Consider the following 144,179-nt stretch of genomic DNA (forward strand, 5'->3'; position numbering starts at 1 on the left):
CTGAGACGCGCAACTCACGAACGTTTGATGCATGCACATGTGCGTGCACAAACACAGTCACACGTTTTAATTTAAACAAACATTAAGTGATTGACATATGAATGCACACACATCTGCATATGTATACAGACGCACATGCACACTTAAACACACGCACGCACGCACAAACACACATACACTCAGATTTACATTTGCACAAACAGAAGTGCATGCAACGGCGATGAGAAGATCATTTCCTCTCTGTCCATGAATGTTTTGCGTGAGTTGTGTGCAAGGAAGGGATGTGCGTGTGTGTGCGTGTGTGCGCGTGTGGGTGCAAAAATGTGAGTGTGTGTACGTACACACATGTGGCTTCAATAATGTGTGCATGTGAATGAATGTGTGTGATTGAAGGTAGGTATATTTGAGCGCATGCAAATGTTTATGCAGCAACGTGTGTTTACATTAAATGAAAACATTAGAGAAATCGCAGACAGGGCACAATGCATTGTATGTTACTGGGCACGTGAGCAGTGATAAATTATCAACAGATTGAGACTGATGGCACCAGTGGATAACAATTTGCTTGACAACTGCATTTGCCTTCAACAAATTGCTTAAATAGAAGAAAAAAATTATGTCATGTAACATTTGAAATTTAATTTTTTCAACGTTTTATGCAAATGTCGGCAAATAATGAAAACATTGTTGGATGAATTTGTAAACAGCGAACTGCATAGTTAAAACGTAAAACTTTCCACAGGGGAAAGCAAGTAACATGTTTAAGGGAAATTAAATAACAAACTTCCAAAAAAATATGTAGCCAGGAATTTATGCTCACGTCACACGCAGAGGCACGGGATCAGTGGTTTTTAATTTGCTGGTCAGCGTTGATAAGCAACTATCCTCACTCGCTTTTGCATCATCAACATCAATATAGTATCTATCGGTATCAACAGAATATCCATCAGTATCAAAAGAGTATCCGTATCAACAGAGCATCCATCAGTGTCAATAGAGTATTTATCAGTATCAAAAAAAATCCATCAGCATCAAAAAGGTATCCAACAGTATCAACAAAGTATCTTTCAGTATCAACAGAGTAGCCATCAGTATTAATAAACCATTCATCGGTTTTAATAGAGTTTCCATAAGTATCAACAGAGTATCCCTCAGCACCAACACGGTATCTATCAGCATCAACAGAGTATCCTTATTTCTTAGGATTTGGTCATTTTTGTAGTTTTTTGGACATTAAAATATATGATGATGAACATTTTAATGATAGCCATAATGTTTTCTTGAGCATGAATTATTTCTAAATCAAACCATCTTGCGTTCATGTGTGCATTTAACATAACGTCACAAACACAAAGCCATAAAAATACAACTACCACAGCAGAATGTTACATCAAATTAATAGAAACTATCAGAGATATCTGAAGGTTTTTTTCTTAAACCCAATAAACAAAGAAACATAACTTATAACACTGCAATAACATTAAATGATATCACATCACATTTTATCACATCACACAACATCAAATATTCTGAATCATCGCATATTTATTACATCAGCAAGTGAAGCAACATAGCAAAGCCATCAGCAGAGGAAAGAAAAACTGGAACAATTTGAAGTTTTATTAAGGGCGGCTGCAGCAAAAACTAAATGTAAAAAACGACATCTACATAAACCATTCCTGATCTCGATATTGTGTTGCTGGGTCGCGTCATGACGTTACGATGCCCTGATGCTCTAACGTCACGATTTCATGTGCTCGCCGGTGCTTGTACGCTTGTGTTGATGTGATGATGTAATGATGTGATGATGTAATGATGTGATGATGTAATGATTTGAACAGGAATTGAACAGGGTCACTGCAATGCAAGTCATATCCTCTAACCATTAAGCCATTTTGTCAGTCACGATAAGAGTAGTGGTTCCACAATTAATATGATGTGATATATAATTATAATGTGATGTGATGTTATAATTAATGTTATAATAATGCGATGTGTTGTGTTTTATGTGATGGGATATGACGTCACAATAATAATGAACTGTAAAACATGTGATAATGAAGATTGTGCCATGAAATGTTTTAATGTGATAATGATTTTATGATAACGCAATGTACTGCAAATGATGTGGCGATGATAATGTGATAATAACGTGATGCAACTGAGGGGATTTATGGTCATTTTATATGGCCGAGTAAAATTTCACCATAATAAAGGGCGACACGTGATCCAGAAAAATGATTGACAATAAAATAATTTTATTTGAAATTGAAAATAATTTTGTAATAAATCAAATGGGCGTTGTGTTAATAATATGCAATACAGGCTGGCTGACCCAAAATAAATCACCATCTTCATAAACATCATTTCGTCTTTCGTTGGTATCATTATTTGTATCTTCATTGGTATCTTGATTTGTATCATTATTGATATCATTCGTATCTAAATGTTTTTTTTAATATAGCTATTGCTGTTTCTATTTACACCGCTATATTTATAAGGATTTTTTTCACTTAAATAAAAAATTTATTGATCAACATTATATGATGCGTATTAATTCTGTACACTATAACGAATACACCAATATATATATATAACAATATACCAGTACAAAGCAGAGTACATCGCAATAACGATGATGATCACCATAATTATGAATCGTTTCCTCCTCCCAACATGCATGCACCATTTATTAGTGAATCATTTATTTTTTCCTTCGTATGTTTACTGTTTTTGTTCTGATTTTGTGTGTGTGTGTGTTTGTGGTACGTGGTTTTCTGAACGTGTTAATGTGTTACATGTATATTGGATGAGTGGTCATGGCTGGTTGGTTGATTGATTAGTTGGTTGGTTGGTTGGCTAGCTGATGGGTTGGTTGTTTGGTTGGTTGGTTGGTTGGTTAGCTGGTTGGTTGATTGGCTGGCTGGCTGGCTAGCTGGTTGGTTGGTTGGTTGGCTGGCTGGCTGGTCGGTTTGTGGTGTTTTGTCGGTTGGCTGGTTGACCGGTCAGTTTGTCGGCCGGAAATTTTAATTGTAGTTTTTCGTTTATGACCTTTCATCTTCGCAAAATTTTTCATTTAATATCATTTCTTAGTTTGGTCTAGCGTGGTGGAGAAGGAATAAAAAATAATATTTCATTTTAAAATTCAACTCATTGTTTTAAAATTGAATTCAACACACTGCAGACATCGCATAAACAGTGGATCTCTCACTCTTTTATTTCAATTTTGCGCTCTCCTCACGTTCTTCGTACAGTTTGCTCCTGTTTAAAAGTTTGCTTAATTTTCTTTTAAGTTGGTTTAAGCAATTCAACCCAACTTTGAAAATTGAAATTTCAACCCGCAACATAAAAATATTTTCCTTAATCCCATTGGATGATAAGAGGTTAAAGGTCAACACGATAAGCAAACCACCTCCACACGTCCATTTAAAGTTTTATAGCACGTCACTAAATCAAACTGAAGGCAGTTTTCTCTGGCGAGTCTCTATTTTGAACAATTTATGGTTCATCTCGTAACGAGTAGATCAAACCAAATGCTGCTATGAAATCAACAACATTAAGTGTATTCATAATATTAAAAATTAACAGTAAATTTTATTATATTTCTGTACAATTTTCGTAAAACTAAAAGTTGATTTGAATGAATATTTACTATTTTAATATTTTAAACTTTACTTTAAACTTTAAATATTACTTACAAAAACTGATTTTGTTGCAATTGAGTTGCCTCTACGTCAGTTCCCCAAACATATTGTTCTATGGATGAGAAATAAATTTGTTTGTTCATTTATTTATAATTATATAAAATATAAGAGACGTGATAGAAGATTTTACAACAAAAGTGAATATTAGCCTCAGCCAATAAACGTCAATCAGATCAATTTATCAGTGATACCGAGTTATCATTGATATGATATCTTTTTTCACGGATGGTTTATCAATCATCTAACAAGCAAAACCGTCCAACAATAATTCATCATAAATAACAGCCCTTTAATATTGAGAGTAACATATAAATACATTAACCGACTTTAGGTTGATGTTGTTTGTTTAGGAGGAGCATTAAAACCTATGCAACATCTCTGAGAGGTCCTTAAAATCTACTTTTCCAGGATGGCATAACATAATGCAACAGCATAGTGACAGATTTAATAGCTGTAACAAAATTATTTAGGATAATGATATAATAATTAATTAATAATAATGATAGCAATAGCAAAAACAGTATCATTTATAGTAATAATAAATATAAGAGGTATTGACAATAACAACAACCTTGTTAACACTAATGGCTATAAAATTATGCGAATGGGGTCTTAGTGCTTCTGTAGGCACTTTTCATACGATGCTACGTGAATAATTTTTTCTTTTTTTGTTTATTTATATCATTTATTAATTTAAAATCTATATTTTCTAATATAAATTTTCAAGTTTTGGTAAAACTCTTGAACGTGTAAGCTCAAATTTTTTACAGTTTGGTTATTATGAAAAGGATTTAATTTATTTGTCCTTGAATAAATTATTTTTAAATAAAATTTCACAGTAAAATATCTATTTGTACTTTTTTCTCTTTTAAAATATGTTTTGTTTAACCGAGCAAATTGTTCCCTGTCACTAACAATTAATAAACATATTTTCACACGCTAGGCGTTAATATGTGGATTTAAAACGCAGCACTACAAAGAACGTCAGATGATACGATTCGATTCGATACGATACGATGCAATACGGAACAAAACGAAGCAATTCCGATACAGTGGATAATTTTAAATACGCACAGTCAACCACATCACATGAGCACACACACGCTCATGAAGACCTTCACTCAATTGTATAGAAGTGCGTGCTAGATTTTGTGGCGGTTATATCAAAAAATTTGTATAGAAAAAAATTAATTGAATTCTATGTTCTAACAAAATTTTACTTTATTTTTCAAAAGTTGCGATCTATGGGTCGCGAAAAACGAATCAGGGCAGGTACAAAATAATGAGATACTGATAACGATAATTCTGATGACGATGGTGATGATGGTGATAACGAAAGAATGGTTTTGGTGATGATGAGTGAGGAAGATTAAATTGGAATGAAAGCGCTTAGGCATGTCGCCACAGTTGTTGCGTCTGTCTCCTATGGAATCTTTTTTTTCTGTTGTAAAACATGAAAAAATATTTTTTACCCAACAAAAAAAAATGTTTTATAATAATTGTGGTATGCTGTTGTTGTTGTCGCCGATATAACTATGGTGATGGATTCATTTATAGTGATGGTTTCATTTATGGTGATGGATTCATTTATGGTGATGGTTTCATTTTTTTGTGACTCCATAGTTGATACCATCCGCGTCACTTATTTGATTATATTATTAAATTTCTTAATTATTAATGAGTGTATATTGTTTTTAATTTATTATATTTTTTAACAAATATTGAAAAAATAATCTGAAGACTGACCGAATCATAATCTGGCCATCGTTCATGTTTAAGAGACAGCCGCTACTTAGTAACGACCATTCATTCATCATTATTGAATTTAATTCAGCTGCAATTTGTTAAGATCACAACATGCGACAAGGAAGGCTTTCAGTATTTCACAGTGTTGTTGTTTTGGAAAAAATGCTATTTTCTCCCAAAAAATCTTTTGAGGTGAGGAAAGAAATTTAAAAGATATCTTTCAAACTTCGCGTTTGTCTCATTCCCACCTTTGTGATACGAAATAAATTTGGTAGAAAATGATTTATGGTGACGTTTTTCGAAGTTTATTTCAATTTTGCGTGATGAAAATCTGTTATAAATTTGGATTTTTAAAAAACTTTTAATTATTTTGACCAGTGGAAAGTTCTTCAGTAATTTTATTTTAAACTTATTAATTGTAACATAAACTTTTAATAAGAATATGTATGTGCCATTATTATAAACTGCAATCAATTTTACATTGTTTGTCAATCATTCATTAACGAACATTTTCAATAAAGTTTTTTAATAGTTTATGGGCTCTTTGAGTTTTATACACACATATACATCATCCACATACACACACACACATGCATATCCACACACACACACACACACACACACACAAACATATCCACACACGCTCACTCACGCACATACACACACATACACATCTTCATAAACGCCGATATTTCCATAGGTATTCTAAATACTTGGCATCAGGCTTTGAAAATTACAAAAGTGAAAAAAGAGTTATTTGTTTTTATTTCTATATTTCTATTTTGCTATATTTATCTGAAAAAGTTATTATCCAATTATATTTCAAATTCGATATTCTAAAAATAAACCTGAAATATTTTTGTTTTCAATTATTTAAAAAAATAAAAAGATTGGAAAATTAAATTTTTCTAATAACTTTCCAGGATTAAACAGAATGAAATCTGATCGTATAATTCAATAAAGAGCCGATGACAACAACAACAAAGATGACAATTACGAAACTCGTGTCAAAATTAATAATGAAGATGACGACGACGATGATGATGACGACAAAATCTTCTTGTTTCATCTTTCTCTTCATCTTCGTCGTCGTGAATATGACATCAGTTTTGAGTGCCACTCAATCGGATGACGTACATTACGAATATGAACATTACAAGTTTGGATTAATTACAATAAAATAGTTCATATTTATTAAAATTATCTATACATTACCCTTTTCTAGTCAATATTTTTCACACACTGAATGTAACTACACGTGAAACAATACATAGACACACATTGAATGCGAAAGACGGGGATGTCTTTGCAATGGAATCCGGTCACCGCTATAGCAATGTCAGGCTCTTTACCGTTACACCACCACACCGTCCATTGTGTAAAACTTTTGTTTGACAAGCATGTACCTCAATAGTTATGCAAGTTTTTGCCTCTGATAATAATAAAATATCAAAATTCTAAAAATATAACAATTTATGCGTATGCACATATTAAGCCTGAAAATTTTGAATAAACATCATTTCATTTTATTTAAAAAAATTATGACGACTGATTTCTTCTATTCATTCATTTATTTGTTCATTCATTCATCATGTAGCTCACATCTTCAAAGTTCAAGGTCCTTGTCGGACCTCGTTGATGACCTCTTTGACGAGTCCAAATACAACAGTAGAGCCAGGCCAGGAGCCGATTCAGGTGGTTGTGAATATGTGATTATGATGATGATGGTGGTAGTGATGATGATGATGATAATGATGATGGTAGTGATGACGATAATGATGATGATGATGGTAGTGATGATGATGATGATGATTATGATAATGACGATGATGACGATGGTAAATATGATTATGTTATGGACATATGAAATGAAAATATTTTAAGAAAACTGAAAATGAACTTTTTGTAATACGTCAAACGTTTCTCTATCACATTTGCTCTTCGTAGTCTGTTCCTTCCAATCTAATTCGTCCTAAAAAAAAATACGTCATAACGAAAATCAGCTATACAAATATCTCTTAAAGATTTAAAATTAGTCATTCAGCGGATTATGATGTCTTGGTAGTATGACGCCACGATTGCTTGAGAGTAAAAGTTGACTCCATGCTTTTAATTATTTAATTAAAAATTTAATCAATTTGTTCGTCAATTTCACATTACGAACGCAAAGTAGACCACCTAATTGGTGAACACGTGCAAGTAGAAACAAACGTACGAGAATCTGAAAACATGGAAACCCGCAAGAGGCTTAATACCCTTAAGAGCATTACTCTAATCTTATTATCCATCGGCAGTGGGGAAATTTCGCAAACAACATTCACCATTCAACGTATCAATCAAACGACAACTCTTTACAAAAATACAATTTCCATTATGTACCGTCAGTAATTTTTTCCATTTGTGGAATTTTTTATCTTCCTTCTTAAAAATCTTAAAAGACCGTTCATTTTTCAAAATTTTATAAATCATGTAATTATGTGTTTAAATCAATTAAGATTTTATGTAAAAAAAACATCAGTTTTCGATCTACACACACACACACAGACAGACAAAACACACACACGCACATACACACGCACGCACACAAAACACACATACACACAGACAGATGATAAAACATTTCTAAAAGTACAAATTATACTTATTAGATCACACCTCACTTATTGGAGAACTATTTCAAGAGCTGCAGCTAAGATTCGGAGGATAATTTAAGAAGCAAACCAAAAAAATGACTTGCTAAAGATTGTTTCAAATTGTAGTTTCATGTTAAAAGATGTCATGCTGAGATATGATTGGTCAGCCATTTACTTCCGGAACATTTTCCATTTTCAAAATTCAGTGAAATTATCCCGTCTAAAGTTAATGATCACCCTCACATCATCATCATCATCATCGTCGTCGTCATCATCATCATCTATTGTTATTATTATCATTACCATCATCATCATCATTATTATTATTATTATCATCGTCATCATCATTTTCTTCTACCATCAGCAATGTTTTCCAACGCTTTAGTATTTTATTATCATTATTAATCACATTTTATTAATATTTCGATTTTGTACATGAAATAAAATAAACATCATTGATATTGAGTTAGTTATATTAATTAATTTATTAATCTACTTACTTATTTATTTATTTATTTCGAATCTTTCTTCAATATTTTTCAAAGACATCAACACACACACACCACACACACAACACACAAACACACACACAAATAAAACAACGCACCATATTAGACGGGGATAGATCTCTTTGCAATCGAATCCAGTGTCTCCAATATTAGTGCCCCCAGACACTTTACCGCTACACCACCGCGACTCTCTTATATTATTATCATTTCCATTTTCACGTCCTAATTTTCAACATAGTCGTTATCACATCTGCTAAAATCACCATCAGTAGCATGTCGTCGTTTTCATCTTCTTCCTACTGGTTGACATTATGTCATCATCGTCAAATTCAAAGCGGTCGACATGGTTTGTCTGCGGTCGTCATCATCATCATCATCATTCTAGTCATCATCGTCATCGTCGTCATCACCCTTGTTATCACTATCGTAGCTCTAGTTATCATCGTATCATCGTCGTCGTCGTCATCAAACTCTTAGTTGCATTGTATAAAATAGGATTAAACTGAAAACTTTTAAATTCAATTACATTTTCATTGTTATTCAGAATGGTGTTATTCATTCATTCATTCTTCTAATCTTTTATTCTTTCATTTGTTCATTTGTTCATTTATTCATCCATCCATTCATTTATTTATTCATTCTTTCAATTATTCATTCATTCATTCATTCATTCGTTCATTCATACAACTTTTGAATGTGTAGAAACTGTTATAAAATGCTCGTTTTAAAATGCAATTACTTCAGTGTGCTTTTCTTTCAACCTGAAACTTCTTTACACTATGTCGTCTGTATGTGTGTTTGTCTGTGTTTCTGTGTGTGTATGTTTGTGTGTGTATGTTTGTGTGTGTGTAGTATATAGATATATGTGTGTTTTTTTATTTTCCTATGTATAAAAATGTTTACGCGCAAGTAACGCAAACATATAATGAATTCCATATTTACATAGTTTTAATTACATTTAAGTAAACCAGGCTGGCAAGTGTACACAAAAAGTTGTTCCCTCATTCTCATTTGCGTGCACGGCAAACATGCATCCATCAGCAAACATACGCAACGCACGTACGCCAGCAAACTGTTAGTCGTTAATTTGGTGGTGCATGCCTGATGAATATTCATGTTCATTTTAATAACATGAAAGCATTTGCACTGTTTTATTAACGACGTCTCATTTATACCAATTTATTTCTTATATTCTCCTCTTTCAATATTACCATATATAATCACCCTATATATAAATATATTTCATATATATAAATATATATATCATTGCATCTCATCAGTTTAGTGTACAATCGTACATCAAATAACTGCACGCAAATTGTACCCGAGAGTAATTTTGCTTACTGCATTCATGTTGTCTGATATGAAAGACATGTCATTCTCTAATAATTTCCATCAGTTTAAATCTCCAGTCGTTCGTTAGAACCATCTGCCTCTGCAAGTCGTTCCACCAACGTGCTACTAACGACTTATAAAAAATTTTGTTATTTATATACCATCAACGCATTCCTTTTAATATTTAGTTATTTTATTATTATTTATTTATTTGATTTATTTATTCAATTATCTCTTCAGCATCTCTCGGAGGTGTCATTAACAAACACACGTGAATCAACGCATCATACACTTTTGCATGTGGCAGGCGGAGATCTTTTTTGCAGTTGAACCCGGTCATTGCGATTGAAATGCCAGGCACCTTAACCACTACACCGTCGTGCCACCCAAAATTAAAAAACAATCAGAATGAAATCGCAAAACGTAATTTATCGACACCTTTTCATAGTATTTTAAAAATTTATGTTTTTAATTGATTAATTTATTAAAAAAGTTTTTAAATTATTTAATTGTTTCAAATTCCACAAAAAATTCCACAAATCATTTATACATGTTTAAGATAATGTCCTGTATAATAAAAAACAACAACGACGAAACAATTACTCTCAAATGAATTTTTATCATACAATGCACGTCAATAAATAAGATTTTTCGCAAATATCTGACAATTAATTTGATTAATTTATTAAATTAAATGCAAACCAATTAAATGTGGCTGATTGGAATGTTGCAGGAAAACCATTGAAAGTCTTCATCAACCTCAATGTCAATGACATCAGCTCCATCAGTGAGATGAAGATGGTCAGCTATTTTTTATTTGCTTTCTTGTTATTCCATTTTCAAAATTTTCACTCCACAAACAAATTATATTTCAATTTAATGACATTGTTTAAAAATTAGACTAAATCACTTTGTGCGTAGAAATATTTGATTGAAATCTTTTTTCATAAAAGTTTGAATTTATACCAAACATCAAATTCCATGATACAAACTTATAGGAATTTTCGACGACTTTGTACCTGAGGCAAGTGTGGAAAGATGAGAGGTTGGCCTACAGCGAATCAGACCGAAACATCACACTGCACCACAAGCAGTTTGATCGCATGTGGACTCCAGATGTATTCATCAGAAATCTTAAAGTTCGTTCTCTTAAACATGATACCTCTAACATGTTTGGATCAAATTATTTATTTTGAGTTAATATTTACAGGTCACATCGAACTTAGTTTGCGAATTAATTGCATATTAAATCATTAAAAACAAGTATATCTTCTGAAGTTTTCGAATGAAAATAGATATAAATTTTATTTTTTAACGTAACATTCCTTACTATAGGTATTTATAGATTTTATTATTTAATGTAAAATTCTTTACTATAGATCTTAACATTGTTTGATATTTGCACCGTCGAAAATTAATTGGATATCTGGTTCCATACAGCCTGCCTCATCTTAACTTAATTTCTAATATAGTCAGGTTCGTTTCACACAATCACTGTCCCCAATCGATTGATCCGCCTCTCGCCAGATGGCACAATACTTTACAGTCAACGTCTAACCTTGACCCTGGCATGTGACATGATCCTCAACAAATATCCAATGGACAATCAGACGTGCAAAATTGAATTCGGAAGTTGTAAGGCTGTTTGTTTATAGCTGAAAATGAATTGCAAAATTATTGTAAATTTTCTATTTGGATTTTTTTCTAGTTGTTAGTGTACGATTTTTGAATGTAATGTGGGTATAATATTTTCAATACGACGTAACGTTTCAGACGCCTACACGACGGAGGATCTGGAGTTTGAGTGGAGGACTGATGCGACTGCAGTTGAGGTTAACGAAGCCATCAGCCTGCCGGAGTATGAACTAAAGGATGTCTCGCATGTCGTTTGCAGTCAGAACATCAAGAGCACTGGTTCCTAAACTCGCTTGAATTGAATATTTTGTTCTGCTTTTTCTATTATATAAAAGTTTGAAAAAATATTATGTAAAATTTGTAGCTTTTCTTTGTCATAAAATTATTGAATTGTTATATTTTGAAACTTCAGGAAGCTTTCCGTGTCTGAGAGCATACTTCCACTTGGAACGAAGATTGAAGGCATACGTCCTTTCAACATTCCTTCCGAGTCTCCTAGTTGTCCTCCTTTCCTGGGTCTCATTCTGGATCGACTTGGATGCAGTCCCAGCACGGATATCTCTGGGCATCCTGACCATGCTGACGATGACGACCCAAAGTTCTGGCCACATGAGGGGTGTACCTGCCGTCTCCTTCACGAAGGCCATCGACGTTTGGATGGCAACCTGCTTGGTCTTCGTCTTTGGCTCCTTCATCGAGTATTCCGTTGTTAACGTTTTGGCCAGGAAAGAAAAGGCTGAAAAATTACGCAAAGCGAGATCTAACGATGAAAGGAAGGGAGAGAATGTCTCTGATGAAAAGAGTGAAAGTGGATTGAAGAGGGTTTTGGAGGATGACGATCAAACGAAAAATATTTTGATTGTTCCGGTCGACGCAAAAAATGTTCGTGTAGTAAGTTGCGGTTATTTTTCTGTTTTCAACCGTTGCGATCGTGGATGTTGAAATTAATCTGATATTCCGTAATTTACATCTTTGTTAAAAATTATTTATTTTTATATTTCAACGTTGTGTGTTTTTGTTGATCTTGGAATGTGAAAATTTTACATTTTGGTGTGTACAATTTTTGCGATTATGAAAAAATTAAGAATATCATAGAAATATTTAATTTACAGCGACTACCTACACAACACAGTTACTCCTGGTATTCCATATTTCAACGGAAAAATGGCAACCAAGCAGGCGATTGCATGGAGTGTCAGGTAGGTACTTCTTCTTACTTTTGTTCCAATTGAATTTATTTCTATAGTTGCTAATAATCCCAGAAGCGAATCTCTTTTTATTATTTAATCCATATCTTGCCCTTAAACGCAAATTTGATTTTATTTACAAAGTTTTAGTTTTTACTTAATTCCAAATTATTTCATTTCATTAAAGTTGTAGAAAAAATTTAAGATTATTTTTTGCTTTTTGTGTTCATACGCTAACTTTGATTAGTTCTACTTGTTAAAAAAGTTAAATAAATTCTGCAATTATCTTTTATTGACTTGAACGATAATGAATTTAATAGCAATAAAATAACTAGAATTAAATGAAACTATTTGAATACAAACAGGAAATGATACCATTGACAAAAAATTCGAAATTGACCGACGAAGATCAGCGTTCCATACCCAGCTGTACACCATCTCCTCAAATCATTCCCCGCCATCCATCCAACAATCCATTCTTATCTCCAACCAATCAAGCACTGCCCCCACAACAACAACTGGACCAGACAGATTTGATCCACGAACCTCGTGTCATGCTGACTTCTTCTGATTCACAGATGGGCTGCTGGAGCAGAATGTTCGACGCCAGGGCTCAGGAGAGCAAGGCACAAATGGTGGACTGCATATCACGTGTTCTCTTCCCAGTCACATTCCTACTCTTCAATTTCATCTACTGGCCATTCTATCTACTCTTCTGATGTTCAACAAAAACGTAATGTGGGAAAATTTCAGATGAATATACCGGAGGGAACAAACTTGTTCACCATTGGTTTTAACCAAATAAACATTGAATGAATGTCGTACTAACAAATATTCACATTAATTTGATACGAACGTTCATTGTATTGTTTGTGTTCTGTCAAAATGTTCATCATCAGACCTTCTTATTCCATCCTAATCAAACTAATGTCTTTCAAATTATATAATTATATGACTTTCTTGTGAACTAATATATACTTTATATAGTATGTAATTTGTGTTAAATAACCAATTTTACAAGTTGCTTGCTAGGTTGTGACGTTTATAAATGTCAACAAAGTCATACATATCCATTTTTTTAAATTAGATATTTAGCTAGTTTAAATATTTTTTATAACCTAGTTTACTACGTTCAATTAAATATATTACCTACGTAAACTGATGTGAATTCCTCGTTTTTAGTAGCTGGCACACGCACTATCAGTATTAATCAACAGTTAACATTATTTATTGTGTATCTCTGTAGGGACAACTTCCACACACAATACACGGTGAAATAACTATAACATTGTTTTCCAGTTTTGACGGCAAATATTTCAGTAAGTTGTTAACTTGCTTGAAAGTTATTTTCAACTGAACTTTACTATTTTTAAATTAAATTAACGCTTTGACGAAAACCAATAATTACTCATTAGTAATGTAAAATGAAATAAATTTATTTTTTAGAAATCATTTCAGTTCTTAATTGTATGTTAAGCACATAATGTATCGCGATCTATTATTATGTGTTACACACACACACCACACACGCGCACACACCATACACACACACGCACGCACATACACACACACGCACACACATGCACGCACACGCAGAACCAGACTTAAAACAGAACAGGTACCCTAGGATATCTACAAAAAAGAAAATTAATATAACTTGTTAAAATGTTACAAACGCTTTTTCTTACGAAAGAAGTTGTTAAAAAATATAGAATAAATAACCTTAAAAAGGCTACCAACTTTTTCGAAGGTAATTATGCCATGGTGATGCTGAAAATTATAAGAAATTAAAAAGATGAAAGCATTTGCAAAGTAGTTCAAAGCCTCAACTGTTAACCAGAAACCCTCCCTTTTATCGTTGCATTAGGGCCACCACACCTCTAAACTCGACCCAGTTAAACACACATTAATTTTATATCTATAAACACTAAACAGACACTTTCATTTTCAGACATCACAAATTTAAAAAAAGTCGTATTAATATTTTTTTGATATTTACTGATATGTATACGTTTCATGAACTTTCCAGAAAGCAGGTATTGAAAAATTTAACCAGAGGTACATTTAAATATGAAAAAGTATTATCTATTTTTGCCATTCAAATTATTTATTGCATAAAAATGTTTATTTTAATTTATTTATTAGTGGATTTCATTCAAGTATTATTTATAGTTATGAATGGTTCATTTGGTTTCATTTTATTAAAATTTTTTCAAACCATCCAGCCATCTATCGAGTCATAATAAGAACCGATTGGATGAACAAGATGTAAAATGTATAAATTAGTTTCATTGTTGTCGTGTTATCTTTTTTGGAATGTTGTAGTATTTTATTTGACATTACTTTGGAAAACAACCATGAAATAAAATTTATTGAAAAAAAACAAACTTCGGTTACGTGTAAAATTTGCTAACGGTGATTTGCTCTTTCATTGACAAAGCATATTAAGATGGTTGGTGCTAATGTTAAACTGACTGCTGTCGACAATAATAGCACAAAGGACATACAAATTTTTTTAAATAAAAAAAATATTTTAACAATTCTTTCTTCTCCTTTCTCGTGCCTTATCCTTTCAGGACATTGGCAGCCATCGACCTCCACAAAACCCGATCTTTAACACTTTGTAGTAGTTGAAATGTGGTGATACTCAACAAGTGACTAAAGAACTTCAAAAATCTAATTTGTTGTTGACCGCGATCTCTTTTTTCTGCTATCTTTCAAGTGGTTGTAAGATTTTCCATTTTTTCCTTCCGCATGATGTGACCAAAAAACTTTAACTGCACCCGTCGGATTCTCTGTTAGTAATTTCCTCTTTTCATTACCGGGCTGTTTTAATACATCCTCATTTGAGGTATGAGAGGTCCAACTAATTTTCATAATTTTTCTCAAAAACCACATCTAAGAAGCCTTAAATTTTTTTCCATTTCTTTAGAAATTTTCCAGGACTCAGAGCCGTAAGTTAGCACAGGAAAAATGCAACACCCTAACAGTTATAATTTTGTGGATATTCTGATTTTACTGTTGGTGAGAATGTTTTTGTTTTAGAATAGGCATCTTTTGCCATAGGTATCTTTCTTTTGATATTCATATAACATTTACAACCTAGGGTAATCAGATTTCCGAAATAATTAAAGCTGTTGACTTGTTTCACTTGTTTACCATTAATGATTATAGAGCAGATCAGAGCGGGTTTGCTTTTACTGGTAACCATGACTCTGTTTTGTTGATATTAATTTGCAAGCTTTTTCTTTCACTTACAAAAACCAGTTTTGAAACAATTGTACAGTTTTTCCATTGAATCTGCTATAAGAACTGTATCATCAGCATATCTTACATTGTGTATATTCACACCTCCAATGGATATTCCCGGTAGATCTTCTATCTTTCTCATGATGATCTCACTATAGAGATTGTACAGGTCTGGAGAGAATACACAGCCTTGCCTAAAACCTTTTTTTATTTCGACAAAACTAGTCATCTTGTTACAAACTTTCATCGCTGCTCTTTATTCCCAATAAAAGTTTTTGATAACTCTCGTGTTTTTGCCATCAATGTCCAAATTTTCCAATATTTCCATAAACTGCACGGGTTTCACGCTATCGAAAGCTTTGGAGTAATCGACAAAACATATATAAACAAGTCTTTTTCATTTCAATCGCTCGCTCACGAGTAACTCTAAAGTCGCATTTCTTAATTTTTCAATTCAAATGAAATATCTTTTTAATTTTTACCTCATTTAAAGACATTTAAATTTATAGTTATTTTAATTCACATCATAATAATTCCATATAAAACAAGCGGAAATACACTCAAAAACTCTCTCTCTCTCTCTCTCTCTCTCTCTCTCCCTTTCTCTCTCTCTCTCTCTCTCTCTCTCTCTCTCTCTCTCTCTCTCTCTCTCTCTCTCTACACACACACACAAAAACAGGAATGAATTCACTCGATGAAAAGATTTTTGAATGATTTAATTTCTACGGAGAAATCTAACAAAACAGACAATTCCTACTTCTGGCATAGCATATTTATTTAAACTTCTATAATTAAACGATAGCAAACTTAATATTGCTAAACAATGCTGCCTTTATATTTGCTTACACTTCTCAGTATTCAAGTTTTTTCTCTCGTAATAAAAGCACAATGTTCTTATTTCTGTAAATTTGAACGTACACCAGAGCATAAATCAAATTGATCTAAAAAAATTGCTGTTTTATTGAGAAATTTCTATTAATTTCTTGAAGTTAGTTTAGTACGATGAGAAATATTTCAATAATTTTTCAATAAAACACTATTCAAAATTTTACAACTATTACAAACTTCATCAAGAAATAAAGTCGGATATAAAATAACGATTGTATCAGGCAGTTTGCAGTGAAGTATGAATGTAAATAAATGATGGTAAAAGCGATGATAGTGTCTCCATCAGTGATAGTGCATCATATGGATAAATACATCTATTAATGTAACCAGTTAGAAATTTCTAACAAATTCCCCAAACAACTTATATAACAATTTTCTTTCCAATGGCTTCAGTCAATGGCTTTCCATTCCAATGGCAACATTCAGTACAAGAAAGTAAATTTAGGAAGGTTTGTTATGAATTATGCTACTTTTTTAAACGACAAATATGATAACATTTTGATTAAATCTCTAAACAGTCATTCCCGGAAATATAAATAAATAATAATAATAATAATAATGATAATAATAATAATAATAATATTATTATTATAAAAATAATAATAATATTATTAGTATTATAAAAATAATAATAATAATATCGTTGGTGATAAAAACAAAAAAGACATAACCGGCATAAAACTAACAATAAGATTGTGAGGATGATGGTCTGTGAGGTCTCAACAATAACGTGATGATAAGAATGATGACAATGAAAATGAAAGGATGATTAGGGTACTTTAGATGGTGACTGACAATGTGATTTTGCAACCATGTAATGGTTACAATTCTAACGAAAAATAATTTATCTTATTTATTATCATAATTATTACTATTTATATTAATATTATTTTTATTTTCATAAAGTTGGATGTGTAACTATCAAATAAATATTTTACAATTTTTTATTGCTATTAATACCATCATCTGAATAAGTTTCGCTTATTAATAATAATTGTTATAGATCAATTTTACAACCATCACTACTAGCCAACCATCTCTGAATGCATGTAAACATATGGAGGCCTATTGAAATAACCAATAAATGGAGTAATAAGAATGGATTATATTTGCATAGAGCCCTTGTTAGAACAATGATGATGATGATGACGATGATGGTGGTGATGGTGGTGGTAGTAATAATGATAATGATGATGATGACGATGATGGTGGTGATGGTGGTGGTAGTAATAATGATTATGATGATGATGCTGGTGGAAATGATGATGATGGTGGTGGTAATGATGATGATGGTGGTGGGAATGGTGATGATGACGACGACGACGACGATGATGATGACGATGATGATAATGATGGTCGTGATTGTCGAGTGCCACCTCAGCAAATAGAGCCAGATTGTTACGACTACAACAACACAAAGGAGATGATATCAAATAACAATTTGTAGTTGTGTAGCTGTTGTCGCCAGCACAACACTCTCTTTCAACAACACCTTTTATGTTGGAGTACGTATTGATTTCTCTGCGTGTTTTGGCTACTAAATAATAAATATAGGCATACATGAATTTTATTTTTGAAAAAGCCCTACTCTGACAGACGTAATGTAGAGTTTGAGAGAATATTCAAGAGTCTATTTGTTTTTTACAACTACGTTGATTACACAATTAAAAAAATCATTTTATTCTTTCTTAATAGGTTATTGTAAAATTGTTACAAACGATTCAGTCAGACGTCCATGAATAATATTTACAAATCAACAACCTGGTCGAGAATATTTAAACGATTTACGCAAGTCCAATTATAACAATGAGTTATGGTGGTGGTAGTAATAATGAACACACTTATTTGGTTAAGTAGTTAGTTACCTTTAAAACAAGTTTTACACAATTATTTTTGTCCTAGCGTTTTTATCGTTACGGTTTGAAAAAATGTTGATAATTGTTTTTGCATGACGACGACGACGACGATGATGATGATGATGATGATGATGACGATGATGATGATGATGATGATGATGACGATGATGGTGATGATGATGATGATGGTGATGGTGATGATATCATTTTCATATAAAGAATGGTGATGCTTCCATTTTACAATCGAAACTTCACTGTCACGTCACAGCTACAATAAAAACTAACATTCAATGTTATTCAACATTGGACAATAAAATTCAAAATCAAAATCCACACATCAAACCATAATAAAATTTATTATTATTATTATTGTTGTTGTTATTACTACTACTACTACTACTACTACTACCACTACTACTACACTACTACTACTACTACTACTACTACTACTACTACTGTTGTTGTTGTTATTATTAGTAGTAGTACTAGTTGTAGTAGTAGTAGTAGTAGTAGTAGAAGGTAGTAGTAGTAGTTTTAGTCTTAGTAGTAATAGTAATAGTAGTAGCCTCAGTAGTAGCAGCATATGGCACGCATCGATGATACAATGTTACTTAACAGTTGTAAATTAATTTGTTGTTAGAAAATCTGTAAAGAGGGCATATGCTAATTGTGAAATATTACTAATGAAAGTGATGACGTCAAAAGTGTTGATGATGATGATGATGATGATGACGTTGTAATGATAATGATGATTATGATTATGATGGCAATAATGATGATGATGTATTTGTATTGTTGTGTGTTTGTTGTTTATGCATATGTTTATTTGCCTACATGTCACAAGTAGATGATTTGTATAAGGAGAGTTTTCCATGTGTTTGTGTTTGTTTGTGGAAATTTTCAACTTATTTATTATTCTGTTTGTTTGTTCAATCATCGTTCTTCTCCATCTAATTTATTGCAAACCGCTTTTGGAATTTGAAGCAATTTGATGAATATATAGTTATAAATGTTGAATATTGATTTATGCTAATGATAGCCAATCACACATCTGCATTTGAATGAATGACATTTTATTAGCACGCCTCTTTCTAACAATGCCGTGAATATAAGGCAGACATTGTGATCTATCGTATAAATTTTGCTAAATTTATTAAGAATCGCTTAGCGGAGTTCATTTGAATATTGATTGCTACGTTTCTCTCATCTTGATGCTCTACTTCGGATAAAATAAATCTCACTACTTAGAAAATATTCCAACAAGTGAAGTTAGTACTCGAGTCCTGTTTTACATTTTATTAAAATTTTTGATGTAATCAACATTTGCGTACTTTATGGGCTTATTCATTTTTGCATCAGATCAATAGGCTTTCTTCAACGAATGACGATCGGGGAGAGTTAATTTATTTGTCTGCGTGTTTGAGATGTGAAATATTTTCCAGTGGCAAAAAATTTTCATTTCACCGCTAGTGGTGTTATCGATTAATAGGCATGTTCGTTAATTTTTGTATTGAGTTGAAATGAGTAAATGTTTATTCTATCTCACTTTTTTAAGACTTTCTATTATTTAACTTTACCAGGAACGATAAAACGAACAGCTTTATTTCAGCTGCATTTGTTTGTTTTTTTATTTTCACTGCTCTTTTCTTTAAATTATTCAAATAACAAATACTGAAAGATATCTGCTCAAAATACTCAAATCACTCATGATCGTCCACATATCTGTGACATTGTATTTTATATTTTAAAAAATTTAAAATAATCATTTCCATGCGATGTAATGCTTTGTTTGCAATGTTCTCTTATAACATCAAAACACAACTCGTGCCTTTCCAAGCAGGTTAAAACTAATGTTAAAACATACGTATTTAAGTGCATAACACATTTATGCTCTGCTAAATTAGAAACAATTAACTTCAAATTTGAAATCTAAATCTCTTAACCAGTACAAATAAAAGTGGATGTTATTATTCACTAAAAAGTGTTCAATCAATTAATTATCTGACCAGTACATTTTATTTTAGAAATGCAGCGTCAATCAATTTTATTGAAACAATTACAACATTACAGATTAGTGCTAACACGCCGCGAGTAACTTAGTCACGTATTCTTGCATGCAATCAATTGAAATCTTTTCACTTCTCACACACTAACTAACAACTAAACTTCAATAAATAAGAAAGCATGCAAATACATAAGCTTGAACAACAAAGTTAAATCAATCATTCATTACAATAATCTATAATAATGCTTAAACCTAAACATTTATGAACAACAACACGCACCAAAAACAGCAACAACCTTATAACATAAATAAAGCAATAACACAAAAGACGCAACAGACCACAATAACGCACATATTCATACATTCATTCATTCGTTCGTTCGTTCGATCATTCATTCATTTGCTCATTCGTCCGTCCGTCCGTCCTTATGTTCGTTCATTCATATAAACATTAATTCCTCTTCTTAATTCATCCATTCATTCGTTCGTTCGTTTAGTTGTTCGATCGTTGGCTCATTCATTTGTTCATTCATTACTTTATTCAAACTTGTTAAGATAACTGTTACGTAATTTTATAATATTTTAATTAATTTTGGATCATAAATGTCTGTCTATTTAGATGTGTTATGTAAATATATACATAGAATGTATATTATATTTAGGTATTTATTTATTTATATATGAACGTATTATATATAAGCAATCATATATACACATATATACCATATCCACAGCAATACATTCACACACAGGACCATACACAAAATTACACGTACATATACACAAACGCATGCAAACACAGTGGCGGATCTAGGCAACAGTGACTGGGGTTGCCAAAAATTTGAAAATGTTTAAATTTTCAAGAGGGGGGAACCAAAATTTTTACCGGGGGGAGCAAGATTTGTGGTAGTGTGGCTATTTTTGATTATCGCGTTAAATTTTTAGACGATTTTCCAGAAGTTTTGGTTCAAGTGGCTTTTTGTCCGTGGGTTGTTGTAAAGGTTGTTTTTCCGGGATATTTTCCACCCTGAGGTTTAGTCCTTTTATAGAGGAGGTTTTAGATTCCACTAAAATTTCTGATTTCTAGATACGTCATTAGCAGCATCACTGCTGGCAACTAAAAATTCAGCACACACAAGCATCTGAAGAGTGCATTCATTCTGGTTAAAACTCGTTTTCAATTGGGAAAATCTCTTTATTAGATGGTTAACTTATAAATATTGAAACAAAATTAAACAATGAATAAACTGAACAAATTATATTTTGTTAATCTTGTTGAATGGTTTTTTTGGATCATATAATTCTATAAGAAATGTCAATTTATATACTCTTTTTGTGGTTGAAATTGAAAATGAGCCCATTATTGCCCTTTCCATGATCTCGGAAGTGACAAAGTCAAATGATATCTGTTAATTTTTGTTAACTTGCAAATAACTCACAAGTCTGATCGTTAATTTCAGCTGCAGTCAGTGGCAGATCTAGAAAACTTTGACAGGGGGCAAAAATTTGAAAACTTTTAAATTTTCATGGGAGCCCAAGATTTGCACGGCGGGCCAAAGATTTTCACAAGGGCGTCCAAAATTTTTACGGGATCCCAAAATATTCACGGAGGACCAAGATTTGTAATAGCGACCTGACGACCTTTTATTTTGCTCATCACGTTCAATTTTAGGTAGATTTTACACATAAAACGATCCTTGTTTATATATATATAAATATATATATATTTATTCATATTCATATATTTATTCTATTCATATATTAGAAGGGACCATATTTTACACAGTATTATATGAATTCTACCAAATTGCTTGAATATATATTGCTTGAATTCTACAATTCGAAAGAATTCAAGCAATACATATATATATATATATATATATATATATATATAGCATACACATAAACACACATACATAATCACACTCCCGCACATACATAATCACATATATATATATATATATATATATATATATATATTTTCACATACACACACATTCACACACATATATGTACACACACTCACACTTATACGAGCGAGCAATACTTTCTCTTGCTTTTAACTTCACAACTTTTCATTGTCTCGTGAATGATCGTCGCCTAAAGAAGTAATTGTTATTGATGTCACTCGCTCTCTCTATCAATGAATGAATGAATGATTGATTGATTGAATGAATGAACGAATGAATGAACGAATGAATGAATGAATGAATGAATGAATGAATGAATGAATGAATGAATGAATGAATGAATGAATATTTGAATGAATATCTGAATGGATGAACAGACAAATTTGTTGCAATGTCATAACATAAATAACAACACTATTATTAGCTACACTGTAGTTGTTGTTGTTTATTTCACTGTTGCCGTCGATGTTTTATTAGCATTTACATTTTTATTGCAGTTGTGATATTGTTATTAAATAATTAATTTTTATTATCAATGAATGAATGTCTGCAAGTTATAAAACTGACGATACATAGTCTTGTGTATTAAACTTGAATTAACAACAATGGAAACAACATTTGATACTTACACTAAAATTAGTTTTCACGTGGGTTGTTTGTGTTTGCGCAAGTTTATTTTTACAAAAATTTTATTTAAGTTATAGTAAATTTTTAAATTTATTTTCATGAAAATTATTCAAATAGAACTAATATTCAATTTCCGATGTTGACAAAATATATTTATTCACTTGAATGGTTCCTCCAATTAAAATAAATTATTTTAATATTTTACCACACAGGTTTGAGTTTGATGCATTCTCCTTCAGCAGTTCCTGACCTGCATTGTACATAAAATGCCATCGAAATTTCCTCTAAATTACTCATCGTCTTCATCATCAGCGTCATCATCAACTTCGTCATCGTCGTCATCATCGCCATCATCATTTAAATCATCCTTTCTTTTATTAACAACATTGAATCGCTTTGTTATTGTTTTGTTGTTTTTGACGATCGTTCCACAAATGCGTTTACTAAGTCAACCAAGCAACATCTTCAGCCAGGCTGAACATATTGGAATATTTTCCAACCAAGACATGGAGAACATAGACCCATGTTACGACGAAGGCAGGGCCATTAAATGCACAGCTGATTTCGTCAACGTGGCCTTCGAGAGACCCATCGTCGCAACGAGCACGTGCGGTGAAAGCAACCGCATGTCGAGACACTGCCAACCACTGAGCAACAAGCAGGGTCAAGTGACTTCAAAGTCTTGTTTTTTATGTGACAAATCTAGCTCCAGACGGCAGCATCCACCTTCCTACCTGACGGATCTCAACAACTCCAACAATCTGACTTGCTGGGTTTCTGAAAACAACGTTCAGTACCCGAAAAATGTTTCTTTAACATTACACATTGGAAAAAAATTTGAAATCACATACGTCAGTTTACAATTCTGTTCTATGAGGCCTGAATCTATGGCCGTATACAAAAGTGTCGACAATGGCAAAACATGGATCCCTTTTCAATTCTACTCTACTCATTGTCAGCAAATGTACAACAAACAACCAAAAGCAATTATAAGCAAAGCGAACGAACAAGAAGCTCTTTGCACCGATCCGTTTGTTGGGACTTCAGATTCCAATTCGGCTGGGTCAGGTTCGAGACTTGCTTTTGTTGCCCTTGAAGGAAGACCTTCTGCTCACTACTTTGACAATAGTCCAGTATTGCAAGATTGGGTTACTGCTACGGATATCAGAGTCACTTTTAATCGTCTGGCTATTGCGCAAGACGAAGCCTTCAAAGAGAGCCACTATTATTCCCTCTCTGATTTTGCGGTGGGAGGTAGATGCAAATGCAACGGGCATGCCAGCAGGTGTTTCGTGCAAGGAGAATCTCTACTGCTGCATAGTGGATTGGATAAGGAGGCATCCAGTAAGCTGGTCTGCGAGTGCAGGCACAACACAGCCGGAAACGACTGCGAGAAATGTAAACCATTTTATTCTGACCGACCGTGGGCTAGAGCGACCGATAGGGGTGCTCACGAATGCATCGGTTAGTTGCTTTCCATTGCTCGTTTTGCTTTTATTTCATATATACCCGTTTCACAATTTTGCTTCTTATATAGATACTTTTTTTGCTTCTTTTTAGATACAATTTCTACGTATGGCATTTTGCCAAAAATTTCTTTCATTCGTGTAGCAAAATTTAAATTAATAACTAAAGGTCAACGTGACAGTTGAAAATTGTGAATGTGATCATTATAACGAGGAAGGTGCAATGAAGCGTGCATTGGCTGCACCCGCATGTCCACACGCGCACCATCTGCTCACACTTCCACATCCGCGTACACTTTTCACCTACAATAACAATTTATTCTCAAACAACAAGAATAGAAAAATAGCAATATAATAAGACAACATTTGTAACGATGTTGTTATGAAATGTGAAGTTTAAACAACAATCAAACATGATGTTATATTTTTTTCAGAACATTCCATCTTTGTAGTTGTGTAAAACCTTCTGTTGTTATTGTTATTGTTGTTTTCTGTGTCAGGTTTCTTTGTGTAATGTGTGATACGAGATTTCGTTAGGCAAAACAACAACAACTTCTAGCATTTGTTTAATTCTATTTTAATAACAACATCAAAAGCAATTTATGGTTTGTTGTGGAGATTACACCTCTCACTAATCCCAGATATCACCTGTATGTGAGCGGAATTGGAACTGCTCAACGAAACGATTCACTTAATAATTTTCCACATCGTGCAACGTGTTACGCAACTTTCACGTAACATCCATTGCCTAGGCTAGATAATGCAGAGAGTTGATTATCTATCATATTGCATACAAAACTTTTGTTAGAATAATTTGTAATTTGAAAATTAATTAAACATCACAGCATTGGAAATGGTTTAAAGTTAGATGAAAGGTTTGGTTAAAAATGTGCTTACATTTTTACATTCACTCATCGATCCATTTGTTTTTCATTTGATCCTAGATATTTTGAGGTTAAAAAAGTTTCATTCATATCATTTCTTAACATTAAACTAACAAACGAACAGCCTGCAACTGCAACCAGCACAGTCGCCACTGTCGATTCAACAAGAAGTTGTACCTGCTCTCGGGCCGGAAGAGTGGAGGGACGTGTGTCAGATGCCGTCACAACACGGCAGGCAGGCACTGCCACTACTGCGCTGAAGGCTACTTCAGGGACCTCAACAAACCAATTACCCACCCCACTGCATGCCTAGGTTAGTTTTTTTCCCTCTATTTTTTTTATTTTTTGTCTTTCGTTAATGTTTTTGTTTATACCGTTTCGTTATTTTGTAATTTATAGTTATTTCGAAAATTATTTATTTTTATAGCATCAAACATCTGTTCTACAGTTGTTATCGAATACAAAATTGTTCTGAAATGTCAAAATCAATCTGTGAGCGAACCACGCAAGCACACAAGTTTTCGTAAAAGCAGAACACAAAAATTCTCTCAGGAAAGAATAATTTGTGCAAATAATAATCTGTTTGTCGGTTGCTTGCTTCATTGAGAAATTGTTCACTTACATGAAAGTTTGAGCTTTTAAATCAACACACAAGCCTACAAACGAGCATTATAGGATACATTGTAAATAAATTTCCTTTCATGTTTGCGTTTATGCTAGCATTCGTGTTTGTGTTCACATTTTTCTTCTTTTTTTGTATTTGTTATGTCCCTTCCCGCGTTAGCAAACTCAAATAGGTCATCAATTTTTTATTGCTACCTCCCTTTGATTGACACAGCGCTTCTTTTTATTTGTTTGAATACTCAACTTAATTTTTTTCTCAGGAACGGCAAATTGTATAACTTCAGTTTTATGTGACCATCGCCAGAAGAGCGAAGTAAAATAATAATGTAGAAAAATGTGCACGTTAAACGAACGCACATCTATTAAAAAGCGATAAAAATAGTTGACTAAACTGCACATGCACACATTCGCAAACATACACACATACGCATACATATACACATATGCATACATACACATGCATGCATACTGAACACCGCGATGACAAGACAAGACATTTGTAGGTAGAGAAGCATGAGTTGGAAATAAAAAAAAAGGAACAATGGAGTCATCTTAGCATGTAAATGAGGGATTGATGAATGAGTAACTATATTATTAATGAGTGAATGAAAGAACAAACAAATGCAAAGGTGAATGAACGAAACAACGGACAAACGAATGAGTAGAGATCAGTTTTGAATGGAGTGAATTTTTTAGAAAAGTTCTGCATTCTTATTCTTCCAAGAGTTTTACAAAATACGTGCATGCATAATTCATGTATGTATATATATATATATATATATATATATATATATATATATATATGTATATATATTGTGTGTATGTGTGTTTGTGTGTGTGTTTGTATGTGTGAGTATATGTGTTCAAGTGTTTATTTTTATGTACGCCTTTCAATTTTTCAGTGCCTGCCTCTGCATACGTGTTTTTTTTACATCATGATGAAGACTATTATCATCATTATTAAAGTGGCATCATCATCAAAATCATCAACCCGCTAACCGCAATTACACTTGTCATCATCATCATCATTATCGTCATTCTCGTCGTCGTTATCATCATCATCATTGTCATAGTTATTATCATCATTATCATCATCTTAGCCATCATCGTCATCATGACGACTGCCCCGTCTATAATATTAATAATTATCAGCACTGCATGTGTTAACCGCATATGTACATATGAGATTTCAATAATTCACCAGTGGAGTTTTCTGAGAAGAATCAGTCGAAGAAGAAGAATTTTTCGGCGGGGGGGGTTCCTCTCAGCAAATCGTCTGCGAACAGCTGCTTCTAATGCTGCTCCGTTCACTGAACGTTTTAAATAAATTTATTACATTTAATTGTGTCACATCAGTAACATTATTCGACAACTACTTACATTTAATTTATTTAAATTCAAGGTTTTTTATTATTTGAAATTTAAAATACGTTTTTCAGACAAAATTTTTCAATAACTTGCTGATCAATTCATTCTTTTGTTTAGTTGTTTATTTATTCATCCATTCATTTGTCTGTTTATTCAGTTATTCATTCATTCATCCATTTGTTCATTCATCCATCCATTCATTTATTTACTTTCTCTTGTTCACACGTTTATTCATTAATCCATTATTAGTATATTTAGAAATGAGTTAATTTGCATAGTTGCTAACTTGTTGTTTCAAACTTGTTCAGCAAATAACTGAGGCATTCAATAGTTTGAGAAAATCAAACATTCAAATGTTCAACTTTCCCATGGGAGTTATTTGCCAGGAAGATTTTTCAACAGTTGATCACGCAGTGTGCAATTCAAACAACTGGCTCAACGCATATGAACGACACACAGATAGACACACAAACACAAAGGCACACAAACAGACGCACATATACAACAACATACAAACGCCTGCAATACACGTCAAACAGACAAATACAATCACACGCACAAGGACGTAATTGCAAAAAATAAATTACATTAAGCATCATGCAACTCATAAAAGAACAAAGACCAGCATTACCACAAAACACCATGCACAATATCTCAAGTGTTAGAAAACTTACACGAAACACATTCTCTCGACGACAAATATTTAATTCACATTTAAAAAGCAACAAAACACATTTGATTTTGTAATTATCAGAAGTTACACACATACAGCAGCACAGCACCACAAATAACAGCAACTTAACATCCCACAACAAATGCGAGCGACTTTTTATTTGACACTGCAGAGCAATTTTGTCTGATAGGAGAGCATTAGAGTTATTACTCACTGCTGCTCAGTTGCATTTTATATACTTCTTACACAAATTTGTCAGACAGAAATTAGTCTAGCTTCAATTTTTTTTTGCTAATTTATCAATACTTCATTCACATTTTGACAAATGTGCAAAATGTGTAACATAATTTATAAATGAATGAATAAACACATACATTTGTGTTCATATGTAGAAATTTTACATACTTCTACCATCTATGCATGTATGTATGTATGTGTGTATGTATGTATGTATATATGTATGTATATATGTATGTATGTATGTATGTATGTATGTATGTATGTATGTATGTATGTATGTATGTATGTATGTATGTATATATGTATGTATATATGTATGTATGTATGTATGTATGTATGTATGTATGTATGTATGTATGTATATATGTATGTATGTATGTATATATGTATGTATATATGTATGTATGTATGTATGTATGTATGTATGTATGTATGTATGTATGTATGTATGTATGTATGTATGTATGTATGTATGTATGTATGTATGTATATATGTATGTATATATGTATGTATCACTCATCATGTTTTGGTTTTAACATGTATGTATGTATATATGTATGTATATATGTATGTATCACTCATCATGTTTTGGTTTTAACATGTATGTATGTATGTATGCATGTATGTATGCATGTATGAGAGAGAGAGAAAAAGAGAGAGAGAGAGAGAGAGAAAGAAAGAAAGGAGAGACTCAATTTAGAATGAGTTTGTGAACGCAAAATGACGGAGTAATTCGCTTTTATATTCTTTTCATTTGACAAGTGCTTCACTGGCGCGTTGTTCATTTGATTAATTGTTGTTGTTCAGCGTTCATTGTTGTTGTTGATGATGTATGCATGTACGCAGTTGTGTTCAGCTTGGATTTACTTACAGAAATACTGAGAGGAGAAGTAGTACAAATTTCATGTGGCATTTTTGTTATATTTTTAATAATGTTATTGCAACCATTTTTTTAGAAAACATTGTAAATAATTTTAAAATTCAGTTTATTTTTATATTTGAGTGATTGGTTTTGAATGAATGAATAAATGAAAGAATGGATGGATGGATGGATGGATGGATAAATGGATGGATGGATGGATAAATGAATGGATGAATGAAGGAGCGAGTGAAGGAACGAGTGAAGGAACGAATGAATAAAAAATAAATGAGTAAGTAAAGTAATGATTGATTGAAATAAACATAATATATAGGAAAGTTTAATTTTTGTCACATTTTTAATTTTTTGAGCAATTAGATTTTTGTAGTTATTATGATTTAACGGAACATTTTTGTGGAACATTCGCCATTTTCTATTTCTTTCGCCGTAGTTGATATTATTAACATAAATTATGATTTTTTTATGTTTTTCTTCTCGTTTTTTAACGTTTGAGTAATTGGTTGTTTGATCTTTTTACGAGTTGATGTGTGTTTTCTTGTATTCAGGTGCTCATAAAACATGATCACAATGCAGCGAAACACACACGCACACACAAACAAACACACACAAACACATGCATGAAGTAGAGAACGAGCGTGTTATACGAAAACGAGTTGTTTCATGTTTTTGGCGAATTTATGGCTCTGGGTGTCGGTGACATCAATGGGATGGGAAGAAAAAGATGATGGTGAAATGGTGATTGTAAAATTGTGGTGGTGAAATGGTGATGTTGAAATGGTGATGTTGAAATGGTGATGGTGAAATAGGCGATTATGAAATCGGTGATGATTACGGGATTGATGATGCTGGCAATCATGATTGGTGGTCTGGGATGTTGTAGTACTCATCTGACTTTCCCCCTCCCCTTTCTATCCTATGGACAACCCGCTGCATACACAAACAATATTTTTAAACTTGGATGGAAATACAAATTTACAGTCAAAAGAGTTGAATTAACAGTTCAAAGTTCAATCTTGATGAAAAATTTGATCACTACTTTCGTTACTTCAACTTTATTTTTCATCTTATATGCAAAAACAATAATTAGTCGACTAATTTTAATTAATTAATTAATTAATTATCTTGAAACCAGCGTGCGAGTGCCACTCTATAGGAGCTTTGGGTCAATCCTGCAACCAGACAACAGGTCAGTGCCAGTGCAAGAAGGGCGTCATTGGATTGAAGTGCGATCGATGTGGAAAGGGATTCCAGCAGAGCAAGTCTCCTATTGCTCCGTGCATAAGTATGTGATCTTAATTCGTGTTGTGGTTGTGTCGTATTTTGTTGTGGTGTGTTGTTTTATGCCGCGTTTTGTTGTGTTGTATGCATTCACACCCGCATGTGTGTTTAAATGTGTGCGTGTGTGGTGTGTGTGTGCTTCTAAGAATCATTGTGTGCGACGTGTAATTGCTATACAATCATATTTTGGATATATCATCCAGAAATAAATTGAACGATTGAATGATCATTCATTTTAATACTTCTCAGAAATAGCAAGATTTCAAGATTCGAGAAGATCGACGAGAAGACGTGATGGTGACAATGACGACGCAGGTTCACGGAATGAGATGTTTTATTGAGGAAATTCTTTGTATCACTAGCTCCGTTTGTGTATTGTTTTTTTTTTTTTGATCGCTCTCTTACTCTTTATTTTAGTGTTCTCTCTATTGATCGTTTTTTTATTATTTCCTTTTTCGTTTTTACTCTCTTTTTATTCTTCTCCCACTTTCGTTCAATTCATCTGTCCATTTATTTATCTATCTGTCTGTCTGTCTGTCTGTAAATATACTCCTTTTTCCTAAGTTCAAAACTTCACAACTATCGTCATCTTTCTATTTTTACATTTCTCTTCAATTTGTATCGTGCAGTTTGCGTGAAAATTATTTGTTTTGTCACATTATACCAATATTTCTTTTTTGATTCATTCTGTGTTTGAGGTGCTCGAATAAATGAGGTAGAAAATGTTTCAGTTGAATGTCTATGACACCGTGTTGCGGCACGAACGTTTCAATGAAATGATGGTGGTGATGAAGATGGTGATAATGGAAATCAAAAAATAATGAAGCTGCTGATGCTGATGATTTTAACAAAGTTTAGGACATGGAAACGATAATTAAAAAACAATGCAGTCAATATTTACACAACACTAACGGTTAAAAGAATTGATCAATTGAGATAATTATTATCGTGTAACAAAGCGTCAAAAGTGATAATTCTGCCAGATCAAACTAATTTGCCAATTTGTTAACAAACATTCTTCGGCACACTTCACTTAGATATTGTTGGTACAACATGGTCTTGTGTTTGTGCATATACAGATGCCAACGTAACATTTATATGATATACAGTACGTATGTCTGTGTGTATAAAAATATAACACGTGTTGTTATAGTAACCAGCTGACTGAAATCAATCATAAAAACTCATTCTTGGCAAACAACAATCAAACGAAGTGTTGTTATTGTTTCTGTTGATGTTTTGGTTGTTGCAACTGATGTTGTTGTGGTTGTTGTAACTGTTGTTGTTGTTTGTAATGTTGTTAGTGTTGTTGCATCAGTTACGTTCTTATAGACGCTGTTGCAATTTCTACCAAAAACAAAATTTGTTTTGGTTGTTTGTGTTTAAACTGGTAAACGTTATTGCAATGTTTGCTGATGACGTTATCAACATCTTGTTCTTTCGTGTTTAAGCATATTTTATGTTTATGTATGTGTTAATGTTGTTGTGTTGATGTTTGTGACGTTGTATGATGCTAATTATAATCGCTTAGATAAAGCATTCATATTGCAATAGAGCATTAATATTGTCCATTTTTTGCAATGAAGACCTTGCAACAACTTACATTACGGTGTTGGCTGATTATCGTTCATTGGCGTTGCTTAGTTTATAAAATATTTACATTCAAACAACGATTATTTTTGGAGTTTTTTTAAAGATAGATATCTTGTTTTTGCGCATACCATAATATTTTCAGATTTTAAGAAGGGTAAATAGGCTTTACTACAGGCTTTACTACTTTATCATAACCGTTGTGCGTCGTCAAAAGATTTGAAAATTTTCAATAAGATCATCAAGTTTTCAAAACATTTACAAGAAACCAAAAGCTCAATAAATTTTAATAACATTATTGTTTTAAAAATGCTTTAATTTTATAACACGAAATAAAAACTAGACGGCTTCTTCAGGTCTGCTAAAGTTCTTTTCCCATTATATTAAAAAGTGCTGCCTCTTCTAGACGATCCTACTCTTCTCCCTCTTGTTACATCTTTAGTCTTATGTAACTCGCTCTACTATGGTCTTTCTGACTCTACACTCCACCCTTTAAGTAAAATTTTTTAATTTGCAAATTTATGTATAAGTCTCAATCTAAATTATTTCCTAAGTACTTATCAGATATATTTATTGAACCTAAATACCACTAAATACTTGTCAGGTATATTTATTGATTGAACATAAATACTCCGGTTTACGATCGTCTTCTTGTTCTCATTTCTTCTTAACTCGTGTTAAACACTCTTTTGCTAAATCAGCATTTGCTTATTCTAGCCCTTTTCTCTGGAACTCTCTACCTACCTTTTTCTCTGACTACTTACTTACATCACTTACAAAATTCATAGGATCTCAAGACCCATCTGTTTGCAAAATTTAATAAAGAGCGCTGTTGAACATTGCGGAAATAGCGCTTTAAAAATTGATTATTTGATTTATTGATTGATTCGTAGGTCCAAACAACGATAGCGATAATAAAATTACATCCCTTATAATGTAACGGTTTGTTTATCTTTGTCAATTATCCAACATTGCATAGGTTATGTATAGGAGAGATTTAATGAAAGTAGAATGAATAAATGATAAAACTATTTTTTCACGAAGTTTTCAAATTTTATCCCATTTAAGCAAAGTCTGTTCAGATTTTTTTTCTGCATTTTTTCGAAATAAGTGTCATGTTTTGTTAATAAAAAAAACTAAAAAGAATGGTCGAGGATGAATTCTGTTCATTCGTCGCCAATGCTAGTGTGAATCAATCAGAAGTTATGATTCGAAATGCATTCACACAGTCTGAAGAATGTAAATAAAAAAGAATTGTGTGTGTATATATATATATATAATATATATGTATGAATTATGTGTACCCTTCCAACACATATGTTTATATATATATATATGTGTGTGTGTATGTGTGTGTGCCCGTGCAACAGATTTGCACACACGCAATTTCACTTTCCTTACATATTCTTAATCAAACATCAAACGAAATTCATTCTTCTTGATGATGATAATGATAGATACGATAAAAGTAATGATGATGAGAGTGGTGATGATAACGATGGTGATGATATGTTCAAACGTCTGTTTGCCATGTGTTCCGCGTTTTAAATATTTATTGTTGTTAGGTCGGTTGGACGGAAACTCATCTATTTATGTAACATAAGTAATTGTTATAGGCATTTTATTGCTAAGTTGGTAGAAGCAGGAACAAACAATATTAGTAACAACCTATTTAACAACAATTATATACACCATTTAATAACTTAACAATAACCATTTCATATAATAATAACAATAACTATAATAATAAGCGTTAACAACCTCATTGGCAATAATTATTTCACGTTTTAAGCATCCCCAATATAAAAGTGATTATATTTTATTCACCATTGAATATTATTATATATGCCTTACAATTTTTTGCATGGTGTCTTCCTCGAGTAGGTGTTAACGATGAGGTGAACACTAAGTCAATCCAACGTAAGATAACATTTATTGAATGCATGCACTCTCACCAGATATGAACCGCTGTGGAAACTGCAACAAACGATTGAAAAAGTTCACCACGAAACAGTTTTGCAAAAAAGATTTCGGTAAGTACATACCAACTTTATTGAATTTTATTCCAATTTTTATTATTATCATTAGCAAATCAAATTATAGCCTGTGTTCTTTCCTCTTTTTAAATTTTTCAAATCACAATTAATAATTATTTCACCTCATCGTAATAAAGTAGATTGAGAAAGGAAACTGACGAATGATGACTCGAACTCTCAAACAACACGGCTTACACACATGGCGCATCTATATAACATTGTTTGAGATAATACGGAGAGATTAAATTAGTGTAAAATAAATCAGGCATGTGTTGCTTAAGATATCGCACCTAACCCTTAAATTCATTGACTTCTTTGGTAATAGTTTATCAGGTGGTCGACTGTTCATAACGTTCAATTTATCGAAAATATAAATTTGATTTTAGCTATCCATACTCGTGTGACGTCAAGGGAAATAATCGGAGATTGGGCGAAGTTCACCGTTCAAATATACAACGTATTCAAAGTGTCACGTGACCGTCTGAGGCGAGGACCAGAGACGGTGTGGGTCTCCGTGAAGGATTTGAACTGCAAATGTCCCAAGTTGAGGGTGTCTCGAAACTATCTGGTCGTCGCGAGGGACTCGAGCAGTTCCAGGGGCGGCATCATTCTAGACAAAAGCAGTCTCGTCGTCGGCTGGAGCGAACGTCTATCCGAGCGAGTTAGGAGGGTGACAATGAGCCACAAGTGCTAACTATTTCAACCGAGCACTGCCTTATTGTTCGTGGTATTTAATTATCAATAAATAATATAAATCAAATACACTTTGCGAAGAAACACTCGTTCTATATTTTTGTCGTCATTTTACCTTACCGTTACATCCAATTATAATTTTCACATTTTCAATTTTGAACAAAATTATTTACTCTTTTTTAACTTGAACATACTGGTAAATTTTTCGTTTTTCAAATTGTTAAGAATATCGAAGTTTGTCGTAGATTGCACTTTTTTGTAATTAATTTATTACTTAACTGTGTGAATGTTATTAATATCAGCATCTCTTTTTTATGTTGGAAACTTTTTTATAGCAAGAATTTTTACGATTTTACATGTCGTTTGAATTTTCCAATATACTAATGTATATATATATATATATATATATATATATATATATATATATATATATATATACTTGATTAATGTGAATATTGTTTCAATAAAAGATAAAATTGATAGAAATTGAACTATAATTTAAAATGCTGGTTATATCAATGCTTGATTGAAATTTTGATGTAAAGCAACAGATGTTAAAAAAATGTTTCAGCTGCCGATGGTTGGGTTGATATCTTCTTGGTGTGACCTCAATTAACGACAAACAGTCCAGTCAACCACAACAAATTAATCACTGCGATTGATATGAATGGTATTTATCAACCTTTGATACATAATGCACGCTCCCGCGTACGTATAAAATAACGCTCACTGCTTACGCTTAGTATTAATATTACGGAGATCTCGGCATTTGAATCCGGTTACTGCACCGCAACACCAGGCACTTCGGTCATCAAGCAATCACGATAACTTTTTATTTTTCAATTTTATAACTTTTATGCAAAAATTTGATTCAGAATCTCTCCATGTTGTCGATGCTAAATCGATTATGGTGAATTCTAATAAGCAGACGAAACGAAAAACGTTCACAAAAAAACATGAAATTAGCAACCGTGTTAAAAAAAACTAATTCTGTACAAAATAGATTTCTCTAAAAATTTGAAAATAAGTGAATAATTTTTGGTCAATGTTTCTGAAAATTACGTTCTAATGTTTTCGTCTTGCTCCAGAAGAGGCAATGCGCCAAATTTATCGCATATTTTTCACACTAGTTACTTGAATATTTCATATCACCAGCTTTGGAAAATAGTTTGTTCAATTACTGATAACCACATGAAGGCATGGTACTTCAAGATTCAATGTAATTGTTTATATTGTAGTATAAATATTGTTTTCAATCGACAATATTTTTAAGTGCAGTTGTCGCCTGAACCATATCCAATATCTCTCGCCATCGCTTATCATTTTTATCGCTTTTAACGGCCTCAGATAAGGTATGTAAATTTAAAATGATTACAACAAAAATCATGCAAAATGGAAATTTTCAACGCTATCTGCAGTTCTCCTGCATTCACTTAACTCAAGCGCTTTAACGAGGTCAGACTTTTGGCTGTTGGGTCTTCTGGACCACTCATTCAGCAGAATTGTTATTTGTTCTTTAACATTGTTGGGATTGTTTGCAACAACTTCATCAATCTCCGAATCACTGAAGTGCAGATTTCTCATTAATGTTTTCCATTTTCTCAATGGCAATGAATCGATGATAATGCGAAATTCATTGGAATAATCTAAAAAAAAATATTTTTTTAAAATAATTTATCAAAAATAAAGTTTAAATAAATGCAGAAAATATCAAATCAATGGGACAAAAAAATTTAAATAATAAAATTGTTGAGCCAACAAAATGGTTTATCCTATTGCAATCAATTTTAAGAATTATTAGAACATCTTATATATAAGCCACTAAACTAAGGTTGCCTTTGTGCGGGAGACCGACGTATTTATCTAACTGTTTTTAGATAAATTTCAAATTTTGATCTTGTAAAAGTTTGCATTTCATTTCATACTTTAAGAGAAACTATTTTTAGATTTTGAAATTCGATTTTGTACTTTTGTTTGATGTTTTTGATGTTAACACACAATAATGTTGTTACGTTTCGATGATTTGAAATTTATAAGAAATTGACCCAGGAAATCCTTTTTTAACCAAATTAATTTGTTCAAGGAAAAAATTGTCAAAATATGAAAACATCTTCATCTATTGGTCGTGAATATAAATCTTATTTGGTTTTTCCGTGAATATGCAACCAGGTTATGTTTCGATATGAGATGCATAGACTGCATGGATCGTGTTGTAATCGCGGTGGAGTTGCTTCAATAATCATAGTCGCTAGTACAAATCAAAATCAAATAAGCAACAAATCAACTGTCTTGCTAATTCATCAGAATGGTTTACATTGTGAGGCTGAAATGATATTTTGAAATCCAAGAGAATATTTGCAACTGATGAACAATCCTATTCCGGCCAAATTTTTATGTGTATGTAAATCCGGTCAAATCCGTATCCAACCGGTTTTACAAATTTTTATGTGTATGTAAATCCAGTCAAATCCGTATCCAACCGGTTTTACAAAGTTTTACAGATTTTTTTTTTTTCTTATTTTTCTGGTCATATTTAATAATTATTAATCATATTTGCAAATTTTAAATTATAAACTAATACCATTATATATAGATTAGATATTCTGTAACTTAAAAGGTTCCTCTTGACATTCAACAGATTTCATCTGTTGTGATGGTTGGGTTGGTTCATCTGGTTCGGACTAATTTACAAAATAATAAATTTTCGATTCAGTTTTTATTAGATGAAAATGCATTTTTTTAACACTCCCTGCATTCTTCTTTTAGCTAGTTGTTTTATATCTAAAGTGTACCATTGATTAAAATGGCTTTAAAGCAACAAACCTTTTCCTGTAGGGAAACAAACTATACAAACAGAAGCGTTGCTGGATAGTCATGAACTGCCTACTGTTTTTTTTCAATAGCTTGTTTTCCATTATAAAATTTTGAGTTTTGTGTTATTGGGCTATCAACTTCAGGTGATTAGTGAATCAACTATTCAGCTATTCTTCCTTCGACCAAATTCTGTAAATCTCTAATATATATGTACAGTACAAGAACCATATATAATGTTAACATCCGAATATACATACATGTATGCACAACGTACATGTATTAAAAGTATATTTTCAATACAACCTGAATATTTACTTGGGCTCGTACACGGACTCGACGAATTTGACAAATTGGACTCGAAGAATTGGGAAAATAATAGTGTTGTTATAAAAACCTGATATCGGCGGCACGATGATTCTGATATGAATTTTTTTATTATGCTATGATTTCTTTGTTAGAAGTCAAAAGTCAGGAAAATGGGTATGCAAGCTAGCGTTTTTCTATTAATATTACTAGGTGTTAATAATGATCGTTATGATTCGTAATAATGAAACAATCATTTATTGCTTTTTGGGGTTCACAAATAATGTGGCCTTTGGTTGTAAATAGCCTATTATTTTGCTATTGTCAAAGGTCATTCTCTCATATATTATTCAGAAGTATCAACAACACTGGTGAAACTACGCATCAAACACATTGCAAATAAAATAGGCGGAAATGTCTTTTACAATCGAATCCAGTCACTGCAAAGCAGGACAGGGCACTTGTAACCATGACGATATCTGGTTTTTGATGGCCATTTATATTTTATGTCAAATTACCGTAATATAGTTTTTTGGCTAAATACTTTGAATTCAAGCCAGTTTTAGGTCTTTTCGTTACACATTATTTAAGATTTGCAATTATTAATGCCTTTTCGCATAATAATTTTTTAAAATTTTTCTTGGGAAAATTGGACAATACTTGAACAAGTTTAATTTTAATATTTTTTAAATAAACATGATTTTGTCAAATTTTTTTCACAGGTATCACTACACGGTGTACAAAAACACAAGTGAAATGTCGAATTTGAGCCAAGGAATTTTACACTGAAATAAACCTAATATATTCTTCCCATTAATTTTACTGGAAGCGAGAGCAGCATTGGTGTCACACATTCAATCATTTTTCACAAACTAGGAGCTTCCTAATAAGATATGGACAATAATAATTGTAGGTGATTATATAATTGCGCAAACGCTTCCCAGTCAGCGTTACAATTCAGTTCTATGGTTTGTAGTCCTGAATATTTGACCAGTCCATATTAAGACATTCATTCAATTTGTTTAAACGTCCATTTGTGATAAAATGATTTTTTCATCTATATAGTTTTTTAATCTTCGAATAAATAATCAGCAAGTAATATGGAAAATCACACAGTTGGGCTCCACAAAATTCAGCATTTGAGGAAGAGTGAAGAATGTTTTTAATGATCTTTTGATTTGGCTAAACTCACTCGAGAATTCAAATTATTGCATCTAAAAAATATGATGCTTGGAAATTTATGTTAAAATCCAAAATTAAATAATATAACCACGATATTGTTTGCTATATACACACAAACCGAACATCAGACATCCCTATCCGGTTTTTACCAACAAAATCAGACCCGCCAATAAATATAATTACTATTCTTTCACCAAGTTCATTAATTCTCAATTGATAAATGAAGAAGTAAATATAATATCATCATCAAATAATTCTTTTTAATTCAAAATATGATCCGATATCCGATGATGTAGTAAATTGAAATACAAGTTATCACTGAAAATAACTCAATGATATAAGTTATTTAATTTATATACGTCTTCATACTATTTGTCTTAAATATATCTTCAATGTGCTTCGTACAAATAATAGCTTTCAATGAATAACATTGTTTATTTGTTGAAATTTCAATCATTTGAAAAGTTATTGTTTCAATAGCATTTTTCGAAGATCGTTCGATGTTTGAGCATAAAATTGGGACCCTTCATTTTTCGAACATCAAAACATTTAAAGTACCCTCGGAACATTGCTAAATTATTGTCAACCTTGTTTGCGGTGTCATTCTTAACCACGGTTTGTTTAATCATTGGAAAATTAAACGGAGAGCAGTAATTTTTACCCGCTTTAAAGAAGTTGTTTCTGTGGCATTTTTTCAATTCACCTATAAAAAACGCTGGTTTCCCGAGAGGCTTTTCTGTATATCGTTTGTAAGTTTCATTTGCTTTATTATCAATTACCTTTTTTATAGGTTTTGAAACAATAAATTTAGATTTTAATTCATTAATGCTATTAAATAATTCAGCCGAATTATCTGATCGAATTTTATATTTTTTATTTTGCACGAAAGCGTCAACTGCCGAACTCTTCTGTGAATTAGACCAGATGTTTTCTGATTTACCAATGTAGCTGCCTGTATCGATAATTGATTCATCATCTGGAAGTGAAAAATTTGAGTTACCATTTTTTTCGTAAGTAATTTGCAGGATCTTTTTCCCAGGAGACATCAAATTTGAAAAGTCGTTCATATATCTATCTTGCAAAATTTTGTTTTGATTGAGCAGTTTATTAATTATTTCATCTTTATCCAAGCAGTTTCGTTTAAGTTCCTCTAAAGTTCTAACTATGTGCAACATGTTTGTAGTTTCTTTTAAGTAATCCGGATTTATTTCTAAAAAATTTTCTATATTAGTATTGGGAATTTTTGCCAAATTGCTGCTGACAAATATAGGCCAATTATTCATGAACTTTTGTGACCTTGGTTCTTTCAAAATTGATATGCAAATCAATATTTTTTCTTTTCTCGATCCATGCAATTCAAATTTTTCACATTTTTTTATTCTGCTGAAATCCATATCATACTTTAAATTATTCAAAGCTTCATCAATATCTTCGTTTGTGTAAAATTCTGATATGTAGTTGATGAAATTTTCATTTTCCAATAAGTGAAAGTTATTTGCCATGTAGTACAAGACATCATTAATAACAACTGCCCTCGTTGCCATTGAGTGAAGTTTATTACTACAATGAGCTGGCACATATGACGTTACTGAATATGAAAATATTAAAAATAAAACATAAATTTTAAAAAGATAACTTGAATCTCTATTAAAATTTAATAATATCACTACTTCTCTTTGTTTTGTCCTATTACCGTCAGTAATGATTTTGACAAATAATTAGCAGAATAAACTTAATTGTTGTACCTTTCTGAATTCGTCCTTTTCATAAGTAGTGCACAAGCAAAAACAGAAGGTTGAAGAAACTGATGACATTATTCAAAATTTCAATGTGTGCTAATGGCGTTATATGGTAGAGAAGATGCATCGGAAGTTTCCACAGGTGTAAGTGAATAACAGATGAAGTCAACGAATGGAAAAAAATAAATATGGAGAACATGCAACAATCACGGACTAACGAAAATATGCATATTGGTTCTATTTTTTGTTTTGTCATACTTGATTTTACAAATGTCATCTATCATCCACATAGTATTTTAAAAGTGATACATCATTTAAATGTACAGGCTTCATGAAATGCTTTGTAGTATGTGACATGATGCCATATTTTTATCTTAGTAATATAGGGAAATTCTAATAAATATTTGATCCATAACCAATCAACTACAAAAATTATTAACCAAGATAATTATTTGAGAAAATAATATAACAACAATGTTTAATCAAAGCCAATAGGCAAAAACAAAGTCACAAAGAATATAAAGCAAATAATTTACCTCTAGTTATAGGAACATTGTTTGGCTGCTTGTGATTTTTCAGCATTTCTTTTAAATCCTGCCGATTAATGCAATCTAAAATTTTTTCTAGCATGGAAACATTTGATTCACTGAGAAGAGCCCGTTCTTCCATTAATGTCCACAACTCAAGACATTTTTTTACTCGTTCTCTATCTCGTTTACCTACGCCATAGTCAGATAAACAAAATTTCATTTCATCTAATTCTTTATCACTGATTTTCTGTGATAACTTTATCAACAGTTCCCGGAAACTAACAGCCATCTAAGTTCAAATATTTGTATACTATTACAGTTGTATTTCCAGAGAGAAAATATTAATAAATGATTATTTTATAAAGTTTAGAAAAAAATTATTCATCTTACACTTACTTGTAAGATGAACAATTTATTGAAAATATATAATATAATCGTGCAGGAAAAAAGAATCCTGAATAATTTTTATGCCTCTCACTGAGACTAGGCAGAGAATTTTAAGTGAAAAATTGTCGAAACACACAACTTTCATTACTCATTTTATTTTACTAACATAGCTACCTGTAGGTGTAGTAGTGTAGTGTAGTTTAGTTGTCAATCTGTTCACGAGTTTGTGTGAGTTATTTATTTTTATTTTATAATTTGGTCATTAATTATTCAGATTCATCGAGACAAATGAAATGAATCAATACAAATAACTAATTATCTCGAAATAAAAAATTAAAGCCTTCAATGAATAAATACTTCGACCGACCGACCCTTTCTATTCTCCTCTCCAGTCAAACATAGGAAGATGGTAAAAATCTGGAAAGCCCCAAATTTTTTTTCCTGATGTCTTTTTTTAAATGAAAAAGCTATATATAAGAAAACACATAAAAACATGATATAAAATTAATTTTTTTAAATAATACTTTTAAATAAATTTTTTTAAATTAATTTTTAATGTAGTAAGTTTAATAATTATAAAGTTTTATTCGAATTATTTACTAAAAAACATTTTTCTTTGTAAAAAAAGTTAAACTAAGTTCTAAATAAACAATTGTCCATCTAAGAACAATATTTTTTGCATGCCGCGCGTGTAGTTAGGCATTTATTTTATTTTCGTCCGGTATCGCTTAATCGATAGCAGTTTTAATGGCAACCAACAATGTTACGGTAGTCTTATTTAATTATTTTCTCAATTTTTATTTAATGAATGTCATTTTTAATTAAATGAAAAATGAACATAATTGATGAATCAGAAAGTCAGTCAGAGTGAGAATGATAATTTAATTTTAATTGGTTATATTATATTATTATTATTCGTTTTCATCTACTTTTATCCTTTTCACTTGTTACAGATTTATTTCAATTTATGTTAAGAATAAAAAACTTAGTTTTTCAACAATTTCTGATTTCTATTATGTCAAAATATTTATTATTTACTGTTTAATTAAATTTTAATTATTAAAATTTATCAACTATGAAACAAAAATAAAATTTACAGTTAAAAGCCATTAAATCAGTTGATGGGGAAGTCACTTGTGTTTCATTCCACCCATCCAAAGATATTCTATCATATGGCACCATTGAAGGAAACCTCAAATTGTAAATCACTTTATTTTTTTTGCTTTGGTGTTTAGTTATTTTAATTTTTTACTTTTAGTATCTTATAAATCAATCGTTCTTAAAACATTTTATGATACTCCCACATTTAACTATAAAATTTATAGATTAAATGTTAAAATATGGTACTTGGAATTGATCTCTAAATAATATTTATCTAACAGGGGTTCGTATTCAACAGAAAGTGATTTCCACGAACTTATGAGTTTCAAACACCACAAGAAATCATGTCGAGCAGTGTCTTACTATGAGGATGGCTCGCATATCATGTCCGCATCAGCTGATAAGTCATTCGCGTTAATTGATCTGAAAGTTGGATCTCTGGTGCACAGATTTAAAAAGGCGCACGAGTTAGTATGCCAACATTTATTCTCTGTTTGACTAATAATATGCTGCTTAATGTTCTATAAAGATGAATAGATGGAAAAAATATTACATTATATAGAAATGGAAAAGTTGATATTTATTTTATATATCATCTTTTTAAAATGTATCTAAAAGATGTGATTAACGAAAATTCAACAGGTGTGCTATTTACAGTGCCCTAGTTGTCAACAGACACATTGTTGCTACTGGTGATGATAATGGAAAAATAAAGGTTAACATATTTTCTTTTTAATCTTGAAATTATATGATAGCAAATTATTTAAATGAACAACAAAGTATGAATAAACTTGTTAGTTTATTTAAATTTGCCTGCAATTAATGTTAAGTTATGGGACACGAGGCACCACAAGTCGATAATGGAAATGTCAGAACACGATGACTGCATCACTGACATGATAACAGATGAGAAAAATAATTTATTACTTTGCACCAGGTAAGTTGCAGTGACATTTTTTAATGTTTTTTTTTTAAATTGTCCTAAAATTATTAATTTTTTCACGTTCATGTGTAAATGTTTATATTATTTATTTTCTAAGATATTTTTCAAACATTCATAACTTTTTGTATTTATTTTTCAGTGGTGATGGTACATTATCAGTTCACGACATTCGCAAGCACAAATTAAAAATGCAATCAGAACTGATGAATTCTGGTTTGCAATCACTTGCCATTGTCAAAGTAATACTTTATTTTTTTCTGATTTTCAAATAAAATTAATAGGTTATATAGTCATATTTCTTTCAAATCAGTTGTTTTCAAAATTTTTATTATCAATTTTCATTATTAAACTCTATTGAGGACAACAATTTATGTTTAGTGATTTTTTTGAACAAAAATTAATTGATTGTTATGAAATTCAGAATGGCGAAAAACTGGTTTGTGGCAGTGAGGATGGTGTGTTAAATTTTTTCAATTGGAATGAATGGGGCAACATAAGTGATCGCTTCCCTGGCCACCCCATGTCCATTGAGAAGATTGTTCCACTGACTCCTCAGCTCATCTGCACCGCTGCTTCTGACGCCATCAGGTATTTTGAAGGCACTTCCACTTTTCTACTTGTCTCGTTCTGTTTTTTTCTTCTTCTCACGTTTATGTTCTTAATTTTTTGGAAGTAAATAAAGCATTGTTTATTGTTTATATGTATGCAGAGCAAATTGCATTTGAAAAATAGTTTTACTGTTTGTGTTGGAATTTGTTTTGCCTACTTTTGTTATTCACTGTGATTTAATTTTGTCAATTCTAAATTTATTGTTAAACATGGTTAATAAAAATCATGTTTAAAGATTTTAACATTTTTTTAGCAAAATTATGAAAGTAATTTGACGAGACATAGTCTTAAAAATTACAGTTGGAATGATTAATTTGTGAAATGTAAATTTATTTTTCTAGAGCTGTCAGTGTATTCCCAAACCGAATCATAGACATTATCGGAGATCATGGAGGTTCGCCTGTTGAAAGTTTGTCATTGTCCCACTGTAGGACCTGGCTGGCAAGTTGCTCACATGATCAACACGTCAGGTTTTGGGATGTTTCCAATGTAAATTCAAATGGAAAGGCAAAGAAAAACGTTCGACAATTCAATACAAAAGGTAAAAACAAATTCTCAACAAAATCTGAAATTTCAAAGAGAGAAAATTTTTTTGCTGATCTGGTTGAAGATATAAAAGAAAGTTCTGGCAAAAGTGATCCTAATAAAAATGAAATTAAAGATGAAGAAACTGATAGCGATGATGACGATGATGATGGTGAAAGTGATGACGGAAATAGTTGTAGTAGTGATGGTGATGACATTGATGATGGTAGTAAAAAATCGTGTAAATTTACTGACACAAATGTGAACAATGATGATGACAGTAACAAACAAATTGATAGCTCTAAAGCTAATAAAAACCATACTTGTCAGAAAAGATCACATGACCAAGAAAAAAGTGACAGTGATGATAGTTCTGATGATATATTAGGAAATGACAATTGTAAACTGAATCACACAAAGAAAAAATGTAAAAAATCCTAAATTTGTTTAATATGCAGGTTTTATAAAACAATTATTTTGTGTTTGTTTTTATTGGGTGGTTTTGACGAGCGCAAGTTTCCTACATATCGATCAAACATGGAAACTTTGATACAATCAAACATTCGCAACAGTTTTTGAGTTTCTGACAGAAAGTATTCTAACCATAACTCGGTCACCATCCAATTACAACTCCACAAAACAGCACTTCCCGTCTGAGCTAACTTCCTATACAAAAGCAAACTTGATCAAAATTTAGATTTCTGTATATCTTCGGGTTCATTTTCTATTAAGTCAAATGAATTATAATAGCACCAATTAAAATAAAAAAAATTATAAACGGCATGTTCGTGTTTGTATCATGTATGTATCATGTTTGTTTTTTGTATGTATGCTTATTCGTTACTTATTATTTCTAGACTATCGTTTTATTATTATCTCCCTCGTGAACGGCTGCCTTGACGTAGCGAGGGGGCTTCTCACTAAATGTCAATCAAACAAGTGCTTCTTCTTCACTTGTTTTTTCTTAAAAATGCAATTTTCTATCTTCGATATACTTTTCGTTGTAGTTGAGTTAAATTTCTTTATATCTTATTTTAGTCAAGTTATTTTTTATTTCTAGGCGTATTCGTTTTTTATATTGTTGTATATTATTTCGAGACTTATTCGTTTATTTTACCGATGTTATTATTTGTAAATCTGTAACGCGCTAACATATACACGGCGCTTATACACTCTAAGATATCATAAGTTAGATAATTTAATAAGTAGGTAGATAGGATTGTTTATATAACTAAGCAATTTGAAGTGCATACAACGCTAAGCTTTCTGATGGGGATCTTTTATCTTTTTATTCTTATCCCATTCATGAACGGCTGCCTTGATGTGGCGAGGGGGATTCTTGCTAAATGCCGTTTAAATAAGGGCTTCTTCTTCTCCACTTGTTTGTTTTCTTAAAAATGGGATTCTCTATCTTTTTCTTGGTTGCATTTTTTAGCGCAAATACTCTCAAACATAGGTTATATTAGCATCTGTACATATGCACATGCATATGTAACAAACACAAACATACAAACAACGGTACAGCACAACACACACACAAACATACAAATACATAAATAAATGCATACATATATAAATATATACATACATACATATAAGCTTACATACAAAAACATACAAATTTTTTGCTTAAATCCAGATTACAAATAAATTTCTCAAGTATAATACGTTTCATAATCATAGACAGTAATTTTAATTTAAATTGAAGCAACTATTCGCGTGATTTACTGATTTGAAATAAAAACCAAAATCTGCTATATAGAATTTATTTAGAATTAAAACTGTGAATTGTGCCAGTTGTACCGAAACATTCGAATACCATTTTACCGATTGGTTGTTGATCGCAGTGTGAAATTTTATTTTACTGCTACCTTGGATATATATATATGTGACTGCTACGCATGTATATATTATATATATAATATATATTACATCCGTGCTATTAGGTTGATTTTGTCGGTGGATGAGATTGTGACTAATTTAGGAAAAAATAGATACATGGTTGTATTTGAATGGATGGATGAGTGAATGAGTAGATAGATACCTAAATGAATGAACGAACGAACGAACGAATAAATGAATGAACTAGCGTCAGCCACAAAAAAAAACACGTTAAAAAAATTCTCTATCCCAATCAACGGATCGAAAAAATTTGCCATTTAAATGATAAAAACTTTTACTTTTAAAGAACTTGTTGCTACTGATGTGTGGCTAGCGCCACGTACGACCTAAATATTTGCCTTCTCGTGGGTTCGACTTTTTTGGATTTTCATCAAAGGTTTTGATCGAGTTGTAAAGTTATTAGGAAAATTGTTTTATGCCAAAAAAATTATAATTTTAAAAATTTGTTATGGATGTTAAGATCGGCTCCAAAAGATCTCACGCACCTGAAAGCAGCTCCAGCAAGAAATTCTGCTCCTTCTGGCTTGTGAAAAAGAACAGATTTTGTTTAACAGTTCCTTCAGTAGATTCAGATTTTTGTCCATCGCACGTTGATAAAAAAGTTTCCGACTTCCAGAATACTTTGGAAAATTCGCAGAACTTTCCAGTTGTTAATAACATTAACAATAACAACAACAGCAATAAAGATGACACCACAACAACTGCAACGTGCCAGTTTTGGCTTAAAAAAAAAAATAGATTTTGCAAAGCAATGCCAAAAAATAATTTGCAATATTGTGTGGAGCATGCGGTCCATTTGAATGTAAGTAAGTTGTTTCATGATTTCATATATAAATAAAAATAAGACATAAGTACATCATACCAAAAATGCAGATTAGTTTTTTAAGTGAATGGTACTAACTAATTACTAAATGATAGTTTTTTTGCAGTCTGTTATAGTATTCCTGTGTCATTATTATTATTATTAGAGAATTTATATTCCACCCTTTAACCATAATATGTTGTAATCCATGCATGGCTCAAACAAAATTTTCATTCACCAAGATCAATCAATAGTCTGAGAGTTACATATAAAATTTATTTCAGATTCAATTTAACAGAGTCAGGATTCCATGCCCTTATGATTCAAATCAGTTAGCTATGGCTCATGTTACTTTGCTTAATATTTCTTGTTATATATCTTACAACGTCTATGTTTGTTTGTTTCCTTGTTTATATCCTATATAGAATATCAAATCATGTAATATACATTGCCCATTATATGTTTGTGTGTATGCGCGTGCGTGAGTGCGTGTGTGTGTGAAATGTAGATCTTAATTATTTTTATTTGCATAATTAAAATTACTGAAACTATCAAACCGAATTTCATAGAATGTTGCCTAATTACTTCTTTATAAATTTTAAATTTCCTCGCAGTTCGTGTTACGAAGATCAACTTGAATCTCACAAGAAAAAATGCAATAGTCGACCATCGCTCAGGCCTGTCAGTTTCATTATTTGCATTTCCACAATGATACGTCTGTTTTTTCTATAAAGCTGTTAATAATTAATTCGTGATCAAGTCAAATCTTGAAATGTGAAATTTTGATTATTTGATAGCATATTAATTTAATAATATTTATACAATTTTATTTATTTATTGTTATAATTAAATCTAATTTTGAATCTTAATAGAAAAAATCTTATAAAATCTTAAGGTGATAATGAATAATGATTAAAGTGAACATGTTAGAGTAATGCTATAAAATATTTTAAACATTTGAAACATGGTTGAAATATTTTTTCATATTTTTCAGTTTGATCTTCAATGATATTATTTTTGGGCAAAAATAATTTTTCTAGTAAATGTGAATTTTATTTTAAATTGTAGAATCAATTAAATTAATATTTATCATTTTATACATATTTTAAACATTAAATTAACATTTGTATGTAAATCTATATTGTTTAAAACTAAAAAATATTATTTTTTTATTTCCAGCTTTTCTATGAAAAAGGAATCAATATAGGTGATGATGAAATTGTGAATGATTTGAAGGTCGGTACCATTTTGGTGCATTTAAAGAGTCAACATTTTCATTTGTTTAGTTAACAACATTGTTGAAATGAAATACAAATTTTAAATGAATGACCTTCAACTGCAGACTTCCATCAAAGATATGAATGTAGATGATTTGAATCTTCTCATATCAAGGGTCACCCAACTTTTCGATGGTACTGTTCATTTTCTAACAATCCTTATTGTATTGTTCTTTTTTAAACAATCCTATTGTACAATGCTTTCTTCATACTGGCCAATTAACTTACTGTTTCATTTTAAGTAACGAATTTTTTGTATTTTTTTTTTAAATTTTCAAACCAAACAATGATGATGATTCACCAGAAAACAAGCAGATGATAGAATACAGTGAGAAATGTCATGAAGTTTTCAGTGAATCACTCAATGATCCAAACAATGGCAACAATGCCCTGAAGCACCTCAAACAATTGGTTTGTTCTTGTTGACTGAACTTACAAAAAGTTTTATTATTTTTATTATTTTTTATTTTTTTGTAATAATTTTTGTGGATAATTTAATATTATGCAAAAGATATCATCCTTTGTATCTTCATAACCACCATAGATAGAAAATTGATTGTGTTATAGATTTAATTGATTTCATGTTGACTCATTTAATTTCGACTGTTTGCTCTTTGATTCACCTTTCTGCTCATCTCACCTCAAGTGAGTGTCATTCACTGTTGAAAATTAAATACTTTTGAAAGCCGTCTCTCAAAGCCAGTTCCATGGTTTAGGATATAATATAACTTTCATTGTAGGTCTGCTCACTCATAAATTAAATTTAAATTCTGCAACACTTCATAAAGCGTTCAATTCATGTATCTGTTAAGAGGTATTTATTAACAATGGACAAAAATTCAACAACATTGGTGTATTAAAATTATATAAAACACAGTCTTCGTTGGTCGGACACATGAATGACAACAATCTGCTTGGTGCACACACGACTTACATTGAATTTGGCGCTGGGAAAGGTTGCTTTTAACACTTTTATAAATGTTTAATTAAAAATATTCGAATGATAGAGCTTAAGGCGACACTGAAGACTGAGCACATATATCAAATAAAATATTCCTCGAGTCTTCTTCTTTAACGTTTTGTGTTGGGTTTATTACTTTTTCCAAACATTTCAATGGCCAGAAATAGAAATCATCATAAGTATGTGAGTAGGCAATTTATGCTTTAGAAATATAGCGTTTAATTTATATCAGCCTTGAAGTTGAAAAAACATTGCAACTTTTCTCATAATCAAAGCGTGCAATATAATTTTAAACGATAACAAACGTTACGAACGTAACCAACCATGCAAATAAAATAAACTTATGTACTTTTTAAAAAAAATTCAACTTGTAGAAAGCTCTATGCATGCTGGAAGGCATTAGCATTGCTTTAAAGTAGCAAATGAGTTAATAATCGCCTACACGGGCTTAAGACGCATTTCTGTGAATGGGAGTTATATAAGTGGTGATTAAATTTGTTACCAGGTGGATTGTCTCATTGGGTTCAACTGTCGAACAAAAGTGATGATTGTAGATACATTTTGCTGGACAGGAGCAGTGTCAGATACAAGGCTAGACGTCCTTATTATTTCACCTTTTAAATTTTTTTTCATAATTTTCGAAACTATGTCGTACTTGAATAAACAGCAATAATTAAACAATTTAATATGACGTGACAACAACATCAGAAGGACAGCTACCACCAAGGAGCTGATCAAGGACCTACCTTTGAAAGGATCAAAATTGATATTGAAGACTTGGCATTGGGTAAAGGGCTAACATTTTATGCTATTTTTTTGTTTGATGTTGGCTGGAGTGCACTTAATTTGTTTAAATGCGATGTTCAAAGTTGGTTTTAAATGTTTTGCAGATGTTAAATTGATTTGCTTGACCATAATTACCGTTAGGAAAGGTGCCTCAACTACAAGGATCGACTCACAACATTGTTGGCATTGGAAAGCATCTCTGTGGTAGAGCAACAGATTTCATGCTGAGATGTCTGGTCAATTCAGTTGCTTCCATGTTAGATATTTTCATTCAAGCTGTGCGCTTGAACAAATGAATTTTCTTATTGCACTATCTTAAACACATTAATTATTTATTAAATATCTTTAAAAAAGTAAAACGTTTAATTTATTTCATCACCTCACTGATGGAGATATTTATAAAGTATTAATTGATATTGGATTTTCAGTGTTTCAAATGCATTCACTTTTTACAAACTGACTTCTGCCTTTTATTTCTGACAACAGAAAGCTAAGTGGTATCGTGCTGGCCCTCTGTTGCCACCACAGATGCGACTGGAACTCATACGTTGGCAAAGAATGGTTTGCTGAGCACCGACTCGATCACAACCACTTTCAAATGCTTGTCAAAATGTCTGCTTGGGCTACTTGTGGCACGAAGCATGTTTTAAGTTAGTGCTGGATTCTTCTTAGTCGCACTTTTTATTCTCACTTCATTCAATATTTGTGTAGGTTATTACTCTATATGAAATTATTTTTTCAATTTTCAGCCGGTGAGCATGGTGAGCAGGACGCCAAGGTAATAGAAGATGCATACAATCATCCGAGGTTGCTATTTCATCTGTTTTTCTTTGAGTTTTAAGCGAACAAATGATAAATGTAGCACGTTATTAATTTTTTATTTATTGATTTTAGTAAAACATTTTTTAAAGGTATGGGGGTTTGCTACCTGAGAAAAGGGAGAGGATTGGTTTCATGTGTAAAAACATCATTGATATTGGACGGATAGATTATTTGAAAAGGCAAAAGACTGCCAAATCGATTAGTTTGATCAAATACATTCCCGAAGATGTCACTCTTGAAAACTTTGCAATCATAGGGAATTTTAACGTTTAGAATAATGCTTAATAAATTTTATTGAATTTGTGTATTTATTTTCGAACTCTAATGTAGGTAGTAAACTACTGTCTGCACTTCGTTGACGTCACTTTCCAGAGATGATTTTCAAGAGCTCAGTTTAATTACCTGAACTGTCCAACTATGATGTCGTAAAAACATATCAACCACCACCCAGCATCCGCACCAGATCCGATGCAGACTACTTCTAATAACTCAACAACTAACTAGCCTTCAAAACTTTGAGACTTTTTATCTGTCCCAACCAAAAAATTTAGAATCACTACAGAATGTCAAAGAACAATATAACAACAATCCAAATCAAAATACCAAATTCACATTTTACATCTTATCACAATACTATAACACCGGCCATCTAACATTGATGATTTCTCTGTTGCCAATTCTTTTGTGTTTACCTACACAATAATCATCGAGCCACTGCGGCTTCTCACTAAGCACATATTCCCCACTACAACAAAACAATGTAAATAAATATTTACGCCTCCCCCGACAAACTTTTATTTATGTGATTATTAGAATTTCACTTCTCACAGCACAGGATTCAAAAAGTGAGACAAATGTAAAATTATTCAAGTCTGTTTATGGACACAAATTCGTCGTTTTAAATCTTCACTTAAACAAAATGTTGAACGGAGTGTACAACAAAAATAACGCATCTATTGATGCGTTTAGGGCTCGGTTTTTCTTATAAAGAGAATCTTTGAATAGATTTATTTGCTTGTTATTTATTCGTGCAAAAATTTTGTAAGATCTAATTTTGAAATCTTTGATTAAAATAAAGAAAATATCTGGTAAAATATCAACATTTCGAAAGTTAAATATTTAAAAAACTGAATTGTATATGTATGTGTCTCATATCATTCTTAACATGTTTATGTAAGGACGAAAACAGTGAATAAAGATGGTCTTGTGATTAAAAAAAACAGAAACGTATGTGTGATTTTTTTCTTGAAGTTCCTTCACGCTTTTTATCTATAAATAGGGTGTTATTAAAGAAGCTGAGAGCTCTTGGCTGGTTTATCCGAGCGAGTGGCGTTTTCGTAATTGATTACTCTCTATGAAATGTACACTCTACACACCATCAGACTTTTAAACGCTCTGAACTACAAATACATCTATAGTCCAGCAGTTAAATGTTGAAGGGTGAGTCTTCTTATATTTTCAATTAGTTAAGCCCGACGCTTTCTATAAACGTTTTCCAACAAAGTGATGAGAACAAAAATATTGTATTATACGTATACAAATTTTAAAATATATAATCACAAGAAAAGGAATATCAAATTTTATTTTCATTCACAACAATGCTGACGCACCACAGTAATTCATTTCAATAAATTTAATAAGGAACACAAAAATTTCAACAAAAATATAAAACGACTATGACTGAAAAATATTGAGATATTAAAATTTTTTCTTCGCTATCGAACGCAAGGCTGGTTTTTGAAAGGAAGTTGGTTCTGCTGGTTGGACTTGCGTCTTGGAAGCATCTGTTTTTTCTACCTCTTTTTTAACATTCCTTGAACCCCAGGTTTTTTTAGGTTTAGTTTCTTCAACTGGCGGCGGAACTTCTGGCACTGGAGGAGGTTCAGGCGAAGGTTCCTTCTTCTTAGCTTTCACTATACTCTCTATATTTTTCGAGTTAACCTCCTTAGCCATTTCGTCTTTTTCGAATTGGCACCACATTTTACGCAAGTTTCGAGTATGCTGGACAAAGATGACGTCTGGTTGATCTTCACTGGCTTTAACGACGTCGCTCCGAACTTCTGGTTCGTTTTCATAAACTCCATATTCAGCTGCTGCATCCAATTCTATTTTCGATCTAGGTCTACGTTCTTGAGAGCCGTCATTTTGACTCACTTGTTGCTTCCACTTTTGAGATATTGTTCGTGATCTGTTGCTTTCTGACGGTTTTGCAGCTTTATCGTTTGTTTCATCGTCACTGGCGTTGGTATTAGGGTTTACAAATCTATCAGCCAAGTTTTTTATTCTTCCTTTCTTGCCAATTATATCTTCTGTTTTATCTACGCTTCTGTTGAATCAAGTTACGGATAAACATTAGTTATAAATATTTGTATAATAAATAAATAACTATTATTAAAATATTTGAACATAAATTATTTTACCTCACCACGCCTTCTAAAACTACAGGTTCGCTTTCCAGAATAATTGGTTGAGCATTAACATCAACATCTAATTTGAAGGGTTTTTTCGAAATGGGAGGTTCCGAATGACTAATATTTTGAAACATGTGTGCAAGATTCTTAGTGGCACCTCTTTCAACATCAATTGGTTTCTGCCATTCAGCAGGATCAGCCGATCTAACAACTCCTTCTAGCTGTTCAACCGGCTCGTTCTCTAAAACCATTTCTTCAGAATTTTGGCATGCATTTTCATCCAGTTCTAATTTAAATGGTTTTTTCTGTTGCGCCTGTTCTGTTGTGATTTTTTGAAACATGTGAGCAAGATTTTTTATTGCACCTTTTTCTACCTCTATTGGCTTTTGCCATTCAGCAGGGTCTGTGGCTCTTATAATACCTTCCAATCTTTCAGCTGGTTCATTTTCTAAAATAGATGGTTCTGGAGCATCCGATGGAACCAACTCAAATTTTTTCTTTTTTATATTTTTTACGTCATCAGTCTGCTCAGCAAAAAATCCAGTTAGATTTTTTATTTTACCTTGTTGAGTTTCTTCTTTTTCATCTTCCGATGACGAGGAGGAAGACGATGATGACGAAGATGGCGGTGGTTTCTCTATCTCCTTAGGTTTGATAGCAGATGTTCTTGTGAACCTTTTACTCGGCAAAGGCATTTTAAAAGTATATTTTAAATTTGAAAAACAACGGAAAAATAATAAATCGAAATGAACCGTAATATTTTTTCGAGTTAAACAATTTTAATTTTAGAATTTAGACATCAACATAAATATTTTGGTTTAATTAAAAACTTTCGCAACTCTATAAAATTTCATACATAAGCAAATGCAACAGAAAAAAAACTTCTATCCTTAGCTGCCGATGCTGCTTTACTGCTCTAAATTTTTCAAAACATTGCTTTAAAGTTGTGCATGTATACAAGTGAGGTTTGTAAGTTGTGTATGACTAACATGTGCGTGCATCTTCATACAACGTGTATGGCTTACATTTGTACATTGTATTATGCGCACATATCCTGTTTCTTATTTAAAATATACACACACATGTTGTACATACGCACACCACACACATATATATGTATATAGCACACCAGTAGATACATTCTACTTGTAGATGCAATCGTGCACAAACATTTTACGTACTTATATATTGTTGGTTTGTGTACGTGTTTCATTCAACCAGAAGATCGCGCATTTAATCATACATACGCTGAAGCTAGGGGTATTCCAATTATAAACGAACGTGGAATGCAAGCCTGGCATGGCATCCAAACTATTTCAGCACATGTTTAATAAAACGATTCATGTGAAAAGTTCACTCTTTTGTTCAACTTTTTAATAAACTGTGCAACAGTGTTTTATGTTCCTTCACAATGTAAATAAGCTTATTGAGAAACTACTTTCCTTCATTTAAAATAGTCAAGTTCGAATCAAGTACGAATCAACATTAACGAAGTTATTAATAACATTAAAATTATGTCATAAAAGGGGAATTAAAGTAAAAATATAAGCACATTAAATGAATGGACGTATAGAAAGCACATGATCAGCGTTTACGGTATTAAAAAACTAATGCGGTAACATACTCACATATAAAAGCCAATAAATGAACAGAGACATAACGTGAAATTTATGGTTAATAAATTAAGAACAAATGCTAAAAGTCTAATATTCTTTTTGAAAAACCAACAAGTTAGAAAATAAATAATAAAAATACTAAAATGACTGGTAAAAACAATGTTATGCAACATTTTTGTACTTCGTGAACAAATTGTACAGAACTCTCAAAGTCGATTTCGCATCCAAGTTTACTATATCTGTTAAAATTTTATGAAATAATTTGCTAATTTACTGAATTAATTTTGAAAAAACTATATTTACAAGGCATATGTATATATAATTAAATCATCCAACTCATGGAGTAAATGTTGATGGGTCTAGATGCTAGATTATTTTGAACTAAGATGGTTGGATGAAAATATGAAAACTTAAAAAAAAAATGTAGAAACATGCGAAATATATTTTTTTTTAATAAATAATTTCATAGTAACTGAAATTTTCTGAAGTGAATTGTGCCACAAGTTTTATGATATAATTTGATGAGAATAGATGGATTTTTTGAAATAATTTGATCGTATAAGAAAAGTTTTTAAATAATTTTTAGAAATAATAGAACAGAAAGATAAATGAAAATTGTAAAAACCTTCTGGTCTGGCCTTTGGCTTGTCCAAACCACAATCTACCATCAATTCGAAAGCGAAATTGACGTTTTGAACCTAAAGAAAATGATATGCATTGTATTTTGAAGATATACATACATGTGTATTTTTGGTTGGAACTATCAAAAACGACGGAATTAATTCATATAAAGACTTAATCAAAACGGGAATTGAAAGTATCTTACTATCATCAGCTTTCACAATTTATAAATTATAAACAATATTTACGGTAAAATTGAATAGACTGTGAACTTTCATTAAACATCCAGAAATTTCTTATAATATTTTCTCTGTAAAACCCTTCCTTATAGGAGGCCCAACAAACGAATGACTACTACTAAACTTACATTCTGATCAGCTAGACAAACACTAGAAGTGGAAATTTAAAACAATGGAAAGGCTGAACTGCACAACAGCGCTGATATCAGAATTAAAAAAAAAAATTATTGTACCTTATTTTCAAACGTTTGGGGAGTGAGATGGAAATTGTAAAGAGGGGTAAAAAATCCTTCCAGCAACCCCATCAGCAGCACCAGGTACACGCCGTCGTGAAACTGAAAATTAAGAGGACACGCTTTTATGGGTGATTTCATTCTAAATTATAACCGCTTTAATGATCAACATACCAAAAAACAACATGTTTACAAAAAGTCTTGAAATGTAAAGATTATGCCAATTTGTTACAAAAAATCATGATAAGACAAACAATGTTTGCATTCCCAACAAAAACATGAAGTTACAGGAAATTTAACTGAATAGTTTATTTATTTATTGAAAAAAAAGCAACAGCCAAACAAAAATTTAAACCTGGTTGTCGATATCTGTGACTTCCAGGTTAATCTTACTCAAGTGCTTATTTGCAAAATCTACCAGGGACTGATTGGGAAATATTATTTCCAAATAATAATAATAATGATAATTATGTTTGTAATTATAATAGTAATTATGTTTCCTCGACGTTTATATGTGTTTTTCATATAACTATTTATAAAAAGAAACAAATTTTTGAATTAAACTTCTACATAAAGATGAAAACAGCTACAAACTCTTTTGACAAAGTTTAGTTTATCAGGGGCATGGTCAAACAATGTGTCAAAAGCATCTCGTTCTTAGGAAAATATTAAAATCATTTTGTGAGTAAAATTGAATATTACATTTTAAAATTTGTTGTAGCTCTTTAGTTTTGGAGACATTGGTAAACATTATTAGACTTATACTACTTTTGATACCAAAAACAGTAAAATGAAGAAATGAAGAGAGAGAGAGAGAGAGAGAGAGAGAGAGAGAGAGAGAGAGAGAGAGAGAGAGAGAATAAGCATATGATCCCCTTATATTTTCATATTTTCAACCTATATTTGTGTTTGAAATAATATAATAATTCTCAAATTGAAACTGTGAGAATTTGTAAGTGTGTAAAAACCTTGTCTTCCTCCAGTTTCTCTGAAATTAATATATGAAACATTGATCATACAAATATTTTTTTAGATTGAAAAATAAAATCAAATAACCTAAATATTCAATGTAGATTAATGTATTGAAAGTTGTTAAAATAATTAATTTGATTAAAATTATTACATCTATTTAAATTTAATTTATTCTAAACAAAATTATTTCAGAAACAATACTCAGCGGTTGATTATATGATTACATGGTAAATTAATATGAATACTAATTAGAGTCTTTATCAAAACTAAATTATCACAAGATCAAAGTGCCAAATAAAGTTCTCTAACTCATTAACTCTAGTTATCTGAACGGGTCTTCTGCTAGTCAAAAGTGCATTATCCTTTTTCTGTTCGTAAAAAAAAACATAAATCAGCATGTGAAATATCTCACTGAATCGTATTTGTGAATTCATTTAAAAAATTTGAGATAGTTGAAAAGAGTGTGCATTTGGAAATTCCAAAAAGGAATTTCCCAAAAAAAGTTAAAAAATCCATTTTACACAAATAAAGCATTCATCCAACCTGAACAACGATCATGTTGATGACGACATTATCAGGCAATCTTATTGGAGGTTTGAAGGCCCTCACGAGTTCAACCAGCAGATGTAACATGGATAACAAATTTTTGGAATGTATAGCTGGATTTGGTGAACAATAACAAATGAATCAAACTGAAAAGAATGTCATATAGTACTACAAAGTCAATAATTTATACAAGGAATAAACTGTCAATGTGTTTATATAAGATTAATAAAAAAAATGAACTGAACCAATTGTAAGAAATGAATTCTAACAATCCACACTCCATCTGTGGTCAGACCAGCTAATATTGAGCACCTGATTTATTGTATTGAGGACGTCCTTCAATTTCTGTTTCTGTCCTATTTCAGACTGTGTTACTTCGGGCACTTCAACTTTTATGTTTGCTAATTTCTCTAAAGACAGAAAAAACTATGATAAACTTGAGATACAGAAAAAAAACACTAAAATCAAAGTGCAAAGTTATATAATTAAAAATTAAAATAAAAATGCATTAAGAATAAACTTACCAATCAACTTTTGAAGAATTTGTCCATCAAATAAATCTTCCTCCAAGTCTTTCACCAAAATTCTATAAACTGCCAACTCATCATTTATCCAATCAATCAGCAACTGATCAAAAGGAAAAAACCCAACTAAATTTGTAACTTTAACTTAAAGAAAAATCTAAATATACTAAATTAAATACCTTGATCAATTCTTTAACTTTTGGATCTTGTCTAGAGATGGGATCAATTATGGATCTTTCCTCATTTTCCTCTGCACATCAATTGAAAAGACTAAAATAGTTCTTTTGATTAATTAAAACAAATAAACTTTAAAAATATTCAAAAATTTGTATAGCCATTTAATTACAAATACATTGAAACTTTTTTTTACAATAGCAAGACTGTAAATTTGTTAAAATACAAAATACTACAAACCCAATAAACAGTGTTCTGGTCCAAGGTCTGCTCCTAAAGGACTGGCTGGCAGTTCTATGGCATTTCTTCCTTCTTCAGTGACATCTTGTGCTAATAATTAAATTAATTAATTATAAATTATAACTCTTATCATTTATGAATAACAATTCATTAACCCATAAGTAATCAATTAATTAATATTATATATAATTCAACTTACATTTTCATTTTTAATTAAATTTAAATTTTAAAATTTGAATGAACAAAACACTGAATAAACAGACAGAGACAGATAGATGGCGAATGTGAGCACTAAAGTCACAAAACTTCAATAAAAACTTCACTAAAATAGAAAGCAAAAACCTTCTTTTTTCTTCTTTTTCCCCAAAGTTCCGATTTTATCGAGAATCGTCTCATCTTTTTTATCTTTAATACGTCCACCAGGATGAGCCATTTTTTACAATATTTATTATATTTACAATTTAAAACAGAACTGCGTGAAAAAAAAGAATGTGTTTGCAACTTTTTTGTAAAATTTTCTATCCAAATATTTCTTTTCAACACTTGATTATGCTATGTTTTTTAAGCAAAATTAATAGTACAAAAAATACTTTTTAAATGTACATAGTATACATACAATATAGGAAGAAGAGGAGAATGAACTAGCCATGTAAAATATATTTTCTATATATATGGAACTAGCCTAAAATTCCATGGTCTTGGGCCATGTTCATCAATTTGATTGCTCAACTAACTTCCATCGTGTTTGTAAATTTTTTGTGATGAATAAAAAAATTAGAATCATGTCATAATAAAAGGTAATATTATTTAATTAATCATTTAGTTAACTGAATATGATGCAATATAATTGCATCGGTTTGGGTTACAAATCAAAATTCAACTGTGATGTTGAGGATCCCCAAAGCTTCAATGAAGAATGCTTTTGTACAAGGTATTTTTTACTTTTTATTTATTTTTTTTATTTGTCTGTTTGTATGTATTGTAATTATGGTATGGTAGGTTTAAGTAAGTAAGTAAAGTAGCAACCTAATAATTAAAGCCTGAGCTAAACCTAGATAAAGTTACTTTTTTATAATAATATTTTTAATTGATAATTGATTAGGTTAGTAACAAAACAAAATAAATGCATTTTTTAATTTTTTAGTTTAAACGTACAATTACTTCAATAGGCTAACAGATGATCTCTTGCTGTATGGATTGTGCATTGGTTATAATGGTAACAAAGTATCAAAGTATGTTGCCAAACATTTTGCAGTCAAGTTCCTAAATTTTATTGAGGATGCTCATAATGCTGATAGCAAAATCAATTCTATACTTATAAAGGTTTGATCATTAAATTGCTATTATTAATGCTAAATTATTATTTATTATTAAATTATTATTAATTTTTTTATTTATTGATTTTATATTTTTGAACTCTTATTATTATATTTAACTACATGCAGACCTTTTTATCTATTGAAGATGATGTCTTGAACCGTTCATCAAATTTTATTAGTGTAAGTGTTTCCAAAACTGTTCATTCATTTATTTATTTATTAATAAGACACTTAGGTAATTTTCATTCAAAATTTTTTTCTGTAATAAATTAGCATATTTTTCAGCAAAGTGAAAATGAACTTGAATGTGCAAGTGTGTTAATTGCCTTGAACCACAAAAACAAGCTACATGTGGCTTATACTGGTATGTTATAAACATTTTTATTTTCATTTATTCACTGGTTTTCATGGAATAAAATTTTCATCTTATACAAAGGCTGTAGCAGAGCCCTGCTGGTGATGGGTGATGACAAGTTGTACCATGTGAACCAACTGACCACGGAGCATAACATGCTGAACAGTAAGGAAATTCAAAGATTGACAGAACTTGGTCTTGATTGTTCCAAACTAGGAACTTCTGAATTATGTGGACATCCATTCACTAGATGCATTGGAGGACTGAATTTAAAAAAGCACTTCCAGAACTATCCGTTATTAAGGTACAGTTTGTTTTTAAACAATATGATTAGTTTGAAACTAAGTGCATAATCTTTTAAAAAATTCTTTCATTTTATTCAAATTAATGTTTTCCCCATATCTTCACAAAAAAGAATAAAGTAATGTTTGAATTCCATTGATTATTTATAAATTAAGTCATGACTTATTTTACCAATGACAATGCATACATTTTAGGTTTAATAGAGTTTGAAAATGGCTGTTAATTGGCGTTATACAAATTACATTGATTGATTGATTGATTGATTGATTGATTGATTGATTGATTGATTGATTGATTGATTGATTGATTGATTGATTGATTGATTGATTGATTGATTGATTGATTGATTGATTGATTGATTGATTGATTGATTGATTGATTGATTGATTGATTGATTGATTGATTGATTGATTGATTGATTGATTGATTGATTGATTGATTGATTGATTGATTGATTGATTGATTGATTGATTGATTGATTGATTGATTGATTGATTGATTGATTGATTGATTGATTGATTGATTGATTGATTGATTGATTGATTGATTGATTGATTGATTGATTGATTGATTGATTGATCGATCGATCGCACATAATCTGAAAGCTTTTTTAGTGTAAATAATTTTTTTATTTATAATAAATTACAATTACAACTTCCAATGCTTACATATTGCAAACCTGCCTTCATTCAAAAATTTGTAGTTATTTATTAATTTAATATTTCAATGTTTATTCAAGCAAACTACTTTCATCACCGTGGATCTGCGAACCAGACGTTATTGAACCAGTTCAAATTAATGATTCTAGTCACACGTTAGTTCTTGTTTCAAACAACATCATATTCAAGATAGCGGATAGTGGCTGCTCTCCTGAAAAAATCAACGACGCAATATTTACGAAAATTCAGCAACAAATTCAAATTCATCCTAACATGAACAACGCTGCGCAACGTTTGATAGAGGAAATCAGCTCTTATGAAAATAAAACGTTTTGTATGTTTTCACATGAAAGTTCATACTCGATAATTATTCACAATTTCAAAAATCCGTATTTGTCCAACACGGTTAAAAAAGCAACATATCGTAATATAAATGCTTTACCTCCGTTGACTATAGATGTTGGTAATAACGAATCTGAACTCTCTCAATTAAATTCTTTGCAGCTAGATTTTCGGCTACCGGAATTATTTTCAAAAAAGAATGTTTCCCGATCAGAAACTATGAAATCTGTAGATGACATGCTTAAGTCAACTGAAGACAGCAACTTGATTTTAAGAAAACCTGAAAAACTTGCTCCTTATGTTGATTTTTCGGCTTTTTATGCTAATTCTTCAAATGCAGATTTAATAGCTGATTCAAAGGCTCTGCGTGATTTTGAAATTATTTCTGAAAATATTTTAAAAAGTTGATGATTTCTTCATTGCTTTATGCAAAACGTTTGTTTTATTATTAATTTGAAATACAGCTCTTTAAAGGTTTTCATTACAAAAAATCGCACTGACGTGTTTGGTTCGTTTTTCAAGCGAAAATTGGTGTTCGACTGATAACGCTCGATATGTATGCGTCCACGGAATTGCTTCATTCGTTCGTTATGTTTTCTACGGAACACAATAATTGGTTTATCTCCTAGTTATTGCGAATATTGACCGCAGCTGGTCATTTAATGTTTAGTCTCATCTTGAATTTATTTCGTCGGTTACTTTTTCGTTTAATCATAAGCGTTTAAGAAGCGATTGAAGCAGCATCTGTTTGAACAGGCCTTAGGTGGCCGTGCTAACGTTTGTTTATCCCGGCGCCTCTGACGCTATGCATAGGGCGCTCATATGACATTATTATTATTATATCATTATTGAATCAATTATTATCTGGTGGGGTGGCAATCATATATAAATTAAAAAGTAACAATAGCAATAGATGACATTCAATATTTAATTATTATTTAAGACTTACCTAAACTTTAATAGTCATATCAAATAAAGTTTTCATGATGTTTATGTTTAAAATTCTTCCCTCGGTCATCGGCTTTTTCGGAAAATTCCGCCCTAGTCGTCAAATATTTTTCACAATTTTGGCCCCTCTTTCCGTCAAATTTGTTTAGATCCGCCAATGGTGAGCAGCATTTTTATAAAAAGTCAGTTAAAAAATCTAACAAAATAGACGTTATTAGCAAACAGTCGATCGGACAGTGATCAGCTCGATTTGTTGTGGCGTGGATATAGTGAATTAAGCTGGTGTTTTTTAATAGATTCATGTAGTCATGTAGTATCTCATAAGCGTGACAATATAAAATTTGTTAATAAAAATAACGGCATTTTAGATATTAATTGTCTTGAATCCACTGAATAGTTTTTATGTTTTGCTGATCTCGCACTACGGTTCGATTTTTGGAATGTGACGCTGATGTAGTAAATTAAGCTGGCAGTTTTTAATAGAATCATGTGGTACCCAATTTCATGAGCATGAAAATGTTGAATTTGCTAATGGAAATACCATGGATATATATAATATCTATGGGAAATACCGACGTTTTTGATATAATGTGTCTTAAATCGACGAATAGTCATTATGTATTACTGAACTTGCACTTTTGTTCGTTATTTTTTGGAATGTTGCGCTGATATAGTAAATCAAGATGGTAGTTTTCTATTAGATTTATGTAGTAATCAATCTCTTGAGCATGAAAATGTATTATTTGTTAATGTAAATACCGACGTTTTTGATATATTAATATCGTATCTTACTGAATCGACCGAATAGCTAACATTATGTATTACTTACCACACACTATAGCTCGACATTTTTCGAACGTTGCGTTGATTTATTGATGTTATGGTTCAGGCAAGTTGGCAGCATGTGTTCGGTCTTAACGACTGGTTGGTGTATAAGGCAAAATAATGACGGTCCGTTTATGGATTGTCTGTATGCGGCCGATAATTGGCAATCTTTGATTTTGATTATTTTGGCATAAAAATTTTCCCAAATATGAGTATTTAGCCTAAAAAACATGAAAAAAATTAATATTACTGTTTGAAACCTAAAAATTAATAAATCATATATTGTTTTCTTTATTATGTAGTTCTGACATACACAGAACCGCTTACATATAATTCCCTGTATTTTAACCTTTAATCAATCAATTGGTTTGTAAAGCACTTTTCTGCAATGTTCAACAGCTCTCCTCAGTGAATTTTGCAAACAGATCTGAAATCCGTTCTGAATTTCGTAAATGATGGAGAAGTGATGGAGAAGTAGTCAGAAAAGGAGGTAGAGAGTTCCAGAGAAAAGGGCCAGAAAAAGCAAATGCAGATTCAGCAAGAGTGTTTAACACGAGTTAAAAAGAAGACGATCGTAAAACGAAGTGTTTAGGTTCAATAAGTATTTATCTGATAAGTACTTGGAAAATAAATTAGATTGAGACATGTACATTAATGTGCAAATTTGAAAAATTATTTTTTATAGGTAGCCAGTGCAAGAGAACCAGATATGGAGATATATGAGAAAGGAAATGAACACGAGCAACTAGACAAGCAGCAGAGTTAAAAGCTATACTTAAAGGATAGAGTGTAGAATCAGGAAGACCATAGTAAAGTAGAGTGAGTTACAATAATCAATTCTGGATAAAACTATGAAAAAAAAACAAAAAGGAGAAGAGTAGGATCGTCAAGAAAAGACAAACGTTTTTTTTTCTACGTAGATTAAAGTAAGAACTTCTAGCAACACTATAAATCTGAGAAGAAAGAGACATGCTAGAATAGACTGCAAAACTTCTGAGAAACATCAAGAATCTTAGAATCAGGCAAAATAATTGAAGGAATAGTAATAGGGCGTGTGGATTTATTAAAACAAATTAATTTAAATTTAGAAGGTTTAAGTATAAGACACATAGAGTCAGACCAAGCGATTCATTATTGTTTATGTTTTTTATGCTTTTTTTTGTATTATTATGCTGTGTTTACCGTGTTTACTGTTTTAATTAAATAATTGTTTTTAACGTTTAGTTTTGTTGTTATGTGTCTAATTTGCATATAATATCATTTCTCTTCCTCACTTTTTGTATTTATTTTCTCACTTATTTGTTTAATTTTGTTTCACTGCCTTGCATGTTGTTACAGTTTCTGCGTCTGTCAGATCCTGATTTTTAAAGAATAATAATAATAAAAAAAATAACCACGTGTAGCTATAATATTGCCAAACACATATACAATGATATACATAAATCATATACTTCCTAATGACAGATATATTTAAACATGTTTGAATTATTCAACAAATAAATTATTAGGATTACAAATATTTATTCAAAGTACATATATGTCAAATATAGATATTTATGGAAGTTAATATAAATAATATATTAATAACAATAGTTAATATATATATATATATATATAATATACAATACAAAAGTTATATAGTTTATATAGTTAATACACATATATTTGAATATATATATATATATATATATATATATATATATATATATGTTGGTAATAGACCATAATTTTTACAATATTCTATAAATTCTATTTAATCGAAAAAACGAACTACAAACATATTAACGCCAAACATTTGGTAGAATTTATAGAATATTGTAAAAATATATATATATATGTATATATATATATATATATATATATATTCTCAATTGATAAATGTGTATGGAAGAGAGCATTAACAGAGCCTTAAAAGGTCAGTCATGCCTTCCATATTCACGGATCTTTTGCTTACGAAGCCTGCGCTAGTCTCTGTTGGTCCCAATATTATGTTCATTAACTGCAAATAAAAATATCCACCAGCCTTAGCACTGTCTTGAAAGCGCGTATCGTATTTTTGAGATTGAATTAATTTTTTAAAATATTTAAATAACTCGTTACAAAAGTTTAATTTTAATTATTGTTACTTATTTAAATTGTGACCTAGATAATAATACAATTTATAATATAATATTTAAATTTAACAATTTCCAGCAGTTTTGTACTACTGGAATAAAATAAATAAATAAAAACATTTTGTTTGCTTGTTTTGTTTGTAATCCTGTAATTAATTGACTTGAGATTTAAATATTGTATTTAAATTTTTAGAAGTTGTGTAACGAGTAACCTAATTGACCTGATCATACCACATTAATCAATATTAAATTAAGAGAATTAATATTATTAATGATCTAGTGGTTATCTAGTTTAACTATACTATAATTATAATTTCTTTTTTTTATTATTTTTATTTTATAATATAATTATAAATAATAAATACAGTGTGTAAACTTGTAAAATAAAGTAAATATAACATTTCAGTTTTATTTAAATTTATCTTCAACCTACCAACTGGCGAGCAAAATAACTGATCCACACTTAAATGTAAAAAAATTCAATATTTATCTGTTTATCTTATCTGATCACACCATTTGATTTAATTGGATTTGATCAAGCAGAGTTTTTTGCTTTGAAATAAAAACTATTAAACTTTGTTTTTTAAAAATTACAGGAAATTTTATCTCAGTGGTAAGTTGTTATTCATCACTAGAGTTATGTCCAAAAAATTAATCAAGAAAGGATGTGTATACGTTCTTTGTGCTTTGATTTTTTACACACTAGGAAGGTATGGAAGCTTATGGAAATCCAGCGATCTTACTAACTCTTACATCTCCAAAGAATCCCTCAATTTCTTTCTTTCTGATAACAAAGCTAGCATGCTTGCTTATGATCGATCAATGCCTTTAATTTTTGTTGGTGGAATGCCAAGAAGTGGTACAACTTTGATGAGAGCTCTGCTGGATGCGCACTCTGACATCAGATGTGGAGAGGAAACAAGGGCAAGTTTTGAAATTTAATGTTTCATTCACATCTTTGAAACATTTCTTATTTTGTTTAATTACCTGTTAGTTTTTACTTTAAATATTTTTGAACATTCTGGCAAGAAGTTAGTGAAAATAAAAGACATATTTTTAATTGAGTATAATTATTATAATTGTCCTGGTTATGACATTAAACTGACCCTCACTGCCTTGTGAGTGATGTTGGATCATCAAAGGCTAGGCCCACCGCTTATAACTGTGGTTGCGTAAGGAAGGGTGTCCTGCGTAAAAATTAGCCAAATAAATTACTTATGATGACAGAAGTGACAATGGTTTCATCATAGGTAGCCGAACGGCAACCCCCGATCTCGGGGAAAATGTCGTCTAAACGTGTGTTGTTGTTGTATAATTAGCAACAGCTCAAGAGCTCAACTATTGATATCACTAACTCTAAACTCTAATGCTTGTTTTCTGGTTTATTATAGGTTATTCCCAGAGTGCTGGCTTTGAGAGGGCAGTGGACAAAGAGTCAAAAAGAGATTGATCGGATGTTAGAGGGTGGCATAACGGATGAAGTTTTATATTCTGCAGTTGCTGCATTTATTTTGGAAGTTATTGTGAAGCATGGAGAACCTGCCCCAAGATTGTGCAATAAGGATCCATTCACGTTGAAGTATGTTGATGAACTGAAGATAATGTTTCCTCAGGCCAAATACATCCTAATGATCAGAGATGGGAGAGCTGTTGTCCACTCAATCATCAACAGGAAAGTGACAATCACAGGTTTAAACAATTAGTTTTTAGATAATTCAAATGAAAAATTGTCTAAAATCATATTCAAGCTGTATTTTTTAAAATGTTGTTTGTTGATATGTATTCCTACAAGTTACTGAAATGTTAAATTTTAAATGTATGTTCTATGTAATTAATAGTGAATTTTACTTATATATGTGATATGTAACACATTGCCAGAAACTAACCAGAGGTGGTACTGCTAGTCCTGTTTGAATGACTTTGATTTTAGTTCCCTGCATTACTTCACAGCAGCATAATTGTTTCAAATGAATTATTCCATGGCAAATGATATCATTTTATAATGGCTTGCATAATTTATCATCAATTGGTTTTGATTTATTAGGCTTAATCATTCATATTGTTTTCACTGGATTGTTTAATTTTTGAAAAATTTTCAATTTCTATCTATCGAAACATATGAATTGAAATAAACACTGCATAGGATTTGATTTGAACAACTACGAAACTTCTCTTCAGAAGTGGAACACAATTATGACCAACATGTACAAACAGTGCATGAATGCTGGCCCAAGTTTGTTTTTTTTTTTCATTGTTTAACAAATGCTTCAATAAAATATTTGTTGTTGTTAGACAACTTTCTTGCATGCACCAAACATCCATCAATCATTAGAACCCTGGGAATCTTTCAGTCATTATGTTTTTACTACACAGTGGTACAGAGTGTCAGTTGATATTTGAACTTCACATTTTTTTAAATCATAGTGTAATCTATTAGTAGGTGAAGATGTTCATTTTGTAATGTTTCTCACTGGTAATTAAATTCAACTTTGTGTACCAACTAGCATTTTTTGAGGAGATTGTTGTCATTATATTTTTTACTTTTTTTTTTGCTTTTATGTCTATTCTGAATTATTTTTTTTTGTTAGTAATGCTTTTTTATAATGTATTACGCTAAATTATCACTCTATTGCAGTTTAAAATGTCTAATATGAATGAATGAATGAATTAATGAATTAATGAATTAATGAAAAACTGCAGGTAGATGTCTGATGGTGTACTATGAGCAGTTGGTTCTTCATCCAAGGGACATCATGACTAAGGTAACGAAACTTTTTTTAATTCATACAATTACTAGCTGGATTGAAAAATAAATCTTACTTTAAGATTGTAATCAATAAACAAGATAGGTAGATTTGTCTTTAACTACAACAGCTTTTTTTTATATAAATTTGTGGTAACTCTTTTTTTGAATGAATGTATGAATAAATGAATGAATAAATGAATGAATGAATGAATGAATGAATGAATGAATGAATGAATGAATGAATGAATGAATGAATGAATGAATGAACTGCAGGTAGATGTCTGATTTTTTTATCTTAAATGAATTAAAAATAACTTTCAATGAATGGAAAATAATTTTCAGTCAGTTTATGATCACATGTTCTGTTTAGCATCAGTTGGATGCCAAAACAACTGGGCCTTAAAAATTCTTTAATTGCTTTTATCTTTATTAGATTGTAGTTTCATTGCTTCATATTAACTTCTCAGTAGTCACTTCCTTATAACTTTCTAGCATGTGTGATCGAATTCTTTTCATATGCCTAAATTTAAGTTATTACAGGGTTATTTGAAATTGTAAATTGTTAGCACTTGATGTATTGTTGATGTACATATACATTATGTACATGTATAATATACACACATACATAGGTGTGTATATATATATTATATATATATATATATATATATATATATATATATATATATATATAATGCTGCTATAATAAGCTGAAGATGTTGCTCAACTGTCAACTGTAATGTTTTGATTCCAATATAATTAAGTTCAAAGTGATTAAAAACTAACAATATTTTTTTCAATCATTCTGATTTATAGTTGTTATAACTTCTCAGTTGTTGAATGCTTTGATTCAAAATATGCATTCACGTCACATGCATTCTGGGATGTTAGAAAACTAAGTATCTATACAACATGCAACCTTATTACATTGAATAAAACTTTCGTCACTACTCTTTACTCATTGAGCCACATGGTTATGTATGATAGTATATAAGCACAGGCAGATACATTTGAGATCAACGGCTTTATCGTTCATTGAAACTGTTTCAAACTTAATAAAATGAAATGTTTCGCTAAAAGCCAGACTAAAATGTTTTGATTTTTATTTCAAAAGTTTTTTTTAAATATTCTGATTGCATACATGAAGCTTCGTGGGGTTTCTGTTATTGAATTCAGCTTGCTTGCTTCTTATAAATACCTTTTAACTTTTTCTGATTTTTTACAACAAATGCCTGAAATATTTTTTGGAGCATAAATTAATTGAAAAATTGTAGTTACCAAATATAGCTATATGTGATTGCTAACAAAACAACTATTTACACTACTGTTTTACGAAAAGATTACCTAGGTTTTACATAGTTTTTAATTAGTTTGCATGGTCTACTATAAATCTCTGATGTATGTCTATATTCGTTTGAAAGAAAGGCTTTTAACTTCATGATTCATTTCAAATAAAACATCACCTTCTAGCTTCTGGTCGGTTCACCCATAGTTCGAAACAAAGTGCATTCACTGTTCTGTTGCCGGTCTAACATAACTTATTTATATTACAATTGTGGCGTTTGTCATTTGATATCAATATTTACAGTACTGCAGTGTTAGTTTGATGGTGGCATGCATGTGAATGTTTACATGCACTGTATCAGGTTTGATAGTCGTTGGATGGGAAAGCAGTCGTTATTTACAGTAGCTGACTTATTGCAATCGGTCGTGTAAATAAATAAATTAATAATTAATTATATATATTAATTAATTAATTAATCTATTTCTGATCTCAGCTCGTCAGGCAGCTAATTTTGCTAACCTTTTAGAGTGTGTCACCTTTTTGTTAGTTTACAGTTCGTTGATGTTATAATTCATAATGCCTTAGGCAAATCCCTGCTCATCGACCTTCAGGTTTATGTTCGTTTTCTACATACTAAACATTTAAACGTCACGAATGATAGTCGGTTACAGTTTTATTATTGTTGTAACTCCTCAGTTGTTAAATGCGCTTTGATTCAAAATGAAAATATGTCCCATGCACGCTGTGATGTTTTCTAAGTAACTATGCTACATTCATGTCTAAAATGTTACATGAATGTGCTACAGTGTTACGATGATGTTTTGTTGTTCTTGTATATCAACCAACAGCGTGTTCTGTTTAAACAATATGTTGCCTCAGGCTCATGTTTGCACTTACTTCTTCTCATAAATTTTTGTTTAACTTAACTGCATTGATTTACCATCTTGGTGAGAATTATCTACCAGCTATATGCCGGATCAATAGAACGAACATAATTTATTCGAATGAGAGGCTAAATGTTTAATGTCGATAGTTTGAGGTATAATTATTTATAAATTTGAAATTTTTATGGTCAATAGTTTTTTATTTGGCAGCATCAGCTTGAGAAGCAGATAGGGACAGAAGGTGTCAGAAACCACCATCCACTATGATGTAGTGATACTTTTTAAATACAGTTTAGAAAGCTTTAGCCAAATTCATAACATTTGAGTATCAAACATCAATGATAATGCTGTTATTAATTATGTTTTGTATTTATATGTATACGCGTTTGTCTGTGTGTGTGTGTTTACATTTATTTTGTGTCTTAAAGTTATTAGTTTTTGAAAATCTGACAGCTTATCCTACTCTGCACTGAATTCTGTCTATAGATGTTGAAAGGTTAATGAAATTATTTTTAAAATGCTTGCTCCCATAAAGTTTTGACTTTTAAAGCAGTATTTAAAAAAAAACTCCATTAAATAGGAATTATTACAAGCTTAAAAAAGGTAAGATACAATGTAGGCACGAGGGTTTGAATTATTATTTATGGGAAATTTCAAAATTTTGGGTGTGGAAGTTTTAAATGAAAAATTTGTAGATTACTTTTTATAAAGTTAAACATTCAACTTGCATAATCAAAGTTTTCAACCGTTTTTTTGATATAATTAAAATAATTCAGCGTATCTCACATATATAGCGATAGTCGGTGTACGTTCTTATGTTTTTTGATTACTCATAGTCACATGAAACTACTTATTTGCTTACACACACACACACACACACACGCACACACACACACACAACAACAACAACACACGTTTAGACGACATTTTTCCCGAGATCGGGGGCTACCTATGATGAAACCAAAATACCCCTAGACGCCATCCACATCTGTCACTCGCCTCAGTATCACGCAACCCCACTTTCACCCTGTCCTTCTCCATCTGCTCTCTCCATCCCAATCGCGGACGACCCCTTCCTACCACTCCTTCAACCTCGAACTCCAACGCTCGCCTAATCCCGACCCTTTCATCCCTTCTCAACACATGTCCATACCACCGCAATCTCGATCTCCTTATCAATGTCACAATGTCCTCATTCAGTCCCATCATCGACATCAGCTCTGTACTACTCCTCCTATCCTTCACTTTAACCCCACACATCATCCTCACCATAGCTCTTTCAGCCCTCTGCAGTACACTTTCCTCCTCTCTCCTCAACACCCAAGTTTCACCACCATATACCATCGCTGCTCTCACACATGCTTTATATACCCTCCCTTTCATCTTCACTGACCATTTCTTTCCACACAATACCCCACCCAGTTCCCTAAATTTCATCCATCCCACACGAACTCTAGCCGTAACTGCGCTCGAACGTCCTCCATCCGCGTTCAGCTTATCCCCTAAGTAAACAAAGCTTTCCACTCTTTCAATACCACCACTCAACCCCGTCGTTGCGTCCGTCCTATTAATCACACCATGAACACATTTCTTACATTTGAACGTGCCTTCCATCTTTTTCAGTGCCCCCCTCACACCACTACATCTCTTATGCACCCATTTCTGACACACACACACACACACACACACACACACACACACACACACACACACACACACACACCACACACACACACACACACACAGGTTCTTAAGTTTTTGGACATTCCATGGGACGAGCGAGTGATGCATCATGAAGATTACATCAACAAACCTGGAGGCATTTCTTTATCCAAGTTAGTGCTGGTGTGGTGTAGTGCTCTTGGGGAATGCATTGCCTGGATATGTTCTATTAACTTTATGTTTCATTATAAGTTTGTTCATGTTAGCATTGAAAGCGGAAAGAGATGAGAGCTTGTGTTGTTCAACTAATGTTTTGATTAATTTTCTGTTTATATTATTTTTAATATCTTCTAATTAAATTGTTCTTCCCTGCTGCTTATCATGCAATGTACATACACTCCTCACAATCTCATCGTCCTAGATTAATGGAAGTAGTTGTGGTTACAGTAATTATTAGACTCACTCAGTTATCATCATTTGATCATGTGATGTAAAATTTCATTATCATTAAAATTGAATGGTATGTCATCATTCTGTATCTGATGATTTTTATCAATCCTGTTTTCTTATTATTATTATTTAAGCAAAAGTATTTACTTTTTGTTATCACTCATTAATTATTTTTCTACTTAAACAGTAATAATTAATAATTATTATTATCCACCATAATTTCCTTAAGTGTTGTTTATTATAATCTAACATATCTATAAATAATTCATCCTTCTTCATATCTGTCATTTGTGTTTCTGAATGTGTTTGGCTAGTTAGGCTGTCATTTGTGTTTTTTCTGAATGACTAGCAATTGACATTATTTGTGCGTGTGCGTGCGTGCGTGTGCGTGTGTGTAGCTGCAGCTGTTTATTTATTTATTACACAACTGACCAGAGAGTTGTGTTTGATTTTTTTAATTCATCAGAATAAGTCTATGTGACTACTATTATTTTTCAACCCTCCAATATAGTTATGGAGAAATATTTTTGTTGCCTCCATTGTAAATATCAATTTTTTATATTAACACTTATCGTGTGTTTTAAAATAGAATTGTGAATCGTCGTCGTCGTCATCGTCATTATCATCTTGGCCATCATTGTTTTTGTTGTAATTATCATCTTCGTCATCATGACCAAAGAATATGACAATTAGATTTCTTATGTGACTAGTGTTTCAAATGTCAATATCATCAATGCACATGCAAATATTTGTCTTGGCACGGTAATCCAGATGTTTATTTTTTTCTTTCAATGTAATAATTTATATAATGTGTATGTGGGTAGTAATGAGAAGTAAAAATTGTATTTTCAAGTACTCAGACAGTAAGTGTTAGTAATTGTCTTTTCATTCATTCATTCAATGATCCTCTGTAATCCCTTAAGGGACCGTTGAGGCCGATGGTATTCTTCTATCTCTCCAAAATCCTTTTCTTTCCCTCGCCATCTTCATTGAGCCCAATGTTCCAACCCCCGTCCATTCCGTGATATCATCTATCCACTTCCTCACAGGTCTTCCCACTTTTTTTCTTATGGCATCGTTTCTTATCTTTTGTCTCCAACTGATTCCCAGCAACTTTCTATAACAATGCATCTCGAATGCTTCCAGTTTGTCTTTGTATCTTTTCTTCAACGTCCAAGCCTCACATGCATACATCAATGTAGAAAACACACACGCTTCTACGATCTTTAATTTTGTTTTTGTAGATACATTACCGTTTTTCAATATTACTTTCAAAGATGCAAACATTCCTCTCGCGATTGCTATTCTTCTATCAATTTCTTTCGAACAATTATTGTCATCAGTTATGAGGCTGCCCAGATATATAAATTGGTTCACTTGTTCGAGCTTTTCTGCTCCTATCTGGAATTCATCATTGTTTCCACCTGTCTTACTGCTGTTGATGTGTAGTCCATGGTTTCTTCCACCATCATACGTCAACTCGATCAGTTTCTGTAGACCCTCTGCACTAGATGCTAGCAGATCTATATCATCTGCAAACCTGAGGTCCCTTATCACTCTGCCTCCAATGTCGATTCCCTCAATATCTGCATTCTCCATTTTTTCCAAGGCTCTTTCCAACAGTGCTAAGAACAGTAATGGTGATATTGGATCTCCTTGTCTACTTCCTATGTTCGCTTTGATCCAGTCTCCCAGCTCTGTACCTACCTTTACCGCCATTGTTGACTCCTCATAAAGCCCTTTCAGCACCCTTATCATTTTTGTTGACACTCCCATACTTTCCAAAGTTGCCCACAAACCTTCGTGCCAGACTGAATCAAACGCCTTCTTAAAATCCACAAAACAAGGAAAAGTTGTTTGACCTCTGCTTCCTGCATCTTCTAACAATAGTCTCAACATCAGGATTTGCTGGACTCTACTTCTGTCCTTTCTGAAACCTGCCTGCTCCTCTCCTAAATACTGCTCTATGTCTTTCTCCAATCGTTCTTTCAAGATCGTCAGCATGATCTTGCACATATGAGGGATCAGTGCTATTGATCTGTAGTTGTTGCAGTCTTTCAGGTCTCCTTTTTTTGGCAACATGATCAAGATTGATTTACACCAATCTTCTGGCCATTTTCCACTGTCCCAGATTTCTTGGCAGATTTTGTGAATCTCATTACATACAATTGGTCCTCCCGCTTTGATCAGCTCTATAGGAATTCCGTCTCTCCCTGTGCTCTTGTTGTTCCTTATTTTCTTTATTGCTTTTATTACTTCTAATACCTCGCATACATCATTCTTTCATTCACTGGATTGTACTCCAACAGTGCCTTTTTTGCTTTTTTGCCAATAACCATTCCAACTTCATAGACGTGCTCCTTCTCTATTTCAGACCATATTATTTTCCCACCTTCCATTTCTCCACCTCCTGTCCATCGGACCTCACACAGACCAACCACATCATATCTGAATCGTTCAAGTTCTTTCTTCATCAACGCGTAAGCCCCTGTCTGCCACAATGACCTGACATTCCAAACTCCAACTGTCAACCCCATCTTCAGTCTATCTTTCTGGGACTCAGTAGCATATTTTACACTGCAGCCTCTAGTCCCCAAAGCTGCAGCGCGGACCTTGTTCACCCGGGCGACGTCCGAGTCGGTATGTGCATACTTTTTTTGGACTACCATCGTGTTATTAGCGTTTTTACGACAGTGTAGCAAGCTCCTGCCAACCATTCCTTTCTATCCGGACTTTGGACCGGCACCTGATATTACTGGACCGCAACTCAGGTGGTGGAGTGTGGTTTTCTGTCTGGATTTGCTCCCATAGCCTTTTCCATGAACAGGTATGCCGCAAGGCAGCGGAGGTTTGAAGTCAGAGTTTTCCTTCTCCTAGGTAAATAGCCGACCAAGGCTAACGAGCTTCACCTGCCCGAAGCAACTGGTTATGGCGCCAGTTATTCGCCTTCGCCCCTTCTCCTGTTAGTTTAAACAGTTCTGCCGCGTGAAGGCCAGGAGTTGGGCTTGGTTGTCAGAGGCTCTTTGAGATGCTTGCCATATGGGAGCATTTTATAGATGATGGGAGCTTATCCCCATCACCACCCCCAGCATTAACAACCATTCAGAACCAGTAATTGTCTTAGTTTTTGTAATTTTACGTGCAGTAGTAAATGTGTATAGATTGGTTCTGTCTGTAATTGTTTTGTAAACGGTACATGTGCATCATTTAATGGACTGCCATATATAATGTTTTTTTATGTTGTTGTAGTTAATTATTATTGCCACATTTACTCATGGCTGATTTATTATAACTCTGGTTGAGATTTTATTTACTGCAAAAATGTGGTTAAATAAATAATGCGTGTTCAGATCTTATGGTGTCTTGATGCTTTAAATTAAAGAAAGCTGATACGTTAATGATAGATTTAACATTGTATCGAATTGTAGAAAATATAACCTTTGGTATTTGTTTTGTTTGGTTAAGTTTGTTTATTATACTACAACAAAAACTATAATTAATTTCTTTATGTGAGTAAAAACCTATATTTGGTTCATATGCCTTTCCTGCTATGCTATAATATAAATTGAAGAATTAGACTTGACATGCTCATTTTCAAGATAACCAACAAGAACACTAGAACACATATATGTTTTTGAAATTGTTTTTCTAAGATATATATGAAGTACGTTTGCGTGCGTGGGTGCGCGCGTGTGTGCTTGTTTGTGTTTGTGTGTGTGTGTGTTGGTGTGGGTGTGGTGTGTGTGTCTGTGTATGTGTAATTATTTGTTGTTGTGGTTCCATATATGTAACCATATCTTACATCTTTATGTTCAGCCAACAAGCAGTTAATTGTTTTGTTTGAATTACTAGCGGTCAGTTTTTACATAATTTTTGGCTAAGCTTTAATGCTCCAATCAGGAAGCACAGATAGTAAATCATTTTGTTGACATTTTTTCCTATTTCTATTGGCTGTGTTAATGAAAGTTTACCTTTGATTGTGTTTACTCATTTTGTTTTTATTAAAATATCAAATTATATTAAAGATCTTTTGAGGAATTAACAAAAGTTAAATAAAATTGAGTTTGATAATGTTGTTTTGCCTATTTTTCAGGTTTATTAACCAATATTTTTATTTTTTTCTAAATTTGTCATACCCTGCAATCCTTTTTCTGACTAGATGTCTTCCAATTTGGTAATTTATATTCATTATTTTTGTCATGCCATTTTAAAACAGTAGTTAATTTCAGCTGAAGACATAAAAGTTAATTATTTGTTTTTCGTTTTTTTTTACTAATGAAACAGGTCTGCAGCTAATTTTAAGCTTTTTATTTCATCATTGCTCTTGTCTTTATCGTCGCCATCATCTGTTATTTATACTCTCTATATCTTTATATTATTAATGTAGTGTGGGTCTGTCTGTACATTGTTATTATTAACCATCCTGAACATCATGCCATTGATTTGTTTATTAAGTGTTGAATTTGCGCTCCATCATTTCAAATATCCCAAATTCGTGTTCTTGGATTTTGTTCTTCATATTGTTATTTGTTATTATTATAATAAATAGGATTTTATAATTATTTCATTATTAATATTTGGTATTTATTTGGAGTTAGAAAATAAAAGGATATTATTATTATTAGATAAAAATAGAAAAATAATTAGTTTCTGTTTATGTTTATAACTGTACGTAACATCTGTGGTTGCATTAACATTGTTTGTTGGTTGGTTTGTTTGTTTGTTTGTGGTTGGCATGTTTGTTTGTTGTTTGTTACATTTGCGTTTTATAAATGTTTTTGTTATTTATTTTATTAGAAACAATGTTCCAGTAAATCTTTTTGTTATCTACAGTTTTATCTTCTCTCTTATCTGAATTATTCCTCCAAGTCTGACTAAATGTGCTAACGAGTGAATGTTGTATATTTATTTGAAAGATATTATTTCTGATCATGCTCCTTCGTTTGTCTTCACTGTTCTTGCAATTCTTAAATAAAAAATTAAAATGTTTGATGTGTAATAAAATGGAATCCAAATCTTATTTCTTAACAGTTTTTTTTGTAGGTTTTTAATGTAGGTTTTTTTCTTGAAATTGGCAGTTTGTGATAACCATAAACTATGTAGATATTTTTTTTTGTTAGATTATGTCATGAAATATCATTTTACTGTTCGTTTTGAGCTCATTTGAAATTTTAGGATGAATGCTTTTTTAAGAAAGAATTCATCCTATCTGGTTTTTAAGCATTCTTGGTGCATTTACAGTAACGTTAAATAAATTTGTTGCATCATGAAAACATGTGGCCATCTATCTACTATTCTGATAGTGTAAGTTGCCAGGTAAATTTGTTATAACGTTCGATCGGTCTAATGAATTATTGATTTCTAATGTATGCAGTGTAGCTTAGTCAGATATAATAGGTATGTTTTTTCTTCAGATATTCTTTGAAAATTGTTTTGTTACAACTTCTTATCTATTAGTTTTTTATTCTATGTGCAAAACAACGTAACCTATGACGTTAATCTCTTTCTCTCTCTCTCTCTCTCTCTCTCTCTCTCTCTCTCTCTTTCTCATTGAATTGAAGGTTGTTTGTAGTAGTGATTATTTTGTTGTTACTATTTTGTGCAATTCATTAAGAGCAGGCAGATATAATCATTGGAATAATAATTAGTTAAACTGTAAACAAATGTGTTTCTATCTATAATGTTATTTTAATTTATTTTATTTTAATTAATTCTGTTAACAGCAAAGTGTTAATTTGTTTGGGCTTTGAAATAATTGATTTGGCTTCGCTAACCAACGGAAATTGATGTTACGTTCACATTTTCATTTTAAAATGTGCCAGGGACCTCTTTTTATGATTATTTGTTAAAATACTTGAACTTGAACTCCATACTTAAACCCCATATTCTAAGTGCGACAAAAGTAAAAATGCTTCGTTTGAAAGGCCCTTAAAATATCTGGCAATAATACCTAACTTCGAATTTGCTTTGTGTACTGTTTTCAATACATGGTTTCTGAACTTCAATTTATTGTCAACAACTATTCCAAGATCCGATAACTCATCGACTTCAGGAAGACGAAACTGTGAATTATCATCATCCATTATAGTGTATGAAGGACCCGGTTGACGCGAACCAATTTTTATCAGCTGACATTTATCGGTATTTATTTTTAATTTCCATTCCTTGAACCAGGTTAGTAGTTTTTTAATATCTTGCAAAAAACTGCTGTTGTCCTCCTCAGTTTTCAGTACTCTAAAGATTTTTGAGTCATCGGCAAAAGGCAAGATATTATCACATACTGAGGAAATATCATTAACATAAATAATAAGCAATAGAGGGCTCAGAACCCCACACTGAGAACTCCACTCAGAAATGTATCTTCTAATTTCACCTGGAATGTTCTGTTGCTGAGATAATTCTCAAACCATTTTATTATCTTACCATTCATTCCATACCGACCCAACTTCAACAACCGAAGTTCATGAGAAACTTTGTCAAACGCTTTTTCTAGATCCACGTAGACTACGTTGACTTCGTAACCATGATCTACTTCCTCAACTACCGCCTCCATAAATTTCAAGAGCTGCAAAACCGCGGAGCATCCAGGAATGAAACCATACTGACTCTTTGAAAAGTGATTATTTTTCATGAAGTATTTCATAGTATGGTCCTTTATCAGCCTCTCCACGATCTTACAACAAATTGACGTCATTCTTAATAATTTATTCTATTAGGTATTAAATTTTGTTTTTTTTACCGATTCACATCAATTGAAGCTGTTTTCGATTTGTGATCGGCAACTATCGACTGTGTAATGACATACATTATTGCAAAATTCATGTTTACAATTGATACACTGTTTGAAAACGGAATAATGATATCAGAAACATTAATAATGTTGTTTGCAATCAATTGTTTGCACTATTGATCAAACATTGAAAACTTTTTCAACAAAAATTTAGAAATAAAATAATAATAATTTAAAATATATATTTTAAATTCAGTTTTTTATATTGACAAACTTTTGCAAATTTTTTCAAAAAGAATTTTTTTTAATTTTTGCTGGTAAGAAAATATTAGGTTGTTTTTTGACATTTCATCAATTGCTTGATTCTTCGGATTGTTTTTGTTCTTTATAATGCAACTTTGTCAAACGCAGATCTGCTTACATGTTTTCATTTAATACATATGGTTGAAAGTTCCTACCACAAAGGCTGTACACGTACACTATCCATACCACACGATGTATCAATACATACACAGTATATATGCACTCGCAAGCACCGAATCATACGGCTTCCAAAAGTCTTTGAATTTCGTACTGACAGTATTTGAACACTAGACAATCGCGTAATAACGACACTTCTACAGACTGAGCTACCTCGCCGATTAAAATCTAGCTAGAAAAGATAAGAAATTTTTTAAAAACTATATAATAAATTATAATAGTGAAAGATACCTATTTGCTGAATCCTTTTTTGAAGTTTTTGCATATTTATGTTGGATGCATTTGTCAGTTATTATGGTCTTTTAATTTGTTAGCATTTTGAACGTTACAACTTTACTTAAAAATTTTGTTTTCATGTTAAACTTTTTATGCACATCAAAGGTTCCAAATCTACCAACTTTTTTTACAAGTCTTTTGTATGACAGAAAGAGACTTTCATCATTTTTTATTCTATTTAGAAATTTTCAACAAAATCAGCTTCTGTGTTACAAAAATACAAGAATAATTTGTAATACACTACCACTTTATGTTTTCCGGATCAATAACAATAATATTCTTGCGTGTCTGCACCTGACGCCAATCAAAAAATAACTTATTCTAACATTACACATCATTTCCTTTTCTCAGAAAGAACTCAACAGCTTAAATCATTTCTTATTTATATGTGTTAATGTTGATACATGGAATGCATAGAAATTTATTTTTACACAATACATACCTGTAAAGGAAGGCTTACAGCGAACTGACATAAATAAGAGATGCAGCAAGCTCACAAATCTTCATTCTGCATGCTAGGGTTGATTAAGTGCGTCTGTCAAAATTATTTATCACTCCATTGTTATTTTTATGATGGTGGTGATGGTGTTATTATTTATTATTTTTTAATAATTTGGTTTAAATTTGGTTCCAGAGAATCAAACAGGTTTGAGTGATTTTTGTTAATGTAATGTATCAATTTTATTTTAAGTAATGTTATTTTATCTTGTTGGCCATATATTTGGAGGCTGACATTTGAAATGGCAAGTGTTTGTTTATGCAAATAGAAAACACGGTACTACTCGAATTTTGAAACAGTGAGATGAGTGTGTAATTAGAACATGTGTTTGTCGTTAACTTGGCTTTATCATTTTTTTTTTGTTCCAATGAAATGCTCCAGTCACTGAAATTATTATTTTTGTTTTTATTTTTTCAGCTGTCATTTCTTGCATGAATGTTCTTATTTCAGGAATTGTTCATTTCGTTAACATTTTTTAATTGCTCATTGACTTTAATGATAATTATTCATTCGTCTGATGAGTCTGCTTTAAAAACTATGCGGTTTATTGATTATATTCAACGTTGAGTTTTATGGATGTACAACGTATCAAGCTGGAAACATGTTTGGATATTTATATGTTGAAATATGATGTATAGATTAATGAAATGGCTCGAAGTGGAAAGATTGATGATAAGACTAGAAAAGACAGTCAGAATAAAAGTGTTTCTCATTCAACTTTCATTTTATTTCTAAATAGTGTTTAATATTTAATGAAAAAAATAACTTTTTTTTATGAAAGTGTTCATATAGTTTGAACATGAAGTTAATCAAAATAAAAGTATTACTTTCCGTCGACAACAATTTTTCCAGTAGATTTTAACTGACTTTTCAAATCTAAAACTGATAGAATATTTAATATGCTGATTGCAGTTTTCATGGAAAGTGGAGATGATGATGGAAAAATATTTGTTCTTAGCAGAATAATTTCACGCTACATATTTGTTGTTGGCTGGCTCGTTCAAGTACGGATGCTGTTGAATTGTATGTTGTTGAGTATGTTTCATGTGTTGCATTGTCTGTTTAAACAACATGAATCTGATAACCTCCTATATCTAGGTTTTGTTTTTATTTATTATTTGGAAATCTATGTTTTAAGCAAAATCTTCTCCAGAAATTTCAGTTTATGAGATTCATTTGGTTGGCTGAACGTTATCTTGTGGTGCAACTTGGCCAGTTAGTTTGTGTCACCTTTTAAGGTTTTAAGCTGAATTGAACATAAAGAAGGGCCTAACAAATTATTAGACTAAATTGTTCGTCATTTTTTTTACAAGCAATAAAGTTTTTTAATTTTAAAGTGATATAATGTTTGTTAAAATTTAAAGTTTAAATGTATAAATTATTAAAACTCACAACCATCACCAGTCAGAGCTGTCATTTTCAGGAGCCAGCCATCTTTAACACGATATGAATGTGTGTGTCTTGCAGTGCGTTCTTAAAATTGCATGGTTCTACTTGTAAATGAAAAAGAGTTTTCTATATTGTTTCAAGTCAACGAAACTTCCTCCCATTGCGATTAATGTTAGCAGGAAATAACTGGCATTCCAAATCAATCAATAAATCAATCAATTAATTTGATTATAAAGCACTGTTTTTGCAATGTTCAACTTTGCTCCTCGATGAATTTTGCAAACAGATGGGTCTTGAGATCCGCTCTGAACTTTGTAAGTGATGGAGAATTAGTCAGAGAATATCAGAAAAGGAGGTGGAGAGTTCCAGAGAAAAGGGTCAGATTTGTTGAGGAAAACTTTTATTTAAATCATAGAATTAGCAGACAGTTTTAAAGATTGAAAAATTTGAGAAATTTAATAATTTATTTGGCCCGAATAAAAAAATTAATTGAAATAAATTGAAAAAATTGCTTTTCAATGTTTTTTTCCAAACACTCCAAAAATAAATATTAACTGGCTTGTACGTGGAAGTGAAACGCTATTCGGAGACCAAATTATCTAGTGGCATCAAATTAGTTGGGTCCTTCTGTTGACACGTAATGGAAATAAATGTCGCTGGCTATTCATTGCCATTCACGCAAAAAAATTTTAAGCCTTTGGAAGATCGATTTAAATGTTGGATAGTCTGTTGTTCATTCTTTTAAAATTCATTCATTCATTCATTTGTTTATGTATTCACCCTCTTAATCAGTGTGATTGTTTTGGATGCATTGACTTAGTTTCTTGTTCATTCTATATATCTATCTTGCTCTTTTTTGTTATCAGTCAGAATTTGAACTTGCCAGTGCATCAAAATAAAATGTCGAGTTTGTTAAAACATTTAAATAACTATTTAAATTGAGTGAGTGAGTGAGTGAGTGAGTGAGTGAGTGAGTGAGTGAATTAGATGCATTGTTTTCCTTTACGCCCCTTTCTTTTGTTTATTATTATACAAACATCGATTGAATAATAATAACTAAATACAATTCATCATTTAATTAGCATTTCGGTTGGCACATTCATCATAAAATAATGCAGTGGCTGTCTGAATAGTTTCCTGCTATTGAAATTTTCCATTGAATTACAAATAGTAATAAAAAAATAAGCTTGAAAATTTAAATTTTTAATTGCTGTATAATTATACATTAAACTTTCAAACCAGATAAACAAAAGTTATACTTATACTAATTTTATAATTAAACATTAAACTTTTAAACAAGATACGCGAGTTTTATGCTCACTTTTAAGATAAGAACTTACAAGGAAGAATAGTAATTTCGTTGTAGTATGGTACACAGATGTTGCCGGTTGATTACGTGCTCTCTATATCTTTATATTATTAATGTAGTGTGGGTCTGTCTGTACATTGTTATTATTAACCATCCTGAACATCATGCCATTGATTTGTTTATTAAGTGTTGAATTTGCGCTCCATCATTTCAAATATCCCAAATTCGTGTTCTTGGATTTTGTTCTTCATATTGTTATTTGTTATTATTATAATAAATAGGATTTTATAATTATTTCATTATTAATATTTGGTATTTATTTGGAGTTAGAAAATAAAAGGATATTATTATTATTAGATAAAAATAGAAAAATAATTAGTTTCTGTTTATGTTTATAACTGTACGTAACATCTGTGGTTGCATTAACATTGTTTGTTGGTTGGTTTGTTTGTTTGTTTGTTGTTGGCATGTTTGTTTGTTGTTTGTTACATTTGCGTTTTATAAATGTTTTTGTTATTTATTTTATTAGAAACAATGTTCCAGTAAATCTTTTTGTTATCTACAGTTTTATCTTCTCTCTTATCTGAATTATTCCTCCAAGTCTGACTAAATGTGCTAACGAGTGAATGTTGTATATTTATTTGAAAGATATTATTTCTGATCATGCTCCTTCGTTTGCCTTCACTGTTCTTGCAATTCTTAAATAAAAAATTAAAATGTTTGATGTGTAATAAAATGGAATTCAAATCTTATTTCTTAACAGTTTTTTTTGTAGGTTTTTAATGTAGGTTTTTTTCTTGAAATTGGCAGTTTGTGATAACCATAAACTATGTAGATATTTTTTTTTGTTAGATTATGTCATGAAATATCATTTTACTGTTCGTTTTGAGCTCATTTGAAATTTTAGGATGAATGCTTTTTTAAGAAAGAATTCATCCTATCTGGTTTTTAAGCATTCTTGGTGCATTTACAGTAACGTTAAATAAATTTGTTGCATCATGAAAACATGTGGCCATCTATCTACTATTCTGATAGTGTAAGTTGCCAGGTAAATTTGTTATAACGTTCGATCGTTCTAATGAATTATTGATTTCTAATGTATGCAGTGTAGCTTAGTCAGATATAATAGGTATGTTTTTTCTTCAGATATTCTTTGAAAATTGTTTTGTTACAACTTCTTATCTATTAGTTTTTTATTCTATGTGCAAAACAACGTAACCTATGACGTTAATCTCTTTCTCTCTCTCTCTCTCTCTCTCTCTCTCTCTCTCTCTCTTTCTCATTGAATTGAAGGTTGTTTGTAGTAGTGATTATTTTGTTGTTACTATTTTGTGCAATTCATTAAGAGCAGGCAGATATAATCATTGGAATAATAATTAGTTAAACTGTAAACAAATGTGTTTCTATCTATAATGTTATTTTAATTTATTTTATTTTAATTAATTCTGTTAACAGCAAAGTGTTAATTTGTTTGGGCTTTGAAATAATTGATTTGGCTTCGCTAACCAACGGAAATTGATGTTACGTTCACATTTTCATTTTAAAATGTGCCAGGGACCTCTTTTTATGATTATTTGTTAAAATTTCAATTCTTAATAGTTCGTGCAAACGTTTATCACAGTTTATTTAAATATATCGAAAATTAATGTTAAATTGTTCATTTAAATAAATTCAAACTCTTTCACTAGATTAACCGTCTAGAATGTGCTCCCACATGTTCATCGATTGCACTGAAATGAAATTTTTATATTTTTGCATTTTGTGTTTGCGTGGTTCATGCATTAAGAAACTTTTATTATGTATTTGTTCTGTTGAGTGGTGTGGGATGCAGATGATAGAAGCAGAGTAAATAACATCTCAAGCGCCCTCAAAACACTTTTTTTAATCATGCCTCATTTCTTAGCCTTTGCAACATCATTTAAAGTTTTATTAACACGAAGATTGTGCGTGTGTGTGTGCGTGCGTGTGTGCTTGCTTATAAAAATATAAATTAAGCTACTTAAGACAGGTTTAATGTATTACAAATGATAAGGAGATAAATAGTGCATTTGATTTAGAGTTTTAAAAAGTCATTGAGGCATATTTATGTGCAGCACTTAATTAACCACTGAAGTGCTTTTAACTGCACGTTTTGCAAACGATGGTATGGTAAGTTTAAATGTTTTCAAAAATTTTGATTAAAGGATTGAACGTTCGACGGATCAAGTCATCAAGCCGGTTAACCTGGAGGCACTAACGAAATGGGCTTCATCATTTCCTGACAACTTGAAGGGAAACGTTCGTCAACTGGCTCCTATGCTGGAAAAGTTGGGATACGATCCGGATGAATTTCCGCCTAACTATGGCGCTCCTGATGCTAATGTTTGGTCGGTTGCTATACTATATAATGTTCACTCTAACGTTAAATTTATGCGCTTGCTTGTTTTAAATTATTGAAAAGAATATTTTTAATATATTTATCAATTTTTGCAGGAATAAAACAGACCAGGTTTTGAAAAATTCTAATGTCTGGATGCAGAAATTCAGTGAAATTCAGTCAAAGAAAGATAAGTCGCCCTTGGTGGCTCCTCCAGTCTCCAATGTAACTCACAGTTGATGCATTCTGTCTGTCCATCTCTTCCTTCATTCATTCATTCATTCATTCATTCATTCATTCATTCATTCATTCATTCATTCATTCATTCATTCATTCATCATTCATTCATTCATTCTCTCATTCGTTCATTTCTCTCAATCAATCAATCATCCATTCATTCATTCATACATTCATTCTTTAATTTCAAATTTTAATTGTTGTTTCTTGTTTTTTAATGTTATTGTTTGTTGTCCTGTGTTCCGTTGAGTGTTGTAACTTTTTTGAAATTATTTATTAGAGGTATTAATATGCATGTAGAGGCGGGGCAATCCCACATGCTCTCTTCCAGGAAAATTTATTGTTATCTATCATCATTATTTTTCAATTATTTTTTCAACAGATTTTCTTTGGAACGTAAATTGCGATAAATTATTTTTTCCATATTATAATAAATAAAATTGTTAAGTTCACCTAATTTTTGCTTCCTTCTGCGCTTGATTCCACAAATTTTTTGGACTTTAATGCGCTTCCATCTGGTCAGTCACTCATCTACTTTTGCCAATTCATCTATTCATTCACCAGTCTATGTATCAATCTACAATATATCCATTCATGCATCTATCTATTTATTTATTCCATTTATTCATCTACCATCAATTCATTCATTCATTTATCCACCCATCTACCTATTTACCAGCCAGCCATTCATCCATCCATCCATCCACTGCCAGATTTTCTATTTGAACATTCACTGCCTCACCTTGCTCTTCCTTCCTTCCTTCATAATGTCATCTACCTTATCTATCTGATTTGATCTGATCTGAACTGGTTGCATCGTCATTATCATTCAACCACAATCTCGGCTTCGTTTCATGTCATGTCCTTCTCTCTTCACTTAGTGGCACGATAATGGTCAACGTAATTTAATAACTCGTTAATTTTGTCTAATTATGCAATATTGCCATCAATTTTATTTTATTATAAAATTAAAGCACGAAAATTTTCGCAGTTCAGTGTGCGTCCTGTGATTATTGAATGTTACTTTAGAGTTATGAAGTACTGACAGTCAGTATAATAACATAATATTTTTTATCTCTCACTCTCTCCATCCCTCTATATCTCGCTCTCATTTCATTCTCTCTTTGCTATAGATAACGAACTACTTGCTGTACATACGTGTAATCTAAACCAAAACATTCTGTATCCAGGATACAATTTTTAGGAGAAATTAACATTTTCAACTGCAATGCACATTTTATTGTACATTATTTTTTCATTTATTCATTGGTTCACTCGTTTATTTATTTGTTCGTTATTTATTTTTACGGTTGTTAAGATAATTATTTAGTTAATTAATTAGATAGCTAGTTAATTAATTAATTAAATATTATACACTTTGTTGAATGATAAATACAGCATAGCTATCAATCAACAAATTCAAATATTTGTACTTCAAGCTTGCAAACGACAGATGCTAGATTTTAATAATCCTATTATTTTTGTTGTAATAATAATTATTAAATTATGTAATACTATTTATTATTATTCCCCAAAACTAAAAACTATGACAGTTGTAGCAGGGCAAAAACGCTTGTTTCATATTTCTACAGGTTATCTTACAGTTTACATCTGATTTTTCCAGATGTAAACTGATTCTAAACTCAGTTCCTAAATATTCAGTTTCAAAATTTCGAAAAAAATCAACAAATTTTGTTTACACCAAACAAAACATTATGTTTAACTGGAGTTATCATTCAGTTTGTATTACAGTCTATGTACAACTAGTTGTCAGTTGTTTAAATAATTGGTGGCTGTTGTCGTAATTCTGCTGCTTTTATTGATTTTTTTTCTGCCGGGAATGTTGTTGATAGCAGTGTAATTTATGTACATAATAGTTGAGGCGATGTATTATATTCATTGATCCATTATTTATTTCTTTTTACATATGGCAACACAAAATATTCTCCGTTCTCTGTTTGTTTTAATATTTGTTTTGCCAGCGCAACGTTAAATGTACTTTTCATCTGTCCAGGTTATTTAATAAATGTTGATTCGTAATTCGTTCTATTCGTTTTCTCTTACAAAATTTATTTATTGGATGAAATTTATGGCTTTGGTGATTCTGTAATAAGTGAAACTTGTATTATTGATAAAAGCTTTCTGTTTAGTGCATAATAAATTAAGAGTTTGTTGGCATCTATTTTGGGTTAGTTTATTCTCTAGCATTTTATAAGAAAAAGTCGGCAGACAGAGAGCAGAATATATTCCTTATTTATTTTGTGACGAAAGATAAAATAATTTGTCATTAGCGTTTTTTGAAAAAAATAAATTCTGTATTGAAGTAAGGATCGATTTTGTGTCAATGAAAGATGTGAGTGCACTTGCCTGTTCCTATATTTGGACGCTACTAACGATGCGTTTTTGATGAATGGTGAAATGTGCGAATAAAATTGTGAGAAGTTTATTGGATGGTTTTACGACAACAAAATTCTTTCAACTCCACTTTCGGGTTATAAAATATATAAATAAGATATATTTTATTTTTTGTTGTGTTTATTTTCAAATTTTTATAAGTTGATTTTTACAGGTTGAAGAGATAATCGATAAGTTATTGTGGATTGATGTAATAAAAATCTTGCGATGAGTTGAAAAATGGTTGACACACTTTCCAAGATATATTTTTTCATTATTCATCATTACCTATAAATTTTTTTTCTTTTAGTGCCTCTGAAATAATATTGAAATGGTTTTCCCATCCAATCAACCATAGCATTACCTAAACTCAATATGACCTTGAAATGAGGCAGAACTATGTATTTAAATGATTTTAATTTGTAATAAGTTGGTTTGGCAATTTTCATGGTTAATCTGCTATGCATGCTGCAACTGTTGAAATATCTATTGTCTGTTAATGTAACAATGTGATCAAAATATGGCTAGTAATGAAGAGTTTGAAATGAACGTTGTATGATTTAATCCTCAATAAATTGGTGCACTTTCAATTTAGCGTTTCCGACTTGTCTGTTCAAATTTATTTTCTCATTTGTTGTTGGCTAGTTGACGTCCGGCGTTTTGTTTTTATCTCTGAGAATGTTTGTCATCGAACAGCACAGCACAAAATAAATTGACATTTTTCAATCCATCAGATTGTTAAGATTTAATAATTTAAAAGTTATGGTCAGTTATGAATGACATTCGGTTATGTTTTCTGAAATTTTGAACGTGTTTTATTTGTTTACTCATCATTCCATCATTAAAGGTTCTTTTTATTTGTTTTGTTTATATTAGTTTCTTTTATCCAAACAGTCATCAAACACGTTATAGAGTATCATTTTGCCTTTTAAATTTGATCATTTTATCGCTTTCTAGTTATGTTTTGACTAAATGCTAAATTAAATAGGTGATTTGTGAAAAAAAATTTATTTCTAAATTTTAATTGATTTTTTATGTTCAGTTATTAATTTGAATATAACATGTTATAAAATTAAAGTGATCAATTTATATTGTATTAAAAAATACTTATACTGTATCAAATGTGTTTGTGATCGAGTCAGTTTTTAATACAAGATATTTTTCAATAATTGGTTCATCTACCATTATACTGACCTAATGTTTTGCATAAAAATGTCAACATTAAATAGTTAACATAAAATTTATGTTTCTTTCTCTTGCAAATACTTTCAACTTTTTTTGTTCATGCTCTTTCGATGTCTTGTTTGTTTATTTTTGGTATTTTTAGGTTTATTTTTGGTGACTGATATTTTTCATGATATAATGAATATTCATTTAACAAATGTTGTTCATAATACGTGGGTATGAATAAATTACGTGAGAAAGTTAATTACAAAACCTGTTTAATTAAACATTTTATAAAAATATATTTTGGGTGTATTCTTTAAATTATCTTATTGTCATGTTGAACCTTGGTTTAAGGAGTTATAAATATTTTGTTACAATTAAATATCACGTAATTTGCTGAATTAAAATTTCGATAATTGAAAAATACGATAAACCAGAAAACTGTTTCGAAAAATATTTACGACTTAAAATACCAAAAAAAGTGACTTGAAAAATTGCATTTTTTACCAATTAATAACTCTAATTAAAGATCGTGTTGAACTGTTGACGGTCATGAAACGACTTGAAAAAAGTAAAGTACAACACTTCTTGAAAAGAGCAAGTAGGTTTCAGAGAAGACAGATGTACAATCCAGCAAATTCTATTATTAAGAATGTTGATGTAAGATGCGAAAATTTATTTCTTAGGTTTAAAAATGTTATTATTGGGTCTGACATGAGGAATTGTGGGCGATTCTGGAAGGTAAGAGCGTCACAAAAGCAGTTTGACTGTAAATGGAAATTAAGGAATTGGCACAAAACTTGGATATCAAAGCACGAGTTGGAAGCTGACAAGGCAGAGGCGTAACCATGGATGAGGATTTGAAAAAAGGTAAAAAAATTAATGTGCTGAATTGATAGGAGACCTCTATTAGACGGATTTGTAGCATAGCATCAAGTGCTGATTGAGACATCACATGCTGACGGTGAGGATTTGAGATTAAATATAAACAAAAGCAAAAAAGAACGGCGATTTTAAAATAAAGCGTTATAATTGTATTAGAATAAGGTATAATATGAGAATGCCTTTTAAAAGTATCGACAGTTTGGCACTTGTTAAAGTTAGACGCTAAACAATTTATAAAAGACTGACGAAAATGATTGTTTACATGTTGTCTTGGATTCGTAAATAATAAAAAAATAGCATGGTAAATTAATGAAATAGTGTTTAAAAATAACTGCACTAATTACTAATCTAATAATTTGTATACAGAAGTTTGAATGATATGTTTGTGTTTATGTGGTTTGACTGAATCTAAATAATTTTTATTAAATAAAACTACAGAAAAAGTAAGTAGCTCTGCTGAGTCTGCCTGACATTTTTTTTCAAATTTTTTTTCAAATTTTTGTACTAAAATAATAATTACAAATTTTTCAAATTGATGGTTGTTTACTCACCTATTTTTAACTATTGACAAATATCAAATTTCATTGTCGTTTTGATAAATGGCATCATGAATTGAAATTGTTAACTGTGGCCAGGTTGTTAAGCGGTGATCTGGTAACTGTAGAGTTCCATTTCTTTTGCAACTATGTTTATTTATTCATTATTGATTTAGTTTAGTAGAAATTTGATTCAATTACTATTTGTAAAACACTTCTGATCTGCAGTACTATTTATACTTTACTAGCCTAAAATGTGTGTTTGTGTATATATGTGTGTGTGTGCATTTTCCTTTAGTTAGCAGTTGTTGTTGTGACACAAAAAATTAAACTAAAATTGAAAACATATTAGTGAGAAACTCTAAACAAAGTGTTTGCATGTATTCATAACATTAAATTCATCAATGTAATGAGCAGAACATTAATTTTTTAAAATCATAATTTTATCTTATTATCAGAGATACAAAAAATACATGTGAAGAAAATTTGCTATAGAAGCTAGATAAATTATTTATAGAAATGAGATATTAAGAAATGTGACTTTTTATTAAAAATTGAGGAATGATCATAGAATAAGAAGTTATATTTTAATATTTTTTGTTACTAACAATCTTTTTTTAACTGAAATATTTTAGTAAGAAAAATGGAAAATTATCAGCTAACAAAACAGCTTGGTGATGGGACATATGGTAGTGTCCTGCTGGCTACATGTAAAAAAACTGGTGAAAAAGTGGCTATAAAAAAGTATTTCATTTATTTTCTTTTTTTGAAAACATAAAAGTATCTGAATTCATTTTAAGATTTTTTGAGTGCTTTGTAAGAATTTATTCTTTAAATTATCTATTATATCAACATGATCATTAATTATTTTGGTCTTAAATTTAATTTTGATTTCATAATTTTGTTCTTCTGCTATAATAATAAATCTGTTTTTGCCTGTCATCTTACTTTTGTTAACTTCTTTTATTATATTTTTCATGGTTAAAAATTTAAATTTTCAGTCTGATTGTTTATTCTTATATAAACTTTTCGTAAAAAAATCTGACAATCATTTAGTTTTATTTTTTAAGATATTTGCATCTGAGACAGCTTTTATAATTCACTTGTTCTTTCATTTAAATATTTGTCTAATTGATGATATCAATTAAAAAGTCCTGTTGGTTTTTTAGAGTTAGGGACTGGATCAGGATGGAAGTTATTTAAGTTCATGCTTAAAATTAAAAAATGATGTCAAAATAATGCATGTGTGTTTAGCATACTCATTAATTTATTGCTATTTTATTTGATAATAATTCACGAGCAAAATTGTCACAATATTATAAAATGTGAAGTTTTTTGATCTGTAATGATTTATAGATATGTGGTGATTTATAGATATGTAATGATTTATAGATAATTTTCATTTTTTATTTTTAGAATGAAAAAAAAATTTTACAACTGGGATGAATGCTTGAAGCTAAGAGAGTTACAAGTATGCCATTATGATTATTATTTATTATTTTAAATTATTTCTTATTAATAATAATGTTTTATTTAATTATCATTTTTGTTCGTTTTTTTTAATACTACATTGCTACATCCTTTTTTTAATTTTTTATTATGCCTATTCTCTGCATTTAGTCTTTGAAGAAGTTGAATCATGCAAACATCGTGAAGTTAAAGGAATTAATCAGGGAGAATGATGTTCTGTACTTTGTGTTTGAATACATGAAGGAGAATCTATACCAGTTAACAAAAAATAGGTTTGCATTTTAAAATAACTTTAGGCTGAATTCTGTTTAAAGAAGCAATTGATGCACTAACAAAAACTGACCTTTCTATTTTATGGTTTCTTATTCATGTTTGAAATTAATTTTTACATCATTAAATCACATTTATTTTTATCTGCATGTTATAACTTAACGGAAAGTTTTAACATATTTTTCAAACTTTCCAATTTGTTCCTCAGAGATAAGTTGTTTCCTGAGTCGACGGTGAGGAATATAACGTACCAGATTCTGCAAGGACTTGCATACATGCATAAACATGGTTGGATGCATCTTGTTCTTATGCTTTACCATCTGTAATCATCATGATTTGTATGGGTGTTTATTATAGTTCACAGCACATTTAACATAAATTTTATTCTTTGAGGATTGTTTTCAACTTTTTGTTATTAAAAAATTGTTATTGTCATTTTTATTAAAAATATGAATTTTTGTTTTCATAGGTTATTTTCACAGAGACATGAAGCCAGAAAACCTTCTGTGCAACGGTCCCGAATGTGTCAAAATTGCTGATTTTGGATTGGCCAGAGAAACGAGGTCACGACCTCCTTACACCGATTACGTGTCAACCAGATGGTTTGTCCATTATATATTTGTTATCTCTTCAATGCTGGCAAGTATTGTTGAATGAGATCTTTCTGAAATTTGATGAGTTTGATGAATTGGCAGGTATCGGGCACCTGAAGTTCTGCTGAGATCGTTGAATTACAACTCTCCAATTGATCTGTGGGCTCTTGGTTGCATTGTTGCAGAGTTGTACACGTTGAGGCCTCTCTTCCCTGGCAGCAGTGAAATTGATGAACTTTTCAAAATTTGTTCAATACTAGGTGCTCCTTCCAAGGTGGCTTCATTGTTTTTATTCATTCTCAGTTTAATTTAGTTCAATGATTGAAAATTAGATGACGATTTGCAAAATGACAAAAGGTACAGTCTAAATAAATGCTAGGTGATGGAAAATGTCGACTGAAATCTTTTTAATGTATTTAGAACGTTCGATTAGGCCGAATCTAAGTTTTTTGTAAATAAAATGAAGGAAATAAAATTATTTAAAATTTTGTCAGTTATTTCCTTTGCATTGGTTTATTTATGAAAGACACGAAAATATCAAAATTAATCTAAAGACAAGTAACGCCTTTTGATGAAATTTCAGAACGATTGGCCTGATGGGCACAAATTAGCTGCCAGCATGAATTTCAGATGGCCTCAAGTCATTCCAACCCCCCTCGACCAGGTGGTGCAGAATGCAACTCTCGACGGATTGAACCTCATGAACCAGCTGCTTCTCTGGGATCCACAAAAAAGACCTTCTGCTCAGGCCGTTAGAAATATGAATTGTGTTGGAAGACTTTTTATTTTATTCTTTCTTTTTACTTATTTTCTTTCGTATTATTTAAATTTGCAAAATTATTACGTGTTGCAAGATTACCTAAATAAAAGTAAATAAATAAAATCAAATATAGAAGAACAGGAATAAATTGTTTCATGCTTAGCTTTCCTAACGTTACTATCCAGGCCTTACAGCACAGTTTCTTCAGAGTTGGACAGAACTTTGGAGGTCAAACACACGTGCAGCCCAACACCGCACCTCCTGCATTGCCCGCTCTCCAACCTCAACACGCACACTCCAACCAGGTGGAGTTCAACTGGTCAAGCAAGAACAATACTGTTTAGTTGTTTAACTATTTGTTATCATTATAATTCATTAATTAAAATAAATAATTTAGGAAGTTCTAGTAGAGATAAATGCATACCCCATGTTAAATGTCTTCGATAAATTTTAATACTGTTCATTCGCTTTGAGGAATTATTTTCACTTGCTTTATGAACAGAAGTATTTCAATTTAATTGCTTGATTGTTTTTCAAATGTTCAATAGGTTCCATTCACGAAAGAAAAGAGTCAGTTCTATGATTCATTTGATGACTGGGGCGACACGTTAGCTAAGAATGCAGCACCTGATCAACAGCAGCAACATTTGTACTACCCAATGCAAGAACCGCAGCCTCAATATCTTTATCATCAGCTACCACCACCACCACCGCCACAACAACAACAACCGCAGCAACCACAACCACCACAACAGCAGCAGCAACAGCAGCTACCACAGCAATTATATTTACCTCAGCAAGATAAAATGGCAGATTATTCATTTCAAGACGACAATACGATGTTCGATCAACAAAATAGCACAGGCAGTAAACACAACTTTAAAAGTATGAAAAGTAATGATCTGAAGAAAGGTGAAAAGAGTTTTAAGAAAGACATATTTCCGTACAATGGAATGCACGCCATCCCATCCCAGCAGAACGCCTTTCTAGTTAAGAAGCAATCTGGCTATTTTGATTCTAATCAGATGAACATGAAGCTTGTTAATCGACAACCATCCACCTATGCAAATGATCCTCGACTCAAAAGTAGAGTCGCATTTGATAACAATTTCAAGTTCAGTAAAGACCAGTCCAAACTTATGGGATTCAAGGATATGATTGGTTATTAGTTTTCTGTTTAATTGTACATTAAAATTTGTTTTGAAATATTGAAAAATATATTTTTCAGCCTGTCTGAGAACGTGACATGGCATCGGAATAATTAATTTTGATAAACTGCTGCAGTTGACTGAATTATTTAAACAACACTGACAGTTTTGTTAAATTGATTTTAAAAAAAACTCTCAACCAATTCCAAGCGAAACGGCTTAGTAACAATCTTTCCTCTAAAAATGTTCTTTTGAATAATTGTAACTGGATCAATCAATTTTTTCTGATTCATTGTTTTCTGACTTATTTTTTTTCATCTATAGTTGCGAAAAAACTATTAAAAGCAATAAAACAAAACTGAGGATCGTTCATCTTACATTTTGCTTCTTATCCAGCTGGTGATTTCACCAAATTTTTCCATGTAATGAAAATCTGTCAGCTATTTTTTGCATGCAAAATGTGTACGCCGTTATGAAGAGCATCTTAAATATAAAGACGTTTAATGTCAACGCCATCCTCTGTGATGTTTTTGAACATTAGCTAAACATTTTTAAACGTTTTGAGCTGTTGATTTATATTTTAAAAAAATATTAAATAAAGAAACATTGTAACAACAATTAAGTTCCAATTGGTGGCTACTACGAAGGAGAACAACAGCAGCTGCTGCAACAACCAAAGAAGTTCGATCATAATGTGAAAATGAATGATAGGTACTCTAATGCAGATCAATATGGTGATGAAGAAGATTTCTCAAAGTGAGAAATTATTTTGAGGCTAATTGAATTATATTAAGTTCTTAGCTCATAATTAAATTTCTATTTTGAAATTGAAAAGATATTTCAACAATTGCAATTACAATCCTGTGGAATCAATGAATGCGAAAAAGAGTTCACACCCAAATGTTCAAGACGAAGGATTCAACTGGTATCTCATTGTTTCTTTTTATTTTGCTTCTTATATCTAGTTTTTTTTTTACTTCGAGATTATTCCCACAGTTTGGTTGGAATCCATTATATACAGGGTTTTTAAATAATATTTCTTTATAATATTTAAGAATGTGGTTAATTACTATAGCGGAACTATATTATTACTAAATAAAAATAAATATTGAACCAGGAGTCCAATGGCGAAAAAGATGACCATCTTCCCTCAAATTCTACCTTCAAACAAGCCTATCATTGATAGGTATTTATAAATATGTAATTCATCCTCATTATTTAGTGTTTTGCACTTCTCTTTATGTCTGCATTAAATATGCTTGTAATTTTTTATTTGAAATTTTATGTTGCAGAATAAATACTGGAAGGGCGGGTTTGTCTTCTGCCAAACAGCTCTACCTTAACAAATCAAGATACGTTTCCGGTTGGTTCTTTTCAATGCTGCTTCGTTAAATTTCAAATAACAAATACTTGACATAGCAAACAGATGTTTTGCATAGTTTATTACCTTTCATCCTGAAGCAAGTAAACTTCTAAAGTGAAACTGAATAGGAATATTCATCAGTTTTTTGAATGAGATTTATACTCTCTTTCATTACACATTTTGGAATGATTTTATTTTATTTTAACACTTTTATAGTGGAATCAATACGAAACTTAAATGTTTTTTTCTATTGTTTTAATCTAACTTGTAAAATCATGTCGATTCATATTCGTCTTTAAATTACTAGTTCCCGAAGAATATAAATCATAATTTTTTAAATCAGGAAATAAGAATAACATACAAAGTGGGAAAAAAGAAAATGACCCGCCTTGGATTAAACCAATAAACAACAATAAAAATATTAAGCTAAATGGTTTGTATTTTAATTCCTTACCTTTTCCATAACTGTTACGTACATACGCGCACTTGTATGTGCATAACACTTCTTGCCACTATTTACACACACCCAGGAGATAATGTAACATCGTTGACGAGCAAACATTCATTCAGCAACAGAACATCAAGTGATCTCCTAATTCTTATTTTTTCGTTTAAACTTTTCATGTTTAATAAATATCGCTCGTATTTATGGAATGCTATTTGCTTTGTGTTTCACACACACGCAGCATAATAATTTCTGCGAGTGAAAGTCAGATAACATAATACTCCTGTATTAGTTACGACGTAGATAGATAACTTTAAGGTGTCAATAGATCTGATTGCTGTCATTCACTGCTTTTACTTCGAGCCTCATTCCGAAACTTTAGATCCTAAATAAGTGAATAAAAACATTAGCAAAAAGATGGCAGTGGGTTTGTGCGTAGTTTACTGAAAATAGGAAGTTGACGATAACTCAAGAAAGATCTTAGTTGGAAAAGCTGACGTTTTGATACAGTAACGTAACTAGATGTGGGGTACACATGTTGCATGTATCAGTATGAAATGAAGTAACTGGGAATTGGAGAGAAAGAAACAGACGAGTTATTTTCGTCAGAAAGATTTTGCGAAAATAAACTAAGAATAAGATAAACTTTTCTTTATACGGTTAAAAATTAACCGACGGGTTACATCAAATCTTAAAACTTTGAACGATACAGAATCAGACTATACCGACTGGAAACCTAAGCCGCAAAATACGATAAACCGGCGGCCATCACAACAGAAACAAACAATGTTATCGAACTACAGGATGGACTGGGCATCCAAGTAGGCATATTTATTAAAATATTTATTGAAATGTTTATTTATGTTTGGAAGAAATTATTCAAATTCATCCAACATTATAATTATTATGCTCGACATCTAAACTTTCAGAATGTTGATGTTAAATGTGACAACTATAAATTGAAATAATACATAACCAATTGATTTTAGGTACCTAATGAAATGAAGTCGTATATACAAAAGATGCAAATCTATCTTCGATGTCTCACTATTTTCTAAATGTTAAAAATGTTTATAACGGATACAAAAAAAAACAAGCAAAACGTGTCTACAAAATGCACTCACATTTTATAACGTGCAAACGCAACCAATTTGAAGCAGCTTTTGAATTTGATATTAAATTCTGTATAAATTTTTTCTAATCCTGGTCGTGTATGAGGAAAATTTACTTGTGAATATTTTCAATGACTCGAATAAACACACGCCGCTTGCGTTATATCATCACTTCATGTAAATATATACGCATAATTTACATGCTCTAATCCTCACCGTACTATTCTCTAAGAAACAGTTAATTGTACAAATACTTTGGTAGAATAATTATACCAATTGTAAACACTACAGATGAACAAAAACTAATAATTGCTGCTGTACTTGAATGTGGACGCTAACTTGTTAATATCTCATCGTTTATTCTTGTCAATAGTTATACGCTAACTCGTTTATATCATTAAAGTAATATATAAATCAATAAATAAATATCATAACAACTTCATTTTAGTTTTTTTTTTCTATTAAAGTTAACACATAAGCAAAAGAGACGAACAAAAAATGTACAAACCATATTATCGTTAGTATTTCATGCAACGTTTTGTTCTTTGAAACGGCATTAAAACGAAAGAATGTAGTAACTGATAGCGAACGTTAATGAATGGTGAGCTTATGATATGAAAGAATGATTTTTGCATGAAATGAAACAAAGCGCACTGCACGGGTCCTGTAAAATAAAATTCTACATAACCATTAAAAAAACTAGACACCAAAGAAAGAATCGCAAAATGAATTTATAGAAAACAGTTTTAAAAAATTAAAATAATTTAGAAAAAAACTTTAATGAAATCAACTAATTTTTTATACTTCAATTTACTATAAAAAAAACGCAAGTTTGTCTTTACAATATCATAGATCGGCAAAAATAAAAATATTTTATACACTTTACAATAAACATTCAGTAGCATATCTAAGTGCAGTATTTAAAAAATGCATTTAAAATTTAGGCCAGGATATTTACAAGTGAACATTAGTTGATAGATACTATTAAGAAGTTTAACATAAATGGAACAGTAGGTGTTGTTAGAATATAATAGTGCAAGATGACAAAAATTACTGTTTAAAATTTTCACGTTGAATTTATTAGGTGTACAACCCAACATAGAGATCACGGGGATTCGTAATAAATTCATAATTTATCATAAGTGGTTACTTTCATTTAACATTTAAATGGAAGCAGCTGACAAGACAATCACTGATAGCAACATTAGTATAAATAATTATTAGTTACAAAATTATAGGCAATTATACATTTACTGGTAATTTAGAAAATTCTCATCACAAGCCTATCTAACCGTTCAGTTGGTGAAAAGAAGATAAAGTACATAAATACTCTGAGAGCGGTTTCAACAGTTGAAATCAGTATTAAATTGTGACAATGCAATTTATTCTAATCCATTTCAAATCACAACTACGAATAAACAACTGCTCAAAAACATGGTGCATTTAACTTTCCAACCAACAAAATTTTAATGTAATTTAATTTGAATCAGATATTTGAAACTCAAGTATGTTAAAATCAGTCAAATTGAGTGATTTTATACATTAAATTAAAAAATAATTTTTTCAAATGAAAATTTTTTTGGATTGAATATCACAAAAAGTATTTTATTACATAAAATTTGTGAGACTGAGAATATCTTATGAGAAGTTTTTATAAAAGTTTGCCTGTAAGCAACTTCATCAATTGTTGGTAAAGAAAAAACTGGCAAAAGATGCTAGCTTGACAGAAAAAATAGGTAAAGAAACATAAAATTTTTCCTCTGTACACAATACAACGTGTAAAAAAATTTTATATATAACAGTTACGGGTGTATACGTTAAAAAGTGGTGATGCTATCTATTGAAACTGCTATCTATTAAAACTTTTAAATCATGTAATAAGCATTTTTAACAAATCAGTAACATAGAATGTAAAAACCAAAAAAAATTAATTTAAAAACACATTTGACTAACAATAAAATGAGACTAACAAACCAACAAAAAAAGTACTTTGATAAAAAAAATAAGTAAACATTATTCAGTTCATTAACAAGAACAAATTATAACATGATCATCAAAAGGTATGTTATGTTCACCATTGAAGTGTATATATCATCATTAGTATCATTTGAAACGTTTAATTATACATGATTCAACTTTAGCATTGAAAATTAAAATGAACGGTAGTATATATATTATTCAAGCAGTATATAACTGAGTTGCAATGATTTCGCCTGTTGATTCTGTTTGACAAGCAGCATTCACAAACTTACATGTAGTCTTACAAGGATTTTTTCTAACCAAGTCAGTTACTTTGTTGTTGTTGCTATTGTTGTTGCTAGTTTGATTGTTATTTAATTTGTGCAGTGATGATGAAGATGATGAGTTGGAAGGGACGTGAAATTTCACTCTCTCTTCTGCAATATCAACTTTGTTGCCATTCAGATTTTTGTGTCCATTTGAGCAACTTTTATCATCTATGAAACGAGCAATGTTATTGGAGTTCATTTTCAATACAATATCTTTATCAGTTTTGTAATAATTATTAATGTTATTTATACTGCTGCTGTTGCTACCACTGTTACTACCGATCCACAAATTTTCATCATCCGAAGACAAAACATCATCAACCATTTGATGATCAGCCAACACCAATCTATAGATTTCTTCTTCAACTTTCGAGGTAGAATCATCAAGACCATTCTGTTCATCTATGACACCATCATCTAAAACATTCACCACAGATGGTCTCCACACTGTCATTGCCTTCCATTTTGCACGACTTGTTTTTGGAGCAGGGAGGGCTTTAAAACAAAGAATCTGTCCCACCTTGAACTCTTTTTTCATATCAAGTGTTGCCTTTGGTAAAATAGATCTATCAAAAAAAACGTGATCGTGTTGTCCCAAATCAATAATTCCCCAGAGCTTGGCTATGTGGTATATTCTGCCCTTGCCTATGATGGCTCCAGCAAGACATTCTTCTTCAGTAATATCAACTTTTTCCAAATCATTGAACCTGACAAGATTTGCACTAGGAGATTTAACTTCTTTCAAAACGCCATCTACTATGCTGAAGAAAGTAGAATTTTCTTCAACAAAATTTGTAATATTCTGTGAATTAATGTAAACTTGTATTGAAGTTGGTGCAAGGCCTATATGTTCTTCTATTTCAGTAACTCTTAAATTTGGGTGTTGTTTAATCAGATCCCCTAAAAACACTATAGCCATAATTTCTGATTTACTTTTTGATGAGCCAGATATATTATTTGATTTATTCGGGCAACAAAGAATTTCATTTTCTGCCAAATCAACATCTAATATAAGAGCTGCAACATCATCTTGAAGTTTAACATTATCACCATCAACCTCAAATATATGGGGATGTCTCAACAACCAGGATCTAAACTGTAATTGTGGCCCCACAATTTTTCTTATAGGCAAAGATGCTTGGGATAAATGACCAGCTAAACTTTTAATTGCCATTTCTCGAGAGCTTCTCTTAACAAACTTGTCTTGAAAAAATCTGACTGCTTCCATCTCAGCTGATACATTGGGAATAAAAGTAGAATTTTTGCTACCAGTTAAATCCGAATCAGAGCTATCTCTTGATAATGACTCCTGGTTTTCAAAACATTTTGAATCAGTCAAGGAAACTAAATTTCCACATATTGAAAAAATTGAGGGGTATCTAGATAACAAATTTCTTAATCCCAGCTCATTTCCACCAGCTGCAATTCTCATTTCATTAGAAAAAGATCTCCTACCAAAATGGCCAGCTAATTGAGTCAGCGTTATTGGTTTGTTTGAATTCATCAAAACCTCCAAAAAATACAGCATAGATTTCTGGCTAGCTTCTTCTGCCATTTTATTTTTTTTAGTTCAGTCAAAAATATTATTTTTAATTAATTTATAGACCAAATTAAAATTAAATATTAAATAAAAATCTCCAACTGAAGTTCAGCAGTCCAAGTCAAAATATTTTTAATATTAATTTAATATTCAATTAAAAATTAAGATGTTCAGTTCAGTTTTACTTTAAATTTATTTAGTAATGAATTAGTATTAGATTATTTAATTTTTAGTTCAATTCAATTTCTTTTTCTGCTGATGAATAATTTAAATTTTTTCAGGATTTACGATTTAGTCTTCCTGTTTTTACTTTAGATATTTTCGTTTTTTAGGTGTGTACTTGTATGGTAGTTCAGTAAGATCAAAAAAGCTCAGACCTTGAAGTTAAAAAGTTTGTTTCTTATATTAAAAATGTAAAAATTATAAGTAAAACAGCATTCAGTTAATCGAACCATCACAGATCATCCTGTCTAACCAGTTTATCTGCTTTTTTAAGTCCGCGAACTGAAAAAAAACAAGCGACATTTTTTTAAAAGTAAAGTCATTAATAATAGAGATGCTCAGTTTTTCTGGACAAATTTAATAAGAACAGCGTTGGTTTGATTCTATTATATATTTAGAACACCTTAACCTCAACATGATTTGATTGTCTTATATATGCTTCTACATGACTACATCTAGAATCATTGACATTTTTTTTCTATTGAATCATCTTGAGCTAGATTACTTCACAATTAAACATACTTAATCGTCCACAATCAATATTCAATCAATCAATCAATCAATCAATTAGCTTATAAAGCGCTATTTCCGCGATGTTCAACAGCGCTCCTCAATGAATTTTGAAAACAGATTTGAAAAAGGATTTTGCTCTTATGAAATATGATGCTCGTGTGACGTCAATGCCGCTAATTTTAATAAAGCTCATAGTGGGAATACAGCAGGATAACACTATTTTTAAATACAACACTATTGAAAATCGCTTGCAAACCGTTTTTTGGGCGTCTTCTTCTTTCTTTCTCGTGCCTTATCCTTTCTGGACATTGACGACTATAGACCTCCACAAAACCAGATCTATTACATTTTGCAAGAGTTGAAATGTGGTAACGTTCAACAAGTGACACAAGGACTTCACGAATGTTATTCGTTGTTGACCGCGATCTCTTCTCCCAGTTATCTTTCAAGTGGTTGTAAGAGTTTCCATTTCTTCCTTCCGCATGATGTGACCGAAAAACTTTAACTGCCCCGTCAGATTATTTGTAGTAATTTTCTCTTTTCATAACCGGACTGTTTTAATACATCCTCATTCGAGGTATAAGAAGTTCAACTAATTTTTAACTTTCTTCTCAAAAAACAGCAGCATTAATCCTTTTTTCTATTTCTTTAGAAATTGTCCAGGAGTCAGAACCGTGTGGGCACAAGCAAAATGTAACACTAGTGCTATACTTTGGGCGTCTAACTCACATTTAGATTTTTTCGCTCATTCGCTCAATAACCTCGCAAATTATTCCAAGGTTTCTTTTGTTACAAAACTGTTATAGGAGTTTTTAGAATTATATGATTAATATTAAGATTTAGGTATGGTAAAAACAAAGGTCAAACACTGCAAATGCATAAAAACTTTCCTTTAAATTTTCATTTAAAGTCAAATTTTAGGACAATTTTCATTTAATTACATATAAATTATCATGACCAAACAAAACAAAATAAGTTAAAAAAGTTAGCAAACTCATACAGTTCAATCAATAGGGATTTTATTTTTTCGTTTTTCATCATACTTCTTCAGCTTGTCTGCTACCTGAGAATGACACAAAAAATAATCAGAGGAAAAAATAATTCAAATAAAAGAATCCCAAATCAGAGTAGTGTATATATAATTATTGCAACTAGTTGGACGTGCTTATCATTTGGATGTGGGAAATTATACAATCCGCATGTCAGCAGTCAACAGAAACGCTTTGAAACTACAGGGAATAAAACCTAAAAAAAGATTCTAGACCTCATAAATAAGATGTAATAGAATAGAAAAATTCAACACCTTTTTAAGGTCATTATCATCTTTCACTTTATAACTTCGGTGTGAGTGTTTTGATTTTTTATGCTTCTTGACATGATTCTTCACAATATCAGCCCCAACGTTTGAATATTTAGATTTTTTATGCTTAACTTTGAGATCTTTCTGATCTTTCATATTGTGATCAATGTGGCCAGATTGAAAACAACTTGCACGTGTGGAATGACTGCAAGCTTTAGAAGAATTTTCAAAGTGAAGATTGGAATGATCTAAAGTAGGAGGCACGCAGATATGTGATGATGGCATTAAATGTGATGCAGTAATATGATGAGTGTCGGATGCAATTTGATGGTGAGTGGGATGCATTGAATTTTTCTGGTGATCACAGATTGATTCGGCAGAATTTTTAAGATGCTTATTCAAGTTTGATTCAGTTTTCTTTGAAGTAATATCTTTATCTCGATATCTTCTCTTGTGCTTTCGAGGACTTTTATGTTTCCTACTTGAACTTCTACATCTCCTTTTTCTTTTCACTCTTGATGATCTGAAAAAGTGAAGAATATAATTAGAAAAAGTAAATTTATTGAAACATGATTATTAAGAATATTAAATAAACAAACATCAACCTCGATCTGTGAATGCTTGGTGATCTAGACACTGATGATGATAATGATGAAAACGATGACGCGAACGATGATGACGATGACGACGAAAAATAAATAGATCGGGCACGTCTGGATCTCCAATAGGATGACGACGATGATGAAGATATTGATGGCGACTTATTGAAAATATTTCTCCCAAACTCCGTTGTTGTTCCATCAGTTGCTGATACATTGTGTTTCATTGCGGGGGTAGGCACTATGTATTTATATGGATACCTTTTGCTATCTGTGTATGTGTTGGTGTTTGTAGAACCTGAGACTGCAGTCACAACCGGTTGCCTTTAAATTAATTTGTCAAATAAATGAATAAAAAATATAAAATTATTAGAAAAATAAATTTATAGCTCACTTTAATCGAACATATTTAGGATTATGTTCTCTTTCAGCTTTCTTTGCAAATTCTAACATTTGTTTCTGAATGTTGTTAAATAGGGGAGCATTTAAAAAAAACAGATTAAATTTTTATTTTCAAAATCTTTGGTGAATATTAAAAAGATCCATGGCATCTTAAGCAAACGAAAAGCATATGTTAATAAAAATATAGTACAGTACTTTTTCATTTCAATGTTCTGAAAAGTGATAATTTTTAGTGAAAAAAGCAGTTTTCATATATGATTTAAAAAATTTGTAATAGTAGAAAACAATAAGTGGTTAAATTTTCGAAAAAGAAAAATATGTTGTATAAATTCAACTTTGAAAATAACGAAAATATTAATAACAATAACCCATATACCTTTTAATAATACTAGCTTAAAAAGGAAACATTCAAACATACACATAAACATTCAAAGTTACAAAGACATTTAATAAGGCATCTATTATCTTGATATTGCTTTCCATTTCAAAGACTCTCATAAAATAACTTTCATAAAATATTTTTATATAAAAAACTGTACATAATGCACTTTGGGATTTCTAATTTTGATATTTTATAAACAGGTCTGTCAAACGAAATTAAAGAATGAAACTTTGCTATTGACCTTCCTGTCCAACTCTCGATTCAGATTAAGAACTGCAGGTGACATTCCATTGTCAGAGAGGACAGCCATTTGCAGCTCGCTCCACAGATCTTCAGTGAACATGCGAGCATTTCGAGTGCTCAGGAAACCACCCATATTAATCTGCATCTGCTTCTGATCAGGTGACTGATTGAAAATTAATAAAATCTCAAAAACAATACATAACATCTAAAAATACAAATTTAATAAATTGATAAAAATAAAAACAGTTAAATTTCAAAAACTATATGTAACATCTGAGAATAAAAATTGGTTGTTTCACATATTAAGATGTGAACAACATGAAAAAAATGCAATATATATATATATATATAGGTAATAGAATGGCCAAAACCTCGAGCTGAGTGCAAACAAACTCAACGAGCACATCATCTTCTGTTCCTGAATATTCAACAATTTTTTCATTAATCCATGGTTTGAAAGCCTCTATATTAACTTTCTTTAAATCTATCTGAAAATAATAAACAAAGATTAATAATAACAAAATGAAAAGAACAAATTGGACCGATGAACTAATACATTCAAATTGATCACTATCCATCTTCACGTTAAAGCTGAGTTCTGTGAAAAACAAATATTGAGATAAAATCTAATTTAAAATATTCAAAGGATCATTTTTCAAGACTATAATTCCACTGCCATTGACACGTGAAGAAAAAAATTAAAATATGAAAAATTAACTTAGGTCTCATAGTAAACCCTAAACAAATATACAACCAACAACAACAAATATATTAAATGGTAACAATGAATGTATACAGAATTATCAAATATCAAATGAATCTCTTGGATTGCTGAAATATTACAATTGCCATTTATTTTTAAAATTTAAAAAGTTTTAGAAACAAATATTTATGCATTGAATTGCAAATTGTTTTGTTATCTGTCATTTTGTATATGGCATTGTATAAATAAATAAATTAATTATTCAACTATTTTGCAGATAGAATTTCTCAAAAAAAAACAAATAAAATATAAACGTCAATAATAAACCAAAAACATGCCATAATTAAAAACAAGTTTGAATGATTTAACCTTAAAAACGAACTGTACAATAAAGCATAGCCATATGATTTTATTGGCAATAAATTTGTTTAAAATTTTTAAGATTTTTAATATTTAAAAATTCAGCCCTTTAAAAAATGATTTAATTAACTGTAAAATATGAAAAATTAAACTTGTATGTTAAAATACATTTAGTCAATGAGACCTTCCTGCAGTTAAAAAATAAATATTTATATATAGCATTTCATATCAATGGTCAACTGTTATTATAAACAATGATATACTATAAAAATAATTCTACTATAGTGTTTCTTCATTTACTAACAAAACCACATTCTACATTGAAATATTTTCTGCATCTTTTTTCTTTTTAGTCATCTTCATCTTCTGAGATGCTTAGAAGTGTTTGCTTTAATTTATAAAAGCTGTTAATTTTTTTTTCAAATAATTGAAAAATTTTTTAAACTTAATTCATGTTTGATATTCTTATTTCAGAATATCATAGAAGTCTTTTCTTTTTCAATTTAATTTCCGACTGTTTTTTTAGATGTAAATACAAAGTAACTGTGATGTAACATGTATAGAACAATATCTATATTTAGACTCATTCAATATAACTCACCTTTCATTCTTACAAAATTCGAAGATGTTTCGTTCACGTGTTATTAATAAATTTCAGGCAGTTTTATATATATATAATTTCAATCAATTAGTTGTGTTTGTGACCTAAATTACTTATAGAAAGTAAAACCACAGATTAAATTTAGGTTTTAGAATAGATGGACTAATTCCAATTAAAAGAGAGACTGGAGTTGAATGTTGAAGGTATAAAATTCAGATCAGTAACTGATGAACTGGTCAACCCAATAGTGGCCCAATTTAACCTACCTTCAGCCATAAATAAAATCATCATTACAAAATAAAATAAAAGGAAAATAAAAAAACAAAATAATTAAGGACAACACACAGCAAAGATCAGCTTCTGCTTTTTATCTATTATATTATAATTATTACGAAAATTATGGCTTCTTTAGAAGAGATTTAGTTACTTTTACATTTACAGTATTTACAGTTTACTTACACTTTTACCACCAAATGATCAATCAAAATTCAGATGCTACCCAATCTTTGCTAGTTTAAAATAAGTTTGAAATCGTTTATAAGTTTTCATATCGTATTATAATTATTACGTTACATAATTATAATAAATTATTTAATTATTATTATAAATAAAAGTTGGTCGCTAATGTAAACAAACAGTATGAAGGTAGCAAAAGACAAACCATTTTCATACAAAATTAATTTTAGGCACACTAAGCATCGATCTGTTTGAATCGCAATAAAATTATTAACCACAGTTAAAAACGTGACAAACCTTTTCTGTTTGACAGTTTGGTACCCTGGCCATTTTATTTTTTTAAATAAAAACCGCAGGAGACAGAAGAAAATCAAGTAAACGTCGTCATATTAATGGTCCAACTAATGGCCACGAAAAATTAGTTAGCATCAATAATAAAGTCAAATGCTTCAATTACCTCGGAAGTTTGATTACTTCAGGTTGTAAATGCGATGTGTGGATTTCAAACAAAGGATAACTATGGCGAAAAATGCATATTGTAAAATGAAAAACATCCTCACTAACAGTAAAATCAGAATATCAACAAAATTAAAACTGTTAGAGTGTTTCATTTTTCCTGTGCCTACTTACGAAACTGAGTCCTGAAAATCACCACATTTCCACTACTACAGAGTGTTAAAGATCGGGTTTTGTGGAGGTCGATGGTCGCCAATGTTCTAATGGGATAAGGCACAAGAAAGAAAAAGAAGATAATAAATAACCTTACTAATATTTCCTTTCTGAATTGCATTTGAAAAAATGGACGTTTGAACACTCAACAAGGCACATGTAACGATTTTTGGTTTTTTGCACGAACTGCATTTGGAAAAAGTCAGCATGCAATAAATGGCAAAGTTATGAAAACAATTATGAAAACAATTTTAAACAATCCCAGTAACTTTGAAAAAGAAAGATGAAACATCAGAAATGATAATGAAAAATATATAAAAGAAGCAAGCACAACAAATTTTTTTAGAAGTTAAAAGTTTTGTGAGAGGATAATAAAATTTGTTCAAATTTAATTTGTACATGACATTAATTTCACTGAATTCGTTAAAATTTCATGGGAAGACTGTGAACCGTGGTTTTGTTAATTTGGACAGGTCGGCTGGCAGTCGCTAGCAGCAGTTGATATTAATCTACTCTTTCAAATGGTTAAGCCAGCAATTAATAAATCAAAGACAGGTAATGTGATATTGACAATATGTTCTTTTAATTGCCGATTTGTTGAATGCATGCAAAGGCATAAACCAACAACATGAAATTTCAAAACAATGGAAAACGTCGGTCCCATATATTCAGCAGACACACAAAAGGCCTGCATTTACTTGAAACATGTGCTCACACGTGTTGTCTTCACACATTTTTTGATCATCTGCTCTTTTATATGCTGATTTTTTTGTGATGACAAACAATATTTTAACTAACATCAAATAAATTTTGATTTCAATTTCAATTTTTCGCCTGTTTACCAAAATTTTAGAAAAAGAAAATTAAAGATAAGCCAAAGTAGTTTGACGTCTAACAGGATGAAGTCATTGTTTGGTGGGCACGTAACGTGAACGTGTACAAATTTGTGTACAGCTACAACAAACAGATGTTCCGTGCACTGCACTGAACTTTTGCTCCCTCACGTCAAACTAATACTCTTTTGATGAAAGATTGTTTTTGTTCCTAAATATTTCTATCTCAGATGAGAAAACTCTAATTAGCATTTGTAACAACAAATGTTTTAATCATACAAGAACGACTGTACGAACAAACGAATGAATTGATGAATGAATGAATGAATTATTTATCTATCTAGTTAACTGTTAATGATTGAACAAATAAACAAATAAACAGACAATTAAATTAACAGATAAATAAATGAATTCGAATGAACAACACAGATGACTGACAAACCGAATGCAGCAATAAGCAAAGGAATAATTGAACAGATGAACAAACGAAAAAATAATTAATTAATGAATGTATGAATGAATAGGTTGATAAATAAATGAAATAACAAACAAACAAACAAACAAACAAACAAACAAACAAACAAACAAACAAACGAACAAACGAACAAACAAATGAAGGAAAGGGCAAACAAACAAACTAATAATTGACAAAGTATTGTGGGCCTGGATTTTGGCCCTTTTAATTTCTGCGTTAGAATCAACCTGCTAACATTAATGAGAAATCTTTTTCGATTAAACTTATTTGTACCACAGACTGTCTTTTGAACTTATTTTGTCAATCAATGGTTATTGATCACTTCCCCTGTGAGAAACATCGTCGTTAGCTAGTTGATACGATGGCCTTAAACATTGCATAACAAAAAAATTATACAATAAACATTAACAATAAACATGAGTTTATTTTAACTCTTTTTTTTTATAGGGATGTAAGGGTTTTATTAAGTATTAAAGTTTCTTGATTAAACTGTCAAACAGCAAATAAACAAACTTCCAACCAATCATTCAGTCAATTAACCTTTCAACTAATCATTCAGTCAACCAACCAACCATTCAATCATGAGTAATTTTAAGTAATGTTAACAGACTGACACGAATAGTTAAAAAATAAGTTTTATAAATTCAAACTTTTGTATTTATCAATTTAATGCTAGTTTTTGTTTATGGTTTTTATTTTTTTCAAATATAAATGAAATATTTCAAAGTAAAACAACATATTCTATCCTTTGATTGAAAAAATATGTGATCCTACCAACTTTAATGTTGTTGTTTTTTTCATTTGATGTATAGACAATTTTCACTATATCACCATACTTCATTCATTTAAGAAATTTATCAAACTAAATGATTCGGTGGTTTATTTTGCAACTGCAATCACTGGATCAGACATTTCAAACTCTGCCATGGAAGTTTTATAAGAAATCAGTATCATCATTGTTTTAATTTTGTAATCAAATGGATCAGGTTTCAGAAGTAATAATTTCATCGCCAATTTGTTAGCAAATGTCTTCAAGAGAAAAATTAAAATAAAAAATTTTAATTGTCGTAATAGGCGCATAAATTTTTATCTTAAGCCCGCCGATTAAAAAAAAACCCAGAGTAGTTTTTTACTTGTAAATTCAGACAGAGTGAATTTTTTTTAATTTTCAAGATTAACCGACAATAGGTCAAAGTTTTATCAAATGAGTCTTTATTCTCGTTTAATTCTTTTTATTAAACCCTTAGTTATTTTGTTTTATAATTGAAATTGTTCTTCGGAATGAGGTGACAATTTATACTCTTCTGATTATTATTAATCATTCTCACCCGGAAAGCTTAAAGATGTCATTTCTTCTTTATGTGTGTTGCGTTCTAATTTTTCTGAGCTGGACAACAATGTCTTCTTAAATGGGTTGTAGAATGCGTCAAAACTTCACGCGGAGTTTCGGATATAATGTGCAACGCTTAATCTGAGATAAGTAACAAAAAGTGAAACTGAATTTAAAAAAGAAATTAATTTGCAACGAAAGACAGCTTCATTATTTTTGAATTAACAACTCCAAGAGTTTGATTTTGAAACTGTTACAGAATTTATTCAAGTGAAAGTGCTTTTGAAAGTGGAATGTTTAAAAAAATTATAAAAACAAAAAAGTGAAATAGAAATTGAAAGATGAGATATAAAATGTTGAATCAATAAATTTTAATAGTTTTTTATTACTTCTTCTAATATCCGTTCGTATCATTCTTGCTAAGTCACGTACACACATACGTACGAACACGCACACACACGCGCGCGCGCGCACACACACACGCACATACATTATACATGTTATTGCTTTTTGACGTTAGAATGATTAAATGAAGTTCACGCTTGAGCAAAAAAAGGCACTGCTCTTATATGTCCAATATATAAATATATATCTGGGTGGAAATATTATAGTTTATCTGGCATAACCCATGTATATATATATATATATATTTGTATGTATATATATATATATATATATATTTGTATGTATATATATATATATATATATATATATATATATATATATATATACAGTTGTATTTATATATGCAAATTCAAGTTAGTTAACTGTGCAAATAATTTCGAAAATTAAAAAATATCAAAAAAACTTGAAAAACCAAAACAATTAAATGATAAAGTGTTTATAAAGGAATGCATTCAAGACTCCCAAGTTCTTTTGATGCAACTTTTATTGTTCGTAGTCGTTGTGTGAACGACTGGTGCGTTGTTCATCTGCCCGTTTGGCGAACTTGAGTTGAAGATATATGAGTAGCCAAGAGTTGGCGGCTCTTGGTCGAAACTGGTGAATGATGATGGGATATGAAAATGTGGTGGAAACATGGTAGGAATGTGGTCTAAATAACTGGTTGCAGAAAAAATCGCATGCTGTTTTTGTTGTTCTTGGTGATGTTGTTGGAAATATTGTCGTTGTTGGTAATTTTTTATAAAGTGTTTATGCTGCTCCAATGCATGATGAGTTTGTTCGCTATGAAGCAGTTGTTGTTGTTGTTGTTGTTGGTATTGTTGTGTGATTTGAGGAGTGGAGGGTTCGTACGGTCTGAACAAACTTTTTTTGGATGTTGTGGTTGTTGTCAGTAGCGAGGAAGATGATGACGACGATGATGAAAATGATGTTGAATATAATGAAGATGAAGAAGATGATGAAGATAAAAACGATGATGTTGTTACAACCGATGACGATGATGATGATGACAATGGCGGATTCCATGGGAGGTGTGAGAAATAAGAAAATCTGAAATCTGCCGAACTGGAATGAGAGGTTGGCAATGTTGATGGTGGTGGAAAGAATGGAGTCTGTGAAGTTGACAACAGTGCAGATTGAAAATCTGATGGAGATAAAGATAAGGAGGAAGAGGGATGTAGTGGTGGGAATGTGATGAGCGGCGGTGATGAATAGGATGAAATTAGAGATGATGAGAACATAGAAGGAGAAGATGAAACGTTTTGAGATAATATTTGCGAATAGGAAGATTGGTGACTTGAAATGCCAGGTGGAGTTGGTGAGGGTGATAACGATGATGAAGATGTTGAAGACGTTGAAAGTTGTGTGTCGATTATAACTGATGATGATGAAGATGATGATGAAGAAGGGGAGAGAGAGAAAGAAGAGGACGTTGATGATGGGCATAACGGAAAAGATGAAACTGATAAAGATGACAATAGTGAGGAAAAAGATGCTGACGACGATGACGACGTGGAAGATGGCGATGATACAAAATTTGTTTTGGTAGGAGCTGAAAAAGGCACTACAGGTAGAGAGGCGGATGATGGCGACAACATTTGAGCCACAGTGGATGAATCAACAACATTGTCACTGCCACTTTCAAATCTTTTCGTCTTATCTGTCTTACTCCCGTTGGCTCTTTTTCTTTTTGATGGTTGAAAAATACTTTCAGTTTTACGCTTTTGAACAATATTTTGATCACCATCCATGTTGTTGATGGAAGATGAATGTGAAGCTCCTACGTTGGCTGCACAATCGTTTGGTTCCAAGGTTTCCACCTGTTCAACGTGATCGGAGTGGTCAGTACTGCTAGTGACAGGGGAGTGCTGAAGTTTTTGGAAGGAAACCAGCGAGGTCGACGTCTCCATGATTTTTGCTGGGTTGCTGGTGTTGGTGTTGTTGTCCATATTTGTTGGGGTGGTGCCACTGGTTGTTTGTGCTGATGATGATGATGTTGGGGATGGTGATGATGATGGAGATGAGGATGATGATGGTAGAGGCGATGCAGACAAAAGTGGCAATGATGATGGTGAGGATGATGATGGACAAATCGCGTTTGCAGGTTGACTGGAAATTAATGGAAGCAACTTTTGTTCTAAAAACTGAACCACCATCTCCGCTATTTGAGCTTTCTCCATCTTTTCATACGAAGATTCCTGTTTAACGGTTTTTTTTAAAACATCAATTAATTTATTGATCATTCGTATTACAAAATTATGTAAAACGAGTTAAATTGAAATTTCAACGTAATTAAAACCAGCAACATTCACGTGTGCAACTGCTCAGCCGTGTAAACCTTAATTTGATTCGAATAAATGTTATTAAACTTCAGTGAGCTATCCTGACGGATGCATTTTTAATAGAAATTAAATTTGTTTATTAGGTCGAACCTGTCAGAAGATAAAGGATTAACATAAGATATTCATCAGCATGGAGATATCTACGATACACAAACATGTCACTTTTATCCTACTAGCGTGCAGTTCAGGTAAGCCACACAACAGTCATGTGCACATATGTCGTTGTATGCCTGTATACACATTTAGTTAAGTAACTCGATGTTTATATTTGTGTCCTGTCACGGTTCAGAAGACCGAAATGCCAAAAGTCAACACGAGAACATGCCTGCAAATTGATGATGGCCAGTAGATTGGACAAACAGAAGAAGAAATTTTTATTGAGTCAACTGCTTCGTTATTATCAGTTGATTAGATAAATGTAAATAAACATCGTAACGTAAACACTGCGTGACAGGCAGACAAATGTCAACTTTAGTAACAAAATTTATTTGTTATTTTTTAATTTGTTTTGTATAGAAATTTTGTATAAGTAGTGCTGAGTTCTATTAAACAGCATCAAAAAGTTTAATAATAGAACTGAAGTAGTTTTGTTTGTGTGCGCGCGCGTGCGTGTGTTTCAGTCACACATCGACGACACGTGCGTGTTCATGTGCGTGTACGTGCACCAATGTTTCAGTCACATATGAACGATATGTGCCGGCAAAGACAAGCCCGAAAGCAAAGTTAAACACCCATTAAACTAGAAAACAGAATATCACGCAATGATCTCCCTTTATAAGCAAATCAAAGTTTCAATCGGAATGCATTGTTTCTTGTTAAATTAGAGTTTATCACGCAATCTGCCACTGCGATCCAGGCAACTTTTTGATGTCCCATAGTAATCGTCATAAATTATTTTTTCTAAGATTATACAAAATTTTTGTCCCCACCAAACAATACAATTCAACGCAAATGCATCATTTGCCGCCGATAAGTTTCTCGCGAATATCTGCCATGTTTGCATACAATGCATGCATTCATTATTATTATTAATAATAATTCAACTGCACAATGACATTTTCAGTGTTTGATTAACGAATGAACGAAACATTTCACACTACAACTAACTTAATTCACATTTTTGATTTGGTGAACCTAAAATTTAATGGTTTAAAGTGCTAAACTCCTTAGTTTTTCCACCGCCCCACCAGTAAACATTGATTGTAACGCAACAACGAGTGAATGACAAAAACAACAATCACATCAACCGAACTTGGTGTATGTACATTATTATTTTTATGAAATGGCACCAGCAAGATATTTTAACTTGAAATCAATTTGTGGTCTTGTGCAGTTTGACGATGTCACACGCATGTACGACGTGTTTCAAGAACCATTAAATTTTTTTATGTAATTTGACGTCATTCTGAATTTCTGCAATACAAAATTAGGACACTCGGGTTAGCGACAAAGATGAATGCTTCAACAACACTTAGCAAGAAATCAAATCAGAGGTGATATTAAAAAAATCTTTCAAAGTAACATAATCTGAAGTGTAATATTTGTTACTCATGTCTTAAATATACACAAAATCTTTACAATATTCACATTAGTTAATTATTATTTTTTTTGCGGTTGGCTACATTTAATAGAATTTTTTTTAATTCGTTGTCAATATTATTATAATTTAATTTTAAAATCAAATTTTTGAGAAGCATGCAAATGTGAAATATGAAAAAGTAATAAACAAGCCAGATAGAAATGAAATGGCAGAACGCTGATAGAGTAGACTAGTGATACACCAATTACGAAAATGATGAATAACACAGACCGATGAATGGCATGGTGGAGTGTTCACAAAGGAAAGTTTAACTTGAAGATTGATATGAAATGACTACAAGCGATTTCAATAAATTATCAACTCTCCTCAATTTTAACTTCATGCCTATGTAGTTTAACATTTTCTCACGACACCATACAGGCGCCTGATTGCAAACAAAAGATTTCATAAAGTATTTTCAAATATTTTAAATAATAATTATAATATTATTAAGTTATATCATTTAAATTCAAAGGGTGATTTATACGGGCAGGCATTGCCAAACAAATGCTGTGATGGAAGTGTTTAAAACGATCATATACATAGATGCATGTGTGGCTGGGGCTATTTAGGATTGTTATGGGTTGATGGCACTTAAATTATAATCAATGCAATCATCAAATTTTTGCTGCTTGATGGCTTAATCTCGTTATAAAATCAACAAAGTATTGGTACAAGACTGAACCGTTTCATGTAAAAAAAAACAAAAAATCGAACAAATAAAAAATCTAAAATGAAAGACGACTGGAAGTTTAGTGAGATGAATTTTTAAAGAAATACAAAGAGTAATAAAGTATAGTAAGTATTAATCTTATATGGATAAGTTCTTCATAAAAACTTGATATTTTTAACACAAATGAATAAAACTTGATATTAACAGCACACATTTTTTAAACTTGTCCCACTTTTCAGCGTTCAACCTGTATTCTTGAGTGAAACAACAATGGCGAGAAAGATAGATAGAAAACGAAAGAGATAGATAGATAGATAGATAGAGAGAGAGAGAGAGAGAGAGAGAGAGAGAGAGAGAGAAAGAAAGAAAGAAAGAAAGAGATGATACAGTCGTAAAAAAAGGCACAGCAGCGGATGGAAAGCAAACAAGGAGAAATATATAAGCCCAGCAGGGTGCTTCACAAACAAAGATACGACAACCACCGCAGGCAACCATGTAATCATATAATGTACTGCAAAGTAAACAACAAACAATACACCGAGGGATATAACAATTTATTATTATTTACACATCTCTGCTTTGACATTTCAAAAAGTGCACTAACACTGAATGAATATCACTTCAAACAACATTGAAACATTGAAATCGTACTAATCGATATGTCAAAATTCAATACGGTCTCAATTGCGTAGGCCAGGTTGCTCATTTCATTTTCCTCTGAGTGATTATTTGCATAATTTTCATACAAATTTCAAGTGTCCATATAGGCGTGTTTGTGTGTGCGCGCGTGTGTGTACATTCATGTATGAGTATGTGTGTGTGTGTGTGTGATGTGTGCGTGTCTGTGTGTGTCAAAACAATGTTATAAGAGCATTTTAATGTCAAACATTTAAATAGGACCTGGGAATAAAGAGCTCGCGTGTTGAAATGTGAATAATTTTTAACTGAAGTTTTGTATTTGTACGCCAGAAAGTTTATGCAACTAACTATTTATAATTGACTTCCATTCATTCATCATCATTGAGTAAAATCGATGAGAAACTTTCCAAAATAAAATTTTTGCTAAATAAAAAAGCATTGAGTTACTGCAAATGTTTATCAAAAATTTATTTATTTCTACTTAAACTTAATATATTTTAATAGCGCGCACACTCACACAAACACACACACCCACGTGCACACAGCACAACACACGCACACCATTCACTTGAATATATAATTATGTTACATTGTTGTACATTAATAAACATTTAATTATTCTTATTATTTATTACCAACTGAAGTGAAGAGAATTTACATTTCAGATATTAAGAAATATATAATGATGGTAATTATGTTGAAAAAGCATAGCCGAAGTCTTTCTCGCTCTCTTACTCTGTCTCTCTTTTATTCTGTCTCTCCCTTTTTCTCTCCACATAATAAATTGAAAATCAATAAAAGATATTTGCCCCAAAACACTAAAAAGTTAATAAAAAAATAGCAACTAACAATCATACTGCTTTATCAATTTTTGTTTGAAAATTACAAAGTTGTCTTTTAACATCTTTTCAAAAATACGTTGAACAACATTTTTGCTATGGAAAATAAATTTGTAAACTTTAAAACCCTCAGAAAACACAAACACGTTTTTTGATCGATATGGACAACTCTGAAATTTGAAATACTTACGTGTGTATGTAAGAAATTTAAATACATAGTTATCAAGTGGGGCGGCTATATTGTGTCATGTTTATTTATTTATTTATTTTTAAATTTGACAAAAAATAATTTATTAAATTTAATTTTACTAGATTCATTGCTTGCTACTTTTTAATCAAATCCTAACCTGGCTAGCGAAACAAACTTATCATTTCATTGTTTTTAAGCAGATAAAGTTGATAACACGATGATGATGACGATGGCAACAGTGGTGATAGTAGCGATGGTGAAAATAATGGTGAGGATATTATTTTGTTGTTGTAGGTAGGTAGGTGTCTGGTTTAGTGAAGTTCTGTGTCGCCGTTGCTATGTTCAAAAACAAAGAGATCTCCGATTATCATACACATTGTACATTGATTTACATACACATTTACACACACACACTCTCTCTCTCTCTCTCTTTCTCTCTTTGTGTGTGTGTATCTGTGTGTGGTGTATGTGTGGTGTGTGTGTGTGTGTTATTGATGTATCTTTGTAATGCAGTAAGAATGAACAACCACTGCCATTTACTTACCTTATCAATGTCCCACCATCTCACACGGTCTTTATCGCAGTCTACTACTACTACTTCTACTACTACTACTACCACCACTACTACTACTACCACTACTACTATTACTATACTACTACTATCACCACCACTATTACTAATGCTATTACTATTACTACTTAGTAGTAGTAATGATACCACTACTGCTACTACTACTACTACTAACAATAATAATAATAATAAATAAATATTGTTAATCATTATAATGATGATGATGATCATTACTAAAAATAAAAATTATTATTATAAATAATAAATTATTATAATTATTATTATATTATTATAACTATTATTATTATTATAAATAATATTGTCATTGTTGTCATAAATATCTTTGCCGCTAACAAGGCCAGGATCGTGTTATTAATCTCTGTCGCTACCACATCGTCGTCGTTGTCGTCGTCACCACCATCGTCATGAAAACATCATCATCATCATCATCGTTGTCATCATCATCATCATCATCATCATCATCATAATCATTAACAGAAGGACATCATCGTCATCGTCATCTTAATGATGCTGCTGCTGATGACGATGATTATGATCCTTATAATTCTAATCACTATTATCATTACTTTATTATTATTGTTATTATTATTATTGTTGTTGTTATTATTATTATTATTAATATTATTGTTGTTGTTATCGTCGTGGTCTTATTCATCCTCTAAAAATCATTACTTGTATTGTGCCGGCGTTGGTTATGAATGCTTAATTTAATTTAATAATAATAAATAACAATAATAATAATAATAATAAATGTTATTATTATTATTATTTATATTATTCATAACGATGATAGCACTATCCTATCACTTGACTTCTTATCAACGGAACGCAATCAAGATATCGTAAGATATCCGTGTGAAAACTCAATCTTAAAATTAACTCTCAATTTATTAATTTATTCTCGAAATGTGGTTTTACACACGCACACACACACAAACGCGCAAACATATGCACTCACTCATTTTTTTTCTTTCTTTCTCTCTCTTTCTCTATATCTTCTCTATTTCTCTCTCATCCCTGAATTGTCGAATGTTATTCTTAATTCTATACATTCTATAATTGTGATGACGACGACGATGATGAAAACGACGACAATAGTGATGACGAAATCGTTAAAATATTTCCGCTAAGAATGACAATAGTACGTACGTAGGATGGGCTATTGCTGTTCTCGTTAATGTTCTCGTTAAAGTTGTTGTTGATGTTGTTAATTTTGTTGTTAATGTTATGGTTGATGTTGTTGCTGATGTTGTCTCTAATGTTGTTTCCTTTACATTTTTTGTTCATGTATTATTGTAATTTTTCTAAATCTTAACAGAAATTCAGCTATTCAATTTTAGATATTTATAGCAATGCGATTAGCAATACAATATTAATTTAGCATTTTAAAAGTATCATCAACATAAAAACTTTTTTCATAGCCCCAAACATACAAATATGAGTGCAGTGGATGGCTGGTTGAGAACGAAACGACTTGAATGTTTGGTTCGACAAAACCCTCGCAAGCTGATTTATGCGGCAGAATAAAAGTTTTTTTTATGAACTTTTGTTAATTTTTAAGAACCAAAAATCATAGTGAATGTCTTTTAAAATTATGCAACCCATGAAAGCTTACAATACCTTGGCTGGTTCGTTTAATCGGCTGAACCGAACAAAAATTTTCAGTCTTTCACTGTAGCAAAAATGATTTAGAATATTTTTAATTTATTATTCACCACATAAAACCAAAAATTTTTATTATATTTTTAATTTATTATTTACTGTATCCAAAGTTATTATAAATTTTTTCGTAGAGCTGAAGACCTCTACATCTCGGAATAACAATGGAATTTACGTAAAATTATACAAATAAGTAGAATTTTCATCAATTTATAAAAATAAAATATTAAATTTAAATAAATTTATAAAAAATATATGAAAGTAAAACTGGCGTAATCTTGTATAAATAGAAATTAAACTAATATAAACTGTTGTATATAAAGTTTTGATAAGTTTTTAAAACACTTGGCTTGTAATAAAGTTGAGTGGCTGGGTATTTGTTAGAATGACGACACGGTTAAACTGATGATGTTGGAAACATCATAAAAGAACTTTCAAGAGTTAAGTAGTTGAATAGATAGATAAATAAATGAATAAGATTTTATTAAGGCAATTAATTATTTAAATAAAACAAACATTAACCTATTTAATAAAAACAACATACTACGTAACAACAACAACAACACAACAACAACAACAACAACAACAATTACTACTACTACTACTACTACTACTACTACTACTACTACTACTACTACTACTACTACTACTACTACTACTACTACTACTACTACTACTACTATTACTACTATTACTACTACTCTTACTACTACTACTACTACTACTAAAATTACTAATACTACTACAACATAAACGGTTTAAAATAAATTTACATGCAAATATAAAACAAGACACATAAATAAAAAACAAAAAATAACGTTAAATAAACTTAAAAAAAACTAATAAAATCGATGAAATCAAAGACCTCAGTGATATTTAAAAACAAATAAACGAATAAATTACTAGAGCTGTCAAAACAAAATTAGATATGAATAAATTGGATGAAAAAGTTTTTAATGCATTGAAAATAAACGTATCGCCAAAATCCAATCATAACAAAACGGGATATAAAAATTATTGATAAAACACTCCAAATTTTTATAAATTAAAATTTAAAATAAATAATTAAATGAATTAAATGGAAATTAAATTAAAATTGAATGAAATAAAACATAAAAATATGGAAACTAACGTTGTAACCCTGAGCGTTGAGGACAAGACATTTCATGCGAGCAAGAGCCTTGTTAATTCGCTCCCTTCTATACTTCTCGATCTGTGGTTTCTTCGTCTGTTTGTCACATGTGTACGTGTGTGTATGTGTGAGCGTGTGTGTGTGTGGATGTGTAAACGTGTGTGTGTGAATGTGTAAACATGTGTGTGTGTTTGGATGTGTGTGTGTGTGTGTGTGTGTGTGGATGTGTTGTGTGTGTAAGTGTGGATGTGTATGATGTAAGTGTGTATATGCGAGTGTGTGTGTGTGGATGTGTGTGTGTAAGTGTGAATATGTGAGTGTGTGTGTTTGGATGTGTGTGTGTAAGTGTGGATATGTGAGTGTGTGTGTGTTTTGGTGAGAGTGTTTTTGTGGACAAAATTTATTGATTTATACGATAAGATGAATAAAATAATTTATTTAAAGTTTGCTCTCATTTGGAAGGTAACTAGTACTCATCTTTTTGTAAACTTTTAATAATTTAAAAGCAAAACGCCTCTAGGTGCGAATAAAATACATAACAATACATTATAAGTCAAAAAGACAAAGCTTTTTATCAACTGAACTAACAATTTATAATAATATTTGTAATTTTTAGTAAAGTTAATTGCCATAAAGTACAGAAACAAGAAGCAAAGGTATGAAATTTTTATTTACGGCTTCGGGTTTTAAAGTGTAGAAGTAGTTATAAACATTTTTAGGAATATTTCATTTTATTTAAATATAAAATTTTTTATTGACATGTTTAGCAGACAAATTAAAAAAAATTTTAATAAATTTGTTAGAATAAAAAACGACAATGGAAATGATAAAACGCTGCTTGAAATATTTGAAATATTTACGGAACTCCATAAAATAGAAATACCAATTCAAAATTATTCTTTTATCACAATAAACATGGATTTTATTGGTTAAACCTCTAAAATTTAGAAAAAATATCATATCTACGTCCATAGAAAATGAAATTACAAAGTATGAACAGCAAAAAATGGATAAATTTTATGAAGATGGAACCTTTTTTTTGGCAGAATACGGGCAAGCGATGACACCAGCTTTGCTCGACATTACTACAAAATTTTTCTCTTCCAAATTATTTTTCAAAAAAATTTTTTAAATAAATAAAAAAACGTTCTCAAAGAATTGAATTATCAAAAAAAAAAAAAATCAGCAGACGAGCGCGCGACACCTCTTATATATCCAGTGCTTCGTCAGTCACGTGGGCATGTATGCATGTACGTATGAATGTTTGTACCTATGTATCTATGTATATATGTAAGTGTGTATGTATGTATATATATATATATGTATGCATGTATGTATGTATGTATATATGTTTTCATCTATATATGTGTTTATACGTTCATATATTTATATGCAATTAAGTATATATGTAAATTTTTAAGTTATAAGTATAGGTGGCTTCAAACATATTGTTTAAATGCAAGCATTCTTAAAGAGTTGATTAATGTATATATATATATATATATACGTATATACGTATATATATATATATATAAATATATATAATACACGTTAAATAGATACGCGTGTACGCGTGTGTATGTCAAAAGCATCACAACGAACTAAAAATTTAATGCGTGAGTATTTAAAATATTTCAATAGCTTTGTAACTTTTTTCAATTGCATTGTCGTAAATCTATCGATTGCAATTAACGAACTCTTTAATGATTGCATACTTTTTATGAAATAACACATTGAAGTACACACACGAGATTTGACACACACACACAAATACAAACAAATACACACACACATACACAAACAAACATTGCAACAGCGTTAGTGTATGTGATAGAATTCTCTCAACACACCTAGTATGCTCTGTTATTTACATGACGACTCCAGGAATGAAGCACGCGAATGACTCGCTTGCTACTCACGTGGTCACGAAAACTACATTTTATATATAAAAAAAGTAAATATATTTATAGTTAAGTAAATGAACGTATTTTATATTTATATGCGTGTGCGTGCGTGTGCGTGCCTGCCTGTGTGCGTGCGTGCGTACCTTGACTCTTACACGAACATTAAACAAGATGTGTAAAAATATCGCGTGATCGTTGGCTGACTCTGCTGAACCAGCCGCGCGTGTTTGCACGTCGTCTGCGTGAGAAGAAGACGTTTGACGTAAAAGTATGTTGTATATATGGATTGGCAAGTTTACATATGTGTATATTATATGTCTAAATATGTGTGAGTCTGTATGACTATATATCCGTATGGAATATAAGAGACAAAATATATATATATATCCGTATGGAATATAAGATACAAAATATATATGAAATATAATGCAAAATGATGTTCATATGCATGTATATATTACTTCTATCTGGTGTGTAAGCATGTATAGTCATTTATATGATTTCAAAATATAATGTGTTTATGTAGAATGAAAACAACGTTATCAACAATATGTATAAAAATAATACAACAAAACATGTTTCATAAGGCGTTCAATCAAACAAAGGTAAAAAGCCAATAAAGTTGCAAGTCTGTGCTAGTATTTAAAGGTGAGTTGTTAAATATGAATGCATGTAATGTGTGCGTGTGTGCGTAGTATGTGTATATGTGCAGTCGTGTGTGTGTGTGTGTGTGTGTGTACGTGTGCGCGCAGTCAGTGCACACTCCCGATATTCTCACGATTTCAACATTCATTCATCTTTACATTCCTCGTCCTAAGTAACTTCAGATTATAAGTACTGAATTAAAATTATCATCATCATCATCATCGTCGTCGTCGTCATCATCAACATCATCTATGTTGTTCTTATCAACAACAATGTCATTACTATACAATCGGTATCAGGATGATGTCCTCAGGATCATTATCACTACCTAGTGCACTCATCAGCACCGTTCGTTGTCATCATTTTGCTATCAATGTATTCAAAACATCATTATCGTTAGAAACATCATAAAATAATTTATTATTATTAATATTATCTATTATTATTACTGTTACTAATGTACCGTGAAAAAACTAGTTCTTAAAATATTTACACGCAAGCTCGCGCTCAGATTAAAAATTAATTTCTTCTTTAAATAGCTGGCACGTGAAATGGCTTTACATTGTGATAATAATTCTTGTCAATAAACGCTGGGTGAAAATATTTAATCTATATATATATATATGTGTGTATATATTATTACAATGGACGTCATCAATTTCATTGTTTGTATGATGTAAAAATGTTTCATCTGAAGTGAAAAGTTGCAAAATAAGAGATACAAATTTAAAAAAATCAACTTTCTATATGAAGATGTAATGAAATTTTAATTTATGGTCCCTCAGTAGCAATATTTCAAAATTGTACAAGCGTGATTTATAAACTTCAGAATTCTTCTTGAAGTTATTTGGCACGATGATCGTTCAAAGCAAGCCTGCCTGCCGCCAGCATCGCACCTGCACAATTTATGAGACGTTCTCGTCTTGAACAACCCAACAAAGTATCAATTGCAGACCGACACACTAGCTACAAACAAAACATTCAAGCATGCCACTTGAAGTTCCGCTCGAGACATTTTAGACAACATCGACAATTGAAATCAATCAAAATCGTTAAAAGCCATCATCCAATTAAAACATAGCACATCAATATAAAAAAACAACACAAAAATTAAAATTTCAACTCAAGAAATCTGACAGCCAAAAAACTGTAATGCTCGTTCGCGTAAGAGAGCAGAACTGCAAATTTATGCAGACGTCCTGAGCGAACGCCGGCGAAGGCGTTATGACGATCGATGATTAACTCGTGCATCAGTCAGCTGACATGCTTTGAGTTGAAACTTGCTCCATTCTTTCCGCCTATCATATCCTATTTTTCTTTCACTGTTTGCTCAATATAATTCTATGTTTGTTTGTTTATTTAATTTAACGAATTATGCATATACTAATTATAAATGTGTTCAGTCAGGTTGATTATATATATATATATATATATATATATATATATATATATATAACATTAATACACATTTAATAGATATACATATAATTTATATATATATATATATACAATATTCTATAATTATAGTCTATTACCAACACACACACACACACACATATATATATATATATATATATATATATATATATATATATATATATATAATATACGCGCACTTATATATATATATATATATTAAAGAATTATATATATATATATGCACATATATATATATATATTATACATATAAGAATATTTCAAATAACATTACGTATTCATTCGAATGAAAGATATATCAATTGTTTGAGAAGAACAAATTCTGATTGGTTGGTGACCATGTGAAAACTCCGCCCAATCCAATGATTTAAATATTTTTAAATTATTCATTCAATTTATTGTAATTTAAATTCTTTTTGATAACGATCTTTGAGTGGCTAGCGATGACTTGAGGCATTTCTTAATATTTGCTTTGAAAATTAAAAAAACCAGATTTTCATATTTACCTGATTTCGCCAAAATCTTCCCGCTTCTTTGTGAAAATTATTTATATTTTTTTTTTCAATATTAGCGTTGAGTGCAGCTGTGATGTTTTTGATGTGGCTGGTGAGTTACGATTACGACCAAGAAGTTATCGTCCTGACCATCATCCCTTTTGTGGCACATGCACTGGAACATGTGTCTCTTTGGTCCATCCATCCGTCCGTCCATCCGTCCATCCATCCATCTATCCATCCATCTATCCATCCATCCATCCATCCATCCATCCATCCATCCATCCATCCATCCATCCATCCATCCAACCAGCCAACTATCTAACTTTTTCAACATTACTGTTATATTAATATTTGAACACATTTCTTAAATATTGCATTAAATTAATTACACATTAGTAGTTGCACAAGACTATTCAATATTGTTGTTGCTTTTGAACAATCGTTGTTGTCTATAAACAACACATGACCGCACCAGCACCACAACAACAACACAACATCAATAGCAACAACTCAATAACAATGCTAATTACAATAACAGAATATTAATCGAGTTGATCCAACGTACGAGTTATAAAAACAAAAACAACAACAAGATCAAGAAGATTGATACTCAAGAGCTATTTATATTAATAACTTAACAACAACAACAACAACAGCAGCAGCAACAACATCAACACCTACATGTTGGTGATGGCAGAATGGTAACTGATGATGAGTGCATGCGAATTGCCGCCGTGTCGCACGCAGAGTTTGTTGATTTTATATCAATAACCATCACACTGTGAACGTTGTGCGTCTGCTCATCAGCTCTTGTTCGCAACGATATTCAAACGATTAATTTTTTCTTCATTTGCCGTCTTTAGTTGTAACTAAGTTGTCCCGTCGAGAGCTATCATCAATCATTTTCTTAATGATATTTCTCAAATCCTTTCAACAACTTGTTCTTTCAATCTGTCCATCCTTTCAACATCTTTTGCAAATTTTTCTCAATTTTGACAAAGTGTACTCGAAGATTTTTTCATTAACTGATGGCAAACATACTCACGTTTGTAGACATCTGATAAAAACGTTTTGCAAGCAATTAATTTCAGATCAATGTATGACTATGAATTATTTGAAACCTTCTTTAAAATAGTTTAAATGCCTCATCTACATCAATCGATGTTAACGAGCCTTCAAAAATTTGGAAAAACAAATTATTAAATATATAAACGTTGTATAGTGCTGACGAGCTTGCAAATCAGCAAACCCAACATGGTTATCAACTGGGTTGAACCGACTTCACAGAGTACAATAAGAATGAATTCTACCAGATTTATTCAGATCACTTAGGACAACAGATATCCAGGTATAGGCATTTGCAACATACGGCGCTCGTCAACTATGTTATTAGTTAGGTTGTCAAAATATTGCAAGAATACTTATTTACTTGTCAATATTAACCAAACAATTTCAACAAGCGGAATCTCATGCTGATCCTGTGCAAAAATTAATTTAATAATTTATTCGGGTTCAAAAAAGATTTGTGACAAAAATGCATATCTCATGTTTTATTGGAACTGTCTCAAAACTTTTTGACCGGCAATTTGGTTCAGAAAATATGGAGTAGATAATACTTTTCGTGTTGTGTGGTTTCAAAATGCCTGAAAAGTATTATCATCATGTGCGCCTGCCTTGAGGCTTGCGATGGTGACTGGCTTCAATAACGTGGTGCATACGCCTACATATTCTGTGCATTTTGTGTGACGTGTGATTTTTAAAACTAAAAATAAGAATCTGCCTTCAACAGAACTGAAAAATGAGGAGCAACGAATAGGACAGGAACAACACTTTAAAAAACATTTGGTCTCAGATGGTTTCTCATTTTTCAATCGCACTCGCAAAACGAAATGACGCAAAACAGATTGAAATGCTACAAAGATGAACCTTTCTCTTACACAAACATTTCAGATAAATATTTAAACATTTAATTTTGAAACAATTTTTAGTTTATTAAAATGTTTATGATGCTTTATCGAAAAAAATTGAAAATTCAATTATCTGACAACTGCACCAGAAATTTGAAGAGAAATAAAAAAAATCAAGTAGGGGCGAAAGGAACGTAAGAAAGATGAGAAATGCAGCAGTGCAGAGTTGTTAATGGTACAACTAGCAAGCAAACTCATGATAATCATTATATGAACGATAATTAATCAAAGTGTGAAATCATTAATTTATTGAAGCTCTTTGAAAGAACGACAGACCATAGAGTTCTTACTGTGAACAATGCTTGCCTATTTGACAGCTCAACATAGCGCACATACATACATACATACTTAATACACACACGCACGCACGCACACACATACATACGTACATACTTACATACACACACACACACACACACACGCTCGCACGCACATGAAGGCATCTGAATATTGACTATGTGCTATGCATATAATGCTTTATTGAATGTTGTAATAACAAATACAACAAAGAAAAGTTAAAGTCAATCAAACCGTGAAATGATGAGAAATCTCCGCCTACCCAAAGCGAGTAACCAATTTTCAGTGCTGTCAACTTAATTCACTTAATCATTTCGTAAATATGTGTCGATGGATGGATGGATGGAGGACTTGATGAATGGATAAAAACTTGTCAAATGAGGATGATTGAATGAAAAATTTATGAATGAATAAGTAGATGTAAAAAGTTATAACATTAATGAAGCAGAAATTATAAGCCTGATGAATACAATGGATGTTTGGATGTAAGGATGGATAAATGGATAGATGGATGAATGGATGGATGGATAACATGAGTGAATGAATGAAATGACAAATGAATAATACACTAAATATTGATATAACGGAATGATTTAGCAAATGATTAAATGAAGGAAAGAACGGATAAACAAAGAAGTACACGAGTGGATGAATAAAAGTGTGTAATGTAAACGTTAAGTGATCCAATGTTTAACGTCTAAGTACTGGCCCGCTCTAGTAATTCATTCAGTTTCAATTAAATTCATATAATTCAGAATTTTTAATTAAAATAATTAAAATGAGAAACATTTTTAATTCTTTGATTATGATGTGAATCACGTGAGTCTTAATTTGACTTCCATTCAGTGAATGATTTTTCAATTGCAAAAGCATGACTGTGCATTAAAACTGTTTGCCATCCATCACTTTTGCCGAAGTATCTGTTATTTTTGCAAGCATTTTTATGTCTTACTTTGTATACATACATAGATTTTGTATATGTATTATATATCTATCGGTGTGCGAGTCTGTGTGTTTGCGTGTGTTTGCGTGTGTTTCTGTTTGTGGTGTGTTTGTATTTTATTTATTCAATACACGCTTCAGGCAGGTAAGTAGTTAGATACAAACATATTTATACAAAACATGCGTAAATATATTATACTTAAGCTCATACGAATACGACATACGGACAAATGTACTAGTATGTTAGTGATCATTTTGAGATTTCAAAGACTGCTACATTGCTGATGTTTAAGAGTGGACAGAGGTCTCTTACGTCATGCAAACATTCATACAATCCGTACAATAACAAACTCAGCATACAATGAATTGTACGTTAAGTTGTATGTATACTGTATGTATATATTACATGAACACACACGCAAAAACGCGCAAACACAAGTATACTAATATATACATATGCAGACACCCACAGACACAAACATAAATAAACACACACACACACACACACATAAATATATATATATATATATATATAAATATACTTTGACAAATATATAACGTTTATGTAAGAGAGTAATTGTGAGTACGTATGATGAGTCGCCAATTGATTTGTGTATGAGTTGTGTATAAGATATATATATATATATATATATATATATATATATATATATAATTGTTATTTATATATATATTATGTAGCTATATGATCCTTCATGTGCAATTATCAATATATAGTATATACACGTGCACAAGTTCTTTTACACAAAGATCAGCTTATAATTTATGCATAACCCATGTTATAGCATAAAAAAAATTGTCCAGATTACCTCACAATTAGTGATGTTGTTATTATGTGTCATGTATGCCTTTAGCTTAGCCTTAGCCTTTAACTTATTGACCTAAAATTAATTGAATTCAATAAATTTCTTTTTTCTATTTATAACATTTTACAAGTTGATAGACGCTTAAATCCGGNCCTAAATCCGGCGACCAAATCCGGCCGGGGTCGGATTCGACTTGATTTGAACAAAAATCCGGATTTTGGCGGGGCCGGAGCCGAGCTTCGGTGCATCCCTAATATATATATATATATATATATATATATATATATATATATATACCATATTTTATACAGTATTGTATGAATTCTACCGAATTGTTGGCATTAATCAATTTAAAGTTCGTCTTTTCAATTTTCTCAACAAGAATTTTTTGGAAATTGTTCAATTTAATGAAAATAAAATTATCATCCGAGTTCCTCATAATGTAATAAAACTGTTGTCATCAAAATTCATCATACAGAGGGACTTTATTTCGATTCTTCAAAATCATCATCATGATTTGTGAAAAATCGAAATAAAGCCTATCTGCATGATGAATTTCGATAAAAACAATTATATTGAATGTACATGATAAATTTGGATTATATATATATATATTATATATATATATAAGATTAAGACTGTCAGAAATGCAATTTGATCAAAATAACAGCATGTTCGGCGTTAGTTAACTTCCTGTTTAATTTTTCGATTTTTCTAACGTAAGATCGTTAATCATTGTCAAGTTTTTTCAGTTCAAAACCAAAATTGTTAATTATTTTAAGCATGATAGAACATTTAAGCATGATAGAACAATATACAACATGATAAAAATAAATATATCCTTCATCAACTTTTCAAAAAAAAATTTATTTGCTTTAACTAAATCTTTAAATAATCAGAACTGGTCCAATGTTTACTCTGCTGACTGTTATAATGATGCTTTTAACATATTCATGGACTCATAAAATAAATGTATAAAAGAAAGCTGTCCCTTGACCACAAAAAAATGTAAAAAATCAAAACAATCCTAACCCTGGATCACTCAAGAAATCAAACTAATGATTAAGAAAAAAAACTGACTTTTTGCTTAAATTTAAAAAAAATAAATCAGAAAATAATGAAAACAATTATAAAACATATCGTAATCTAGTCAACAATACAATAAAAATTGCCAAAAAATAACACTATGAAAACTCTTTTAAAAACAATATCCATAATATAAAAAACACTTGGAAAGATATAAGCACACTAACAAAAAAAGAAAAAAATTCATATATTTCTACAATAGTTTTAAATAATCAAATAGTAGATGATCATCAAGATATTGCTAATTCATTTAACAAATATTTTACCAGTATATTTAGTAAGCCAACACCATTTGATCCAAACTTGAAAAATTATATGAATAAACCAAACCCCTCTTCATGTTTCCTTAACTCAACAAATGAAACTGAAATATATATGATAGCTTCTTCCTTTTCCAACTCAAAAAGTATGGACAATTTTAATATTTCAAACAAAATCATAAAATTTATATTACCATCCATATGTAACATCTTAACATTCCTTTTCAATAAATCAATGAATTTAGGTATTTTTCCTGACTGCTTAAAAATTTCAAAAATTATCCCTATCCACAAATCAAAAACTGAAATATCAAATTATAGACCAATTAGTCTGGTACCAATTTTTTCTAAAATATATGAAAAAATTATTAAAAATAGATTGAATCTTTTTTAAAACAACATAAAATTATTACTGAACAACAACTTGGGTTTCGCTCTGGTTTATCCACAAAAATGGCCCTATTAAAACTCCATAACAACGTCATTCAAAATGTTAGTAAAGGCCTACACAACTTATTATTATTTATAGACTTCTCAAAAGCATTTGATTCAATCCAACATGACATTTTATTATATAAATTAGAGCAATATGGAATTAGGAGCTTACCACTAAATCTCATAAAAACATATCTAGAAAACCATCTACAATATGTTACAATAAAAACTCTAACAAACTACCAATTTTAAGCGGAGTTCCACAAGGTAGTGTCCTCGGACCACTTCTTTTCAATGTATACATAAATGACATTGTTAATGTACATCTTAATTCAGATATAAATCTAATCATCTATGCAGATGACTGCACTATGTGCGCAAATTCAAATAACATACCTGATTTAATTCACAAAACTGAAACATTTCTCTCTAAAATTGAAAAGTTGTCTAAATTAAATAAACTCTCTGTCAACTTAAAAAAAAACAAAATTCATGATTGTTCCAAATAAAAGAAAAACACTTATGCATAACATAACTTTAAAATTGAACACCGAGGAAAATAATGAACAGAGCATAACAAAAGTTGATAGCTTTAAACTTCTGAGTGTATGCATCGACAATAAACTTAACTTTAATGATCACATTGAACTAATTCTAACAAAAATTAATATAATTTTTGGCATAATGATAAGAATTAAAAATTTTTTAAATAATAATACTAAAAGACTACTTTACCAATCATTAATTTTTAGTCATTTTTACTATGGTAACCTAATATGGGGTAATACAAACATTTTAACACTTAACAAATTATTTAGCGCACAAAAAAGATAATTAATTTTCTATTTAAAATCCATTATAATCACTCCGATTACAATATATTTAATAATAATAATATTTTATCAATTTTTGAAATAAATTCCTATAAATCATCTTTATTAACATTTAAAATTATCAACAATATAACATCTACAACTGATATAATGTTAATTAATACGATTAAATTTATAGCTAACCCCAGGATTGACAGAACTAACAATACTATATAATTAAGCCATTAATGAATTTAAATAAAAAAACATCCAGGAACTTTTGTTATTATGCACCTTATAAATGGAATAATTTGCCACAATATTTAAGATCAATTAATAATCTAACAGAATTTAAAAAGAAGTTGAGAACATTTTTGAATTGTTTAAGTTAAATGTATTAATATTTTATTCTTAATTTTATTCATTTATTAAGTTTAAATTTATCGATGTTTTATTTCTAAGTTTATTCATGAAAATTTAAGAACATTGAAGAATTTAAAAGACATTTATTTACTCATTTATGTTATTGTGTTTTTTTTTATTTTTTTTTTATTACTTACTATGTTATTTCTTGTTTTATGGGAGTCAACCCTAGATAAGCATTTATTGCTAGGCTGACTTTTCACTTTTTTGTGAATAAATGGAATTAAAAAAAAAAACAAAACAAAACAAAAAGCTTTTTTCGGTATTCCTATGCCATCTTCGTTGTTCGAATTGATACGTTCTAACACCGAAGATAGTATAAGAATACCGAAAAAAGCTTTTTTGTTCTATAATGCTTAAAATTAAATAAATAGATAAAAGTTTGGTTTCGAACTGAAGAAACTTGACAATGATTTTACAATCTACCGTTAGAAAAATCAAAAAATTAAAGAGGAAGCTAACTAACGCGGAACATGCGGTGATTTTCATAAATAATTGCATTTCTAACATTCTTAATCATATATATATATATATATATATATATATATATATATATATATATATATATATATATATATTTACAATATTCTATAAATTCTACCGAATGTTGGGCGTTAATATGTTTGTAGTTCGTTTTTTAGATTTTTCTCACTAAAGTTTTTTGGTGAACGTTTAGGTTATTAAAATTCAAAATATTTTTCGAATTCATGCTGCAAATAAGGCCATATTTCGATTCCGAATGAATCATCATCAGTGCTCCTTGCTGTATATTGACTTTGTCAAGATGAACTTTGACGTTGTAAAAATTAACTTTGGTGTTGTAAAATTGAACTTTGATGCGAATTAGGTGTCAGGTTTCTTTATTGGCTGGTCATCTTCTTTGGTCTCCTTTTCTTCATCGATAGCATCATATTCTTCTTTGTCACTATTTACGATGCTAGTTTTTATTACTTCTTTGTTTTCGTCGTTGGTTAGGCGACGGGTTGGAAGTGAGGTTGTCATTTTTTGTTGTATATTTATTTTTGGTTTATTGATGTCAATTAGGACTGCTTCTGCAATTTTAAGATGCGTGTAGTTGCTGTTCTGGTATATTACTTTGGTGTTGCTGTCGAGGATTTTACTGCTAATTGTGATTGAGTGTATTGAGTCCAAATGAGATTTGATAGCACCACTCTGTTAATGCATCGTAAGCCTTCTAGTCAGTGAGGTAGTAGTAATCCAGATATATGAGTCATGTTGACGTGCACAGCCGTCAAAGGGGCAATTAAATTCATATATTACGTGATTACGCTTTAACTCAGAGTTATCTCTAGGACTGCAGTTGTTTTTCAGTATTAGGTGAGACGTCTTTTTATTGTTGTAATAAATTCGAAGTTTAACTTTACTATTTGGTTTGGTTGGTGTGACATTTTTATTGATGATATGTTTAAGAATAGCTTCATCTACCTTGTATGCAGCTGACATGTGATTTCTGTAATACAAGATGATGTCGTTATCTTGATTGTTGGTACTAGAAAGGTTATTGCTGTGTAGTAATTTGCCTTTAACAATCTTTTCAATAGAGTAAGTCTTATATCCATTGTTTACAAGATATGATTCATTCGGAATCGAAATATAGCCTTATTTGCAGCATGAATTCGAAAAATAAGTTTATTTTGAATTTTAATAAACTAAACGTTCACCAAAAAACTTTAGTGAGAAAAATCGAAAAAACGAACTACAAACATATTAACGCCAAACATTCGGTAGAATTTATAGAATATTGTAAAAATTATGGTCTATTACCAACATATATATATATAAATATATATATATATATATATATATATATATATATATATATTATATTATTATATATATTATATATATATATACAAGCAAAGAGAATAAACAGAAAACAGATATAACAAACGGAGAGGACAAAAATAAAAAACTGACAGAACAGAGCAAAAAAAAGCACCTTGCACACAACGTTGAAATATCCCAATTGTAAGTGAGGGCTGACGATGGGTGAAATCGGAATAGGACCTTTAGGCTTCATTACGAACGCCAATGATTTTCTTATTAATATCAATAAATTGGACAACAATTATGAAATTACTGTTAGATTAATTAAAAAGCTCAGCCATAAACTTATAAACTTTCAAAATCTAAAAAGTCTGTAGGTTTTATCCAATATATATATATATATATATATATATATATATATATATATATATATATATATATCATAACTGATATATATTATAGATATAGAGATATATGTTATATATATATATATATAGATGGATGGATATATAATTTTGATATGCATCGTTACGATGTTGTCGTTAAATTGCGTAAAATCACTCGCTCAAAGCAAACAGTATTAAGCAGTAGTAAGTAGTAGTAAGTAGTGGTAAGTAGTGGTAAGTAGTAGTAATCCTGCCGTCTCTCATCGTCTCTTGAGAGTCGTGTGAACATTTTTATTATGCATCTGATTTCATAACTTTACTTCTTTTTGTTATTATTAATTATTTTGTTTGTTGCTTTTTGTTTCTTCTGTTCTGTTCTTTCTTTCATACTTTCGTTCATTCTTTCGCTCATTCCGTCCACATTTTAAGTTTGTTGTCGTTGACGCATTATCTGATTATTATTTTTATTTACGATCGCTTTATTTTATTTTTTTTGTGTTAGTTTGTGATTTTTGCATTTGTTTATATTTGTTTATATGTTGACATTACTTAGCACAAAATTTGTTTAAGAAACGCTTATGTTCTGACTTTGTGTGCCAATTATATTTGTGTTGTGTTTGTAGATTTTTGCTGTTCGTTCCTAATACATTTGTGTGCCTACGCTTACATATGTCGGCTAAGTTTGTTTCAATGTACTCTAAGATAGGATGCTCACTTGTTAAATATGCTCATTTTAATGCTTAACTTACATAATCTACATTCATTGACATGAGCAATACATTTTTTTAATATTTCCAATGAAAGTTGAAGTCCTGTCACTGCGGACACGCAAGTTCAACTCGTTTAAACAAATAATATTGAAGGTCTTTTGGATCAGCGCTGGTTTGCTTCGGCTGTTTAAATGTCGAGAAAGAGAGAGAGAGAGAGAGAGAGTGAGAGAGAGAGAGAAAGAGAGAGGGAGAGAAGAGAGATAGAGAGATAGGAGATAGAAAGCCAACTCTAATGAATCTACCTACCTTCAGTTTAAGATTAATGATCAATTCGTTATAGTTAAGTTGAAAAATGATTAATTACTGTTCTGCTGGCTAGTAAGTCACTCTCGTTGCTTATATTCATTGAGAATAAACTTATGCATAACATAAGCATTAATAAACAGAAGTGATCTGATCTTATTGTTAAGTAGAATGAGAAAGCATTTGGAGAAAATCTTTGTTAGTGAATATATGGTATTCTAAGTTTTCGCGCCAAACAAAATGGGTTTTCAGTGGTTATATTGTCTTTAAAGGTAAGAAAAAAAAATTTAAATTTTAAATCGTTTTGCTCGCAAACTTCATTGCGTAACTTGCTGATAAAAATTTACATTCCAACTTCATCTGAGTTAACATTTTATTCTTAAAGTGACTGACTAACCAGTTTTTGAATATTCTTCAAGTTTATAAATTACTCACAAGAGTGTTATGTATAAAAACAGGATGTCTCTTTCACGAACTGCCAAAAATGCATCTACTATGTGTTCACTTGCCACTATAATTAATATTCAAAAAAACGTTTTATATTCTTCCTTTTTGATTTTTTTACTAATTAAAAGACCTTTTAAGAAAATATGTTTTTGATGTAACAGATATTTGTTAAACTTTTAATTTTAACGTGTTTGTTAACTTTTAAATTTTATACAATTTCTACAATTAAAATTTATAAAATGGGGTTTCAAAAAGTTGTTTTGATTAAGCAGTTCCAAAAGAGTTACTGCAATACACTCTAGTCATACGAATGCCAATAAAAATAGAGAATTATTAAAAATATAGTTGCTTGCAAAAGAATGACAAAGTTAACAAGAATAGAAGTTTGTGTAGAAATGTTTGCACAATTAATTCAAACTACGGTGTACTTATTTAATTGTCAGAATGTTTAGCAACATCATGAATGGAATTATTTATTGTTTGTTCAATTTTAATGATTTGTAATGAGAAAATGTAGTGAATAACATTAAAAGTTAGAAATATTTTTGATCTTTTGAAACTTTCATTTGATAATAAAGCATTTAATGCTTGAAAGATGCAAAATCAAAAATGAGCTTAATGTCATAAATAGAAACACCATCTTTATACAGTGTTTTATATAAAAAAAAGCTGGTGACTCGAAGCAGAGGTAATTGGGGCCCCATAGCAGAAAATACAAAACAAAAAGAAGAAAAATCAAACAAACTGTTCATATAATCAAGTACCCTATATCTAAAAATATTATTAAACCTATAAAATATTTTTACTAATTAGTTGAGACCAGAGCTATAAAATGAACATTTATTACAAAGATGAAATATTATCGGTAATTATAAAGTGAACAAAAAGTTTTTTTTAAATTAGTTGAAGTCGATGATAATTTAAAACCCGCATTTTACAATGTCTATAACTTAACACCATAAACAAAAAATAGAAAGTTGAAAATAAAACAGTAAGAAATGGTGGAATATACAATTCTGATGTATGTTAGCTTTTCTTTTATCATCTAACGATGTTTTAAAATGATATTTATGAAAATACATATTCTAATAAATAATTCTGACATTTTGTTAAAATAAGAACATGAGATTTTAAAAGACAAGTGCTCCAATATTTTAGAACGAAAAACATCAATAAAATTGTTAAAGTCATATAAGCATCATTTTGTGAGAAAATAAGGCATCGTGTAATGAATGCACGTGTAGTTAACTAGTGGTGGTGTAATCATTGAAGGTCCTGATTCTGCTGTTGTAGTGGACTAGCTCCATATTCAGAGATCGCGTCTATCACATGCAACGCCTAAAGTGGTTGATCTAAAGAAAGTAGGAGGTGGAGGAAGAGTCTTTAACCACAAAATTTAAAATTTTGAGTTTTGCCCCCCGTCAAAGTTAGCCCCTCGTCAAAGTTGTCATGATCCACCCTTGATCACATACGTATGTATACTTCCAAAATAGCTTGAAGAAAAAAAGTCTTTTGTCTTTTGGCAGTCCATCCAACATTTTGATCACTTGCAGGTTGTTGGGTTTTAAAAATCTTTTTATGGCGCATCATATCAGAATTGATTGTTGTCATTATTATTATTATTTTTATTTTTATTATTATGAGAGTAACTTCTCCAACTCTAAAAACTACAAACAATCAAAATACTCTAAAAGCTTGAAAAATAACTTAAACGACGACTTAAAACATTTAAAAATAACCATAAATGCATTTGAAATATCTACTTTAGGTCTTTTTAAAACATTTAATTTTTCATTAATAAATATTATTTGGATTGATTATTTTTGCAATAACCTTATTAACTCTGCCATATCATCGTCGTACGCTATCTATTGCGACAGAAATATGAAATGAATCAATTTTAAAACTAATTAACTCTGGTCGTACTCTCTCGATTCGAATGATGAGCTTCTCAGATTAATACTCTATTTATTGCATTTGACACTTTATTTTATTTCATTATTTTATTGTACTTGTACTGTAATTTTCATATTTTTATTCCTGAATAAAAGATCGTTCTCATTATTGTTGTTGTTGTTTTTATTTTAATTAATATTATTTTTTCTTGTTAGTATCTTTTTATTTTTTTTTACAATAATCGAACCTTGCTTTGATATGTAAATAACTTGGACTATATAGGTAATTAACTTTTGTTGCAGGTTCTTCGACCACCTATTTACACAACATTGACGAAATTAAAATTCACTGAAAACTGTCTCAATTTTGAAAATTTAAAAACGGTCTTTATGAAAAAATTTAAAGCGACTTTAATTTTATGTATAACTTTTAAAATTTTCGGAAAAATAACCTAATGACTCAAGTTGAAATCAACAGAACAGAATACAAACAAACGCTCAGTCTGACGAACCAGTAAGAATAAGGCCACACGGAATGAATAGACCACCATCGTAATTGTGATTTGACATGAGAAATGAGAACAAGAAGACGATCGTACGATCGTAAACCATTTAGGTTCAATTAATATATCTGATAAGTACTTAGGAAATAATTTAGATTGAGACAAGTAAATTAAAAAACGTGATTGTCCTCTCTGGACTGTTCAAGGCTGAAAATGAACTTAAAAAATTAGAACAAAATGTTTGAGTTTATGATGAACTTTAACAATCTTCGCTCGTGCCAACGATATGTGGCTGATGCGCTGTAATGTGTGTGTGGATTGTGTGTGTGCGTGTCTGTGTGAGTGATAGAAAGTTTTGTATTTATATTTAAGCGTGTGTTTTTTATGTGTTTGTGTTGTCTAATGAATTAGTTCATAATATTTTGGTTTATTTATGTAAATCAAGGTGGCCTACCAGCAAGTGTTTTCTTCATTATTCACTCAACCTGCTGCTAAAGCAAAGTTTAATTAAAAACCGTATATAAATAAATAAATAAATAATATATATATATATATATATATGTGTGTGTGTGTGTGTGAGTGTGTGTATGGTTATATGCATATATATATTAATCCGCAAAAAACTAGACCGACACGGTTTGCCCAGCGGGACTGTTGAAAGCACTGAAGTACAATGATGTACATTATATTATACTTGAGGATGTTATTGCCTACCTGTTCTCAAAGTAACAATCAGATTGGGAGCTGCACTTAAGTTCTTTTGTATCACTCTGCAAAGATGTCTCAATGTTAATCCAAGAACAACACTCATTAAGACGCATGTCGTCTTGATCGTTTATTTTAAACTGCTGAGGGGCCGATCTAGACAACTTTGTCGAAGTGAGAGGACAAAATTTAAAATATGTTTAAATTTTGAAATTTGACGGAGAGGGCCAAGAAACTAACCAGCATGACCCTGACCTCCCCTAGATATGCCACTGAAATCGGTGGTTAATCTTGCTAGTTGATGGTTAAGTAAAGTTTCATTAACAAATTATGTCGATCCTATTGAACTGATTTTAAATGTTTTATAACTTTCAAAGCGGTCACTTTTTGTTAAATTGAAAAAATGTGTTAATATTATCGTACTTTGAACTTTCTTATTTATCATGCTTTGCAGATTCTTGCTATCGTCTTGTTTCCTTTGAACAGTTGCAACATTTTTTCAAAATTGTTATCTTCAATGTCTGACTATATTGTACTAAAAATTATCTCCATTGTATAAGAAACAAACAAATACTTTCATGTTTAAGTTTAATAAACTTACCTATGTAATTAGTTTATAAAAGATATTACCCACTTGAAACAAAATAAAAAGGTAAAGTTGATCAACAATTTTTAAACTTTAGAGAGCAGAATTAAATTAAGCTAAAACAAAAAGAAATCATCAACTCGATGTCCAGAGGGTGTAAAGCTGAAGATAACAAACAACAACGATTTAAAAAATGATTTAGATTTCAACTATCTTTCAGTCTGTTGTGATGTTGGTTGTCACGGTGGTTGTGGAAATATTATTACTAAATCCAAAAATATTATTTTTCATGTAAACTGTAAACCACGTTCACCAAAAATCTTCTTAACGCTCGTAAATGAACATTTTTCATGAGATATAACAACGGTGAAGCTGGTGGCGATGACGAGTTGTTAATGAAAAATTAAACAACAGTTCAAAATAGTTGCTTTATATTAATTATTATCGTTGCAGCATTCTTCAAACACAATCGTTAAAAGCATTATTATAAGGTTTGCAATGATTAACGAAGTAATTCGATAATTTAAAACGAGCTTCCACGTAAATGTTCTTGCAGTCTACTGCACCAATGAAACACTTCCCATAAGTTGATGTCATCGATTCGAAGAACCCGCACATCAAGTTCATACGCATCTACAACATCATTCAGTATAAAATTAACTACCACCTTGATTAAAAACGCTGTGATGTGAGATAAGCGCTTAATGTAGCAATAATTTAAAATTTGTCTTTTAATTTGTCTTTCGATTGAAGTGTGTGCGGATATAAAAGTGAAAGAAAGATTATAACCACGCGAGCAGACATAGAGAAAGACGTGAGCAATCAAACTGACAATCAAACGAACACACGCAGAACGATTGGATCGGCATGTGACATCTGCGAGGAGAACGACAACCAACATGCCCTGGATGGTCGGCGCTAGACTCTCAATAAAAGCTTTCGAGTGCTATCCAGTGCAAGAGTTTGGTCGAATGATAACATCTTTTTGGTTTACAACGTATCAATTAATTTGATCTTTCACATGTTACTACTGAAAAACTTTTCATATCAGTCATCGTACATGTTACAGTACTATGAAATTAATTGCACGTTTTTGATATTAAAGTATTCATTATATTCGAACATTTATTGCCAAATGAAGGAATTTAATTTGGTTGTAGAATAGCAAGTTCAACATTTATTTTGACATTTTATAACGCGGGCCAGTTAATTTACGATGACATTTATTAACACGATCCCTGTCTTTCATCCACGTTAACAATGTTACAGTGCTTAAGTTAGAATTTAATACTCGACCAGCAGGTGGATATGGATGATTTCCAAATACAAATTTTAATGATAATTCATTTAGATTTTCATTAAATGCGAATTGAATTTTTGCTGTTCTTCGGTGGTCAAAACATACAAATGTGTACCAATCACCGAGACGATACAACAAATACAACAGTGAATGTTTGTTTGTACAATAGACAGGCATGCATTTACCACCCAAACACATTTGTGATTTTACATTTTTTAAATATTTGAATATGAATATCGCACGTGTGTGCTGCTTCAGCATTTTGTTTCAACGTACTTTTTTTATTTATCGATCGATTAAATCAAATTTGTCCATCTAATTGTATTGTATTACATTATGTTTCAAAATTCATTGAGTTTGCATTTGATATTTGACGTTTCAAATATTTTTATTTAAAAAAAAATCTTGTCTGTCTGACAAGCAATTTATAGAACGAAACGTAAAAATACAATAACATGATACAAAATCCGTGCAAAAAAACAAAACTAATTGAAATTGAAATAAAGAAATTGAAAAATGTTGCTAAAACATAACACTGGATTTTGTGTTATAAAAACGAGCTACTGTTTGATCTTCAACCCAGTTTAATGTCTAATATCAATATGTAAAGTTAGATGAATAATTTCAACTAATAAGGTTCAGAAAAATTTTGGTCTTCTTTTTGTGAACGAATTTGTCAATTTTACAAAATGAACCAACGACAAAAAAAGTTTTTGGACGGATTCATGCCTAGATAGCAAAACGATGGAAAATGTCATATTTAAATTAAAATAATTCACAAATTGAAATGGTAATATAACCCATAGAACATTAGTTCAAACAAAAACAAAGAACCAAGCAGTCGCAGAACAACGAAATAATAATAATTTGCATAAATTTAAAGAGAGCAATTAAATAAAAGACACGGTGGTCCGTTAATAAAGGAATACTTTTGAGATGAACAATCGGTTGAACAAAAGTTCATTATTTATTGAGTGTACCAGACATGATGAACAATAATTTTTACTACGATGTCTCAAATGAGTGTAGTCAATTGTGAGTAGAATAATAAATAAAATGATAAGCATATTCATACGTCAATGCAGAGGTATTTCTTGCGTAAAGGCCACACACACACGCAAAAACACCAACACACTTCACACTAGCAACGAAGACCACCAAGTCTAGTCGTGCTTCAATGTATGTGGCAGAGAAACAAACGACTCAACAGGTGAAGTGGGTTTGATTGAATAGATGGCGCTCTCTGAATATTGCACTACCAGAATTTCAATCGTTTCCTTAATTAAACTATTTAAGCAATTAAATATTTTATGAAAATTTTCTTGATGTGAATTCAAAATTTGTGCTGAAGTGTGGTTGTTCAACTTTCTCGCACTTTTTTGCAGTGGTGTTGCGAGAGGTGGTTTGTTGGACGTTGCAGGGCGCCAAAATGTGTACTACACTAAATGTATATTTTATATTTTAAGGTCGACACCAATTCACTGAGGTTCGAACCTGGACATCGTCAAAGAACACACAACTCCGAACTGTTAGTTAAACTTTTTTTACGGTTGACCCTAAAAAAATTAGGTTAGTATGGTTCTGGAGTTAACAACGTAAGCAGGACTATTGTAAGTGTAGGGACCGTGAACAATGTTCTTCAGTGACTCTTCAGCCACTGCCATTGAAAATATTTTTATTATTTCAATAAATTCACATGTTCACTTGCCGACCATTAATTAGTTTACAAGTTTACTCTGAAGTTTCAACAAAAAATTTCTCAACTTACTGATTGATTGCGATAAAATTTTGAATAGAATAATATCTCGTTTTAGATTCTGTTAATAAAGTGGTTTTGTTTTGTTCACACGTTAAAAAGGTTTAAAACAAAATCACTTAAACTTCGTGAAAACTGTTAGTGGAACATTTTTTCATCGCATGATAAATCTGAAAATTTTCACGTTTCAACATTTAATCGAAAAAATGTATATAAATTGGTTTTGCGTGAATGTCGCCAACCATAACAGAATTTTTTAATTTTTCCACGACGCTTCCATGATCATATTCATAAATTTATAAATTTAATTTTTCAATTGTTTGTGTTTATTCTTTGTTTAGCAAAAACAAATAAATAACGACCAAACTAATTGCAGTCATTCATCGCATGTCATTTTAGTTCATGTTACTATAATTCATGTTACTATAATTCATGTTACTATAATTCATGTTACTATAATTCATGTTACTATAATTCATGTTACTATAATTCATGCTACTATAATTCATGTTACTGTAATTCATGTTACATTGACAGGATTCTTGAAACCAATAACAAATTTTCAACTATATTTTTTGGCAATTTCATTCTCGGTGAGGACAGTAGGGCCTTTCGGACCAGGGTAGAAGTGGAAATAGTTGGTGAAAATTGGTAATATTATGTATTAATGAAAAACACAGCCTATACAATCATAAAATATATGGAAAGTAAAAAAAATAGTTGA

At 30.9% G+C, this 144,179-nt stretch overlaps 14 protein-coding genes across 14 annotated transcripts in view; 8 read left to right on the top strand and 6 right to left on the bottom strand.

Annotated features, from left to right (window-relative positions):
• Positions 1 to 10,659: 10,659 nt before the first annotated feature.
• On the top strand, positions 10,660 to 12,504 carry HELRODRAFT_77867 (hypothetical protein; the record flags this gene model as incomplete). The annotated part of the gene is made up of 5 exons (XM_009018258.1): positions 10,660 to 10,728; positions 10,926 to 11,066; positions 11,400 to 11,562; positions 11,701 to 11,841; positions 11,975 to 12,504. Coding segments are annotated over 5 exons (1,044 nt in total), but the record flags the coding sequence as incomplete, so codon positions are not given.
• Positions 12,505 to 23,648: 11,144 nt separating this feature from the next.
• On the top strand, positions 23,649 to 35,898 carry HELRODRAFT_111195 (hypothetical protein). The gene is made up of 6 exons (XM_009018259.1): positions 23,649 to 24,748; positions 25,759 to 25,947; positions 30,553 to 30,702; positions 30,948 to 31,013; positions 34,247 to 34,321; positions 34,711 to 35,898. The coding sequence occupies exons 1-6, from the start codon at positions 23,719 to 23,721 to the stop codon at positions 35,016 to 35,018; spliced, it is 1,818 nt and encodes a 605-aa protein (XP_009016507.1). The 5' UTR covers positions 23,649 to 23,718; the 3' UTR covers positions 35,019 to 35,898.
• A 3,891-nt stretch (positions 35,899 to 39,789) lies between these two features.
• HELRODRAFT_171534 (hypothetical protein) lies at positions 39,790 to 41,874 on the bottom strand (the record flags this gene model as incomplete). Its single annotated transcript, XM_009018260.1, has 2 exons — positions 39,790 to 40,904; positions 41,592 to 41,874. The coding sequence occupies 2 exons, from the start codon at positions 41,872 to 41,874 to the stop codon at positions 39,790 to 39,792; spliced, it is 1,398 nt and encodes a 465-aa protein (XP_009016508.1).
• An 800-nt stretch (positions 41,875 to 42,674) lies between these two features.
• HELRODRAFT_111197 (hypothetical protein) lies at positions 42,675 to 45,625 on the top strand. The gene is made up of 8 exons (XM_009018261.1): positions 42,675 to 42,740; positions 43,072 to 43,172; positions 43,355 to 43,540; positions 43,716 to 43,788; positions 43,904 to 44,010; positions 44,156 to 44,255; positions 44,438 to 44,604; positions 44,967 to 45,625. Exons 1-8 carry the CDS (start codon positions 42,720 to 42,722, stop codon positions 45,589 to 45,591), a joined length of 1,380 nt encoding a protein of 459 aa, XP_009016509.1. The 5' UTR covers positions 42,675 to 42,719; the 3' UTR covers positions 45,592 to 45,625.
• Positions 45,626 to 47,500: 1,875 nt separating this feature from the next.
• HELRODRAFT_77676 (hypothetical protein) lies at positions 47,501 to 51,533 on the top strand (the record flags this gene model as incomplete). The annotated part of the gene is made up of 12 exons (XM_009018262.1): positions 47,501 to 47,854; positions 48,139 to 48,185; positions 48,469 to 48,535; positions 49,034 to 49,090; positions 49,197 to 49,295; positions 49,465 to 49,542; positions 50,009 to 50,087; positions 50,598 to 50,690; positions 50,820 to 50,879; positions 51,020 to 51,134; positions 51,233 to 51,307; positions 51,365 to 51,533. The coding sequence occupies 12 exons, from the start codon at positions 47,501 to 47,503 to the stop codon at positions 51,531 to 51,533; spliced, it is 1,293 nt and encodes a 430-aa protein (XP_009016510.1).
• Positions 51,534 to 53,398: 1,865 nt separating this feature from the next.
• On the bottom strand, positions 53,399 to 54,806 carry HELRODRAFT_171537 (hypothetical protein; the record flags this gene model as incomplete). The annotated part of the gene is made up of 2 exons (XM_009018263.1): positions 53,399 to 54,026; positions 54,121 to 54,806. The coding sequence occupies 2 exons, from the start codon at positions 54,804 to 54,806 to the stop codon at positions 53,399 to 53,401; spliced, it is 1,314 nt and encodes a 437-aa protein (XP_009016511.1).
• A 672-nt stretch (positions 54,807 to 55,478) lies between these two features.
• Positions 55,479 to 59,709, bottom strand: HELRODRAFT_186951 (hypothetical protein; the record flags this gene model as incomplete). Its single annotated transcript, XM_009018264.1, has 13 exons — positions 55,479 to 55,966; positions 56,353 to 56,425; positions 56,821 to 56,922; positions 57,176 to 57,244; positions 57,415 to 57,476; positions 57,789 to 57,808; positions 58,102 to 58,160; positions 58,336 to 58,451; positions 58,608 to 58,748; positions 58,863 to 58,965; positions 59,042 to 59,112; positions 59,277 to 59,366; positions 59,619 to 59,709. The coding sequence occupies 13 exons, from the start codon at positions 59,707 to 59,709 to the stop codon at positions 55,890 to 55,892; spliced, it is 1,074 nt and encodes a 357-aa protein (XP_009016512.1). The 3' UTR covers positions 55,479 to 55,889.
• A 400-nt stretch (positions 59,710 to 60,109) lies between these two features.
• HELRODRAFT_171540 (hypothetical protein) lies at positions 60,110 to 62,662 on the top strand (the record flags this gene model as incomplete). The annotated part of the gene is made up of 5 exons (XM_009018265.1): positions 60,110 to 60,207; positions 60,446 to 60,599; positions 60,869 to 60,959; positions 61,032 to 61,254; positions 61,993 to 62,662. 5 exons carry the CDS (start codon positions 60,110 to 60,112, stop codon positions 62,660 to 62,662), a joined length of 1,236 nt encoding a protein of 411 aa, XP_009016513.1.
• Positions 62,663 to 66,780: 4,118 nt separating this feature from the next.
• On the top strand, positions 66,781 to 86,284 carry HELRODRAFT_77670 (hypothetical protein; the record flags this gene model as incomplete). Its single annotated transcript, XM_009018266.1, has 7 exons — positions 66,781 to 67,069; positions 67,369 to 67,370; positions 67,533 to 67,830; positions 68,285 to 68,374; positions 68,842 to 68,903; positions 72,800 to 72,888; positions 86,032 to 86,284. 7 exons carry the CDS (start codon positions 66,781 to 66,783, stop codon positions 86,282 to 86,284), a joined length of 1,083 nt encoding a protein of 360 aa, XP_009016514.1.
• A 5,782-nt stretch (positions 86,285 to 92,066) lies between these two features.
• HELRODRAFT_77715 (hypothetical protein) lies at positions 92,067 to 94,860 on the top strand (the record flags this gene model as incomplete). Its single annotated transcript, XM_009018267.1, has 8 exons — positions 92,067 to 92,167; positions 92,840 to 92,894; positions 93,044 to 93,165; positions 93,372 to 93,451; positions 93,633 to 93,765; positions 93,859 to 94,030; positions 94,340 to 94,507; positions 94,702 to 94,860. 8 exons carry the CDS (start codon positions 92,067 to 92,069, stop codon positions 94,858 to 94,860), a joined length of 990 nt encoding a protein of 329 aa, XP_009016515.1.
• Positions 94,861 to 102,229: 7,369 nt separating this feature from the next.
• On the bottom strand, positions 102,230 to 102,430 carry HELRODRAFT_146810 (hypothetical protein; the record flags this gene model as incomplete). The annotated part of the gene is made up of 1 exon (XM_009018268.1): positions 102,230 to 102,430. A coding segment is annotated over one exon (201 nt), but the record flags the coding sequence as incomplete, so codon positions are not given.
• Positions 102,431 to 106,083: 3,653 nt separating this feature from the next.
• On the bottom strand, positions 106,084 to 106,564 carry HELRODRAFT_137609 (hypothetical protein; the record flags this gene model as incomplete). The annotated part of the gene is made up of 2 exons (XM_009018269.1): positions 106,084 to 106,257; positions 106,445 to 106,564. Coding segments are annotated over 2 exons (294 nt in total), but the record flags the coding sequence as incomplete, so codon positions are not given.
• A 5,793-nt stretch (positions 106,565 to 112,357) lies between these two features.
• Positions 112,358 to 113,851, bottom strand: HELRODRAFT_171547 (hypothetical protein; the record flags this gene model as incomplete). The annotated part of the gene is made up of 3 exons (XM_009018270.1): positions 112,358 to 112,499; positions 112,969 to 113,280; positions 113,403 to 113,851. The coding sequence occupies 3 exons, from the start codon at positions 113,849 to 113,851 to the stop codon at positions 112,358 to 112,360; spliced, it is 903 nt and encodes a 300-aa protein (XP_009016518.1).
• A 27,447-nt stretch (positions 113,852 to 141,298) lies between these two features.
• HELRODRAFT_171548 (hypothetical protein) overlaps positions 141,299 to 144,179 on the top strand; it is a gene marked incomplete at both ends in the record, with an annotated part of 3,178 nt that continues 297 nt past the window's right edge. The window contains 5 exons of the mRNA XM_009018271.1: positions 141,299 to 141,396; positions 142,785 to 142,786; positions 142,845 to 142,909; positions 143,166 to 143,227; positions 143,993 to 144,092. Coding sequence (XP_009016519.1) covers positions 141,299 to 141,396; positions 142,785 to 142,786; positions 142,845 to 142,909; positions 143,166 to 143,227; positions 143,993 to 144,092 — 327 coding nt within the window. The remainder of the gene's footprint in view (positions 141,397 to 142,784; positions 142,787 to 142,844; positions 142,910 to 143,165; positions 143,228 to 143,992; positions 144,093 to 144,179) is intronic.

This window comes from Helobdella robusta (genome assembly GCF_000326865.2).
Source record: "Helobdella robusta unplaced genomic scaffold HELROscaffold_21, whole genome shotgun sequence".
In the NCBI taxonomy this organism is placed as follows: Eukaryota; Metazoa; Annelida; class Clitellata; order Rhynchobdellida; family Glossiphoniidae; genus Helobdella; species Helobdella robusta.

What these genes read in the sequence shown, in the direction of transcription:
- HELRODRAFT_111195 (XM_009018259.1), top strand. Translation starts at nt 23,719, where the DNA reads ATGCGTTTACTAAGTCAACCAAGCAACATCTTCAGCCAGGCTGAACAT. An exon ending in GGGTGCTCACGAATGCATCG is followed by an intron (nt 24,749 to 25,758) that starts GTTAGTTGCTTT and finishes ACAAACGAACAG; the next exon opens with CCTGCAACTGCAACCAGCAC. An exon ending in TGGTGACAATGACGACGCAG is followed by an intron (nt 31,014 to 34,246) that starts GTTCACGGAATG and finishes CACTCTCACCAG; the next exon opens with ATATGAACCGCTGTGGAAAC.
- HELRODRAFT_111197 (XM_009018261.1), top strand. Translation starts at nt 42,720, where the DNA reads ATGGCAACCAACAATGTTACG. An exon ending in AATTTATTACTTTGCACCAG is followed by an intron (nt 44,011 to 44,155) that starts GTAAGTTGCAGT and finishes TTTATTTTTCAG; the next exon opens with TGGTGATGGTACATTATCAG. An exon ending in GCTGCTTCTGACGCCATCAG is followed by an intron (nt 44,605 to 44,966) that starts GTATTTTGAAGG and finishes TTATTTTTCTAG; the next exon opens with AGCTGTCAGTGTATTCCCAA.